The following is a 144179-nucleotide window of genomic DNA, read 5'->3' as shown; positions in this document are numbered from 1 at the left end:
ATAAACATAAAGAACACAACTGTGTGCCTAATTTTAGAGGAACAAGTGGTGGTATGGAAGTTCATGGAGTTCAACAAATATTCATCGCTCCGTAGAAACAAGAGGCGTATGGTACACCAAATATTTTGGCGACGGTGACAGTAATTCATACAACAATGTGGTGAACTCTACGCCATATGGAGATGCCATTATTAGCAAAATAGAATGTGTAGGCCATATTCAAAAACGTTTGGGAACAAGGCTGAGAAAACTAACTGTTGATAAGAGAGGAAAAAAATTAGAAGATGGAGAATTGTTGACCGAACAGGCTCGGTTAACTAAAACTGAAATAGAAAACTTGCAGGTATACTACGGCCAGGCAATTAGGAGAAATAAAGAAAATCTGGAGGCAATGAAAAAAATGGTTCAAATGGCTCTGAGCACTATGGGACTTAACTTCTAAGGTCATCAGTCCCCTAGAACTTAGAACTACTTAAACCTAACTAACCTAAGGACATCACACACATCCATGCCCGAAGCAGGATTCGAACCTGCGACCGTAGGGGTCACGCGGTTCCAGACTGTAGCGCCTTTAACCGGAGGCAATGAAGAGAGATGTTTGGGATATTCTTCCATAAGTCTTCTACTGATGATAAGCCATGCCATGGATTGCATCCATCAGAAGAAAATTCGTGGTGCAAATACAATAGGGCTCAGGCAACTGGAGAATCTCATTCTCACCAGCATCCTCTTCCTGCTGCTGTTATCACAGCAATTAAATCTATTTTCAGAGACTTAGATCATCCTGACCTTCTAAGGAAATGTCTGCATGGGAAGACACAGAACCCAAATGAATGTTTCAACAGCATAATTTGGAACCGTCTTCCTAAAACTGTATTTGTAGGCAAGCATACAATGACACTAGGAGTTCATTATGATGTCATTACATTCAATTGTGGTAATATTGGAAAGTGCTGGGTACTGAAAAAGCTGGGAATTAATCCTGGTGAAAATATGATCACTGGGCTGCAACAATGCGATAAAACAAGGATAGCCGATGCAGACAGGTCTGCATCTAATATGGCCAAGAAAGCAATACAAACAGCCAGGAAGGTGAAAAAGAAGCTGGAAGACTTGCTAGAGGCCAAAGAAGGGCCATCATATGCAGCAGGACAGTTTTAATTAACTGTAAGTAAAAAATTTCAAAAGTTTTTTCTGTAAAGTCAATTTCCCACAAACTATAATTTTCAGTGCATATGTCCCATTATATCAGAAACTATTATAGATAAACAAATGAAATTTTCAGAGACTCTGCATAACATAAAACGCCACCTCTAGTACTACATTCATTAATATTCCCCCATTAGGAAGTTCACAAAAAAATATTTTCTGCAGAAAAAACTTAATATTTTTTGTTAATAAATTTAAAAAAGTATTCCTTAAAAACTATAAAATGGATAAATTAGATTTTAATACAGTTGACTCTATTAGCGGCCGGCCGGGGTGGCCAAGCGGTTCTAGGCGCTTTAGTCCGGAACAGCGCGACTGCTACGGTCGCAGGTTCGAATCCTGCCTCGGGCATGGATGTGTGTGATGTCCTTAGGTTGATTCGGTTTAAGTAGTTCTAAGTTCTAGGGGACTGATGACCTCAGATATTAAGTCCCATAGTGCTCAGAGCCATTTAGATTTATATCTATTAGCATCATTTAACATACAGTAAAAATACTAAGGTCCTGCATTAAATGTTTTTTTTCAGAAGTGGGTCAAATAGCCTAAATTAACATGGGTTAGATAAGCAGGGTGTGGTCCCCTTAAAAGACATGGGGAAGGTGTGCAGTGTTACAGTAATGTTGTATAGTGAATATAGCGTGTTCAAAGGTTTGGTGGTCAGTAAGCCGATGCAACATTATGCCTGTCCACACCATAACACCTGGACCGCCGAAACGACCATGCTCGACAAAGTTCCTCGGTGCATTATGTGTTCGAACCTCTCGCCATATGAGAGTACGTTCATTATCAGTACCCATACTGAATTTGCTCTAATCCGAGAAGAGCATGCGACTCCACTGCTTGTTGGTCCGTCCCCTATGCTCTTGACACTGCTGCGAACGGTGCCACCGATGAGCGTGTGTCAACGGAACATAACGTACTGATCGCCAGGCAGAAAGGCCGTCCCCAAGCAGTGCCACTGTGGGGCGTGAGAATCCGTGCCTTGCTGTCCTGTTAAACATTGTTGCAATTGCACCTGCTGTTTCACCTGGGTCCCTTCTTGCTATAGCACAACGTTGCGGTTATCTGATGCTGCGGTTGCTCCTTCGGGCAGCTGTGAGTGTGATTCGGAAAGCTCCCCATGCACGTGAAACATTGCTGTGAGCAATACCAGACATCTGAGCTACACTGGTCATACGTTGTCCTCCTCCCAGTTTGTCGATACTTCTTCCCCGAGTGAAGTCATCCATATGTTGTCCCAGGACCAGACTGTAATGAAGAACACCACCACAGTACATCGTAACTGTACGCCGATTGACACGCATTGTCATTTCCCGTTCCTTCAACTGCCTCGCGTTGCGGAGCCAGCTCCACATGCGCTACAGTCACGATAACCTCATGCTATGTAACGTCCTACTTTCTGTGCGCGACTGGGAGACCCCTGGCAAATGCTTCCGCACATTGATTCATTTCTACTGAGTAGTTAATATGTTATGGTACTTATCTATCTCGTCCTTAAGCTTCGCAGAGCAGCGTAGTTGCACGGTCTTCTTAGAACACATGTTATCTAAATTTATCTGGCAGAGTATCACGAGAACTACGACGTCTTTCTTCCAAGGATTTCTGTTTAAGTTCACTGAGCATTTCTGTTCTTCTTTCGTATGTGCGATACCGACCTATTATACAGCTATCAGCGAGTCTGAATTCGTTCGATGTCTGTTGGTATGCCTACTTGATAAGGAACAGTACTTTAGAATTTGTCGCACTAGCATCTTGTATGCGCCTTCCTGTACTGACGGATTACACTTTACCAGAATCCTTCTAACGAATCTTAGTCTTCCATTCGCCTTCCCTAATACTGATTTTCGGTGGTAGTACCATTTCTTATCACTTCTTCGTACTATCTCTAAATACTTACATGATATGAGATGCTCAACATGTTCATCCCTTATTTGCAATCGGTTACTACAGGGATCTTTCAGTTATAATGTTATCCTTAGAGCAGATTTTAGTCAATCAACAATCGATCGAAATAATTACAGTTTGGTGAGAACTGTGCGTAATAAGATATCCTATGAAACGATATAAAATGCTCTCTTTGAATACTACTTAGATCAGATAATTCAAGTATTAGATCTAATGGCAACAGATAGATCTGACACCCACATTGAATCTGTTATCAGTGATCACTATACAGTCGGAGCAAAAAGTGATTACAAAATTACAGAGGGCAATTTATAAAAAAGTTGGTCCACATGTTCATTATCTAGGGAAAGTGACAGTAGAGTCACATAACAACGAGAATTCGAAACATTTATCTCTGATATGTAGAGGGACTGCGTATCAGCTTCAGACGAATAGTTGACCAACCAATGACTAGATTCGTGTATAGTAGAAGAGTTCATGGCCAACAGCCTTGCAGTAGTGGTAACACCGGTTCCCGTCAGATCACCGAATTTAAGCGCTGCTGACAAGCGGGGTGCATTCAGCCGTTGTGAGGCAAATTGAGGAGCTACAAGATTGAGAAGTAGCTGCTCCGGTCTCGTAAACTGACTATGATCGATATTGTGGTGTGCTGAACACATGACCCTCCATATCCGCATCCCAACACCTATGGGTTGAGGATGACACGGCCGTCGGTCGGTGGTAATGTTGGGCTTTTAAGACCTGTTCGGACTGATTAAATTAAGAACAGTCCATGATGGGAGGGCCATCCATTTTTTGCAGTCATTGCAAAGAATCTTTCAATGAAACAACGACTAACCAGCACAATAGATGTAGAAGAAAGTATAATTCTGTAGATAGAGAGACGGTAAAGAAACGCATTTGATTGTCAGAAGTGTAAAGCGTGAAGATTTATACAGCCACCATAGCAGTGTCTACTGGAAAGCTCTCTCAGGAAGTAAAAAAATTTCTTGTCATACGTTAACGCTGTCCGTTGCATCAAAAGTAGTGTGAAGGCATTAAGGGTGGTACAGGAACCGAAAACGAAGGTAGCAATGCAAAACAGGAATACTGATTACCGTTATCAAATATTTGCTCACGAAGAAAGAAGCAGACGTACTATCCCACAATAATTCTCGCACCACTACAAAGATGAAAGATACAAATTCCACTGGAGATGAGAAACAACTGGAAACGCTGAAACTGAACAAGGCTCAAAGGCCTGATGGAACCTCTGTCAGATTCTATTCAGAATTTACAGCTGAGTTAGCCCCTCTCTTATCGATAGTAGATCCAAGGGGAAAAAGTGACCACTGTTAGGAAGAAAGCACAAGTATCACCTACCTACAATAAGGATAGCGGAAGTGATCCACAAAACTAACGTCCAGTGTCGTTGGCGTCCATCTGTTCTAGAAGCGAAGGACATATTCTAAGCTCAAATATAGTGAGTTATCTTGAACAGATTGACTTCCTCCATGCCAAACAGCATGGATTCCTTAAACATCGTTTATGTGAAACGCAACTTGCACTTTTCTCACATGACAACCTCAAAGCCAAGGATCAAGGTGATCAGGTCGCTGCAGTATTTCTTGACTTCCGAAAACAGTTTGATTCGGTACTAAAGTAATGTTTATTAACAAAAGTGCTGTTGCAGGAGGTATCAATCAAATCTGGATTGAGAATTTAAGAAAGACACACTGCGTTACCTTAGAGAATTCTCGATAGATGTAAAAGTACGAGGTCGTTCTGAAAAGTAACGCCTCCGAATTTTATATGTGAAAACACTTAAAGCGTTTAAAATAAAACATACTTTATTAACATTCTACACCTCTATTCATCATGTTTACGCATCGATTTCTCAAAAATAGTCACACATTCTTCCCACCGTGAGACCGGTCTGCTGATACAGTCACTATAGAATGTCTGACTGTGTTGACGGTAGCAAAACCTCACCTTTGCTTGCATCGCTTCATCACTATCAAAATGAAGTCCTCGAAGGCGTCCTTTAAGTTTTGAAAACAGATGAAAAACAAATGGTGCCAAGTCGGGACTGTGCGGAGGATGATCGATGACAGTGAATCCAAGGCGTCGGATTCTTGCGGATGTCGTAATGTTCGTGTGTAGTCTGCCATTGTCATGCTGCAGGAGAGGGTGCTATATGTGTGGACGAACTCTTAGAATTCGAAACTCGATTCAGCACGGTGTTTTTCATGCACCGACATAGTTACGTTACACGCTACAATTTGGAACTCTCTAACGGCAGAGGGCTTCAAATATGTAGACATCAAGAGTAAAGATGTAGAATGCTAATAATATTTGTTTTATTAAAAAGTGCCATGCGGGATTAGCCGAGCGGTCTAGGGCGCTGCAGTCATGGACTGTGCGGCTGGTCCCGGCGGAGGTTCGAGTCCTCCCTCGGGCATGGGTGTGTGTGTTTGTCCTTAGGATAATTTAGGTTAAGTAGTGTGTAAACTTAGGGACTGATGACCTTAGCAGTTAAGTTCCATAAGATTTCACACACATTTGAACATTAAAAAGCCTTAAGAGTTTTCACATAAAAAATTCGGAGACATTACTTTTTCAGCATGTCCTCGTAACTTCACACTTGCCGAAGGGAAGCGTGTTAGGACTGCTAATGTTCATGTTGTATGTTAATGAGGTTGAAGATAACGGCAACACATACGTTTTGCAGATGGTGAAGTTATTTAGATTTAATTAGTTCAAAAATGGTTCTAATGGCTCTGAGCGCTATGGGACTTAACTTCTGAGGTCATCAGTCCCCTAGAACTTAGAACTACTTTAACCTAACTAACATAAGGACATCACACGCATCCATGCCCGAGGCAGGATTCGAACCTGCGACCGTAGCGGTCGCGCGGTTGCAGACTGTAGCGCCTAGAACCGCTCGGCCACAACGGCCGGCATTTAATTAGTAATTGGATAAAGTTGTAGAAATGTGAAGTCAGACCTTGATAAAATTTAAAATAGTGCAAAGATTGATAATTACTATAAATGATCGGATGTGTTAAGTTGTGCTCTTCACAAATCACAGAAAAGTAGCATCTCACGTCTAGAATGTCAGTGATTCACGACTGTAATCAGTTAACTAATACAAATATATCGATGTAACAATTTGTGGGGATATGAAATGAAGTGGTAACGTGCTCTCAATGAGAGGTGAAGCAGATGACAGACTTCACTTCAGTGGTAGGATACTGGGAAATGCAGTTAGTCTGTTAATCAGATTACTTATAAAACAACGCATAATCGGTTTTTTCATACTCTACACGTTTCAATAAAACGTCAGAAGAGACGCAATTTGTGAAGAGGTAAGATTTAGTATTACATTTTCGTTTCTTACTAGTTAAATATGATAAACCCAAAAGCTTATAATTAAATTTATGTGGCCATTAACAGATACAGTCTAGGCTCCCTGTTATGGCCATGCTTGTGGCCATAAGTAGAGACATAAATGTATCCCGTTTTTGCCACTCTTAAAAATTTGTACGAAACGTCTATAATTCATTCTAACCACAGTAATTTTATTTAAGTAGATTTACTTTTTTTTGCATGGAGATAGACCTAATCAATAGTCTTGGCTGAGCATCTCATATTAATTTATCTGTCCTTGTAAAATAGCAAATTATCTAACAAGGATTATGAAAATGTAGCATTTTTCAACAAAAAGTTTTTGAGATTAAGAGGTTTCAATATTCTCCCATTGAAGTTAAAAATGCACTCAAGTCAACTGATGAGGGAGTGAACGTTGCTAAGGAAAGGAAGTAGTATAATATTCCGAGTAAAACATTAAGAAATAAAATATCGAGTCCATAACCCAAAACTCTATTGGGCACAGTGGCGCACATTCCATCTGGGAAAAAAAAGTTGATGGACTGAATTCTGGACTGTTCCAACATAGCGTTTCCAGTTATTGAGGGAAATGTATCGCATTCATGTAAAAACTTATTGAAGAGGAAGATTTGCGAAGTTTTGATAATGAATTTGTGGGCAATCAACTTGTAAAAAAGTGACATGATGGCTTTCTTAATAGACAAAGTTTTGCAACAAAAGCATGCTGACTATGCTAATGGCGCTAGAGTTTCTATTACAGGGGAGGAAAAACAAGAAACTTGTTCCAGGAAATGATAAGGATGTGTTAAGTGATCATAACAGAGCTTTTAATATGGATGAAACTTCTTTTTTTATGGCTTCTGAAAGAGAATGAATCATAAGTTGTTTCTCAGGTAATCATCTCAATACTTTTTGTTAACTGTTTTTCTATTCCACTCAATTTCTGTGACTTTTATGTATTTTATGCATGTTTGTTGTCTTATACGCCTGTATAAAGAACGAATTACTTTCTATTAAATGTATTCTGATGTTATTTAACGCCCCAGTTTTATTATAATATGCAGGGGCCAAAAGTGGGGAAATGACTAGCTATAGGGTTAAGGGGCCAAAACCGGAGAAATACGCCGTTTCGTTTTCAATGTCTGTTTTTGGTTTTGTTATAAAACTTATAGAACTTGTTCCTTCATAGTTGTAATTTACAGGGGTTGACACAATAGATATGATTTTTTTAAGCAATTTGCAAACTTTTTCTCTATACTAAACGTATAGCCTCTCGTGAATTGTCCTTGATATGGTCTTAAGTGGCACCTCGATCCTATTTAAGTAGTCATTATACCGCGCTTCACACGTGGTTCAAATGGCTCTGAGCACTATGGAACTTAACTTCTGAGATCATCAGTCCCCTAGAACTTAGAACTACTTAAACCTAACTAACCTAAGGACGTCAAACACATCCATGCCCGAGGCAGGATTCTAACCTGCGACCGTAGCGGTCACGCGGTTCCAGACTGTAGCGCCTAGAACCGCTCGACCACCCCGGCCGGCTTCACACGTGAATTAAAAGGAATAAACCCTTATACTTGCTACAGTTTGAAGTACTCTCTGCTACGCACTTCGCAGTGGTTTGTGGAGTGCGGATGTAGCTGTACATATAAACGCACAACTTGGAAATCAAACCAGTAACAAGACTGATTCTCACCTCGCTTTTTGTCACCCCCTCCTCTCCCAGACACAACAATATATGCATGGTACCTCCATATTACTAAGAAAAGCGACTAAAACGGCACACAATCTCAGATGCAGGTTGCCTGTCTAACAGTTTCCAAGGCAACAAACATTTGATTTTTCGTGTTTCATTTCTTTACTGACAGAATTCAAAATTTAAAACGCTGTCTTGATCTGCTCATTTAAAAGTACAAAGTAACGTTTAAGGTTTAACACAATAAAGAAAGTATTGAAGTTAAAAGCAACTATGTATATGTCCATGTGAAAGCTTTTCGAAACTTTTTCTCCCCCCCCCCCCTCGTCCACCCCCCTCCCCATACACACATACAAAATAATGTAAGGAATATATTACTTACTACCTTCTCGCTGATCGTGAAATAAAAATTCTGCATCACGCACGCTGTTTATTTTATGGCTTCTCTATTACTAAATGCATTTGCAGCACATTTTACGGATAGTATCTACACATACCACTAAATGTACCCGCAAAATGCGAGAGGAGATATGACGTCATAAACACTGAGATATTTAAAAGACTAGCTTTTTTTAAATGAAGGGCAAATTAACCAAATTGTACTCATCCATTGTTTGATACTGAGAGCACTTAGCGATGTCGATCACAGTTTAAACATAATTTCATATCTTTTCAAAACTTTTTCATTAGTCTAGGAATGAATAACCAAAACTAATAAAAACAACATAATTAGTATTTCGCGTCTTCAACCACAAAGGTATTACGTGCTTAAAGTCAAATACTTAACAAATTATTCATTTGTAAAGTAATCGGGCGTCTGAAGCTGTTTTATGCATTGGAGTACGATTGTATAAAGAATCGGGGTTGGAGGAACTATGGGTTGCTGTCATTTGCTGTCATTTGGCTGCTTGCTGGGATGCACCGTAAATGAGATGTGTTGCCTGTCACCGTTTTCCTGTCAGCAGATAAAAACGATCTCACCTGCTAACTTTCTGTTCCTGGGCCGTGGAGACATCAGCCTTCATCACCTACTGCAGGGAATTCTCTCACCTAGAATCTAGAAGCTAGATGAATGACTTAATTAATGAAGGTGACAGGGAAAAACTACTGACCAGTAACAGACAGAGAACTGTAATTAAATTAGGTATATTCATGGTGAAATCCATAAATGCAAGGTACTATTGTCACAAAGAATGGATATTAGCCAACCCACAGTTTTGAGCTTTGTGGTGAGCCACCATCTTGCTGTAGGACAAGATAAATGTACATGAAAAGCAGTTAGAATGAAACAACAAACAACGAGAATTGGTCTATTCCCTAGAGAGAGAGAGCTATTTGGAAAAACTGGGACGAATTTTGGGAATCGAGAATCGCAAAAGAAAGTAGCTAGCCATGAGGAGGCACGTTATATGAACACATAAACAGGGGCAGCGCGACAAAGCTTACCACCTTCGCGTCTTGATCATGGCCGAAGTTGACACGAGCATTCTACCGCTAGATGTCTTAACTAAAGCTGAACGAATCTACATATGGATGCTTCCGAAGTGATGGAAGCCAACACATGTACGACAAAAATGGCACAATTTCCGTACTACCGCTAATGATAAAAGCGAAGTCAACTGTGAACCGCAACGAGATGGGGCTGGGAGAACGTCACTGCGTAGTTTTGTAACCTCGTGTCCAGCTTAGCAGTGTGCCTTTTCCAATAATAAGAATAATAATAATAAAAAACACGGGTTTCTCTAGCCAAATTCACGGGGAGGGGGATAGAGTGACAAAGTAAACGGTTCCGCCTGCTTTGGGCAGGGAGTCCCTTGCCCTCCTGGCGCTAGGTTGCAGAACCTTTAGTGTCTTCAGTTCTCCGAAAGCAGGCGGGGCTAGTAGTTTGATATCGACAATAATAATCCTGGAACCTGAAATCGGTTTTTGCCGTCTTGTGAATTTTCTGCATAAACTGATTGTTGAACATGATAATTGCTCAGCCGCCACCATTTGACCATTTGATAGTCCTCTACCAAAGCGAATCGTGCGTGGTTTCAGTTGACTGGGAAAAATTGGTTTTAATGGATAAATCGATTGACTTTTAATTAATTGGTTTATACGCTGGTGACGACCACCACTACTCGTGATTACCTGACAAATACGGATCTGTGCTTGGAAACATGATTTTAATGTAATTCAACTCTCTTTTTTTGTACGATTACTCCACTGGACAGCTGCTCAGACTTCTCCACGTGCCTTATATGTTCAAAAACGTCTCCGGGATACATGGTTACGTACTATTCCTTTTTTGAATCCAAATTCATCTGTATTTGGTGTCCCCAGCAAAAAGTCACTGTACTTTGTAGCAGTTCTTAGATAAGCTGGACTTCATTTTTCACTTGTTTTCCGATACATTGTTACGAATAATGGAACAGATTATCAAACAACTCTTTTAGAATTTTCAGCAGATCGTTCAATCCTTAGATGATTATGTTCACGACTGTAAAAGTTGACTGATCAAAACTTCGTCTAGTCGTCACGAACAAGAGTCAAATATCCAATAAAAGATGAGAAGAGGAATGAAAGAAGAAAAGTGAGAGAAAGAGATTTTCATTATATAATAATAATGACGATTGTTTTACCATTTTCCACTACCTGATGCAGTTTATAGATTTAGAAGCTGAAAAGTTGCTTTTCAGGTTTGGAAACACTGAAATGCCGGATCCGCACGAAATTCTCTTCTATTACCGCGCGTGGGCATTTCGGCAGTTGCTAGGTAAGGACAGTAAAGCTTTACGAAGGTCCGTCGGGGAAATCTAAGATGGTGGAACAGCTGAATTGTGAATCAGTATTTCATATGATTTCAAACAATGGAAAATCCAAGATAGAATGTAACAATATTATGAAAAGGATAGTTGCTCTTCACCATATGGCGGAGACGCTGAACCGCAGATAGGCACAACGAAAAGACTGTCACAACATAAGCTTTCAGCCAACAAAACCTTTGCCACAATGTGGCTTCAGTTGCCACAGACTGTGGTCATGTGTGTGTGAGCTGCGTTTGTGTGTGTGTGTGTGTGTGTGTGTGTGTGTGTGTGTGGCGGTCGTCTATTTTTGACAAAGGCCTTGTTAGCCGAAAGCTTATGTTGTGACAGTCTATCTTGTTGTGAGAGTCTCATGTTGAAACAGCCTATCTGCGACACAGCTTCACCGCTATATGGTGAGTAGCAACTATCCCTTTCATAATATTGCTTCATATGATTTTTGAAATGAAATCATGAGGCTATGGAGGTGGAGGGGCGAAGATATGAGAACAGTTTTTGTTGTCGAAAGTAATAACACATTCGCTCTTAATCATACACGCATAGACGTTGCCAACATCTACAAGTGGCGGCCCATTGTAAACGCTTGCCGTCCTACCTAAGCCGTACGAAACATTTTTTTCAGGCAATGGAATGTGCACTGTCTGTGCCCTTGTTACAATGCTCGGACCAGACACCGTATTGAGCATAAAACTAGCAGACGAATCATCTGTTTCTACCTCGTGACCTATTTGTTGAAATATTTTATATAATGATTGCCACCTCTTCGATGACGACCTCTTCAATTCTCTCATTTCTTCCTTAAAGCTTTCCTGGATGCTGTCGAAAGACCTTCAAGGAGGCTAGCCTGAACCTCGTTCTCCTTGAAAATATCACTAAATTCTCTGTTAATAACCTCGCCCACACATTTATCAGTATCTTCTTTGTAAGTGACAACCTCCATTTACTAAAATATGCATCTGACCAGCCACTTAACACGGATGTGTTTTTATGGTGATCTAGTTGCTCTGCTTCACACGAGAAATGAAATATTTCACATACACAAAAATTAAATTGCAAAAATTAGCAGTCGGAAACGATGTAGCAATAATAGCCTACTTGAAATTAATGCTTGGCTTGAAAAAGACAAACAAGCATCTGGAGAGCTGGCTAGCGACATGTCAACTCGGACGTTCAACAATGGAAATGACACTAAGAAATCAATCTGAAAAATGCGAAAAGCGTAAGATTACTGCAAGGATTTTAATAAATGTGGAGGAACTGCTGAATTTTAACAACTCTATATAGACACCATGTAAGAGTAATAAACAGAGGGACGGACTGACTTGATTGTATCCAGCGACGGTAGAAGACTCTGTTTCTGGGTTGCTGCGTCAATGATAAAATTCCTTTGCTTCAGTTTCTTCGTGGTTTTTCTGTCGTCGTGGTCCCTCTTTTTGTTCCAAGTATTGCTGCTTCTTTCGTAATGGCTCAGCGTGCATGCGTAAAAGAATAACATATGCAAGTAACATGCAATTGTATGAAAAACTCAAATATTGTAATTTTACACAAAATGCGTCTCGTCCAGTCTAGCTTCAAGTGAAAGATGAGAAGAGGAATGAAAGAAGAAAAATGAAAGAAAGAGATTTTAATTATATATTAACGATATGCCTTTTTTACTATTTTCCAATTCTTTGCGCAGTGTGTAGATTTAAAGTCTGAAAGTTTTTTTGCCTACCAGTGATAAACAGATAAGTCAAAGAAAATGTATTTAACGATGAGTGGAAGAAGGTAGTCTGAGAGGGCGTGAGGTTTTTTTTGCTATTTTGCTACTCAGAGAAAAATATACTTACATTAAGTGGACCGTGGCGTCGATCTCGTGTTCATTACGAAGTCACATCTCTGCCAGGTCATCAGAATCTTTGGACACTAGACAAAAGTTTTTTGAAAGAGAACCACACATTAATAACAATCATCATCGCATATGTTAAAAATAACTGAGTTAAGATTGTTAGTTACCGTTTCCTGTATTTAACAAAGATATGTGTCCAGCAAACTTACCAAAAATCTTTTAGATACAATGATTCTCGCACTCATAGTGATCATTTACATTTAGCTAAAGGACGATTCGACGGCTAATTTGTCTAAGAGCTAACCGCGGAGAAAGAGGTGCATGGAGCGTAGTGGAAATGACAAGTGACGGCGTACCAATAAGAATGAAGAGAAGAAGGCAGCGATTACCGACATAGTTAAAAACATCGAGGTTGCTACCTATAAATTTAATAGTTGCTCCAGAAGGAATATCGTTATAGGTCATTATGAGGGGGGTCCATACTACAATAGAAATTAACCCTTTTGGGCTCTTCTAAACCAATTACAACATTTAAAAAGGCTAACCTTAGGCCTATGTTGAATAAAAATTACGGTGCTTTAGATACACTTTACCAGTAACATTAAATCTTTCGGTGAACATTTTTCTTCCACTTTCGAAAGGATTGGAGATTATGCAGTGAGTGATTTGAGATATAAATAACAAAGGAGTGACAAAAAAGGAAACAGGAATGTTAATTACGAAAAATACGTTTACATAATCGTAGCTGTGCTTTGGTTTACAGTTCTTTGCGTTGTTGAAGACCAATGAAAAAACCTGAGAAGGAGATAGTGAATGCTTTTGAAATGTCGTGTTACAGAAGAAAATGTAAGTAGATACAGTAAAAAAAAAGTCATTAAAATAATTAATTAGGAAATTCACAGATGTACTTCATTTATATGTGTAAGATTGGTGACAAATGTGCAAAGTCCTCGAGTACAGACAGTTCAGCAGGAAGGACACAACGGATAAGACGAAAGAACGGAAACTAGAAAATATACTGTTTTCAGCATCTCTGCATACCTACTACGCTCAATATCCTCAACAACTTTGTCGATGACGTTGAATGTAGTAGGCATGCAGAGATGTGGAAGTGGCACTGACCCTCTGGCTTTCGCCAAATACCCTAATTTTATCCTCTTTCATTTTTCATTTACTGCGTATCTTTCAAGCAATTGTGAGTCATTAAGAGTTATTAGCTCTATCCTACAGCTTTGTCATGGTTCGACGTCCAGCCCTTACCGTGACAGAGTATTGGAATTGGAGATGATGGCCGAGAGCCTCTTAAACAGCGACAGCAGCGGTACGCCTTCTCGGAATGTAAGAAATTTGCTTTCTGTCGCAATCCCATGTCGACTATGGACAGAGTGGTGTGGATCCAGTCATATAACTTTGATTCCTTAGTGTTACTGCCATATACAGCACAAGCCACGTCATTTAATGGGCTCTTCGGACACTTGAGCAAGAGTGAAGCGCTATGGCGCTCTGGTCAATTACCTCTTTCAGGGTTTGCCGTGTCGATTGAGCCATCTGGACCTTGACTATAAGGGACCTGTATAGAAGGCATCCCCGCAACATTTCCAACGATTATCTGGAGGGCTAAGGGATTCCCATCAGCATCCCATATCCTGGTGGAAGTTACCTCTATAGGCGTCTCAGACATCGCATTATATGCGAAACACAATCCCATGGCTCTTGAGAGGATCTTGATTGCCTGATACGGTTGATGCAGGGATGTTGGGTGCCTGTTGGATTCTCTTCTTACAATTTTGTATTTTAGTACGCAGCGTTAACTCAACGCGCCTTGGAGATTAATCTTTATTGATATGCGCGGTATTTGAATGTTAGTCAAAAGATACCCATCACTACTGTTCTAAATGATTTTTTTTTGCACCTTACACAAAATGAAGCATGGGGAACTAACTATTGGTTCTTTTTCTCCTTAGTCGTCGATGTAGATGTGTTGCGTACACTACTGGCCATTAAAATTGCAACATTAAGAAGAAATGCAGATGATAAACGGGTGTACATTGGACAAATATATTATACTAGAACTGACATGTGATTACATTTTCACGCAATTTGGGCGCATAGATCCTGAGAAATCAGTACCCAGAACAACCACCTCTGGCCGTGATAAGGCCTTGATACGCCTCGGCATTGAGTCGAACAGAGCTTGGATGGCGTGTACAGGTACAGCTACCCCTGCAGCCTCAACACGATACCACAGTTCATAAAGAGTAGTGACTGGCGTATTGTGACGAGCCAGTTGCTCGGCCACAATTGACCAGACGTTTGCAATTGGTGAGAGGTCTGGAGAATGGGCTGGCCAGGGCAGCAGTAGAACATTTTCTGTATCCAGAAAGGCCCGTACAGGACCTGCAACATGCGGTCGTGCATTATCGAATGAAGGGTAGAGCCACGGGTCGTAACACATCTGAAATGTAACGTCCACTGTTCAGAGTGCCGTCAGTGCGAACAAGAGGTGACCGAGACGTGTAACCAACGGCACCCAATACCATCATGCCGGGTGATACGCCAGTATGGCGATGACGAATACACACTTGCAATGTGCGTTCACCGCGATGTCGCCAAACATGGATGCGACCGTCATGATGCTGTAAACAGAACCTGGATTCATTCGAAAAAATGACGTTTTGCCATTCGTGCACCCAGGTTCGTCGTTGAGTACACCATCGCATGCGCTCCTGTCTGTGATGCAGCGTCAAGAGTAACCGCAGCCATGGTCTCTGAGCTGATAGTCCATGCTGCTGCAAACGTCGTCGAACTGTTCGTGGAGATGGTTGTTGTCTTGCAAACGTCCCCATCTGTTGACTCAGGGATCGAGACGTGGCTGCACGATCCGTTACAGCCATGCAGATAAGATACCTATCATCTCGACTGCTAGTGATACGAGGCCGTTGGCATCCAGCACGGCGTTCCGTATTACCCTCCTGAACCCACCTATTCCATATTCTGCTAACAGTCATTGGATCTCGACCAACGCGAGCAGCAATGTCGTGATACGATAAACTGCAATCGCGATAGACTGTAATCCGACCTTTATCAAAGTCGGAAACGTGATGGTACGCATTTCTCCTCTTTACACGAGGCATCACAACAACGTTTCACCAGGCAACGCCGGTCAACTGCTGTGTGTGTATGAGAAATCGGTTGGAAACTTTCCTCATGTGAGCACGTTGTAGGTGTCGCCACCGACGCCAACCTTGTGTGAATCACAGCATCTTCTTGCTGTCGGTTAAATTTCGCGTCTGTAGCACGTCATCTTCGTGGTGTAGCAATTTTAATGGCCAGTAGTGTAATATTATTGGTATCATACACGCTAGCAATATTATTGCGTCAAGTGAGAATATTTCATTTTGCTGTGATCTTGTTATTAAAATATCACATTAGCGAGTCTCGACTGACCTTATTTACTGTACGCAAATTTTTTAAAACTGGAAACCTACTCAGTCTGGAAAAACGCCTCTGACTGATTATTTTTTTAGAAATTGTTACTGTTGTTTAACTGAAAGTGATTCTGCTGTTAGAACATAAAATGTGACACTAGATTCTTTACCACAAAGGAACTTTTATGAATCGCTATTGACACTCCTTGCGAGGATCTGGGTGAGCGGAAGATACCAGACCACAAAAAGCTTATCTAAAACAAATTTCATAAACCTTTACTTCACTTTTAATTTATGAAACTTCACAAGTAATAGCAAAGATAGTTAAACTTTAAACGTTTACACAAGTTGAACCAACTTGATCTAGATGACTTGAACACTTGAAATCAATCTGCATAGCAGGAAAGACGTTAATTTGAATTCTTGCATAATATTGAAGATAGAAATTGTAAAAGACTTTCATCATAGCAGTTTTGGAACCAGTTCCAACTTCACATCTGCTCATGGACACAACTAGCTAGATACAGTTCGATAATTAAACTAAAACAGAGAAAAGATTACACTGTAAAATAGTCACAAGGTACAACTTATTAATGCAAGCGAACATGGACCGAAACAATCCTGACCCTAAATGTATCAGTTTAAAACAAAGTAGTTATCCAACCAGAAAAGTGATTTCATTTTAATGTATCTCCTCTAATCAGCAGGTGACTAACCATAAGCAAAACTGATAGCACAGCCTATAACTCTTTTACAAATTCTTTCCTTTTTTATTAGCACAACAATGAGCACAACAGGTAGCCTGACAGCTAGTGGCTGTGCAATACACTATTAACATTAAATGGTAATGCCTGTTAATCAATTGCAAGAGGAATCGTGATAATATGAATGACGAACGGTCTTTTTTTCTAAAAAAGAAGAAATACAACATAATCATTCTTTAACAAACTGAAAACAACTGTTTCTAGAGGAATCTGGCTCGACTAAAGCATAACTTCTAGTCATACTATTAACACGTCGATGCACCGAAGACATGCGATGCTCAACTTGCTGAGTGCAGCCGAAAGATGTCTCCAACACGCTTAAATTAATTGCAAAACCTGTGCGTGTCATCAACGGCCAACTTGCTGCAGACTGCAAATGGCTTCAGACCTCTACACACAGAGTCGGGTACCTCGACTAGACCTCAGTCGTATCACTTAAATCATTAAAAGGTACTGGATATACGGATCTCTGCTGTAGTTAGAACAGATTAACCCTATGGAGATAGTAGTCTGCAGAACCTGACATCTGATAGATTTGGGACAACTTCAATCAAAATAGTCACAACGCAACTTGCAGACATGCGATCTCACTGCGGCACCGCTAAACACACGCTCACAGTCAAAATATCAGTCTTAAGTCAGTAGAGTTTAGGTATCTGACTGACTGCCGGACGAGACTACAAAAGAGAGAGAGAACCTCCGGTGACACGGAATATTAACAACTTCGCGACGCCACCGCCACGCCATCTAGAAGGGCGCTGCAAAGCATGGCGGCCAGCGGTAACGTGCTGAGATGATCAAAATCGATCCATTGCCTGCAAACAGCACCAAACTGTCTCATTAAAATCATTTTACCAACAGAAAAACATTTTTTAGATAAGAAGTCCTTTTCTCTTCTTTCTTTAATATTTAATTCTACATAGGTGTAAAATGAAGATACTTTTTACTTCAGGTCATAGAGTCATGCAGAGCCAAAAGATACGTACCAGCCGACATTACTTAAGAAATAGGAGATAAAATTTTTGTGGTTGTTATCTACTTATTAAAAATTCAGCTTTGATACTTTAAACAAAAAACGTGTCTACTACTTATTTAGTCAACAGCCGTGGGGTAGCACTGTGTGAGAAAAAAAGGTTCTATTCCCCACTTCCATCCGTTGCCTTTGTCTTGTAGCTGTCCTACAAAATATTGTAAAAATAACTTCAATCGAAGATGACACTTTTTCCCTAACAAACAAAATTTTGCTCTTCCACTTCAGGCGCGATCTGTATACTCTAATCTCGTCCCAAAAATATACTACAGAAATTAATCCGTTCAGATGCTGAATAGTGAAACTCGGAATGAACGTAGCCCTATTGTTTTCCATACGTTACCGCAAAAATAACTATAGCTGTTGACTTTTCACTGAACATCTGTTCTCTAGGCGTCAGATAATAGGCGACTCTCTCAAGTTTAAATTAGGCCAAATTGAACAACGATTTGTCCCCTTGACAACAATACGTTTGCACTGAGGTCACAAAATTCATGGGATAACTCCCAATATCGTATCGGACCACCTTTTGCTCGGCGTAGTGCATCAACCCGACGTAGCATGGACTCAACAAGACATTGGAAGTCCCCTGCAGAAATGCTGAGCCATGTTGCGTCTATAGCCGTCCATAATTCCGGAAGTGTTACGAGCGCAGGATTTTCTGCGCGAAGTGACATGTTGATTATGTCCCATAAATATTTGATGGGATTCATGTGGGGCAATCTGGGTGGCCACATCATTCGCTCAAATTGTCCAGATTGTTCTTCAAACCAATCGCGAAAAATTGTCGCCCGGTGACATGGCGCATTGTCATCCATAAAAATTCCACCTTTGTTTGGGAACCTGAAGTCCATGAATGGCTGAAAATGATCTCTAAGTAGCTGAACATAACCATTTCCAGTCAATGGTCGGTTCATTTGGAACTGAGAACCCAGTCCAATCCATATAAACACAACCCACACCATTATGATGCCACCACGAGCTTGCACAGTGCCCTGTTGACGACTTGGGTCCATAGCTTCGTGAGGTCTGGACCATACTCAAACCCTAGCATCGGCTCTTACCAATTAAAATCGGGATTCATCTGAGCACAACACCGTTTTCCAGTCGTCTAGAGTCCATCGATATGATTACGAGACCAGGAGAGGCGCTGCAGGCGATGTTGTGGTGTTAAGAAAGACACTCGCGTCGGTCGTCTGCTGTCACAGTCCATTAACGCCAAATTTCGCGGCACTGTCCTAACGAATACGTTCGTCGTACGTCCTACTTCGATTTCTGCGACTATTTCAAGCAGTGTTGCTTGTATGTTGGCATTGACAACACTACCAAACGCCGTTGCTCTCGGTCATTGAGTGAAGGCCGTCGGCCACTGCGTTGTCCGTGGTGAGAGGTAATAACTGAAATTTCGTGTTCTCGACACACGCTCGACACTGTGGATCTCGCAATATTAAATTCCCTAGCAATTTCAGAAATGGAACATCCCATGCTTCTGGTTCCAAGCCTGTTAATTCCCGCATGCGGCCGTAATCACACCGGAAACCTTTTCACATAAATCACGTGAGTGCCAATGACAGCTCCGCCAATGCACTGCCATTTTATACATGGTGTACGCAATACTACCGCCATATGTATATGTGCATAGCGCCTTTCGTCGCATCAGTGCATTATGAGGGTCTTTCAGTAAATATGCCTCAAATTTCTTTTACAACCGTTAACATACGTAGGAAAATATCCTTTTACGTGCCTCAGATGTGACATTTTTTATGCATATGTGCGAAGCTTCGAACAATTACAACAGCTGATAGTGCCGTAGTGAACCTTCAAGATGGCGTCCACGCAAGACACTTGTTTACAAGCAATATGTAGTTATTTAACACTTGGTTGCGGAAAAAGAAACGGTGAAATACATAAACGTTTGTGTGCAATGTATGGCAGTGATGCAGTTCACAGGAGTACTGCTGGTCGATGCGTAAAGAGAGGTTTTTTTTTTTCGGTATAGTTCGTTGCGTTTGGTCTGGGCGGACGTCACAAGACATCCGTTCAAGTTGATCGTTGGTTCCTTGACTCAGTTTTTTTTTATTACAGAGAGCACGCAGCCCTCTGACCGAACACGCTGAGCTACCGTGCCGGCAGAGTTAAAGCACCAAAAAATGCAGAAACTTATCTCCATGACTACTCACGTTTGGGACGTCTAGTCACAGCTACTCCTATCGGCGTGATGAATAGCGCGAAGGCCATTACAGCAATTCAAAAAATTACACGCTACTTCTTACCACAACTACTGTTCTTTCTTTGGGCAATCCACTTTGATGTGCTGTGGAGAGTCTTGTACTTGGAGTATAGTGTACCTAGGCACCTATCATGTTTCTTGGTCGGTGTTTCAGTCTAGTGTCACAGATAGCACAGAGTTTGGATATTGCGATCTGAGAACCACAACCTTTCATCAGGTAGACTCGGGAATCGATCAAAGATGCAACGGTTAATGACGTTCATGATAGAGAAGTTGTTCCAACTCATCAGATTTTGATTGCACCATACAGCACACAAGTTTCCTATCATTTTCCATCCATTTGTTACTACATTAAAACGCCAAAGAAACTGGTATAGGCATGCATATTCAAATACAGAAATATGTAAACAGGCAGAATACAGAACTGCGGTCGGAAACGCCTATATAAGACAACAAGTGTCTGGCGCGGTTGATAGGTCAGTTACTGCTGCTACAATGGTAGGTTACCAATATTTAAGTGAGTTTGAATGTGGTGCTATAGTCGGCGCACAAGCGATGGGACACAGCATCTCTGAGGTAGCGATGAAATGGGGATTTTCCAGTACGACGATTTCACGAGTGTATCGTGAATATCAGGAATCCGGTAAGACATCAGATCTCCGACAACGCTGCGGCCAGAAAAAGATCCTGCAAGAACGGGGCCAATGACGACTGAAGAGCATCTATCAACGTGACAGAAGTGCAACCCTTCCGAAAATTGCTGCAGATTTCATTGCTGGGCCATCAACAGCGTGCGAACCGTTCAAAGAAATATCATTGGTATGGGCTTTCGGAGCCGAAGGCCCACATGTGATCCTTGATGACTGCATGATACAAAGCTTTACGCCTCACCTCGGCCCGTCAGCACCGACGTTGGACTATTGATGACTGGAAACCTGTTGCCTGCTCAGTCTAGTCTTGTTTCAGATTGTATCGAGCGGATGGACGTGTACGGTTATGGAGACAGCCTCATGAATCCATGGAGCCTGGATGCCAGCAGGGGACTGTTCAAGCTGGTGGAGGCTCTGTAATGGTGTGGGGCGTGTGCAGCTGGAGTGATATGGGACCCCTCATACGTCTAGATTCGACTCTGGCAGGTGACACGTACGTAAGCATCCTGTCTGATCACCTGCATCCATTCATGCCCGTTGTGGACTCCTACGAACTAGGGCAATTCCAGCAGGACAATGCGACACCCCACACGTCCAGAATTGCTATAGAGTATCTCTAGGAACACTCTGCTGAGATTAAACACTTCCGCTGATCACCAAACTCCCCAGATATGAACATTATTGAGCATATCGGGGATAGCTTGCAACATGCTGTTCAGAATACATCTCCAACCCCTCGTACTCTTACGGATTTATGGACAGCCCGGCAGGATTCAGGGAGTCAATTCCCTCCAGCAATACTTCAGACATTAGTCGAGTCCTTGCCATGTCGTGTTGCGGCGCTTCTGCATGCTCGCGGGGGCCCTACACGATATTAGGCAGATGTACCAGTTTCTTTGGCTCTTCAGTGTAGAATCCCTGAAGGAATGTGCAATAGAAAACGCCATAATCAGTTTCCGGCATTTTCTACAATTTTTGTGGTTGTGGGATATGAGACTGTGTTTAGTGGAGCTTTTATAAATACTAACTGTTCTGCGTATTTAAGTGCTGTATAGTGTATGACAGCTATTTTGAGGATGTTGTTAACTCTTCCGTTAGAGAGTTTTATGGTGATTTAAATTCTGCATATTTTTAAAACTAGTTATATAGGGTGTGGACGATTAGGCCATACTTTGTCGGTCGTGCATCTTGTAACTCTAAACAGAAGGCCTTCTACCATGGGACTTGTGATATTTGCAAACTAACTGAGTTTCTTTAGTGTCTGAACAATTTTCCCTGTGTTGAAAATGGAAATTTGTGACAGCTCTCAATAACTTCTATTTCAGAACGTTTGTAACTTGTAACTCGTTTTTAGTAATACGTCTTCTTAAACTGATTTCAGTAACTGATGACCGGTGTGTAGTAGAGTAGTAATATAACACATAGATAGTTAAATCAGTTTTGACAAGATTTTCTCAATTGCAACGCCTTTAAGTACGAAGAGAATATTCATTCCTAGGTATTTGGAACCGTTTTTCACATATGGAAATATCTTACTTTCACGGCGCATTTTCTTTTTTAACTTGAGAAAAAGAGAGCTATACACATGAGGTGAATGCTATCATTCCAAAATGAAACAAGAAAATATATTAAACTTACGTTACAAGATTCGCTAGAGGTGAAAGTCTGAAAAGTGTTGTAAGGTACAAACTATCCTCTACTACTTCCAGCGGAAACTGTTTGCAGTAGAATGTTTCCTCCTCAAAACTGCTACATTAAATAAATAGGGTGTTACTTGCCCACGTCAGGTTCAGTAGTGAACCTTTGGTGTCTTACCTCGTCGTGTTTCTTGTGGTTATATAAATTATTGTGTTATGACGTTTTTAATTCGGTTTTATATTTTGTGTATGTTATGAATTTGACAATAAAGAAAAAAAAAGGAAAACATTCTTTTATCACGTGATTCAATGTGGGCTAATAGATAGGTTGTGGATGCATAGTGTCCGAGAAATATTTGCGATGTGAGCAAACCTTTATTTTATTTTTAAATGTCTATACATTGTGGGCCTGAGATGAAAAAGGAGGATCATCCAAACACTGTATTCAATAAAATAAACGTGGCGTTTGTTTGATTTTTCCTGTGCTAGCTAACATGGTAGTTTTCAGAACTGGATTTTGAATTCAGTTATACCTGTTGAATGAATAAGCTACTCTGTCGTATCTGTGAAGCATTAAGGATTAAATCTTTGGGCTTGATAATGCTTGAATCATACGCTGATCGCTTAAAGAAAAAAAGGACGCACCTCTAGCTTTTGGCTGCATGACTCACTGAATTATGGAGGGGTAGAATATGAATGAAAATTCGTATCCATGTAAGTCAGTACATGACCTACCCAACATGTTGTTCTCATACATGTCTCCGAATTGGTACAACACAAAGACTGGTTTTTCTGTGTTATGATCTGGAATTTGTATTATCTTGTTCTACATTTCATATCTCACTGACATTCGTTACCTGACTCGCTACAAAGATCAGAAAAATCATATTGTTGTGTAAGAACTTTTTTTATTTTTTTCAGTATTATACAGGTTATCGAAGAGAAGCTTTCACTTATAAGCGAAAAGCAACTGACTTTGTGCTTCCTATCACTTTGTGCTGAACTCTTTAGTATCTATTTTCCACTCACTGCTGCATTGATACCTGTAGAAAAATTTCAGCGAAATGCGTTAAAAGACGTTACCCTAAAAAATAAACCAATAAACCGAAACGAAGTTGCTCTCGATAAAAAGTGACAATGTTGCACATTTTTCATCTGCCCTGGATGTTTAATTTTTGTGTTTATTATGCAGAATGTAGGCCTACACTAATAATCTGCAGACCTAGTGATTAATTATTCACTATGTTTACAAGAAACACATCGCTCCATAGTCGACTGCACACGTGCCGTCATCTGTTTACTACAGAAAAAATTCCGTACGGTTAGTATAAAAAAAAGATGAACGTTCCTCATCTTAGGTACTCCGCTTTGACAGTACAGTTTACGTTGTAGGCTAACGAATTGCATGACGGGAGTGCCGCCATCTTGTGGCGCTGGCGACCTAGATGGACGAGAGAACGGACGGCTGCCAGCTCGCGGGGTCGTCGACCTCGCCCGCCTCTTGCGGAAACGCCCTGCAGCGCCCCCCACTGGCGGCTAATGCGGAACTTCTTGTCCGTCCCACTCTGTGCTGCCCCAGCTCTGAACGCAACCAGCATTCGAGCAGAAAGCAGCGCCACCACACAACGTATAGAGGCAAGAGCAGTGAATTTGCACTAATCAACGACGAAGGTTCATCAAAACAGAAATAAAGGTTCCTAACGTCAACCACAAACTCATTTGTTGTTGGTGGAATTACACTAGTGTTAATAATAAACGCAGAGAAATCTGTTGCTAGTCTATAGACTTAGGGGCAGTCCAGAATAGAACTCCATATTCTCCCCACGTCGAACTGTGTTGTCAAATAATCATGATGAGAGACGGTATATGATTTATGCGACTTTGGGTACAGGAACAATGTCAGTGAAACATGGATGTAGGTAAAATTAACTAGAAATTAAGTACAGCCCGTTACATTATGAGAATATTTAAAAAACTGCGCTAAAAACGACCAATTAGTGGATGTGTATTTCACATATGTCCACTCCAAATTTAGCTATGGCGTGTTGTTTTGGGGAAATAGTGGTGATCGCCTACAACCTTTCAAAGGAGGATAATAAGACCAGTGGAAGGTGCAAACCTAAGAGAATAATTCAAGCCAGTTTTTAAAACCAAGGAGTATCCTCTTCCTTCCTAAATTCTGGAAAATGTGAAGCATATTAAAAGAAAAATGAATGTAAAAATACTCACAAATTTATCAGAATTACTCAAACAAAAGGACGACATGTATGTACAAAAGCAAAAACAACACTGCACACTAGCACCAGGTTATACAAAGTTTTACCTAGTCACATACAGTTATTAAAAGACACTGAACAGTTCAAAATGCTGGTAAAGGCCTCGTTGGTTGAACACTGCCTACACTCATTAAATGAATTTATTGACGTACGAAGCTGTTAGTCTTTCAATGTGAATATTACTTGTAATATTTACTGCTGCCTACAACGCAGTACGAGGTGCGATCTGTGATTGTGGGCTATGTGATCAGCATGTCGCCAATCCCTCCATTCTTTATTGGCAGCAGATGAATCCCGATGATGCCGCTGTTTCTTCATTCATTAAGCCTCACGAGGCTGAATGCACCCCCTTCCATACGTCCCTACATCATGCATACCTGACGAGCTACTGGAATTGAACACCCCCGATTCTACACCGAAGGCAGCGAAGCTAGCCATTTGGTTATGGAAGCAGTCATATTTGTATTTTTTTTCTCTCAACTTTAGATGTAAGTTGTTTTGAGTGTAAATGTTATTTGCGTTATATTTGTTATTCAGCTTATTTAAATGGCAGTGATTGTTACGATACATAAAATGTCTGTATCAAAGTATATCCTGCATACAAAAAAATAATGAAAAGCGAGCGATAAACGAAATAAACTAACTTGCTTTGGGGTTTAGCTTCCAGTGTTCAGCCAATAGTACATTTCTGATGAGAGTGTTAAAGGCAAACGTTCTTTAGCTTAACAACATGTCAGGGATTCCCTATTAAGAGTTTAAGGACTATTATGAAATAAACGCAGTTTCTAGCAATCAATTTTCAACGTCTGAAACTGCTGGAATTGTTCTATTGCGTTTGTGTCCACAAAGTAAATTTTTTTAATGTTATAATTTCGCCACCAGCACGGTTAATACTTGCTCCACGTTTGTGCCTGATATGGACAAATAATGGGATTTTTTAAAACATGCGCTAATATATGTTACTCTCTACATTATCAGGATTTGTTTCCATTACGCATATTTAAAATGGATGTATCTGGCACTTCTGATTTTGAAATGCAGTTACTGTATGACGTTGTCATGGTCGTCTAAAACTTTGCGTTTTATTGGCCCGTGGGAGTTAAGGTGAATATCGTGCATCCTGAACGGGGTTGAACTGACGTCAATCCTGAAACTGCGACTGACTGTATTTCTCTTGCCAAAAAGGTGAGATTTTACATCATAAGGCAATGGAGTTCCACGCCGAAGTCACCATATCGATACCTGCTCTCGGAAGAAATATTGATCATCAGAATTTTGGGTCCGAAAGGGTATGAGAGACTCCGGCGTACAATTTCTGATCCAGACTTTGCTCCAACGTACTAGATCGGATTCTAAGCCTACCTGTAGGACACAGGACGTTGTACGGGGAGCTTCGTCACTGTTGACGATTTTATTCGCGACTGCAGACTGTGTGTCAGGGCCATAACGAATCACTACAACATCAGCCCTCTGTGCCGTTACACCGACGCAGGAAACAAGAAAGGTGGAGTTTAACGTCCCTTCAGTGACGAGATCGTTAGTGTCAGACCACAAGCTCGGACTGGACAAGAATAGTGAAGAAAATCGCTCGTGCCTTTTTGAAGGGAAACAAATCGATATTTGCCTTAAACGGCAGTGAGTCTAGAGCTGTGTGCTGCATGACCAAACAGTGACATTAGCAAAGAAAATTGGATTCTCTTGTTACGATTCTAGGGTCAGACAGTGGCAGACAGTGCGTCTTAACTAGAAATTAGACATCTCAGCAAAAGTGCTGCACCACCACGATAAATCGAGCAGATGTGTTGCAGTTGTGACTGTTCTTGTACAGATAGCAAGGTCACCTTGACGTTGTTTGTAAACTTACACACTGTTTCCATGAGCGCCACCTACTGGTAGCACGCCGCACTCAAATGGATTGCAGCATTTCAATTGAAAGCAAAGAATGAGTAGAGGCGCATTAGAGACGTCTGTGGAACAGAAGAATGAACATCCATCATACCAATAAGGATAATCGCGACCGGTGATTCGCTCCACGAAGCCACATCACGTGCAAAACGTTTGGCTACCGGGAAAATTGCTCGATCTGTGAACCGGAGTCAAAGGGATGAGGCGTGGACATGGTATCGGTTCCATATTGACAGGTGGTGTTGAAGACTTGCACCGTACAGATCGTCCATGATTGACAGGTGCAAAAGATGATCGATATCTATGAATTTTGAGTCGAAGGAGCCGTGGGATGAGCTCTCCAGAACTAAATTCGGCGGTCGAACAGCCTACAGGACGTCACGTATCGCATCAAACTGTTAGTAGACGATTGAATGGGACGAATCTTCGTTGCCGACGACTATGGTGAGCACCACGTCGTGCATCACAGCACCATAGACTCCTTTAGAGATGAGAAAGAAATCAAGCAGGAAGGACGGCCAATGATTGACGCCGGGTGTCTTAAGGTCGCGCCTTGACAATCAGAGAAAACATATCTGGAGATAAGCCTGTAATATCCAATGCCCAAAATTGTCCCACATGTCAACAAAATAGCGGTGGAGTGATGTTCTGGGGTGATATTACATGGAGCCACCGTGCAACCCTTGTGGTGGTTGAGGGCAATGTCAGTGCTTTACGATACAGAGTCGAGATTCAGAAACCAGTGGTGAAGCCATATCGCCAACATGTTGTTGAGAATTTTATCGTGATGGATGATAACTCGCGAGCTCGTTGTGCTTTTCTCATGAATGGGTTCCCTCAGCATCCTATCTTCACCCTGCTTGTTCTGGGACGTGAATCCAATCGAACATGTATGGGGTCGATTGCAGTGAGCTGTTTTTGGACATCGACAACGACCACTGCGCGACTTACACAGAATCACGGCTGAAAAAGGGGCAATTTGATGCTCTCGTCGATGGTATACCACGACACATTCAAGCCTGCATCCGAGCAAGAGATCTACCACTTATTGACGTTACCAGAACTGCTGCAGAAAACCCCCTATGTGAAACAGACAATTTTGTCGGTACAGAATTTGTGTTTGCTTTTTGTTTCGTGTTCTGCGAATAAATACTATATGTATATATGCGTGTGTTTGCTAATTTTTGTGTTCTGTGCCATGAACTTCGAAATAGAGGGGTGACGCAAAACTGTTGTTGATGTATGTATTTCTATATGGATTCAGTTCTTGATTATAGAATAATTTTTTGAGAGGGAACTCGCAGGACATCGAACTAGAGAAAAGGGCCATAAGACTAATAAAAAGCAATAGTAACTGAACTCACTACAAAAACCTGTTTAAACAGTTGCGTATTCTAACTGCATGACGTTATAAAATCTGAGCCTACCAATCTGTTATGCAAGGAGATGGAACAGTCAGTTAAAACACAGAAATACAAAAATTCGGCAAAGTATCCTCATAAATGACACCTACTACACAAGCAGACATTAACAAGGGAACAGAGTGTATGTATTGGCTAAAAAATTAACGTAAATTGGTAGTAAACACCTGTGGTCCCTTACAGAAAACACTCAAAATTTAGTGCCTCTTAATATAGAGTCTTATGCGCACGGTCTGTGACGTATCTGTATTACTAAATGGTTATAACGGTGCACAGTGCAAGCCCGAGTTGCATGTCGCCTACCTGTTCCAGGAGCAACAATAATTTAGACTTTCAGTATTTCATCAGATTATTGACCGAATTTGATTATTGACCGAATTTAAAAAATTTAAAATGATATCGTAATGCATGAAAGAAGGTTGTATACATGGAAGAACCCTGGAGATACTAAAAGGTATCAGATAGATTATATAATGGTAAGACAGAGATTTAGGAACCAGGTTTTAAATTGTAAGACATTTCCAGGAGCAGATGTGGACTCTGACCACAATCTATTGGTTATGACCTGTAGATTAAAACTGAAGAAACTGCAAAAAGGTGGGAATTTAAGGAGATGGGACCTGGATAAACTAAAAGAACCAGAGGTTGTACAGAGATTCAGGGAGAGCATAAGGGAGAAATTGACAGGAATGGGGGAAATAAATACAGTAGAAGAAGAATGGGTAGCTTTGAGGGATGAAGTAGTGAAGGCAGAAGAGGATCAAGTAGGTAAAAAGACGAGGGCTAGTAGAAATCCTTGGGTAACAGAAGAAATATTGAATTTAATTGATGAAAGGAGAAAATATAAAAATGCAGTAAGTGAAACAGGCAAAAAGGAATACAAACGTCTCAAAAATGAGATCGACAGGAAGTGCAAAATGGCTAAGCAGGGATGGCTAGAGGACAAATGTAAGGATGTAGAGGCCTATCTCACTAGGGGTAAGATAGATACCGCCTACAGGAAAATTAAAGAGACCTTTGGAGAAAAGAGAACCACTTGTATGAATATCAAGAGCTCAGATGGAAACCCAGTGCTAAGCAAAGAAGGGAAAGCAGAAAGGTGGAAGGAGTATATAGAGGGTCTATACAAGGGCGATGTACTTGAGGACAATATTATGGAAATGGAAGAGGATGTAGATGAAGATGAAATGGGAGATACGATACTGCGTGAAGAGTTTGACAGAGCACTGAAAGACCTGAGTCGAAACAAGGCCCCCGGAGTAGACAATATTCCATTGGAACTACTGACGGCCGTGGGAGAGCCAGTCCTGACAAAACTCTACCATCTGGTGAGCAAGATGTATGAAACAGGCGAAATACCCTCAGACTTCAAGAAGAATATAATAATTCCAATCCCAAAGAAAGCAGGTGTTGACAGATGTGAAAATTACCGAACTATCAGCTTAATAAGTCACAGCTGCAAAATACTAACACGAATTCTTTACAGACGAATGGAAAAACTAGTAGAAGCCAACCTCGGGGATGATCAGTTTGGATTCCGTAGAAACACTGGAACACGTGAGGCAATACTGACCTTACGACTTATCTTAGAAGAAAGATTAAGGAAAGGCAAACCTACGTTTCTAGCATTTGTAGACTTAGAGAAAGCTTTTGACAATGTTGACTGGAATACTCTCTTTCAAATTCTAAAGGTGGCAGGGGTAAAATACAGGGAGCGAAAGGCTATTTACAATTTGTACAGAAACCAGATGGCAGTTATAAGAGTCGAGGGACATGAAAGGGAAGCAGTGGTTGGGAAGGGAGTAAGACAGGGTTGTAGCCTCTCCCCGATGTTGTTCAATCTGTATATTGAGCAAGCAGTAAAGGAAACAAAAGAAAAATTCGGAGTAGGTATTAAAATTCATGGAGAAGAAATAAAAACTTTGAGGTTCGCCGATGACATTGTAATTCTGTCAGAGACAGCAAAGGACTTGGAAGAGCAGTTGAATGGAATGGACAGTGTCTTGAAAGGAGGATATAAGATGAACATCAACAAAAGCAAAACAAGGATAATGGAATGTAGTCTAATTATGTCGGGTGATGCTGAGGGAATTAGATTAGGAAATGAGACACTTAAAGTAGTAAAGGAGTTTTGCTATTTGGGGAGCAAAATAACTGATGATGGTCGAAGTAGGGAGGATATAAAATGTAGGCTGGCAATGGGAAGGAAAGCGTTTCTGAAGAAGAGAAATTTGTTAACATCCAGTATTGATTTAAGTGTCAGGAAGTCATTTCTGAAAGTATTCGTATGGAGTGTAGCCATGTATGGAAGTGAAACATGGACGATAAATAGTTTAGACAAGAAGAGAATAGAAGCTTTCGAAATGTGGTGCTACAGAAGAATGCTGAAGATTAGATGGGTAGATCACGTAACTAATGAGGAAGTATTGAATAGGATTGGGGAGAAGAGAAGTTTGTGGCACAACTTGACCAGAAGAAGGGATCGGTTGGTAGGGCATGTTCTGAGGCATCAAGGGATCACGAATTTAGTATTGGAGAGCAGCGTGGAGGGTAAAAATCGTAGAGGGAGACCAAGAGATGAATACACTAAGCAGATTCAGAAGGATGTAGGTTGCAGTAGGTACTGGGAGATGAAAAAGCTTGCACAGGATAGAGTAGCATGGAGAGCTGCATCAAACCAGTCTCAGGACTGAAGACCACAACAACATCGTAATGCACTCATTAAGAAGTATAGTCTTACATTAAAGGTTTGACACAGTAAAGCAAGTACTACAGCTAGTATCTGTTTACATGTCTCGGGCCAGTGTAACTCACGGCGCGTAAATTATTTTATTTATTTATTTATTTTTGAAATCTTATGGGACTTAACTGCTAAGATCATCAGTTCCTAAGCTTACACACTAGATAACCTAAATTATCCTAAGGACAAACACACACACCCATGCCCGAGGGAGGACTTGAACCTCCGCCGGGACCAGCCGCACAGTCCATGCCTGCAGCGCCCCAGACCGCTCGGCTAATCCCGCGCAGCCGTAAATTATCAAACTTTATTTATACAATAATGAAAATTAGAGCACTCAGCGACTTCCAATGAACTTTAAACTTAATTTAAAGTTTTGCAAAATTTTTTTCATTTGTCTTTGGATGAGTGATGGGTTTTGCGTCTTCATCCACAAATGTTTTACAAGTTGAACGCGAAATTTTTAAGAGATTAACTCATTTGTAAAGTAATCTGATGTTTGAAGCTGTTTCACCCATGGGAGTTCGATTCTTTAAAGAATCGGGAATGGAAGGACTGCTGGTAATCTACCAGATGCTTATAACTAAAGTGCAGCTACTGACAGAGGTCCACTGTGTGCTGTACTTATCATATGTTCGGAACTTGGCAGATGTCCTGATGCATTGACGCAGAACTGATTTACGCTGGAAAAGGTATTAGTCCAATTTTGGCCACCAGGTGCAAATCTGGCGCTGTCAATTCAAGAAAGACGTACGGAAACGTTTCCATATGTAATGGGCTAGGATCGGCACATGGGCAGAAAAAAACAAACAAGTGAGAAAGGCATAATACTGATTTAATAATTAACCGCCGCTTACACAATTTATTCAATACGACCACTGGAGACGTCGACGAAATGCCGTACAGTTTCAGATTTGCACCCAGTGACCAAATTTTGAACTAATTTTTCCAGCGTAAATCGGTTCCGCTTAGCATATGTACATCGACATCTACAGCTACATAGATATTCTGCAAGCCACCATACGGTACGTGGCGGAAGGTGCCACTACTGATTATATCGTTACCTATTCCACTTGCAAATAGAGCGAGGGAAAAACTACTACAGGGTTATTACAAATGATTGAAGCGATTTCACAGCTCTACAATAACTTTATTATTTGAGATATTTTCACAATGCTTTGCACACACATACAAAAACTCAAAAAGTTTTTTTAGGCATTCACAAATGTTCGATAAGGCCCCTTTAGTGATTCGGCAGACATCAAGCCGATAATCAAGTTCCTCCCACACTCGTCGCAGCATGTCCCCATCAATGAGTTCGAAAGCATCGTTGATGCGAGCTCGCAGTTCTGGCACGTTTCTTGGTAGAGGAGGTTTAAACACTGAATCTTTCACATAACCCCACAGAAAGAAATCGCATGGGGTTAAGTCGGGAGAGCGTGGAGGCCATGACATGAATTGCTGATCATGATCTCCACCACGACCGATCCATCGGTTTTCCTATCTCCTGTTTAAGAAATGCCGAACATCATCATGGAAGTGCGGTGGAGCACCATCCTGTTGAAAGATGAAGTCGGCGCTGTCGGTCTCCAGTTGTGGCATGAGCCAGTTTTCCAGCATGTCCAGATACACGTGTCCCGTAACGTTTTTTTCGCAGAAGAAAAAGGGGCCGTAAACTTTAAACCGTGAGATTGCACAAAACACGTTAACTTTTGGTGAATTGCGAATTTGCTGCACTAATGCGTGAGGATTCTCTACCGCCCAGTTTCGCACATTGTGTCTGTTCACTTCACCATTAAGAAAAAATGTTGCTTCATCACTGAAAACAAGTTTCGCACTGAACGCATCCTCTTCCATGAGCTGTTGCAACCGCGCCGAAAATTCAAAGCGTTTGACTTTGTCATCGGGTGTCAGGGCTTGTAGCAATTGTAAACGGTAAGGCTTCTGCTTTAGCCTTTTCCGTAAGATTTTCCAAAGCGTCGGCTGTGGTACGTTTAGCTCCCTGCTTGCTTTATTCGTCGACTTCCGCGGGCTACGCGTGGAACTTGCCCGCACGCGTTCAACCGTTTCTTCGCTCACTGCAGGCCGACCCGTTGATTTCCCCTTACAGAGGCATCCAGAAGCTTCAAACTGCGCATACCATCGCCGAATGGAGTTAGCAGTTGGTGGATCTTTGTTGAATTTCGTCCCGAAGTGTCGTTGCACTGTTATGACTGACTGATGTGAGTGCATTTCAAGCACGACATACGCTTTCTCGGCTCCTGTCGCCAGTTTGTCTCACTGCGCTCTCGAGCGCTCTGGCGGCAGAAACCTGAAGTGCGGCTTCAGCCGAACAAAACTTCATGAGTTTTTCTACGTATCTGTAGTGTGTCGTGACCATATGTCAATGAATGGAGCTACAGTGAATTTATGAAATCGCTTCAATCATTTGTAATAGCCCTGTATTTATATGCCTCCCTAAATTCTCGAATCTTATCTTCACGGTCCTTATGCGCAATGCATGTTGGTGGGCCAAATCATTGTGTAACTAGAGAACGACAGCGGTCCCAGCACACTACCAAGGTTCCCTGTAATACGATAATTACAGCCGACATTGGACCTCCATGAGTAGCTGCTCCTTAGTTATAACCATCCCGTTCTAAATTTCTTACTTTTTCGTGTTCAACAACTCTTTCAGATGTGGAGGACTGCTGACACAGTATCTTTAAACATTATGGAGAGCGTCATCATGGTCAGTTAGTTCGTGTGGCGCATGTCAAGAACGCGTGCATGAGCAGGCGCAGTTTTGTGTGTGTGTGTTATTGATTAACTTGTTTATAGATAAGTTCTTACCAAAAAATCTCTAATGATGCATGCGTATTTATGAATTAATTATCTTTATAATTTTTTATTTCTGCGCGTTAAGATGAACTTGTCAAATATCCTTGAGTAAATAAACTAAGTAACCAACGTCAGTGGATGATTTTTGCCAAGAGCTACTTTCCGTCATTAAGTCAGAGGATTTAGTAGACCAGGGCGCATTCACAGGAACACCAAAGTTGTAAATAATGAAAATGTTCGGATGTAAGGGAAATTTAAATGTAGTTTGGTACTGTTGGCTGGTATGTGCCTTAGGAATGGAAGGAAGTTTAGGATTTAAGTCCCGTGACGACGAGGTTATTAGAGACGGAGCACGGGGTCGGATTAGGGATAAATGGGGAAGGAAAGTGGCCGTGACCTTTCAAAGGAACAAATACAGCATTCACTTTAAGCGATTTAGCGAAATTCTGCAAAACCTATATGTGACTAGCCTGATGGGATTTGAACCACCGTCCTCCCAAATGCAAGTCCAGTGTGCTATGTGCTCTACGGCTTCATTCTGCTGAACTGGAAAGATCTTGTTTGTGTTGCTCTCGGATATCCATCCGGATGCAGTCTCATACGGAACTCGGTATTTCAACAGCGTTCCTTGCCATCATCATCTGTTGATGCCTTGTAGAATGAGCGTCTTCCTCACATCGCATCTCGTTTATTCATTTGTCGCTACCCAACACTTACACCGCTGTCCGCCCACGCTGCGTTAGGTGGAGAGGTGTGTGTGTGTGGGGGGGGGGGGGGGGGGGGGAGGGAGGCGGAGGACGCAATCTTCGAATGCCGGGCTCGAACTCCGTGACAGCGAAACCAAACCACAGTCTCCGTTGATCATGCCGTCACACACTCTTATTTCAACAGCCTCGTTTAGAACACAATCCCAGAAAAACGAGGTCTGTCGTAAATCTTACGTTTGTTCATATCTGATTGTGTCCCCTGTGGCTACGTAGTGTTCCGCAACCGAACATTTTGTTGCTTGCATGAGGATGGTGCCTCTTCTGTGCTCTTGACACCTTTCTTCGACCGTCCGCGCATTCTGCCCGATGTATGTTTAACACATTTGCAAAGAACACGTTAGATACCCGATTTACGGTGCCACAAGTCACTTCCATCGCACCTATTAGGGAACACGATTTCGGAGATGGACGGAAACGCAATTAATGTTACTTCGAACCAAGATTCTGCCGATTTTGTTCGATATTACCGGTGTGCTGCAGCATATACGCCGTTGTCTTACTGTCCTCGTTGTATTCATTTTTCTGGGCCTGGATTTGTCTCCCACTGCATCCGTTCTTCTTAAATACGTTCTTAAGGTGGTTGAGCTACCTTGGTAGGTTTTCTTCGTCCGATGTTGCAATGACCCTGTGGACCAGTGCACATAGCACACCCTGACGATGTGTTGGTTGATCGCAGCTGTTGCCGTGGAGGTGCAAATCACTGTGGATGGTTTTCCTGTACAAACCGTGTCCCATAGTGCAGTCCGCTTTACGGTTGACTATAACGCCCAAAAAGGGAAGTTCGCCATTCTTCACTTCCATAGTGAATTTGATGCGGTGAGTTCAGTGTTTGAGAAACTCCAAAACCGTTTCACTGCAGCGTCCACAGCACAAATGTGTGATCAATATATCTGCACAAATATGTGGGCTTCAGTACAGCTTTTTCAGAGCTGAGCTGTCTCTTCGAAATCCTACATGAACAAGTTTTCCACACATGGTGATAGAGAGCACTACATGGCGACCCCATCCGTTTGATCATAATAGTCGCCTTTGAAGAGAAAGAGTCTAGATCAGTAATTAATAATCATGTTTACAGGGTGAGGCGCTTAGCTTTATCACATGAAATTACTTTTGACCTGTTGAAGACATTTGTAATCTGCTTTCACCTAGACGAACAGTGTTCTATGAAACGTTCCGGGCGCTAAGCCCTTCAACGTCCGCTACAACAGCACGAAAAATCCCTATATTAAATGTATATGTATTCCATAATTACTTGTTAGATGTACAGGAAGCTTAATCACTGAATGTTTGTCCTCGAGATAATCTGTTCTGGCGAGAAAAGGACACGAAATTTTTTTTGGTTTAGTCATCAGTCTACTGACTGGTTTCATCCGGCCAGCGATAAATTCCTCACTTCTGCTAGCCTTTTCATATCAGAGTAGCACTTGCAATCTACGTCCTCAATTATTTGCTGGATGTTTTCCAATATCTGTCTTTTTATAGATACACTCTACAGTTCCCTCTAGTACCATCGAAGTTATTCCCTGATGTTAACACATCTCCTATCATCCTATCCCTCCTTCTCGTCAGCGTTTTCCATATATTCCTTTCCTAGTCGACTCTGCGGAGAACCTCCTCATTCCTTACCTTACCAATCTACCAAAGATTCAACATTATTCTGTAGCACCACATCTGAAACGCTTCGATTCTTTTTCTTCAAATGAACACACTATCATCTGACTGTATTGTTGTTTATTTAATTACGACCCAGGTTTCGGCCTTTTATGCCATTTTCAAGTGACTGAGATTATGTCATTAATATATATTGCAGGACACAAAATCAGTCACTTGAAAATGGCATAGGAGGCTGAAGTCTGGGTCGTAATTAAATAACCAGCAATACAGTCAAATAGCGGTGTGTTTATTCAAAAATTATCGTATGACTGTTGCTCAGAAACATCAAAAACTTTTTGCTTCGGTTCTCTTCTGATCCGGCTTTTCCACAGTACTCTTTTCACTACCTTATACAATGCTGTGATCCAAACGTACATTCCCAGAAATTTCTTCCTCAAATCAAGGCCCATGTTTGGTACTAGTATATTCCTCTTGGCCAGAAATACCTTTTTTGCCCGTGTTAGTCTGGATTTTATGTCCTACTTGCTCCGTCCGTCATGGGTTATTTTGCTGCCTAGGTAGCAGAATTCCTTTACTTCATCTACTTCTTGATCACCAATGCTGATGCTAAGTTTCTCGCTGTTCTCATTTCTGATACTTCTCTTTACTTTCATCTTCTTTCGATTTGCTCTCAATCCACATTCTCATTACACTGGTCATTTCATTCAACAGATCCTGTAATTCTTTGCTTTCACTGAGGACAGCAATCTCGTCAGCGAATCTAAACTCTGTTATCCTTTCACCGTGAGTTTTAATCCCACTCCTTCTTTTCTCTTTTATTCCCGTCTTTGCTTCTTCGATATACAGATTGAACGGTTGGGATGAAAGACTATATCTCTATCTTTCACCGTTTTTAATCAAAGCGCTCTTATTGTTTGTTGTACATATTGTATATTACTCGTTTTTCCTACAGCTTACCCCTATTTTTCTCGAATTTCGAACACCTTGCACCATTCTGCATTATCGAACGCTTTTTCCAGGTCGATAAATCCAATGAACACGTCTTTATTTTTCTTCAGTCTTGTTTCCATTATGAGCCGCAATGTCTGAACTGCCTCTCTGGTGCCTTTACGAGCATACGTCCATCGAAACACGAAGTTGATGCCTATATTTCGATTATTATTGAAGCAGTTGTTTCATGAGCCGTTGACTACTGTTCGTCTAGATGGAAATAGATTACGAATGTCTTTAAAGGGTCGAAAGCAATTTTAGGTGGAAAAGCTAGGCATCTCACCCTGTACAGAGGCATTTACGTAATTATACTCTAGTCTGACAGTAGTCAGCAGTGGCCTTATATCAGGAACCATTCTGGACTTCGCTTCAAGTATTTTATAGAAAGCGCTAAATCCTAAATCTGCATGGCCGGATGAGAACTTGAACCCAGCAGAGGGAAAATCTGACCAGTTTTATCCACAACTGTCAAAAACTGACCACTTTACTTATTTCTGAAATTTCATCATAATTATTCTTATTTAATGAAGCGCTTTCTTTTGCTGTCCTGATGCTGACCCCACATTTCTATATTTTGACATGAGAGGCATTCGTTTGAGTAAAGTTATATTGCGCAAAAGGGCAATTGTGCTACTACTCGTATATACTATTGTCACCAGAAATATTAGCTGTATGTGCTGTACAGTGACTATGTTTTCTGTAGTACTTAGTTTTTATTATAGGTATAACCATCCCTCGACAGTCCTTTTACTGCTTGGGCGAGCGAAGTGTGCGTTAAGTACTGCTCGGTTTTGTCTTGGGTTTGCTTTTAGGCCAGCCTTAGTTGTGCAGCAGTATGGATAGGTTTACTGATGAACTATTCGCGACATTTACCTCGTATATGGATTACGCGAGTGGCACTGAAGCTCGGCACAGCAACGCTATGCTGAACTTTCTCTGTAGCAAAGGTGAAACGTCCCCTTAGAAAAATTTATGAATTACTATGCTGGTTAACCTCTTACATTATTTGATTTTCAAACAGCTGAGCAGGACTGAACGTACTCAGACATTTCGCTCTTTACCTATTCTGATCAACACTAGACTGACACACAATATTTTTTAGCGCAACGCAATCTGACTTTCAATAAGCCCTACAAAAGAATGGCCCTGACTAACATTAACCTATACCTTTCACAAATCACTTACCTCACAAAAATCTTCGTTACTCGAACTACTGCAATACAGCGAGCGCCACTACTGCCGGCTAAATAGAAGATTCAAACTACTGAAGGTACTAACTACTGGTAGGCATAGTTAGCAAATGAAAGATTTTGATAGAGAACAAACAACGTATTTACCTTAATAGTGTTCAAAAGTCATAATATATATAGCAGTTCATGGCATCCAGTCTTACAAATGTACTGTTTCTGATGGACACACGTCCAGATCATCCGCTCTCAAAACTCCGCCATTTCTCTCCCCACATCCACCACTGCTGGCGGCTCACCTCCAACTGCGCAGCGCTACGCGCTGTAAACAGCCAACTGCCCAACACTACAATAGCCAACAACAATGCAAACCAGCCACAGACTGCACGCAGCACAGCCAGTGATTTTCATACAGAGCGCTACGTGGCGGTGGCGTTACCAATGTAAGAACCTAAACAGCCTACTTACAAAAGGTAACCACATCACAGTACTTTTGCACATGAGGGTTGCTGCATTACGCTGTGTTGTATCGCACGTTTTGGTCATTGCATGTTTGAGTTTTTTTTTCAAGTTGTTAAGGTATTTTTACAAAAACAAAGGCAATTTGAGCAACACTCCGAATAAATCACGATTGCATTATTAGTCTGTAAGGAGCGACCGAAGACCTGAACAAATTTCCGAAATTTCGTCAACGGATGTTCACCCTGTATGGGGCGTCTCCCACGTCCGCCTACTTCTTAGGAAGGGTCCTACTCCTTGTTTATCGTTGGCGCACTGGAGGAACGCTGTTGGGTAGCATGTAAATACTGAAATATTAAACCCTGTTAGGTAAGTGTGGCGTCCTGGTTCTGTCCGTCGAGCGCCATGTCACGGGACCGACCGTGTTGGTGGATCGTGTTCTAAATCTGGAAAACATCTGGTGCAAGCTAGATTAGAGCGAGTTGCAAACTACCTAAGGACTAAGTAAATGGAGTACAATGATTTTTTCCGCCTTTTAACGTCGGCCAGCATAGTTATAAAGTGATATCCAACGGGGTGTGTTTTTAAATATTTGCTGTGAAGTGGTTACGACGCCTGTCAGAAGCGAAGTCTATAGTTTTGCGACGTACTGAGTTATAATAGCTTTCTCTGTTCTAGATCGTAGATCACTTTCTTATTCGAATTTTTTAGGTATTGCAGGTTCTTTCTAACCGATAATTCCATGTGATATGAGCAGAAACGGCCCCCTATTACTTCAGAAATAAATTTCTCTTCATATTTTGCGTACTATTTAAGCAGTTGATCGTCTGTAACCATAGGATCCACAGGTAATGTTACACTGCCACGCAACAACTAGTTTCATCCTCTCTATTCAGGTATTCTCAAATATTATTTAAAGATATTGTGCTCCTTCAGATCACCTTTCAACTAATGAAGTATATTATTTTCTCTGGTGGATAACTTCAAATTCCTATCTTTCATTATTGGTTGAAATAATTTGTGTTAAATTCACTTCGTCATAATATTGTAGAACAAAAGATATTATTGTATTTTATTATCTATAATATTCAATATTCCTCTCTATTATCATTTGTCAAAAATCAGAAATTTTCATTTAAATATTTACGATAGCACAAATGGGAATAAAGATTCTGAAAGCGATCTACTTTCATAAATCAAAACAATGTAATCATTTTTACTATCGCACATAGCGTCATGCAGAGATTATTTTCACCAGAGTGTACAGTGCACGTCACGTATTAAAACTTGAAGCAAGTTTGTTGCATGTTTGTTAACTCAAACGTGGCTCGAGCAAAAATCGATATACAACTGAAAATTTTACTTCACATTTTCATTTTCAGTTGTTTTTTACATTATTATTATAATAATGACCAAAAAACTGAGTGTAGCCTTGAATTTCTTCTCATGATCCACGACCGTCGACTCACAATTAGTGAAAATTCCACACGATGACGTAAACTCCCCGTGCGGCGCCAAGAACCAACGTCCTCTCACGCTCTCTGCGCAGCTCATGCAACAATGTGCAGTTTTTCATATTAAATTTATAACAGCATAAAATCATAAACACACATAATAAATAAATCATAAATATATCTTACCTTACATCGTGCAGACGGCAGAGTACATCGTCGTATGACATATCATAACATATGACCAAAGTGCGTCAGTTCATTGGATCGAAGTGTGATTTATATTTGACAAATGAGTTAATAATCAATGTGTTCAAAAATTTGCATCATTTCTTGTACGAGAGGCGTTCAATAAGTAATGTACATATTTCTTCCTGAAATCTGGGTGGTTTTAGACAGGATGCAGATGTTATTGCTGTGGTCTTCAGTCCAAAGACTGGTTTGATGTAGCTCTCCATGCTACTCTATCCTGTGCAAGCCTCTTCATATCCGAGTAACTACTGCAATCTACATCCCTCTAAATCTGCTTAGTGTATTTATCTCTTGGTCTCCGTCTGCGATTTTTACCTCCACGCTTCTCTCCAATACTAAATTGATGATATCTTGATGCCTCAGAACGTGTCCTGTCAACTGATCTCTATTTATAGTCAAGTTGTGCCACAAATTCCTCTTTTCCACAATCCTATTTAGTACCTCCTCATTAATTACGCGATTTACCCATCTAATCTTCAGCATTCCTCTGTAGCACCACATTTCAAAAGCTTCTATTCCCTTCTTGTCTACACGAGGGGAGTTCAATAAGTAATGCAAATATCTTTTATTGAAAGCAGGATTCCAATACATCATGTTATTCCCCACTCTTTTGGCTACAAAAACCTACTTTTCAACATAATCCCCGCTCAATGCGACGGCTTTACGCCAGCTTAATGGGTAATGGGGGGCGGTGGGGGGGGGGGGGGGGACTGTATGCCCACATGGTACCACTCTAGTGAGGAGCTGTTAGATGACGATCAGTTTGGCTTTCGAAATGGTTAAGACACCAGTGAGGCAATTCTGTCGTTATCTTCATAATGGAAGCAAGACTTATGAAAAATCGAGGTATGTTCATAGTATATGGTAAACTAGAAGAAGCATTCGACACTGTAAAATGATGCAAATTTTCGAAATTCTCAGGAAAATAGGTGTAAGCTATAGAGAAAGGCGGATAATATGTACTATATACAAGATCTTGAAAATAAGAATGGAAAACCAGGAATGAAGTACTCGCTAAAAAGGGTATGATATATACTGGACATTATTCACCTACGGGGGCGATCTAGATTAATTTGGGAACAGAAGCAAAAATTTCAAACAGGTAAGATTGCTATTTTCCAGCATTTATTTAGGTTACTGGTTTCAACACACTAAATTGCCATCTTCGAATCTTATGCAAGATATTTAATTGAATCTCGAACATATGCACATCACACTCTGCGACATCATAAAAAGATATTTCAAGAACATGAAAACCATGGCATATCGACATGTGAAGTACAAAACAAACGTTACATAAAATGCCATGCATATTTCACCGACTGTACATGTGCATAAAAAGAATCGAAACCTTTAAGATGTAGTGCTACGAAATCACATTGAAAGCTAGGTGGACTAATAAGATAAGAAATGAGGAAGTTCTCCAAAGATTCAATGAGGAGAGGAACATAAGGGAAACGTTGATAAGAAGAAGCAATAGGATGATAGGACGTGTCTTAAGACATCCAGGAATAACACCAGTTGTTCTTGGAAGAGCTATTGCGTAAGACAGAGATTGAGACATGTTCAACAAATAATTGAGGAGAAGTGGTGAGAGTCATTGAAGTGCACTGCATAAGGTCCGAAGATGGCAACTTAGTTTACTGGAACCGGCAATCTAAACAAATGCCAAAAAATAGCGATCTTGGCTGTTTGAAGCCTTTTACATCTATTCTTTTTTAAGATACCGGAGAGAGTTTGCAACCCCTCGCTCCTACTCTTCAATCTATACGTCGAAGAAGCAATGACGGAAATAAAAGGGATGGGCAGTTGTGGGATAAAAATTCAGGGTGAAAGGATACCAGTGTTGAGATTCGCTGATGACATTGCTATCCTCAGCGTAAGTGAAGAAGAATTACAGAATCTGTTGAATGGAATGAACAGTCTAATGAGTACGGAATGTGGAGTGAGAGTAAATCGAAGAAAGACGAAAATAAAGAGAAGTGGCAGAAATGAGAACAGCGAAAAAGTTAACTTCAGGATTGGTGATCGCGAAGCAGATGGATTTAAGGAATTCTTCTACCTGGACAGCAAAATAACCCATGTCGGACGGAGCAAAGAGTACATAAAATGCAGACTAGCACAGGCAAAGAGGGTGTTTCTGCTATTAAACATAGACCTTCGAGTACGAAATGTCTGAGAATGACCATTTGGAGCACACCATTGTATTGTAGAGAATTAAGAACTGTGCGAAAGCTGGAACAAAAGAGAACCGAAGAGTCTGAGATGTGGTGCAATAAATGTGTGTTGAAAGTTAGTGAGAATGATAAGACAAGAAATAAGGTTAGATGTGAAACTGGTGAGGAGAGAAACACGTGGAGAACATTGACAAGAAGGTACGGGATGATAGGAGATGTGTTTGGACACGAATTCCTCTCCTGTGCCAATATAATCAACTCAGTGTAGCACTTACACTACGCCCCTCCAGTTATTTGTTTGGTATGGGCCAATCTCTCTCTTCCCTACAGTTCCTCCAAACAGCATGGACGTCACACCTTGATGTGTCAACACATGTAATATCATCCTGTTCCTCCTTCTTATCAATGCTTTCCATCTATTCCTCTCCTTGCCGATTCTGTGAAGAACCTCCTCATTTCTTACCTTATCAGTCCTCCTAAATTTTAACATCATTTTATAACATTGCATCTTAAATGGTTCGAATTTTTTGTCTATGATTCACTTCGGTACACAGCTGTGGCCCAAACGTACATTCTCAGAAATTTCATCAACAAATGAAGACTAATGTTTGCCGCCTTTTGGCCAGGAATGCCCTCTTTGCTTTTCCTACTCTACTTTTTATGACTTCCTTGCTTCGTCCGTCACGAATCACTTTGCATGCAAGGTGCCAGAATTCATTCACCTCGTCCACTTTGTCGTCTCCAAATTTGATAGTAAATTTATCGCTAATCTCATTTCTGCTACTCCTCGGTACTATCATCTTTCTGAGAATTTACTCTCAGTCGTTATTGCATACTCATTAGACTGTTCAACGCATTCAGCAAGTTCTGCAATTTTTCCCCATCTCCAATTGAGGATTGCCCTGTTACCGTCGAATCTTGTCATCGATATTCTTTCACCATAAATTTTAATCCCACTCCTCCTCCTCTCTTTTATTTCCGCTACTGCTTTCTTCCTTCTCTCTTTTATTTGCACTATTGATTCTTTGCCGTACAGCTTGAACAGTAAGGGTGGACGATTACATCTTCGTCTCGTACGTTTTTTTATTTCAGCCATTTAATGTTTCCCCATACCTATTTTGTCCTCTTGGTTCGTTTCCACACTGTGTATTACCATTCTTTACCTATAAGGCTATAGGCTTCTTTCTAAGAATTTTAAACATCTTGTACCATTTTATACTGCCGACCTATTTTTTCTGGGAAGCCAAACCTTATGAAATGCTCCTATCTTTTTTAATCTTGCTTCCACTGTCAAGCGCAATGTAACACATTCTCAAATTTTCTATGCGTTATTCTGTATCACTCTGAATATTAATCTTGTCACCAAGTTGGATGCATGAGATTGTACAGTTGATCTCGCACGTATCTATCCTTACTATCTTCGGGATTGTGTCGATAAAGGTTTCCGAAGGCGCGTTGAGATGCGCCGGTTACTTGTGTCCCTATGGTAGATGCAGATAAAAGAATTTATGATGTCCCAGGTGGAGAGTAATCAAACGTTGTCGTATTTTGCATAGGTTACATAGGTTTTCTTATCGACCGAGATGCAACAACGGTGACCTCACAACCTGCTGCGAAGGTACTATAGCAGATCGAGTTGCGGATTATTACTACAAACTTTAACTGATTCTGCATGTGTTACGCTAAACAATATGAAGATACTATTCAGCTATGTTATGCCCATGTGTTATTTATAACTACATTTTGTATGATCATTTGATAGTTTGTTATTTTTTATAATTAAATTGAGCATACAGTCTCAGCTAAATCTATGTTTATATAATTAATCTCTTTATGCTCAGTTGTACACTAACAGAAAAAGTTGCAGCACCAAACAATAATTACTGTAGAATAACGAAATTTCCGGAATACACTTGTCAAAGTAACGTATTTAAGTTAACAAGACCACAGGTTACTGTGAGTGCGAGATAAGCTATTGCAAATGTGAGATGCTTGTACATCAATAACCGATGTAACCGCCAGAATGTTGAATGCAAGCATGCAAACCTGCATCCATTTTGGTACAGGTGCTGAATCTCAGTTTGTGGGATGGAGTTCCATGCCTGTTACACTTGGTCGGTCAATATAGGACGGCTAAAGCTGTTTGTGGATGTCGCTGGTATAGTCGTGATATCCCAAATGTGCTCGATTGGGGACGGATCTGGTCATCGAGCAGGCCAAGGCAACATTTCGATACTCTGTAGAGCATGTTGGCTGCAACCGCGGTATCTTGTAGAAAACATACCCTGGAATGCTGTTCATGAAAACAGGTCGAATCACCAGACTGACACGTAAATTTGCAGTCAGGGTGCGTGAGACCATCAGGAGGGTGCCCCTGCTGTCAAACGAAATCGCACCCCAGACCATAGCTCCAGGTGTAGGCCCAGTGTGTCTAGAACGCAGACAGGTTGGCTGCAGGCCTCCTTCTAACCAACACACGGCCATCACTGGCAGCGAGGCAGAACCAGTTTTCATCAGAAAATACGACAGACCTCCCTCCTGCACTGCAATGAGCTCTCGCTTGACACCACTGAAGTAGCAAATGGCGGTGGTTTGGGGTCAGTAGAATGCACGCTACAAGGCATTTGGCTCGGAGCTGTCCTTGAAGTAACCAATTTGCAACAGTTCGTAGTGTCACTATGGTGTCATCTGCTGCTCAGATTGCTGCTGCAGTTGCTGTATGATGCACCAGAACCGTACGCCGAACATCGGTGGTCTTGCCTCTCGGTAGTGTTATGCCGCCGTCCAGAGCCCGATCTTGTGACCGTACATTTCTGTGACCACTGCTGCCAGCAGTCATGTACTGTGAGGGCATTCCGGACAAGTCTTTCTGCAGTATCACAGAAGGAACATACAGCTTCTAGTAGTCCTATTACAATGGCGGCTTTACGCCTTAATGACATTCTTGACCAACATCAATTCACCACGTCCAAACTCTAACTAACGCTCGCGACCGTTACAGTGTGTATTTAAAGCAAAGCTGAATTGCACGCTCATAGTGGCGCTACTAGTGCCACTCTTATGCGACTGGTACGAAGTGTGTATTGACATCATATTTCGGATAGAGAAACACGCCTACCAATATCCATTTACTGTATGTCGCACAATTCCTTCTTGGCGTAGCGATCTTTTTTCCCTTCATTGTATATACTCGTATATTTGACCAACGGCCTTGCCACATTGATAACAGCGGTTCTAGTCATCACCGAAGTTAAGCGCTGTCGGACTGGGCTAGCACTTGGATGGGTGACCATCTTATCTGCCGAGCGCTGTTGGCATGCGGGGTGCACTCAGCCCGTGCGAGGCAAACTGAGGAGCTACTTGATTGAGAAGTAGCGGATCCGGTCTCGAAAAACTGTCATACGACCAGAACAGTTTGCTGACCACATGCCCGTTCATATTCGCAAAATGGTTCAGATGGCTCTGAGCACTATGGGATTTAACATCGGAGGTCATCAGTTCCCTAGAACTTAGAACTACTTAAACCCATCTAACCTAAGGACATCACACACATCCATGCCCGAGGCAGGATTCGAACTTGCGATCGTAGCAGTCGCGCGGTTCTGGACTGAAGCGCCTAGAACCGCTCGGCCACCGCTGCCGGCTCCATTTTCGCATTCAGTGATGCCTATGTGTTAAGGGTGACACGGCGGCCGGTCGGTGCCGTTGGGCCTTCGTGAACAGTTCAGACGGAGTATAGTTTTTAGTATATATATGTCATTATAAATTTTTCTACCATTAGTTTTCTATAGCATTGTACCACATGTCTAGATTTATGCGACCATGAAATAAAATCACATAACGGTCATCCGTACTGCAAACACTATAGGATGTGAAAGTTCTTACAGAAATCATTGCCGGCGTTTTAACCACTCTTCTGGACTGTCTGTTCATAGTAAACGTCATATCGCGCAAAAGAAAAGCTTTGTTATTGAACTGAATGCTTTAGTAATTCAGTAAACCGGCGGAGGAGATTCGTGTTTAACGTCCGTCGACAACGAGGTCATTAGAGATGGAGCACACCTCAGATTAGGGAAGGATGCAGAAGAAAAGCGGCCGTTGCCTTTTGGCAGGAACCATCCATCTATTTCCATTAAGCTATTTAGAGAAATCAAGGCAAATCTATATCGGCATGGCCTGTCACGTTTTGAACCGCTGTCATCCCGAACACGAGTCCAGCGTGCTAACTACTGTACGACCCTGCTCGATAATTTAATAAACCAAACATAGTCGCCGCGCGGTCTAGGGCACTGCAGTCATGGACTCTGCGGCAGGTCCCGGCGGAGGTTCGAGTCCTCCCTCGGACATGGGTTAAGTAGTGTGTAAGCTTAGGGACTGATGACCTTAGCAGTAAAGTCCCGTAAGATTTCACAGACATTTGAACAAACCTTGTCTGTCTGGTAACAGTATCACTGTTTTGGAAGCTCATAGATAATTTCTCTAATTTTCTAACCTGACACTTATGTCAAAACATTAAAAAAACGTTCCTGAGGGAGAGCTCGGGACTGCCTACCCTTATGGGAACGACTTCTCCTCCACTAGCCAATGGCCACCTGACGCTAGCTGGCGTTAGCCCGGGTGATCAAGACGCATTGCGCCTTGAGCTTATGATCTACAACGGACATTTCTGCTCTCACATTGACAAGCATGTGATCATTCCACATTTTACTTTTTTGTTTACATCAATTGAATGTACATCATGCAGTAACAACAATGTTGTAACCAGTGCTCACGCAGCGTATAATGTGAGGAATACCAAGTATGTGATCTACAATTGCGGCCAAAATTTATCCAGAGAAAGTAGATTGATGTATACGGAAGTTCCTGCCTATTTTGTTTGGCGTGTTGGTAAGCAGATTTCTGTGAGTGTATCTATTAATCGTCATTTCTTATTTGAGGTTATAGTGCTGTTCTTGTGTTAAATTATTGAACGTTGCATATTTGGAGGCTATGATTAGTATTGTTTATGAGCTAGAAAGCGTCGTGTTAAACGTAAAGAAGTTTAACATTTGCGCTTTGGATTTGAGAGAGATGAGAAGGTAGTGGCGAGAGCTCGAACATTTGAGTCTTGTATGGGGCGAGTGCTAGCGAAGAGATCACGTCAGAAAATAATTTTCTACCTTGGTAGTTGTCAACGTGTTAAAAAAAATGGACTTGTAGTCCGGGGTGATATGTTACAATACAGCATCACCGGTCTAGCTGTGTTGGTGAGGCAGTAAATATCCACAGAGCAGTGACTGCGTCACTGCAATTCACTTTGGAGGTGTGGCGGTGGGACTTGTGGTCCCGTATCACCCTCTGACGGTGATAGTTCTGCAAGAGTCAGGCAGAGATATTTTGCCTAACATGGGCGGGTGGGGGTGTGGCGGTGGGGCTTGTAGTCCCGTACCAGCCTCTGACAGTGAGGTAATTGTCAACATTGTGCATTTTCAATTTCTAGAGAAACCAAATATATCTGCCTGCGAGAATACAATATTAAAGAGGGGCCCTATTTTATAATCTTTATAAAATATGTGCAAACTGATTAGACCCTAACTTTACTATTGATCTCTTTAATTAAAAAAGTGGTCCCTATGTGTTAATGCTCTGATTAATAATGCTGTTCATGAAATGATCCCTGTGCGTTGATAATTTTCGTAGCAAACTGGTCCTGAAATGAAAATATCTTACCTTATAATGTAATTGCTCGGAAACGCGGGGCTTGCTGGTCTCTGTGTGCCAAATCCAAATTTCTGACTACAGTAACTGAGAGCTTAGTGCTATGCTCCAGACAGCAAGTAAACTATTGTGTACACATCACTGAGTGAGACACTCCTTTAAATAAAAATGACCTGGATCGAGGATGTGGACAATGCTATTAGGTGAAATATTTCTTTAACAAACTATTTTTTTAATTATCTGATACACTATTACTTGTTACGCAATTCATGTTACAACACTCCTTAACACTGACAAAGGGCAATATCGATTCCAAACTCTTACTCTCACAAATGTTAAACAGATCATTAAGAAACATGAAAAATACCTTACAGTGGAAATTACACAATCTTTAATAAAATATCTAAAGTTCTCTAATATGAAAGTCTCATTCGACAATGAATCCTAACTAAGTGCTACTGCAGTGCCTCTAAATGAAAAATATTATCATCATTCCTCGTCATACTCTTTTCGCTCTAAATCCATCATCAAATCCTTCTCCTCTGTTTCAAAATATTCAAACACGAATCATTTTACTTAGGCACAGATGCACTTAACTTTAGTCTACATTGCCACGAGTCCTCTGCTTGGCGAGATAGGGGAACACTTTACACACCACAGAAAGTTCATGAACGTCATCGGAATAGCCTAGGCGTTGTGATGTGGGCAGGCATTATGTACAACGGCCGAAGGCCGCTGCATATCTTTGCGTGAAGTACCGTTATAGCACAGCGATATTGCAGTGAGATTATCGTGGACCATGCCCGTCTCTTTAGCAGTGCGATAGGTCTTGAATTTCTATTTTTGGACGATAATTCTCGCCCACACAGGACTGCTGAGTTGCCGGACACACTGGAAAGTGAAGATATTGAACGCAAGGAATGACCTGTGTACGTCCCTGACCTGAACCCCCTGACCTAACCCCCCCCCCCCACCCCCACGCCCCCAAGGACTCCTAAACAGTTTGGCGACTTGCATGAACATGTGCAAAATGTGCATTAGTGCCCGAGGAGGGCATATTCCATACCGAGGGTCCGATATCGACGTTTATTATGGGAGTCTGACCGGTGTCAAACAAGAAAGTTATTTATGTCTGTTATCCTGGTCTCCCATGTGCTGCAATCTATACCAGTTTTCGTTACAAATGTCTAATGTGTCTCATGTCATCCATCATTGCTTGTTATTGTTCCTATCCAACAATGTCTCTGTTTCTTAACAAATGTCAAGGAGTCTACGTATAGCACAGAGACAGTAATCTCCATCCATAGCTTCTCTCCTCACACCGCTGCGCTTCATCGCAGTTCGTCCCAAGCTACCTCCCCCGTGGCCGTGGTCTCCGCCTTCTTAGCCAGAATCCCCGGAACTGACCTTCGGGAGACCTCTATGACTTCCACATGTCGATATCCGAGATGGTTCAGAGAGACCACCACATTTCGCATTCGGTCTTACGGCTCTAAGAGATCTGCATAGTCCTGTCCTTCCAGCGGCAAGCATTTGAATTTACTGACGCCGTCGCACATCGTTTTCGTCAGCCTATGGCGTCGCAAGCCTCTCAGTCACGCGTACCAGTTTCTTTTGCGAGTGAACATCTTCAAGGCGCCGCAAACACTCACACACCTCCCTGCGTCGCAGCATTTCGTACGTCGACATTGCTTGGACAACATGTCTATAACGTTCAGTACCGTGATCTGTGTTCCTGATATAAAGAATGACACGCTCCGGGGTTCAAATTGGACGACATAGGCTGCTGTCATCTTCTTTATACTTAAAACTTTATAAATTTGAGAGGTACAGTCGTTTCTCAGAGATGAAGTAGACAAGATCTCAAGAGGGGACTACGGTGTCCATTCTTTTCAGCTCTTATACATTTGGCAGAAGTAGCCGCACCTTGTTGCCAGTAAATGTATTTGTCATCGTATGATGCCATTATTTGTCTATTCACCTCTGTAATGAATCTTCCCATTATTGCCCCCACTGTCCCTACGTTTTCTCTTCGTAGCTACTAACCCTCGAATCTGCAACTCTGTGGTGAATATTCCCAGGATAGATAATAGCGACTCTACTGGCGTTGTTCTGTATATACTAGTGAGTCCTGAAAGTACACTGAGGTGCCAAAAATCATTTGATAGTGATATGCACACATACAGACGGATGTAATATCGCATACGCAAGGTACAAAAGGACAGTGAATTGGTGGAGCTGTGTTAAAAGGCTTCCGATGTGATTATGAATGCACGACGGGAAACAGATTTTGAACTCGCAATGATAGTTGGAGCTAGACTCACGGTACATGCCATTTCGCAAATGGTTAGGGAGTTCAATATTCCGAGAACTACAGTGTCAAGACTGTGCCGAGAACACCAAATATCAGGCATTACCTCTCACCATGGAGTCTGCGTGGAGTTGTCAGTGGCATCACACAAGCACCACTTCACGAAACAACCGGAGAAATCACTGTGGGACGTACGACATGCGAATTCGTTAGGAGAGTGCAGCGAAATTTGGCGTTAATGGGCTTTTACAGCAAACGATCGACGTGAGTGCCATTGTTAACAGCACAACATCGTCTACAGCGTTTCTTCTTGTCTCATGAGCCTATCGATTGGACCCTAGAAACTGAGAAAATGTGACCTGATCGTATGAGTACTGATTTCAGTTGGTAAGAGCTGATGCTAGGGTTTGGGTGTGGAGCAGCGCGGCCGGTGTGGCCGAGCGGTTCTAGGTGCTACAGCCTGGAACCGCGCGACCGCTATGGTCGCAGGTTCGAATCCTGCCTCAGGCATGGATGTGTGTGATGTCCTTAGGTTAGTTAGGTTTAAGTAGTTCTAAGTTCTTGGGGACTGATGACCACAGATGTTAAGTCCCTTAGTGCTCAGAGCCATTTGAACCATTTTGTGGGGCAGACCCCACGAAGCCACATTCCCAAGTTGTCAACAAGGCACTGTGCTAGCTGTTGGTGGCTTCATAATGGTGTCGCCTGTGTTTGTATGGAACGGACTGGGTTCTCTATTCCAGGTGACCGATCATTCACTGAAATAATTTATGTTCGACTACTTCATTGCTGTCTTTCATAGACTTTATGAGAATGCGCTGTCACCCAGCCACAACTGTTCGCGAATTGTTTGAAGAAGATTCTGGACAGTTCGATCGAATGATTTGGCCACCCAGATCGCCCGACAAGAATCCCATTCAACATTTATAGGACATAAGCAAGAGGTCAGTTCGTGAAAAAAATCTTGCACCGACAACACTTTGGCAGTTATGGGCGGCTCTCGAGGCAACACGGCTTAGTATTTCCGCATAGGACTTCCAACGACTTCCACGTCCAGTTGCTGCACTACCTTGGGAAAAAGCAGGCCCGACACGATATTAGGAGGAGTCCCATGTTTTTTGTCACCTCGGAGTAAGTGGCCCCCAATCTTGATGTTAAATATATCGCAATGTCATCAACGGATTTGAGTTTGGGGAATGCCTGGGGAATGTTACCTATATGTATAGTGGCAACAGTGCTGTACATAGGAGGTGGTGCTACGATATGGGGGTGATTTTCGTAGTTAGGCTGAGGTCCCGTTATTGTACATAGGGAAACAATAAGTGCTGAAAGATGTGAACACATTTTACAGTGCTTTATACTGTGTACAGCTGAGGAACAGTTCTGAGTCGATGATTGTTTGTACTAGCGTGACAGTCCATCCTGTCATAAAGCAGCATATTTGAGGTAATGGGCGGCCGGTTCTAGGCGCTACAGTCTGGAACCGCGCGACCGCTACGATCGCAGGTTCGAATCCTACCTCGGGCATGGATGTGTGTGATGTCCTTAGGTTGGTTAGGTTTAAGTAGTTCTAAGCTCTAGGGGACTGATGGCTCAGAAGTGAAGTCCCATAGTGCTCAGAGCCATTTGAATCATTTTGAGGTAATGGTTTGTGGGCAATAACATTCGTGGAATGGACTGGCCTTCCCAAACTGCTGACCTGAACGCCTCTGGGATGCGTTAGAACGTCGACATCGCTCGAGACTCCAGTGTCCAACAGTACTACCTCATCTGGTGTCGGCTCTTATGGATGAATGAAGTACCATTCCTCCACAAACAACTCGTTGAAAGCGTTCCCAGCCGTTATAAAGACGAAATGTGGGCACACCCTATATTTATGCCCACTAGTAAGTGTCCAGATACTACTGATCAGATAGTGTATGTATATACTCTTAACAGGATCAGTAGTAACCAGTTTTGAAAAAGTGATGTAGACTAAGCAAGGCCTTGAAGATGAACCTTCTGTGCTCGACTTCCATGGCATATTGAAATAAAAATCACTATTTGGACTGAAGGGGTATTATTTTCTTTTTAACGAAAGTAATAAGTCATGGCAACAACGGACAAAATTAAGTAATACAACAAGTAAGAACATCCACTTGTGTTGAGGTCGCAAACTGATTGTGAGTATTGTCCACTGTATTCTAATGACATAAGCAACAGGCATTCGTTTATTTCGATGTCTCAGCGATCAAATTAGTGTGAAGTTACCTGAGTATTTTGTAGGCCATTCATCAACTGTACCCAGCAGATAAATTTGTGCATATCGTCCAATACACAGGGAGAAGTAGTCTCATTTCAGGTAAAAAGCCATGTGGCAATTAGAAAATGAAAAGGCTAAGAAGGCATGAGGCTTGAATATTGTAACTCCGTGTACCACCCCCATACCGAGTAAAGTTGAAGAGATACCAGGTGTCGGAGGGCGAGTGCCGGCGTAACAGGCAGCGTAAGACGTGGTCAGCCGGAGACAAAGAGCGGGCAGTGGAGAGTCTGCGGCACCTGTCTGTGGTAACAGCGAGAAGGGTTGCCGAAGGCCGCCCGGACGCGGTCCGCACGTGGAGCCCACGTGGGCCGCGGCCTTGGGCGCTGGGCGCGGGTCGCCGCCCTCTGGCGTGGCCCCGCCCTGCGGACGCTGCTTCTGATGACCTCTCATTTCCGTCATTCAAGTCGCGCTGCGTGGACGCGAGGACGGAGGAAAAAGCTCGGGACCTCCGCCAGTGAAATTGTGATGAACTGTTCGCATTAGTGGTTTGTGACAGATAACTCCCGAAATCAGCCAAGAGATTTTTTTCTGAGCGTATGTATTATCCCAGAGCTCACGAGAGAGGACGAGCTGGTGATATACAGTATTTAGAGTACTCGAGAGTATTCTACTACCTTAAAGGAGAGGTACTCCGTATTCTTCCTATTGATTTTCATCCGTCTTCCAGAACTTTTCTCCAACTTTCCTATCTCATTTCCAGCTTATCCTTGTTGGTACTAAATAAAATTGTATCATCTGTGAACATTATAAACCAAGGAGCTTGATCACTGACAAATACAGAAATGATCCATACATTTGTATTATCAGAAGGTGTTGGAGAGAAATCTTCTTAGTGTATAATGCTCGCAGGTGATCTAGTGTTACGTAGCCCCAACAAGGATGAGCTGGAAATGGGATTGGAAAGCTGGAGAAAATCTTTGGAGGACAGAGGGATGATGATCAATAGGAATAAAGTGGAGTACATGTGCCTGGGAAGACAAAAAATGGTTCAAATGGCTCTGAGCACTATGGGACTTAACTGCTAAGGTCATCAGTCCCCTAGAACTTAGAACTACTTAAACCTAACTAACCTAAGGACATCACACACATCCATGCCCGAGGCAGGATTAGAACCTGCGGCCGTAGCGGTCGCGCGGTTCCAGACCGAAGAGCCTAGAACCGCTCGGCCACTGCGGCTGGCCACGAAGACAACACTTGAAGAAGGTCGATAGATTTAATTACTTAGGATCAACAGTGTCTGTTGATGGAAATTCAGATACGGCAACAGCCAGTAGAGCGCAGACAGATTGGATGAACTAGAAAATTCGTACAGTGCAATAGAAGAATAAATGTGAAAACAAAGGGAGTGGTGTATAAGACACTCGTGAGATATGCAGTGCTGTGTGGAGTGGAGACATGAACAAGAACTAGAACACTTTGTGGCAATGGATGTGGCTGAACAGAGAGTTTTAAGAATCTGTGGCAAACGAGAGAATAAGAAGTAACATTAAAATGAAGGGGACATCAAAGAAGCTCCTAGAGAGAAGACTGCAATGGTACGGACACATCATGAGAAGCGACTACTCCTATGTTGGTAAGAGAATGGTAGAAACGATAGTGGAAGGTGACAAAAGAGAAGAAGACGAAGAAGAAGGTGGATAATCTAGGTATGTGAAAATTTAAGGGAGGAACGTCGAAGGGAAATGGAAGTAAGGGACCGAGGAAATTGGAGAAGACTTGCCGAGAACGTTGACCCTACATGAGTGGGTGCAGACGAAGAAAATGAAAAAGAACAATTATTTCAAGAATGAAGCCTAATGGTTCATCGTTACTGAGGACATTAAGGGCAGAGCAGTAGTTCAGTTGGTAAAGAATGTGGAGGACAATCGATTGTGGCCTTTATCAAGGACAGAGACCGTAAAGATGAAATCAGAATAATACAGTTCTCACATAAGCGTGTAATCAGTGATTCTTCCAATGCGGCCTCTAAGGAAATGCCGCCAACAGTTACAATGCACTATGCAAGTGTAAATGTACATCCTGCCGCACATTTCACATGGATCTACACCATATTACTGTTGATCAGTCAATTAGAAAATAGTATATGAACGAACCCACAGCTACGTTTTCGAGGAACTTAAACATAACCTCTAAAAAATAAAGTTAAGTCATTGACGTTTGTTTGTTTGCAGGTACATTTTTATAGTTCTGAAAGCCGTCGAACTCTCTGCGCTTCAGTACCACAGCACTAACCGAAACACAGTGAGACAGAACCATTGATAAAATGGACTAAGACCGAAGGGTAGTATTTTTTTTTTTCGGGTACACGTCTGCATTCCTGATGTTGAAATTACCGCGGCGCAGTGCCGAAGCACGCCGCTCCACGAGTCAAAACAAAATGGCGTGGTCTCTCTCCGCTTTACCAGCGGGCTGACTCATTTTCTTTTGACTGTCCAGCGGAGTGCTACGGTACAGTGCCGTGGTAATTTCAGTGTACCAAGACTGCAATTGTATACCGCTTATACACAAAAAAATTGTTTACATAATTTTATTGTTCCGTGGTGATGATTAAAAGTACGTATGTTCAACACATAAAGTGTAGTTCTCACATCGCTTCTGCTACCTGCTTCAAACCTGACTCATATTATTCTTCCCCGTCGTATGTTATCTATGAATCTCTTAGCTTCGAGTGGTGTTATTAGAGACGACCGAGATGCCGTTCTTTATATGGCGAAAGAATTTAAAATGTTTCACAGCTTCATTAAATAACTACACATAATATCTGAGACGATTCGTTCAATTCAGACACTGGAAATCACGTGGTCAACTAGTCTGCGTCTATTAGCCTACATGTTCATAGATGGTTATGCCTTGAGATAAGACACTCACTTCTTCTAAACGAGAAAGTCCAAGAATTGAGAAATTTAATGACAACCCGACATCTCATTCATGTGTAAGAAGGACTATGAAGCCGACGAAAGTGTTCCATAGCCAATCCCTGGTGAAGGATCATGCAAAAATTTCTACGATGCAAGGTCATGGGTAAAGTTACTGAAAGTCTCAGAACATTTGAGCCAGTGTTTTGCATCTTTTCTGTTGCTGAAATCGAAGGTAACAAGCAGAAAACTAAAATACTAAATGCTAGATTTAACAATCCATTTATTCGCTGGCCTGAAAACTAGTAAACGGAAAGTACAAAAACCGCAGCCTCAGAACTCAAAAGCTGTTGAATTCACTCGTTAGCAAAAAGATGCTAGACTACTACGAAACCTCTACATTACGCACGCGTTGGAAATCACGTCTTTCGTATCTCATACCAACGGGAAAATGCTCCTGCCGGAGCACAAAAAAGGTGTAAAGGGTCCTCTTTGAAGGACTCTGAGAACCAGCTATCTCAATTCTCATTCCGCCTTCTTCGACAAACATTTTGGCATGTGATCATAATGGCACTCTTTTTAACACAGAGCCGGTCGAGGTGGCCGAGCGGTTCGAGGCGCTACAGTCTGGAACCGCGCGACCGCTATGGTCGCAGGTTCGAATCCTGCCTCGGGCATGGATGTGTGTGATGTCCTTAGGTTAGTCAGGTTCAAGTAGTTCTAAGTTCTAGGGGACTGATGACCTTAGAAGTTAAGTCCCATAGTGCTTAGAGCCATTTGAATTTTTTTTTTTTTTTTTAACGCAGAACTTGTAAATTCTTTTAGCCAATCCCTCTTTGTAGTTGATCTTCCATACTCAGCACCTCCCCCTTGCTACCACTGTCTACACATATGTCTCTCTCCCACTACATCCTTTTTCTTCCATTGATTTACGGTCTATCCAACTGTCCTTTCTCACACACACTGTCTCCTTTTGTCTTTTTTTTTTTTTTTTCATTGATACTGTCTCCACCTTGCCTCGGTAGCGCAAACATTCTGGTGCTCTAACTTTCCCCTATAACCAGGTGTTTAAAATTTCCGTCCAAAATGCACCTTCCCCTCTATGTAAGTGATAAAATTCGCTGATCTGCGAGGGTTCAGTCCTCCCAAGCCTATGTATGGTCTCCTGTCACCTGTGTTTTCATTCCCAATGTCTTCTCTCTCTTTTGCTCGCACTGGTTCTATCCCCACCCACCTCTCTTTCACTGCCACTTTCTGACTCCCACCATCACGTCTCCTCTCTCTTTCTCTCCCACTGGCACTGTCTCCTCTTTCTTCCATCGTAATTACCTCTTTGATACTCTCTTTCTGCACAGAAAATCTCGAATACGTTCACATGCCAAAATTTTTCGCGAGGAAGGCAGAATGAAGATTGAGGCAGCTAGTTCTCCACTTTCCTGTCAGAGTCTTTTAAAGAGGAACATATTCGCCTTTTTTGTGACCTCTTCTTTTCCCTTATACAGGACGATCAGAAACAGTGTGAAAAGGTTGTAAGGTTTTGCAGGGTAGGTTGTGCTGAGACATAATTGTTAAGCTACAAATTCGGTACGTTGCGTCGATTCCGGGTTAATTAGCATTGAAGCCACTCAGATTCAGCTAGTATCAGTTGTTCTCATAGCGTAGACCACTCGACACAACAAATAGGTACGCTTAATATAAATTTAAAACGAGATGTTTTCCAGAATGAAATTTTCACTCTGCAACGGAGTATGCACTGATGTGAGACTTCCTGTCAAATTAAAACTGTGTACCGAGCCGTGATCGAATTCGGGACCTTCCCTTTTGGGGGCAAGTGTTCGTTTGTTTCATATTTTTTGTGAATACTTTGCCCATTAATCGCAAGCCATCTAGAACACGCGGCTCATGATTTATGTCTTAAAGAGTAAACATGTTATTAGAAATATTTTCAGTGTTTCTAGTTTTACAAAATTTTAGGTGGTTATTTTAAGTTCTTTCCAGCTCTGTTAAGATCCTTTTTATACCATTTTTTGCCACTGCAGCACCACTTCTGGCAAATTTGTACACGCACGAAGCGTCCATTACACAGTGACAGTGCGTCATCAATTTTTATTGATGAAAAATGGTGACTAAAACATTGTTTTGTGACCTCAGCACCATTCCAATGATCCTATAACCATTGACACGTGTTCACTACGTCAGTTAAAATTACAAATACGCCTCTCATCGAATACCGTGTGCGTATTTTACGTGCGGAAGTGGAGTAACGTCTAACCTCTGGATCTCGGTAATGGATAGTTACATCGAAAAAAGTTTTAAGGGTCCCCGAAAACAAGTTCAAGAACACAAGGTAAAAATTTCCACGAATTGCCAAAAACAGAAATTATAGAAGTTGTCATAACCACAACTGATAATTTTGGTACCCAAGAATCATGATTTTTTGAGTGTATCTTGATTACGGACAGAAATTTTCTGAAAACTGGAAAATAGTGTTACTTGATAAATGTCTAAAGAATATATAGTTAAAATTTGAGCCATTTGCAATGGTTATTTATTTAGACACGTGTGGTCTACGGTGCAAAAACGGCTATAAACGGTTTTTGCGGTTTTCTGCAGAAGTAAAATAACTTTGAATGTTAATGGATAGTGATACCGAGAAAGTTTCAAAGTTCTCAAACAATATCATCTTAGGAACATAAGGCGAAAATTTTGATGATATGCCACGAATAGAAATAATAGGGGCAGACAACTCCTTCGACATCCCTTAGGTCGGATTGCCTGCCCTCAGGCGCTAGAGCAGCAGCGTGGCACCACTCAGCTAAATGCGTGTCGATGTCTCCGACAGGCACATTTTTAATGTGCTCAACAAACGTGCGTTTGTGACACCAAGGGTGTTGCCGAACTGGGGGTCTTGGAAGGACCCTTTGCCGTTTTATCCATACACAGTCAATGTTGGAAACCTCAGTTATCACACAACAGGGGGCCATGGAAGAGGAGGGCTGAAACAGCATAAACACCCTTTGCTGCTTGAGACCACTTTCAAATTTCATTGAATGGTTTTTAATACACTATCGGTCATTAAAATCGCTACACCAAGAAGAAATGCAGATGGTAAACGGGTATTCATTGGACAAATATATTGTACTAGCACTGACATGTGATTACTTTTTCATACAATCTGGGTGCATAGATCATGAGAAATCAGTACCTAGAACAATCACCTCTGGCCGTAATAACGGCCTTGATACGCCAGGGCATTGAGTCAAACAGACTTTGGATGGCGTGTACAGGAACAGCTGCCTATGCAGCAGCAACACGATACCACAATTCATCAAGAGTAGTGACTGGCATATTGTGATGAACCAGTTGCTCGGCCACCATTGACGAAACGTTTTCAGTTGGTGAGAGATCTGGAGAATGTGCTGGCCAGGGCAGCAGTCGAACATTTTCTGTATCCAGAAAGGCCCGCACAGGACCTGCAACATGCGCTCAAGCATTAATCTGCTGAAATGTAGGGTTTCGCAGAGATCGAATGAAGGGTAGAGCCACTGGTCGTAACACATCTGAAATGTAACATCCACTGTTCAAAGTGCCGTCAATGCGAATAAGAGGTGACCGAGACGTGTAACCAATGGCACCCCATACCATCATGCTGGGTGATACGCCAGTATGGCGATGACAAATACACGATTCCAATGTGCGTTCACCGCGATGTCGCCAAACACGGATGCGACCATCATGATGCTGTAAACTGAACCTGGATTCATCCGTAAAAAATGACGTTTTGCCATTCGTGCACCCAGGTTCGTCGTTGAGTACACCATCGCAGGCGCTCCTGTCTGTGATGCAGTGTCAAGGGCAACCGCAGCCACGGTCTCCGAGCTGCTGCAAACGTCGTCGAACTGTTCGTGAAGATGGTTGTTGTCTTGCAAACGTCCCCATCTGTTGACTCAGGGATCGAGACGTGGCTGCACGATCCGTTACAGCATGCGGATAAGATGCCTGTCATCTCGACTGCTAATGATACAAGGCCGTTGGGATCCAGCACGGCGTTACGTTTTACCCTCCTGAACCCACCGATTCCATATTCTGCCAACAGTCATTGGATCTCGACCAACGCGAGCAGCAGTGTCGCGATACGGTAAATCTCAATCGCGATAGGCTACAGGCCGACATTTATCAAAGTCGGAAACATGATGGTACTCATTTCTCCTCCTTACACGAGGCATCACAACAACTTTTCACCAGGCAACGCCGGTCAACTGCTGTTTGTGTATGAGAAATCTTTTGGAAACTTTCCTCATGTCAGTACGTTGTTGGTTTCGCCACCGGCGCCAACCTTGTGTGAATGCTCTGAAAAGCTAATCATTTGCATATCACAGCATGTTCTCCCTGTCGGTTAAATTTCGCGTCTGTAGCACGTCATCTTCGTGGTGAAGCAATTTTAATGGCCAGTAGTGTAGTCCCTGGTGTCTCCAGCCTGTATATCAGAGAAAAAAAAACTGCGGTTACACTACACTTCAAAGAGTCATATCACGTTCAGTAGCGTTGCAGCCCCACGATGCCCTGAGAGTAGTGTTGAAAAGCACAGAGGGTAGCTGCAGTGCCGAACGTTGCCAAGAACGTCACCCCGTTGCTCATCAGAACACCAACTTTCGTTTTCGACAGCGAAATGTGTGGGAATAACGCCCTGTGGGAAGGATGGTTTTATTGACGCCCTTTATGCTACCTCCTGAGGGCTTTTCGTGTCAATTCTGAGTGGCGGCGTGTCTGACATGTTTTCCTCGGCCACCCATAAGGAAACCTCGTGATTTCAACACTGAGTGTCGCGATTCTGGCTCCATCGCAGAGGCGCCAATAGAAGGGCGGAAATATGTGTAAGAGGGGGTGTGACTATCTTCCTATCGTGTGATACGTCCGCGATTGGGCTGGGAGGAATTTTAGTGAAATTTGGGGCCAATCTGACTTCGTTATCCCACATTACATCTCATATGAACTTCCAACCTCTGGCGTTTCTTTCTTTCTCGTTTCCCGACACATTGTTGTATGAAGCGTCGCCGAACCGGAGGACGAGGTCGAAGGGCTCCACGCTTTTGCAGCATTACGGAGAAAGCAAGTCGTTTACTACTGAAATTCCAAGGGCGTACGTTCGAAGAAGAGTCGGACAACACATTACTTCCTACCACATATGATTCGTGAAATGATCCCCAGGAGGAAGTCAGAGAATATACTTGGTGTAGCTGGGATTCACAGTCATACAAAACTTTTTGAAGGACATCGTCTTTACGCCAGTGACTGTTATAGGTATTTAACAGGCTTGACAACGACATACAAATGTGTCAGCTTACATTAAGTTGACATGGCTTAAAGCCATAATATCAGCACTTGATAATGCCCTAAGGCCGAAACTACAATAGTGTAATAAAAAACCTATAACAGTCACTGGCGTAAAGATGATGGAAGTCAGAGAAGTTAGAGCTCACATGGAAGTATCATGCGGAGCTTCACCGACAATCGTTGTTCCCAAGCATGAAGACACGAATGGAACAGGGACGGGGAAATTGATGATCGCACCAAAAGCACCATCCGCTACACACTGAAATGTGACCTGCGTAGTGGAGATGTAGATATAGATGGAAATGTGCCACGCTGTCGGCTGATAACAAACACGTGACTATTCGAAGAATTCTTGTGTGATTGGTTAAAGAATTTCATGACACTGGTCAGCGAATACTCGGATGCATTCTAAGGAAGCCTGAATTTTTCATCCTGAGCGTTTACAAGCTGTTTTTTATTTGATTTTTTGTACATTTAAATGCTAGATTGCCTTTTTTGTTGGTTTTATTTGAAGTTCATTATTTTGCTAAAACAGCACTAATCTAAATATAAAGACGAAATTTATCAGATTGTTTCAGCAGCACCATGAGTCTCTCGGGTTTACCTCTGGACGGTCGATGGTAGGCATTCAATCTGTGAGGCTATTTTAAAGAACGTATCAAGTGAATTTTCATGGAGCCCTCTAAATGGCAGATGGTTCAAATGGCTCTGAGCACTATGGGACTTATCATCTGAGGTCATCAGTCCACTAAAACTTAGAACTACTTAAACCTAACTAACCTAAGGACATCACACACATCCATGCCCGAGGCAGGATTCGAACCTGCGGCGGTTCCATACTGAAGCGCTAGAATCACTCGGCCACCCCGGCATGTTCTAAGTGGCAGTTCTTCCCACCCGAAACCCAGAATGAGCCGCAGTATGATTCTTTTTTTTTAAGTCTTCAATCTTATCACTGATTTGATGCCGCCCGCCACGAATTCTTCTCCTGTGCCAAGTGCTACTTTGAGATAATCTCAAAGTAGCACTTGCATCCTACGTTCTGAATTACTTGCTAGATGTATTCCGATCTCTGTCTTCCTCTACAACTTTTGCCCTCTACATGTGGCCTATAACTGAAAAAGTGTCATGATGATCTCTCCATTGTATCATGATAGTGGCAGACAAATATACTTCCTGCCACGGATTCCACTTCTGCTTTCTTCAAGCAGTTGTTGACAAAGCAGCCATGTCCGTATAGTGTTAGCTTGCGAGACTGGAGATGAGCTAGATCTGGATCGAATCTGCACGGCGGATTGAAGACTGTTGACCTGGTACACCGACTAGCCTGCGTGTGGTTTTTAGGCGGTCGGAGAATACTATACGCAAGCAGTTAAAACTCAATAACACACAGAACAAGGTTTACACGATTCACAAACCGATTGTGCGTGACATAACTGATGACAGTGGCAAAGGAAGATCACCAGGCGACTATGTGATCCTCCAGAACTGACGGGAGTCTCGGTAGTAAAGTGGTGTCCAGTGCCGGTCGGTTGTATGGAATCGGCGCAATAAAATGGGTTGACACGGAGACTAGACAGAATGATAGATATGAGCTGTCTTGTCTGGATGTACTATTATCACACCATGAACGAACGTGTTCGTTTTTGTGAAGTATCAGTGCAAATTAACCAAAGTGCCAGCAAGGAAGGATGTATTTCTCGCAGCCATGTAATACAGCTTAAGAACAGTGATCTTAAAAATAACCTACAGGAACGGCAGACAAATGTTACACCTTGTCAATGGCAACTGGTCTGAAATAAGGACTTGTAGCTGTCACTGAATGCAGGTCCACAACGGCGGCCGGTGATCATGTGCTAATGTGCTACAGCACATTGTAAATTTTGCATGAAAATGCCGGACGCTGTGACCGAGTGGCTCTAGGCGCTTCAGTTCGGAAACGCACTGCTGCCTCGGTGGCAGTTTCGAATCCTGCCTCGGGCATGGATGTGTGTGATGTCCTTAGGTTAGTTACGTTTAACTAATTCTAAGTCTAGGGGATTGATGACCTCAGATGTTAAGTCCCATAGTGCTTAGAGCCATCTGAACCATTTTTTGCACGAAAATTGTGCCATTCCTCTTCAAATGCGAGCCGGAAATCACTCAAAATCTACGCCATTTCTCTTCGAATGCATGCTGGTATGGGAAAGAAACCAGACAAAAACATATTTTGTGGCCCTCTCTGCGTGATAACTAAAAGCCAGTATCGAGTGCTGAAATGATCAGCCGGTCTACGATCAACTCAGAGAAGGGACTATCTGCTTTCGACTGCGCATGCTTTGATGTGACATCATCCCTTGAGACACTATTGAGTGCTAAGTTACTCACAGTAGCACGTCTGATTTTTCTTTGTGAGTGAGTGTAACGTATCATGCAAATGTAGAGTATGAAGGATTTAGTGGAGCAATTGGCTTAACGGCGCCATGGCTGAGTGGTCAAGCACACTGACACAGTTCGTCGGCTCGGATACGATTGCCGCTGCCAACACGATTTTTGTTCATTTTATTTTATCCCTCGCAATGTTACATTCTTAATTAAACAATTTAAATATACCGATGGGAAAAAATCGCAGTATCAAAAAATAATTAATTTAGAGCTATGACATTTCGGGCATACATTTGTCCAGGTAACAGGTTTAAGTGATTAACATTACAAGATCACAGGTTAATGTAGGCACCAGATAAGCCTTTGCAAATGTGAAATACTGGTACATTAATAACTGGTGTAACTGCCTGAATGTTGAATGAGAGTATGCAAAGACGCATGGATTGTGCTGTACAGGTGCTGGATGTGAGTGTGTGGGATGGAGTTCCATGTCTGCTGTACTGCGTAGGTGAATACAGAGACGGTTAATACTATTTGCGGATGTCGCACGAACTGTCATCCGATGATGGCCCATATGTGCTCGACTGGAGACATCTCTGGTTATCGAGAAGGCCAAGGCAACACGTTGACAACCTGTAGAGCGTGCTGGGTTACAACAGCTGTACGTGGACAGGCGTTATCCTGTTGGAAAAGACTCTCTTCGTTACTGTCTATGAATAGCAACAGAACAGGTCGAATGACCAGACTGGTGTCAGATTTGCAGTAAGGATGTGTGAGATAACCACGAGAGTGCTCCTGCCTTAATACGAAATTGTACCCCAAGTTGTAGATGCAGTGTTTCTAGCCCTGAACTATCGTCCTTCTAACCAACACATGGCCATCACTGCCACCAAGGCAGAAAAAGCTTGTATCATCAAAATATAACAGATCTCCACCCTGCCCTCCAATGAGCTCTCGTTTGATACCGCTGAAGTCCAAAATGGCAGTGGTTTGAGGTAAGTAGAATGGTCTCTACAGGACGTCTGTCTCAGGGTTGTCCTTGAAGTAACCTATTTGTAATATTTCATTGTATCACTGTGGTGCCAACTGCTGCTCCAATTGTTGCTGCAGATGCAGTACGACGCTCCAAGGCCATTCGTTGAACACGATCGTGTTCCCACTCATAAGGGAACCTCCCCATCGCACCCCCTTCAGATTTAGTTATAAGTTGGCACAGTGAATAGGCCTTGAAAAACAGAACACAGATCAATCGAGAAAACAAGAAGAAATTGTGTGGAACTATGAAAAAAATAAGCAAAATATACAAACTGAGTAGTCCATGTGCAACATATTCAACATCGAGGGTAGTGTGGGCTTAAGAGCACCGTGGTTCCGTGGTTAGCGTGAGCAGCTGCGGGACGGGAGGTCCTTGGTTCAAATCTTCCCTCGAGTGAGGAGTTTAATTTTTTATATAATCAACTTTACTCTCCAAAATTCCAGGACATGTTCAGATTTGCTTGGCCATATGCAGGATTTGACGGCCTACGCACGGAAAAATTTGAAAACGTTAAAAACATATGTTTTGACAGAGCACAGGGAAAACTGTGCGACTGTGAAACTGTTGCATTCATTTGTTGCAGTTTATGTGACAAACTCTTATATTTTCATCACTTTTTTGGGAGTGATTATCACATCCACAAGGAAACCTAAATCGGGCAAGGTAGAAGAATCTCTTTACCCATTCACCAAGTTTACAAGTTAGGTGGGTCGACAACATATTCCTGTCATGTGACGCACATGCTGTCACCAGTGTCGCATAGAATATATCAGACCCGTTTTCCTGTGGAGGAATCGGTTGACCTACGACCTCGCGATCAAATGTTTTTGGTTCCCATTCGAGAGGTACGTCCTTTCGTCTGCTACTCGCACGGTTTTGCGGTGCGGTCGCAAAACACAGACACTTAACTTATTACAGTGAACAGGGACGTCAATGAACAAACGGACAGATCATGCAAAAATAAAGAAAATAAACTTTGCACTCGAGGGAAGTCTTGAACCAAGGACCCCTCGTTCCGCAGCTGCTCACGCTAACCACGGGACCAGGGCGTCCCTGAGCTCACCCTATCCTTGATGTTGCCTATCTTGCACATGGACTACTCAGTTTGTATATTTTCTTATTTTTTTCACAGTTCCACACAACTTCTTCCTGTTTTCTCGATTGATCTGTGTTCAGTTTTTCAAGGCCTATCCACTGTGCCAACTTATAACTAAATCTGAGGTGGTGCGATGGGGAGGTTCCCTTGTCAGTAGTGCCACGTGGCCGTCCGGAGACCGGTCTTCTTGCGACCATACGTTCTCGTGACTGCCGCCACCAGCAGACATTTGCAGTGATTACGTTCCTGTAAAGTCTTTCCGCAGTATCGCAAAAGGAAAATCGGGCTTCTCTTGGCTCTATTACGCGACCTCGTTCATACTCAGTGAGGTGTTGATAATTACATCTTTGTCGCCTTTAAGGCACTTATGACTAACATCAGCTCTCTAAGACCAATCTCAAAAGTAACTATCTCTCACGACTAATTTGCATCCTCAAAGTGGCGTATAAGATACGACTGGCGCAAAATTTGAATAGACTTGATCTATCCGGTGTAGAAACACGCCTACCTAAAAACTTTGGTTTACGTTGCACGACTCCTTCTTGGTGTTACTTTTTTCCGTCAGTGTATTTTTAAATCAGGTTGTACGAGGGTGAGTCAATTATTATCCGCAAAGTAGTTATAAAATTTTATTGTAATCAAGTAGGAAACTTAAAGAACATCATTTTTCTATAGTCTTCAAATGGCTCAAATGGCTCTAAGCACTATGGAACTTAACATCTGAGGTCATCAGTCCCCTAAACTTAGAACTACTAAAACCTAACTAACCTATGGAAATCACACACATCCATGCCCGAGGCAGGATTCGTACCTGTGCCCCTAGCAGCAGCGTAGTTCTGGACTGAAGCTCCTAGAATCGCTCGGTCATCGCGGCCGGCTTCTATACCCTCGTTGCTTTTCAATGGACTTGGTCCATCGTTGTACGAGCTTCCTGACGCCCTCATAAAAGAAGATTCTCGGTTGAGCTCCGAGCCAGGAATGCACCGCTTCTTTCACTGCTTCGTCCGAGGCATATCGACGGCCCCTTACTGCCTGTTTGAGTGGACCAAACAAGTGATGGCCAGAAGGGGCAAGATCGGGACTATATGGAGGATGATCCAGTACTTCAAATTTGAGTTTCTGGAGCGTTTCAGCAGTGTGGGCTGCTGTTTGCGTACGGGCATTGTCTTGCAACAACACACCTTTTGACAGCAATCCTCGGCGTTTGCTTCGAATTGCAGGCTTTAGCGTGGCAGTAAGGACCTCACTGTAACGTACACTGTTTATTGTTGTGCCCCTTTCCCCAATATGTTCCAGCATTGGACCTTGTGCGTCCCAAAAAACCGTAAGCATCCGTTTTCCTGCGGACGGTTGGGTCTTGAACTTTTTCCTTCACGGCAAATTTGGATGTTTCCATTCCATACTTTACCGTTTACTCTTCGCCTCGTAATGATGGATCCATGTTTCGTCACCAGTAATGATACTGTCTAAGAAGTTGTCCCCTTCGTTACTATAACGATCCAAATGTTTTTTGCAGTTAAACAAGCGTGTTTGTTAATGCAACTGTGTGAGTTGTTTTGGGACCCATTTTGCACAAACTTTATGAAACCCAAGTCTGTTGTGTATGATTTCGTAGGCAGAACCGTGACTAATTTACAGATGATGTGCCACTTCGTCAATAGTTAATCGTCTGTCTAAGAGAATCATTTTACGTGAACGCTCAATGGTTTCTTTATTTGTGGCGCTAAACGGTCGTCCGGCTCTTTCATCGTGGGTAACAGTTGTGCGACCATTTCGGAATTTTTCAATCCATTCGTAGACGTCCCGTTGTGGCAAAACACTGTTCCCGTATTGTACCGAAAGTCTTCGATAAATTTCGGCCCCTGATACGCCTTCCGACCACAAAAAACGTAACACTGAACGTTGCTCTTCTTTGGTGCAAATAGACTCGGAGCAGTCATAATTAAAAGCACGGCAGCGATAACGAAACTAACCTAGCAGCTTGAAAATTTCAAAGATACAACAAAGCACGCGTCATAAACGTAGAACGACAGTCCTACCAAAATAAACAAAAATATAACAAAATTGAGGATAATAATTGACTTACCCTCGTATATGTAACATTGATATATTCAATTTAGTTACGATTACTACCCCTAAAGGCCACCATATTGTAGCATAGTTGTAAAATTTATCATGAGCTGCCACTGCAGGTCCATCTGAAACAGTTTGCGAGCGAATATTGCGAAAGGAGTTGCACGAAATGGATATCTGGAGTGAGGTCCTTCAAAAAAGCTCTTAGTTCAAGCGGCAAGATGTCGGATGCTTCTAAGGCCAAATGAGGAGTATAACCTGCTGTGTGTAAATGGTATACTTCAGGCCAGAGGTGGTTCTGTGATGTTTTTGTGTTGATATTCATACTATGACTCAGGTTATCGTTTCAGGTTAGTGTGAACATGACCCCTGATTAATGTAACACATCGATGCTCAAATGTATACTGTGGGAATTCTCGTCTTACAAGACGACAGCAACGTGTGCTCACAGGGCTGTACGAATACTTTCCTGGATCGACATGCACTTCTGCACTATATTGCACCTCGGCTTTTCCGCAAAAATCACTTGATCTTAATTACACGGACAGTGTCTGGGTCTGGGACTGTTTGTAACAGCAGTTTTAAAGTTGCTATCAGTATCCCCAAAACTAGTAATGGTGCGGGATATAGCCATCAAAAGAGTGGCTTCAGATGGATATGCCATAACCGAAGAGACCCTCTTCATCGCCGAACAGAGGCAATTAATAAGGCTAGAAGCGAGGTTTAAAGATTTTAGCGTGATATTTCCTGGGAATGATTAACTTTTGTCTGGTATGCTTACACAGTGACAGAAGTCCCGAGATAGCAATAGCGGTAGTACAGCGTACATGAGGTTTAAAGGAGAGTGCATTTGTGGAGCTGTTATTTGTTCGTACTCAGGTGATTCATGTGAAAAGGTTTTCGACGTGGTTATGGCATCACAACGGAAATCAACAGGCTTTGAACGAGGAATGGTAGTCGGAGCTGGACGCGTGTGACATTCCATTTCGGCAATCGTTAGGGAGTTCAATATTCCGCGACCCATAGCGTCAAGAATGTGCTGAGAGCACCATATTTCAGGTATTACCTCTCATCACGGACAACACATTGGCCGACGGCCTTCACTTAACGACTTTGAGCAGCGGCGTTTTCGTAGAATTGTTAGTGCTGCCAGACAAGTAACAATGCATGAAATAAATGTGGGACGTATGACGAAAGTATCCGTTAGGACCGTGAAATTTGCCATTAATGGGCTGTGGCAGCAGACGATGGACGCGAGTGCCTTTGCTAACAGCACGACGGTGTCTGCAGCACCTCTCCCGGGCTCGTGACCACATCAATTGGACCCTAGAAGATTGAAAAACTGCGGCGTAGTCAGATGAGTCCCGATTCCAGTTGGTAAGATCTGCTGGTAGAGTTCGAGTGTGAGCAGACCTTACGAAGCAACCGATCTCAGTTGTAAACAAGGCACTGCGCAAGCTGATGGTGGCTTCATAACGGAGTGGCCTATGTTTACTTGGATTAGACTGGGTCATCTTGGCCAACTTTACCGATCATTGCCTGGACATGTTCGGGTGCTTGGAGACCATTTGCAGCCATTCATGTTCCCAAACAAAGATGAAATTTTTATGGATGTCAGTGCGCCAGTCATTGGGCCACAACTGTTCGCTACTGAACGGAAGAATATTCTGCTCTGTTCGAGCGAATGATTTGGCCACCCGTATCGTCCGACATGAATCTCACCATACATTTATGGGATATAATCGAGAAGCCACATTGTGCAGAAAATTCTATACCAGATACACTTCCCCAATTATGGACGGTTACAGAAGCAGCGTAGCTCAATACTTCTTCAAGGATTTCCAACGACTTGTTGAGTCCATGCCGCGTCGAGTTTCTATACTACGCCTGACAAAAGGAGTTCCGACAGGATATTAGGCGCTATCCTAAGATTTCTGTCACGTCGGTGTAATGCCAACGGCCTTGCCACAGTGGTAACACCAATTCCCATCAGATCACCGAAGTTATGCGCTGTCAGGGTTGGCTAGCAGTGGGTGGCCGTGTGGATCTGCCGAGCGGAGTGCACTCAGTCGTTGTGAAGCCAATTGAGAAGCTGCTTGATTGAGAAATGGCGCCTCCGGTCACGAAACCTCCGGTCACGAAAGCTGACAGCGGCCGCAAGAATGGTGTGTTGACCATACCTCCCCCCCATATCCGCGTCCAGTGACGCCTGTCGGCTGAGAATGACACATTGGTCAGTCGGTCCCGTCGGTGTTTGCTGAGGCCTGTTCAGACATTGTTTGAGTTATACTTGTGTTAGTCGTCCACAGACGAGTTCAAGGATTGTAGAGAGATTTTGTGTAAATTATATTGTGAACTGCTATCAACTGGTAAATGCTTACAGCTTTTCGCAGTATGTTCTTTCCCACAGGTAGCTATCTCGAGTCTTCTAGTTACAAGCGGTCGAGAAGGGTAACAATGGGTACGGGCACTATTTTTTTTAATTTTTCACTGTATCCCTTTCAGGTGAACTCAGAAGTGGTTCCTTGAGCAAGGACGAGGTCATTATGGGACACCAGTGAATTTCATCACTGATGTTTACAGTCAGTGCCAAGCGCTACCAAAGTATGCTGTAGAAGCTGAACCTTTACCTCTCGCTCAGCCTCTTTTTGCCAAAAAATTTCATTTAGAGTACGCTGTGTCACATCATGCCTACAGCGCCAAAGATTTCTTTAAGTTTACGCCTTTCACCATCCTATTCGTCGAACGTTCCGCTATCTAAAGGTGTATGTTGTTTTGCAGATGACAGTCGGCATACCATTGCTTTCTGGTGACCAACATGAACAGACTCTGAACACAACTAAAAGGAACGTGCCAACAAGTACACTAAGAATGTGAAGATCTGAGACAAGTTGCAAGTGTTTAATGGGACCTAGCATGCAACGAGTTGCACTGTTCGTTCACAGCACAAAGTTGACTCATCGCTTACCGAGCATGAGGCAATAGCTATGTTAAATTTGCGACCCTATTTCGTTACCTTTCTCTTCTTCACGCGCCGCCTGGTAATTCTGCGAATACGAACTCGATATCGACAAAGCTTCCTTCGGGGCATTTTCAGGGCGTTCCTCCGTAACAAGAGGACATTGTTTAATGTGGCAGTTCTCATGAATAGCACGTAAACGTGATACTAAAGCTACACATAATATTATACACGACTGTCACAAAGCCACTACCGACATTTTCCCGTACCAGGCTTGTTTTTACGATAGGCCCATCTTTTTCTCAGTCTTCCAACGTCTCCTTTTCCCGAGGACTGGAATTCTACCTCGTTCCACATGTTTAAAATGTTGGCTCCATTCATCCCTATATTTTTCCACTTTGTCGTTTAAGTTAAATTTCCTAATTCTTCCAGTATATTCACATTTCTCATAAGATTACTCTTTGGGGAACCTTCTACATAACTTCAAATATCATTTTAGCCGAGTTTATGCTCCTTTTGTGTTTCTTTTATTCAGTCCAGCAAGACAGGCACAGTCATTTTTTTGTAAACTTTAGCTTTGTGTCTTTCCTATTTTGTTTATAGCTCCACATACGTGCTGAAATTTAGTTTTATTCTGTACATCATTATAATTATTTAAATATCTAAAACTGTGGACTTGTTCCGTGTCTTGTCTTCAGTAACAATTTTTCATCGGACTGGATGTTTTCCATAGTAATTTTAATTTTAGTGGTGGATATTTTCAGATTATAGCAGTGTCTGTATACTGAATGTTGTAAATTTGTTTCCATATTCAGTGTTATAATTGCGTCGTCTGTCAAAAGCATTGTGTTCACATGCTTGACTTCTTTCGTTTGTATACAAGATACATCCTTTCCAGACGCCTTTTATTATTGTGTGTTGTATTTTGGAGCCGCCTATGCTATTTTTGAACCATTTTATAAGTTTTTCCTTGTCTATATAAGATGTGTAGGATATTGTCTTTCTTCCGTTATTGTTCATAGCCTGTTTGTCATGAGCGAATAAAAAAAAGCAACATGCGTTTCTAGATTTACTTCACATCGTTTCTCTAGAATTCTTTTAACGCTTGATATTATCATTTGGGGAGCCTCCTTTTCTAAATTCACTTTGTTCTTCTCCAAGGAACATATTTGCTATTGATCTCAAGTGATTATTTAACGATTTTGAGTAAATTTTATATACTGCATTTGAAAGACTTACACCTATGTCATTACATTTCTTTATCCTTTTTTAAAAACAAAAATTAGCTCTGCAGTCTTAGAGTCATCAGGGCTTTTATAACTCAGTCAGTATTCACTGAATAATGTAAAAGCCTTGACTCAAAGATCGATATTTATTCTATCTGGACCTCACATTTTTTACGCTCTTTAAAAGCTGTTGGAACTCGTCTAATGTTAGTGAGTCAACTGTTTTATTATATTGGTATTGTATTGGTCACTCGCATATTAAAATTTTTTGCAGTAGTTTCGTTATATCACAATTTTTCACTAATGTTTTATCCCTTATTGTTTATTGATTACATGATTACGTTAATTACAGTGTTGTCTTTTCCAACTGATTTAAAAATTTCAACGTTTTATAGGCTAATTCAGCCATCCATGTAAGTCATATTACATATTTGTAATCAGTTTATCCCAAGAATCATACTGTGCTTTTCTTATTATTTGTCTAGTGTGATTTAATTAGTTTTTGTACTGCTGTCCTACTTCTTGTGTTATGTTTTATAGTACAGATTCATATGCTTTCTGTTTTTCTTTCACAGATTCCTCTGTCTCTGAGTTTCATATCATCATCATCATTTTATCCTTAATTTTTCTTTCTTCCAAATGGTTTAGGTGCTGCTTTCTGTATACAGTCTTTAATGTGATTCTACTCATTCTCTATATTCTCAGCTGTCGGGGTACGTAATAGAGACTGCTTTAAATTCTGTTAGTAGTTTTCTGTTGCTGTTCTCTTGCAGTAAATTCATTTGAATACTTCCTCTGAAAAACTGGGTTTCTTTTTACAGAATTTACTCTATTTGATTATTAATGTTACAGATTCTACTATCAGGAAATGGTCTGAATATATACCTTCCCCCTGTAAGCTCTTGCTTCTTGCACTTGATTTCTGATTTGTGATTTTATAATAAAATAATCTATTACGTGTTTTAAGACTCGAGCAGACCATGTATATTTATATATCCTTTTTCCTGAAGAATGAGCTGCATATTTTAAGTTGACAATAAATCGCAAACTGCCTTAGCTCTGGTCCATTGTCATTAATTTCTTGTTCCCCAACACTGACGGGTACTTCTAGCATCGGTTGATTACCAGTTCTTGCATTTAGATCTCTACGTACTATAGCATGAGATTTCTTGTTTTTTCTCTGCCTCGTGATGACTGGGTGTTGTGTGCTGTCCTTAGGTTAGTTAGGTTTAAGTAGTTCTAAGTTCTAGGGGACTGATGACCATAGATGTTAAGTCTCATAGTGCTCAGAGCCATATTAAGCCATTTCTTATTTATTTTTTCCACTTCTTTTGCGGGGCTTTGAAATTTTTTCCGTCTCTTCTTCCCTGCCTTCTTGTGGGGGACAACACCTATGACTGTGAGATCTGTTTATTTTAAAGTAGCATGCGACATTTCTTTCATTTATTTATTTATTTGAATAACCCTTTTGGGTGTCCGCAGCTCGTGGTCGTACGGTAGCGTTCTCGCTTCCCACGCCAGGGTTCCCGGATTCGATTCCCGGCGGGGTCAGGGATTTTCTCTGCCTCGTGATGACTGGGTGTTGTGTGAAGTCCTTAGGTTAGTTAGGTTTAAGTAGTTCTAAGTTCTAGGGGACTGATGACCATAGATGTTAAGTCCCATAGTGCTCAGAGCCATTTGAACCATTTTTTTGAACCCTTTTGGACGGTACTATAAATCCACTTCAGTTTCGCTTCTTTGTGTTTAATTTTAGTTGTTCTTAGACGTCCTTCATCCTTCTAGACTGTCGTTCCTTTTCTTTGTTGGCACATTTCCTTCCGTTTGAAGACCTCTTTCTTTCCCGAATTCCTGGCTTTGTGTCACTTATGTAAAAGGTATTCTGGTACCTACTATGTTCATTCTAATTCCAGTGTTTTTCATATCTTCGTCAGTTTCAGCGAACCCAGTGGATTTGGATTTGTAGATGTTCAGTGACTTGTTACTTTTCCTGAGATTGCATCTTTCTACTTTTTCTATTTTTTCAAGATCCTCATATCTTGTTAGTTTAAGTGATTTTGCTGCATACAGAGTTTCAGACCTTACCGTTGTTTAATAAAAGTTTTATGTTCCAGAACAAAGATTTTTAGTTCCATATGTTTTTTGTCATTTGGAGTGTACTCCGTTTTCCGTGGCTATCTTTTCTTTTGTATTGCTTGTTATCCATTCTCGTAGGTATTTAAAACTGGTTTAGATATTGTGTTGTTATGAATTTTAAGATTTGGGAGGGGGATGGAGGAATCTCTGATACTTGCTATGGAGTTCGTTTTTCCAAATCATATTTTTAGTCCTATTTTGTCTGCTTGTTTCTGTAGTTCTGTTATTTGTTCTTTGGCGCTATCCAGTGAGTCAGTAGTTAATGCCATGTCATCTGCGAAAGCTAGACAATCTATGGTGATTTTATTTTGGTTTCTTCCCAGTTCAGCACCATTAGTAGTGATGGATTTCCTCCCTTCTCTCATTACGTTCTCTTATGCACAATTGATAAATAAAGTTGATAATCAATCTCTCGGTGTCTTACTCCCGATTCCATTTCGAGAGATTTCATTTATGTGGTTAAAACTTATCAGCTTATTTTTCCATTTATTATTTATTGAAATTGCTATTCTATAGCAGGCTCTTCTATTTTCAGGAACACCATTCTATAAAATCGTATAATCTCACAGAACTCTTCGATTTTTTTGGATTCCCTGATGACCATAATATCAGAGTTTCTTTTAGTATTATTTCCACTTAGATTCATTTATTACCCAGACCTCTTACATTCCAGGTTGCTGCTTTTGCCCGACCCAGAATCTCAAGTTGTGTATCCTTAATTTCATACTTGGGTCGTTTTCTCATTCATTCATGCGGTCGTTATTCTCCTATTGCGAAGGTCTGAAGTGTTAAAAACTTCCCCCCCGAAAGAGGGCACTAGCCTTTTACCAGAAAAGTCCAATGGAAGCGCTGCATCCTCACGGCCTTCAGACCTGCTGCCAATTACACTGCTCTGCAAAACTTAAACACTCAGTGGTACTTGATGATAGAGCAGGAGCAACAGCTCTGGTGCGGGAATGGAGCGCCGTACTGCAAGAACTCCTTAGCACCCGTGGGGCGGGGGAAGGGAGAGGGGGCGGCAATGTACACAGCATGCACTGTCGTCTGTAGTGGTCACAAATGCTATTAAGTACCATTTCATGCACTTTGTAATGTCCAGGGGACCATCATAAATCGCTTTAACTTCAGCGGATTTATTCTCTTTGAACAACAATGTCATTTCTGTTTGTCTCATTGCGTATTTTTTCCCATTGTTTTCTGTATTTTACTGTAGCTTTCCTTTCTATATACAGTGCAAGTGTCCTTGAGTTGTGTTACTTAACAGTGACACATCATGCGAAAGTGTCTCATCCCTAAGTCTTGTATACAAGTGTGTATTGTCGTTACTTGTTTTTGTGGTCCACTGCGCAGGACCTCAGCCTGTTACCTCAGGCTGGGCCCTCCATACAAGCATTTGTATTTATATCCCAGCATTATCAAGCCCCCAGCAATTGGGCTCCTTATTGGTTCTTACTCACTATTCGGACAATCCTATCATATCTGACGGCATCCCTTATTCGTAACCATAGGGCGCACCCTATAGGCGTTACAAGGTTCCCCATGAGATTCGAATTCGTCATACTAAATGACGTTTGTATATTAATAAAATTTAGGCTTCTAAAGTACATATTGTATCGGGACACGGTATTCCATGCATCATGCACATAGTGTTGCACTGCCGCAAAAGACAGAAGTGCGAGTGCTAACCTAGGTGCGGTACACAACTACAGCTTGTTACATATATTCGTTGCAGTGTATACTGCAACGAATTTAATCTCAATTAAGGAATAAACCTATCAGGTTGAAAGATCACTGCTATATTTTTAAGTTCGGATTATGTTGTGAAAGCAAATTCGAATATGCCCTCTCATGTGCGAACCTTTGATCCACGAACCAAATTTAAGAATGCAATCTGATTAGGAAGAATATATGTAAATTTACTTAGCCAGTTAATACTTACTTTATGAATGCAGCTGTTTGTGGTGCGCGTTTCAAAAAGAAATGGTATCTAAGGAAACGTGAACAATTATATGCGACATCTCATGAGTATGGAAGTGTTTAAGAACAGTGGCTTATATCGATCTTGAGTGAAATGAGGATCTACTTGTAGTTTATTGCAATGATGCACGAAATATAAAACATCGCACGAAAACGCTTCCTGTAGAACACGCATTGGAATCTGTGCTACCTGCATTAGCTCCAAGCCCTACCTTGTTTGCTGAAAGTATGCATGGAAATCAATAATATTTGTAGCTACTGTGACTGTTGTTAACGTAAAGTAAAATGAGAAAATCATGAATTTATGCCACTAGAGGTAGCCAAGAAACACGTTTGCAGTTCAAGTGATAGTGTACCAGCAAATCGGTATAATGTATTTAAAGAGCAAAATGCACAACCAGAAGACTGATTATAAAGGAAGTTTAAATATAAATTCGTATATCTGATGTCAGCGAAGAAGTCACATTGATACAGATATTACAGATAGCCAAAGTGCAAGAAAACTGAACAAGTACGATTCAATATAGATCGCAAAGCATTTATAACTATTCACTAATGGAGAGAGTGACTAAAATGGCAGTTTTACCATTTGGAGGAATAATAGCAAGCAGATTCTGTACCGAGCTTTCATATGAACTCACTCACAAAGATAGAGATAACCGACATTCACATTTTGAAGACATATCCACCACACGTTAATTACACAAATTTCGCAATGCGAATGAAGAAAACAGTTAAGCATGAACCTCATCTTCGTCGCGAATGATTAACGAGGTCACATAGCACGTGTGCATTTTCTGGACGCGACGTTCAGCAGCAGACAGTCCTTCCTCTACACAGCGTAACACAAGAGCAGTCTATTTAAAACTCAAACCCGGCGTTCCTAGCGCGGCGGGTAGCGATATGATTGGTTCGTTCATCCGGAAAGCCAAAGCATACTTCCCGTAAACCTCACAGACTATCCCACAGGTAAGCAATCTGTTCGAAGCCGATACTAGGTACAGGAATGCATTCTTGCAGTAACCGTTCAGTTACAAGTAAGCAAAATAATTAAAATGTGAAAAAATAATGAAACGCCCGCTAAATCATGCAGGGCTAATAGGTAATTAGGATTGTGGAAAGGCCCAAGGGAGTTGCTGTCGGATTCATTTCACAATTGTTATTTATTATCATTTAGTTCCCAAATACACTTTTGAAAGAATGAAATTTGCTTCGCAGCTGAAGGCTTCCAAACAGATGCTTTAGAATAAGTTCAATTTTGAAAAGACATGACGCGCAGTTAAATTTACGAGTATGATAAATCGTATACATATGAGATCAGCATGCGGAGCGGCTGAAGGTCGCCGGATTAAATCTTAAAAATTCCAAACATACTGTGATGATTACTGAAGGCAGAAGGCCACAATGCTTTAAGATGCTAACAGGGCTGATGACCCACAAGGTGGACAAAAAGAGATAAACAAACGCAATAAGATGGCTGAAGGCCGCAAAGTTAAATTCTGCTAATTAAGGAAATATATATTGCAACAATCGGTAAAACAATACATTAATTTTAAAATTTCCTTTTTTCCACACAAACGGCGGAAGGCCCACAATAACTTGTAAAATCTTTTAGAGGGAATTATAATAATCTTTCAAGAGCAGAAGGCGATAATGTTTGGACTTGAAGGAAACTCTGAGAACATGTTTCCAGGGCTGAAGGCCCACAAGTAACCTTGACAAATTAAAAATATAAAATACAGTTAAATTACAACAACATTAACACTGCCAAAAGGATAATTAACAGAACGGCATTCAGGAATCTCCAGTGGATCGGTCCGCTCTCGTTCACTTAGGCGAGACAGGTGGCGAGTCCAACTACACTTAATTCGTGCGAACCCAACCAAGGGACAGTCACGGACCGACCGACCAACCGCTTGCTTGCCACGACGGAGTACACGAGAATTCAAGGCCCCCCAAAAAATTACAAGTATCACTATCCCCAAACAAACGCGTATGTGAACTGAGCTGCCGAAACTACACACCATGTTAGGCAGAAACAACAGGTGAGGAAAAGACTGCCTAAAAGCTACGTTAGCGGCCAGGGCAGGTAATCAGAACACTAACGGCCACAAGGCAGAAAATTCCACTGGTCCACTTGACTATGGGTAAATTAATTTGATCAATTACAACTGACGGCGGCTATCTCGAACACTTCACTCGTTGTTGCTCACAGGAAAACCTCCAAAACAGCAACGCCGGAACCAAGAACGTAATGCTCAAAATCACTCAACCTCACGTCCTGGGTTGGCGATCGACGATGCTCGTACCGATCGGACAGCTCCAGACAGACTCCGACACTGCGCAGAGACCGCCCGCGGGCCCAGTCGACTAGGACGCATGGAGATGTCCTCGGACCAACCGACCGACCAACAATGCACCAAAAGTCAGGCCCGGCTTAAGTGATGCGTGGCGGCAACGGTCGGGCGGGCGATGTCCACGCAGGGCTCACTACTGCTGCAAGCCGGCGACTTGTTGGCCCGGGCTACTCTCCAGACGCGTTGCAACTGACTGCCAGGGCCCACCTCACGGCCCGAACTGCCGCCGTGAACTCTCCTCCTCGCACGTTCCGACTGATTCAACGACAGATGACAACCGGGAAGTAATAGCAGCCGAGCAAAGATCCTATCAGAGGGGATATATCGATACGCGCTACTAGCGCCGATAACGGTCAGACAAAACAGCAACTCAGTAACGGCAGTAATTTAAACCAACGTGGTGAGATGGAAATACGTTAAAACAGGGTGCAAAATACCAAATGGTGGGACGGCGAGCCATGCACGGCTCAAATAAATTGAAGTGTGACAGTTGCAATGTAATAGGCAGCTTTCACTCTCTGAAATTCGATACTATGAGTGTCCTGCAACTCTGTTTTAAGGGTTTAATTGTTGTATTACTCTGAAACGAGAACAATGTATTTGTTTCACTATGAGTAGTACGTATAATAAATTACAAGTTCTTATTCTTCCGTACGTTCCTGTTTCGGCTATACACTTCTCCCATCTTTTGCGTCATCTGTCTGTATTTATCCTGTATTTTAGATTATATAGCGTCACTCGATACGGTAATCAGTACACATACATTCTTTTCAAGTGATTTTCCTTTTTGATGGGACTGGCATATTTTATCAGTTGAAACGTAGAGGATTCGATCCACGCCTACATTCCTTAATCAGTTAAATTACAGTTTTTCTGATAGCTAATACCTTAATGATCTTTCAACATTTCGGTCAATTCATCTTTCATGGTTGTAGCCCATTTGTCTTTCATGAACTAATTTTAGTATGAAAACTGCAATTTTTAGGCAAAAGAAGGCGCTTTGCCTCCTTGACTGAAACTTTCTCTAAAATGTGTGGAAAAAGCCTAGGTCAGGATTGCTAAAATTCCTTTACTGATTACTAGTTTCAGTTCACTGATGAGCCATCTTCAGATCAATAAAAATTCTTACTTAATTCAGTGTGTATCAGCAAGCAGGCATTACACATCGTCATAACCTTTTGACCTGAATCGCTCTTGTCGTGTACACACTAAAATAAATCTCATGGTTACGTACTTCACAGTATTAGGCATACACACTGATCAGCCAGAACACTATGACCACCGAACTACTGTCGAAATAAACCCGTCCAGGTGTTAGTAGTGCCACTTGATGAGGAACGACTGCTAGTCAGACATATGCACGGCGCATGTTGTGTCACTGAGCGTGCTGTCCGTGTGTGAATGGGGAAGGCGCGCGAGCTATCTGACTTTGACCGAGGGCAGATTGTCATGGCCAGGAGGCTAGGCACGAGCATTTCGGAAACTGCACGACTTGTTGGATGTTCGAGGACTGCTGTGGTGAGTGTCTTCAACACATGGTAAAACCAAGGTGAAAGCACGGTCAGACGTCGTGGGGTTGGGCGGCAACCCATCACATCAGATGCCGGACGTGGTAGGCTGGGCGGACTGGTGAAACAGGACAGGCAGCGAACTGTGACGTAACATCAGACTTTAATGCTGGGCAGAGCACAAGTGTGTGTGAATACACAGAGCGTCGAACACTCCTAACGATGGACCTACGCAGGCGACGACCCATGCATCTGGCAGTGTTAATATCACGACATCGGTAACTACGACTGAAATAGGCTCGTGGCCATCGGCAGTGGCAGAGCGTTGCGTGGCCTGATAATTCATTGAATCTTGATACGGTCTTGATCATGTCGGTGACAGGACGCGAAACAGTCGCATTCCGTGGGTACTGCCCTTGACACCTGTATTTCGGGACGGAGACAAGCTGATGGCGGCTCCATTATGCTCTGGGGAACATTCACTCGGGCATCCATCAGTCCAGCAGAGCTTATGCGAGGCGCCTTGACGGCCAAGGGCTATCGTACACTGGTTACAGTCCACATTCACCCCACACAAAAAGGGTTGACAGAGTACAGCAACCGCTGATTGGTTTAGATCTAGCTATTTAATATGGAAATAGTGTTCAGTGCAGCGCCTTAACAAACAACTTTTGGATTGACCAATACAACTGCTGAAACAGTCACAAGAAACGTTTTAAATTTCAGGTACTTCTGCTCGGCTACACAACACGTGATGAGCGTGATCTGTGACACAAGGCTGACAGCGGAGAGGGCCAATGTTCAAATCTCTATCCAGACATTCTGATGTAAAATACCTGCGATTTCTGAAAATCCTTTCATGTGAGTGTTATGATGATTCGTTCGACAAGGTCGCGGTTGCTTAATACTCCGTCCTACCCGAAATGAGCCGCTGCCTCGAGTCTAATGTTTAGCACGAAAATTGCTCGAAACATTCGAAAGCCAAACGCCTGCATCACTCCGTAGCGGTTACGACTACTGCCGCCTTGACATAGTTTGCTAAGGGGTCGTCGGCATCCACGGGAGTGAGTCGAGTGCGTAACACGAAACTATTTGAGAATAGCCTTCACTGCACACTTTCTCTGTTCATGCCACCAGTATGTAGGTTGAGGTGTCTAGGACAGGCCATCCCAAATACATGGACATGTAGTCCATAAGCTATTGAACAGAGCATGGCGGAGGGTATATCACACCTATATTATCGACTTTCTTTCGTGTTTCATTCGGATAGTGAGCTAGGGAAAAATGAACGTGCACATGCCTCATGAGTTTTATGCGGGAAATACGTAGATGACAGCTTACTGGCCACGCGGTCTTCTTCAAATAGAAATAACTAAACTGCATCCGAACAGGTCTCGGAAGATACTAACGTGTCATCCTGAGCCTATAAGCGTCTCTGGATGCGGATATGGAGGGGCGCGTGGTCAGCACCCCGCTCTCCCGGCCGTTGTCAGTTTAATGACTGGTGCCGTTACTTCTCAGTCAAGTAGCTCCTCAGTTTGCTTCACAAGGGCTGAGTGCACCCCGCTCGCCAACAGTGCTCGGCAGACCAGACGGTCACCCATCCAAGTGGTAGCCAAGCCCGACGCCGTTTAACTTCGGGGATATGACGGGAACAGGTGTTACCACTGCGACAAGGCCGCTGGCTTTCTGCAGATACAGCTTTCCTTAATTTATTGAACAGGGTTTCGCAAGAAGTATTTCCAGTTTCTTTCAGTGGTTTCCATTACGTTCCCCTAGCGTTTGTCTTACATTTCGTATCTGCTAAACCGACTTATAACGTAGCTTGCAGCATGTCACTGAATTACACGTCTGTTGTCATGCCTACTTGTTAGGATCCAAACACTGGAACTGTGCAGTTGTTCGCACTAGCTTATACGATTTTCCTTAACCGTTGCATTACATTTTCCCAGAACCCTTTCAGGAAAGTCTGTCACCCTCTCCAGAAATAATTGTACGTGATAGTCCCATAATCTTATAGTATAGGGTTCTTTCTCGTTTCAAAAGAGGTGCCATCATTTTACCGCGTGGAAATGCTGGCCAAGCCTTTTTGCAGTTATTATGATCGCCCACTGACGATTTTTTCCTGTACACAACTGCACCGTCAGCAAACAACGTTACAGTGCCTCTGATCCTATCTGATAAATCGTTTCTGCACAATACTGACAAAAATGTGGAGCATCCAGAAGAGAAGGAGAAAACAAGATGAAATATCGTGGGTTGAGAAAGTGACTGATGTTATTTAAGTTTTTACAATACCGAGTCAAATTTATAAGAAACTCAGCAGTAGGAGCCCATTTGTAAGTATGTCGTTGCGCCCCCTCTGGCCTGGATACACGCAGTCGTTCTTTTGGGAAAGGTGTCATAAGGCCGACGTATGGTCTCCGGAAGTAAGCTGGCCCATAAATGTTGCTACTGGTTCTTGATTTCATGCAAACTGGCTCCGGAACGTCGAGCGGTTCTAGGCGCTTCAGTCCGGGACCGCGCTGCTGCTACGGTCGCAGGTTCGAAACCTGCCTCGGGCATGGACGTGTGTGATGTCCTTAGGTTAGTTAGGTTTAAGTAGCTGTACGTCTAGGGGACTGATGACCTCAAATGTTAAATCCCATAGTGCTTAGAGCCATTTGAACCGTCTGAACCATGCATACTGGCACTGGAATGGAGTAGACTTCCGTATTTGTCCACTTTCGGGAACAAATCTGGGCAGCTTTCTGGCCATAAAAGTACTTCAGAATCACGAAGAGAGGTCATAGACAACTGTACCATATGTGTACAAGCATTATCCTGTTGAAAAATGGGGCCATGGTACCATCACTTAAGAGGGACCACATGCGGACGCAGAAACTCAGTGGTGTACAATTGTGCCGCCCGAGTTTAAACACGTGTGCTGGCCACCAACTCCCCAGACATGAACATTATTGAGCATATCTGGGATGCCTTGCAATGTGCTGTTCGGAAGAGATCTCCACTGCTTCGTACTCTTACGGATCTATGAAAAGCCATGGTGTCAGTTCCCTACAGCACTACTTCAGATATTAGTCAAGTCCATGCCACGTCGTGTTGCCGCAGTTCTGCGTACTCGCCGGGGCCCTGTACGATATTAGTCAGGTGTATCACTTCCTTTGGCTATTCAGTGTATATTCTTAGGTGAAAAGATATTGCAGTTAGAAAGCATTTTTTTTTTCTCTTGGGGCAACGCATCGAAGGTCGCGCAAATATTCGGACTTCATTCATTTAGTATTTGAGAATGAAAGTACTTTGCTACTTCCAAAAAACTTTACAGAGAATTTTAACCTATACGAAACTACTTCTCGCTTACACCCCCAGCAAAACGATGAGAAAAGAAAAGTTTATCGCTTACTACATTTTCGCTTTTCGTGTAGTAAAACTGCTACACCAGCCACGACCTTTTAATTTATTGTTTTTTCACTACCGACTCTATTCGGAACATAGTTTTCAGACAGTCTCCACATACACCATTGAATGTACCTGCAAAATTATAGTATTATGAGACTCATAGTTCAGGAGTCTTGACGTCATAAGCGTTTAGGTGCGTGAAAAAGTACGAAGGGTGTACAATATGTAATACAACTTATTGTTTTTCTCGTCCAGTTGCGGTTGAAGAAAGACATAATTTTCTGTGGAACGTCGTGAAATATTGCGACTCAGCTCCTATAGTTTCATGAGGTTCCCGTAGCTGGCGGTGCTTTACGTAGCCTTCAAAGTGGCGTCTGTATCGGTGGTGCGCAAAAACAGAGCATAGGCGCTTGCAGAATATCTACAGAGAACTTGCAGTGAACAAAAGCTCAGTGAGTCGTTGGGCGAGGCTTTTGTTATTATCGCAACAAGTTTGCGCAAACCTGTACGATCCCCCGCGTGCCGACCGCCACTCCTGCAATGTTGGAACGTCCGGACAGTCTCATTTGAGGTGATCGACGGATCACAATCAAAAATGTCATTGCACAACTGAACTTCTCTGTTGGTAGTGTTGGCATACTCGTCCATCATTTGGCTACTCAAAGGTATGTATCCGCTGGGTTCTCGTCGCCTAACAGAAGACCATAAAGAGCAACGAAGGACCATCTGTGCGAAATTGTTTATACACTAAGACGCTGATAGTGACAGCTTTTTGTCGGACGTTGTCACAGACTATGAAACTTTTTCATCACTTAAAACCGGATACAAAACGGGAATCCATGGAATTGTGCAACACCATCTCTCCCGCGAACAAAAAGTTCAAAGCCGCACCCTCTGCTGGTACTGTCATGGCGACGGTCATCTGGGAGGTTATTCTGTTTTATGTCCTCCCTCATGGGGTAACGATCAACTCTGGAAGGTGCTGCCCTCAGGAAATTGAAGAAACGACTCCAACGTGTTTGTAGCCACAAAAATGAAAATGAACTTCTTCTTCTGCTTGATAACGCAAGGCCTAACACAAACCTGCTCACTCGATAGGAGCCTTCAAAACATCATTGTATTGTTCTTGCTTACCCACCCTACAGCCCGGATCTCGCACATTCCGGCTTCCACCTGTCTGGCCCAATGAAAGATGCACTCCGCGGGAAGCAGTACGTGGATGATGGGGAGATTATTTAAGCAGAAAGACATTGCCTCCGACGTCGACCAGTAGAGTGGTAGCATGCGTGCATAAGGAACTTGGAGTAAGGTGGCGTAAGGCCATCGCTTTGAACTGAGATTATGTTGAAAAATAGGTTTTCTATTCAGAAGGGTGGGGAATAATATGGTGTAGTTAAATCCTGAAGAAAACCAAACTGCTTTCAGAAAAAAAGTATTGTATTACTCATTGAACGCTGCTCGTAGCTTCTGCTTAAAATGTCGCACAGTAAAACTTAAACATCAGTCATGATGTTTTAATTTTTTACTTATTTACTACAAATTACATTCGCAACAGGCTTTGCAGACAGCATCCACAAAAAACCTGAATGTACATGCAAAATTATAATATTGTGCGACGCATAGTTCAAGAGATATAACGTCATTAACATTGCAATGCGCGAAGAACTCTTCCTATTACGCAAGTACACATCTACTTATCCACTGGTGACGAGCTAAAGCATTATGATCACCTGCTTAACAGAATGTTGTCCACCTTTGAAGCGCAAACAGCAGTGTTTCATCGTGACGTGGATCTGACAAGTTCTTCCTAAGTTTCCAGAGGCATGTACCACCAAATGCCTACCAACAGCTCACACAGTTCCCGTAAATTACGACCCGTTGTGTGGTGGGCATGTAGTCAGCGCCTGATGGCGTCCCGCGATGCTTGTGAAGCAGCTTTACGAGTGGATGACAGTGGATCCGGTCACGACTATCGACATGGTGTCACAAGAAGCGTGATATATCTGACCAGAAATTGACTCAAGGTCCAATATCGATATGCCCACTGTAATTGTAACTGACAATGTAGTGGGCCAGCCGCTGTGGCCGAGCGGTTCCATGCGCTTCAGTCTGGAACTGCGCGACCGCTACGATCTCAGTTTCGAATCCTGCCTCGGGCATGGATGTGTGTGATGTCATTAGTTTAGTTAGGTTTAAGTAGTTCTAAGTTCTAGGGGACTGATGACCTCAGATGTTGAGTCTCATAGTGCTCAGAGCCATTTGAACCATTTGACAATGTAGTCGCGTAGACGTGGAAACACGTGAGTGTCGTCTGCTGCGGAGCCCAATGATCAGCAATGTGTGGTGAACGTCGTTCTCATCACATAAATCTGTTAAATAAATGTTTGTTTTCTGAATATCTGAAGTATTTATTTCTTTCAACGTGCTACAAATTACAATCAGTGAAGCAACCGCAAATAAAAAATAGCAGCAATGCTTTCAGAGTTATTTCTCTCTTAAATAACTCCGTGTGCTACAAATTTCTAAGAAGTTGCAGTCCCACATTTATGCAAGCTGTACTTTCACAAAATGAAAATAAACTGTTGTTTCACGTTTTTACGCACTCGAATTCATGCTGTCATAAATAGTTTATTTAAATATATTTAAGTTGCTTTCTATATTGGTTCGTGTCTGAAATTTAACCCAACTTTACAAAACGTAATATGAACTGAACTCAAAATGGTTCAAAATGGCTCTGAGCACTATGGAACTTAACATCTGAGCTCATCAGTCCCCTAGAACTTAGAACTACGTAAACCTAACCAAACTAAGGACATCACATACACATCCATGCCCGAGGCAGGATTCGAACCTGCGACCGTAGCCGTCGTGTGGTTCCAGACTAAAGCGCCTAGAACCGCTCGGTGACACCAGCCGACTGAACTGAACTGTAACTGATCTGAATGCAGCTTGACTTTATATCAAATGAGCAACGGAAGTAAAACTATTATCTGGCCCTAATTAAAATTTCCACTTATTCCCATCTTGACAACATTGTTACAGATTTCTCGAAAGCACAACAGCCATAACGCAGCTCCTAAGCTAGATTTCTGTTTCTAAATACATATTCAAACTGTTGCATGTGGTAATGCGAAATGATAAAATGTGGGGTGGGGAGACATAATTCCTGTGAAATGATATTCCAATACAACGATTTTAGAATCAAATATACATTCAAAAAGACTGAGTAATACTTCGCGTGATCTTTACACATGACATTAGTCTGAATAATACTATGCTTAATAAGGTGAACAATATTTTTAAAAAGGTACAGTGATAACAGAGAATTTCTATAAAAATCAAACAGCTTAGTCAATTAATATGCGAATCCATGACTCGGGGAAGTGGGGTCGTCATTCTGTCGGCTCCGAGCAAGTTAATTAGCTGACAATAATCATTCCAACCTGCGCAATGCTGCAGTCTTACCTCAAACTTCTTCTCTTAAAAAATAACGACATTATTCAAAATATATTCCTTTCACCTTTAAATGAGTAAATGATATTGATCCTTGCTCCTTTCTTCATCTAATAGATACAGTCACAAATCCACACAGCACTGCTAAATACGGCCATCATCTACCAAACTTCAACTAAGAATGTATCAGACTGCGCAGAGGCAAAGCGTGTGCCATGACAAGACCAAAGATAATTTAACAACAACGTAACTTGTTCTCTCTCTGACGAGCACATCGATGACAAACAAAAATCAAAATGACGTGACCACCTTACACACACACTATCAGATCAGAAGTATTCGGACGTCTGTTAGTGAAGATTAATGTGGGTGTGTTAACCCTTCGTTTAATGAGATTGGAACACTTCAGGGGACACTTTCTGTGAGGTGTGTGAATGCCTGTAGAGGAGTGGCAGCGCAGTCTTCCTCAAGAGCCGAGATCAGATAAGGCAGTGATGGGGTCTACAGCGAAGTCGACGTCATAAGTCATTCCTAAGGCGTTCCATTGGCTTCAGGTCGGGACTCGGGGAAAGTAAGTCCTTTTCAGGAATTTCATTGTTCACAAACCATTGCCTCACCAATTCTGCTTTGTGAAGGTTAGATTGTCTTGCTGGTACAGTCATCGTCTCCAACTGTTCCTCTACTGCAAGCAGTACACAAAACTGTAAAATTAGATCATGTCCCCCTGCACTTAGCTCTTCTTACGCTATTGTTGTGTACTCATACTGAGGGTCAAACAATAGATAACTGTGGTAACTGAACCCACTGTGAAGACTTATATGAAAAGTGAGAGATCTTAATCGCACTATCTAAATACGCACAACTAACTGATGACTTTTGAAAGAAACGTTAGTAATCTTTTCTCAAGAAGTTCTGCCCATTATTATGAATAGAGATGCTGTAAGTATTTACAGTAAAACGAATAAAAAATAAATTTGAAACTCAAAGTGGCACGCTCTTTTAGCGACGGGATTACATTAATAGATCAGCAAGAGATCTTACAAACAGTCGAAACATATGGCTTTAAGAAAACTGTTAACAAGTAATTCGTAAATAAGTAAGCAACCAATAGAAAATTTCGTAGTACTATTTTTGCCTGAAAGAAGACAAAGGAAACATCACTAATACCTGGTGCAGATGAAAATCGAAGATTCCTTCGCCCCGCCCTCCCCTTTTTCTTAGTTGTGTTTCTGACTTGGCTGCTGTATCCCGAGTATGAGTCGACGCTGCTATTCTTGACAAAATACATTTGTTGCCAGTTTGTCATAAATGGCACCAACAGAGGCTAAAATCTGGTGTCAACTTGATCAATTGGCGTGATAGCCTTAAGCAGAGAAAATAGCCACTCAGTTCTCGGTGACCCAGAGGCCGCCAGCAGCTGGTTCCAGAATTACGGCCAATGTGGAACAGACAGTGTCGATTGGCACATGAGTTATCCTGCGAATATACACGTTTATTAATAAATCCACCTACGCTTCAGAAGACGCTACCCGTGTGAGGTGGTCACGGTGTCTGTCGCCCGTCATCACATCGGAGTAACCTGTTAGGCAGTGCACTACGAGGTTTATTAAATACTCATTCATACTGAATGTAAATAAGTTATACACAACTGCAACCAGTCACTTTTTTGAGTAATAATGCTTTATTCAATGAACCGGCTTTCGAACCTTTTCAGGTTCATCTTCAGATGGTTTCAGGAGGATCCGGGAAGTTACATCATTACTGGTAGAAGCATAATGCTGGGTGCTGGTTTGCGACAGTATAGGCGGCTTTTTTCGGATCTGTCTGCCTCCATTTTGATGTCCAGAACACTTTCACACAAACTATATTAGTTTACACTTTGACAGTGACACTTTTCCAGCATCCAGCATGCGCTTTGCAACTGGATCGTGGTAGAGTAAAAGTTGGCAACCAGAACAAAAATGCTCATGTCATAGCACAACAGAGACAAAAACGTCATAGGCAGAGTTAGAGATGTAAAGGGAGGGACCTAGGTTTTCGACTTATCCTGTAGCTTCAAAGACATTTAAATCAAAACATCTTGACATATTCACCCTTTGCCGGCCGCTGTGGCCGAGCGGTTCTAGGCGATTCAGTCCGGAACCGCGCTGCTGCTACGGTCGCAGGTTCGAATCCTGCCTCGGGCATGGATGTGTGTGATGTCCTTAGTTAGATTTAAGTAGTTCTAAGTCTAGGGGACTGATGACCTCAGATGTTAAGTCCCATAGTGCTTAGAGCCATTTGAACCATTTTATTCACCCTTTCTTTACGAGTTAACCCCATTTCTCCAGCGCAGTGATTTCTCTTAGCTGCAAGTGTAGGAACACCTGCATCTTGCAATTTATAGGCTAAAGTACCTGATCCTGTGCACAAAATCCAAAAGATTCGACAGTGATAGTAAACAACGTATACATGTAATAGCTAAAAAAGTTTTTTCTCAGGGGGATAAAATTTCTGGGCGTGGATTTATTCCTGGGGGGATCCTAATACAGAAAGTATCTGAGAGTGGGGGTGCATCTGTAATAGGAAGTATCCCAGAGCGGGGAAGCAAGCATCCTAAACTTTAATGACACGTTGTACCATATTGCATGAGATGACAAATGCCGTGTTGGATGACATGATGTCATGTGTTATTTTATAACATGTGACATTATGTGTCATCTTACTTTACTTGACAAGAGGCATTATATTACATGATATGGTCACTAATAATATCAAGTAAAAAAGCACGAATATGTCAAGATGTTTTGATTTAAATTTCTTTCAAGTTGCCAAATGAATCGAAAAGCTAGCTCCCTTCTTTTGCATCCCTAACTCTGTCCAGGACATATTCGCCTTTTTTTGCTGTGGTAGTAGCATTTCCCTTTATGATACCATTATAGTGCAACATGATGTCGAAATGACTCGTAAAGTAAGATACAGTTAGGACTACCAGAAAATGCAGTTTATATTGGGAAAATCCTGGGAACGTGAAGCACGTCGGCCAGTCGGGTAAAGATTCTTGTGTGGTTTGTTCTAGAGTACCATCTCTGGTAGCCTCGTCGTCGAAGGAACACTGAGCCATAATAATTACTACATTTTTCTCATTGACTTCAGCAGCAATCTAGTAAGACTTTAAAAAATTCATAATAGAACTGCAAAATGGTTCTGAGCACTATAAGACTTAACTTCTGAGGTCATCAGTGGCCTAGAACTTAGAACTAAGTAAACCTCACTAACCTAAGGACATCACACACATCCATGCCCGAGGCAGGATTCTAACCTGCGACCGGAGCGGTCGCTCGGCTCCAGACTGTAGCGCCTAGAAGCGCACGGCCACTCCGGTCGGCATACAAGTGCAAGAGCTGCTAATAAATATTTATTCACTTACAACCAGTTTCAGTCTTCAGAACATCAAGAGGTATCATAAAAAATATTTATAACAGCTTGAATGGCAACTTTAAAACAGTGGATTTAAATAACATAAAATTCATCCTACGTCACTACTGTCAAATAGCACAATACGATACTTTGTCAATAATTTACCACTTGACAGTAACAATGTAGGATGAATTATATGCTACTTTACGCCACAACTTTAATATTTCTGTGCCATAAATGACTAAGATATCTGATTAAAATCTGAAGTTTGAACTCGGTTGTAATAAAGAAGTATTTATTAGCACCACTTCGTGGTAAACCATGACTTCTTTCTAAGTGCTTGCGATTTGTGGGGCACAGCCTGACAAAATAACCTCATAGCCCTGCTGGAGGTTCATGTCGAACAAACTCAGTGATGTACTGCAGGGGTTGTTATCGGTCTGTTCCGGCCTTATGGTAAAATTACGGAAATGATCAGGGAACTGGAATGAGGTTCTTTGGAGGGAAAAGATGCTGTCTGCACACTAAGTGTTGGTAGCTGAAATTAGAGATTAAGTGTTATAATGTGTGAAATCCCTCTGCTGCCATCATTAATTTTATATAATCGTAACGACAAAAAAAGAAGCACAAACAGAGGAATAAGGCGCTTCATTTACTCCTGGCTCCAAGCATTCATAAGTCGTTAAAGGGAGTGAGCAATAATAGAATGCACTAAAACCATGTCTTCCACATATATCCTCAATAAGCCGTCATACGATGTACGGCGAGGGTACCTTGTTCCACTGCTAATCCCTCCCTTTCCTGTTATACTCGCGAATCCCTCAGGGGCAAAATGACTGTCTACCTGCTCCCATTCGAGCACTGACTTATCTTGTCTTGTCGCTCCATCTGCAACATGTACGGTGGTGCAAGTAGAATTGTTCTGCATTTTGTAACAAATGCTATTTCTCTAAATTTTCTTGTTAGTGTTTCGCGAAAAGAACGTTATTTTTCGTCCATGGATCCCCGCTTGAGTTCACGAAGCATCTTCGTAAAATTCCCGTGTTGGTCGAAGCTACCAGAAACAATCCTAGCAATTTGCTTCTGAATTGCTTCGATATCTTCCTATCATCCAGTGTTTCTTACAGTGTTGTCCGCAGGACCATGGGTTTCCTTGGAGATCACTCAAGGGTTCGGCAAAAATTAAGCACTTTTTTCGTAACATTCAAGAAAGTAATTAAAAGACAATGTAAATTAACGGGTCTACGAAATTAAAAAAAACTGAAAAATTAATAACTCTCGTTTCCCTTTACTAATCTGGACATTTGGTACTAGTACTACAACGATGACGAATAACGCTGTATTAGACAGCGACTAAGCGGAAACCGAAACGAATTAGATACTTATCCAACAATAAAGGGATTTTTAGAAGAGGAAGGTATTGAAGAAGTTGTGCATCACCTCGAAGGTTTGAACGAAACGTTTAGGCAAATTTTCCAAATGAAAAGGAGATTGAATATCAAAATTAATTGTGGGTTAATAACCAATTTATTTTAAAAGAACGACGTTCGACCATTTCAGCAGATGAAAACAAAACTTTTATTGAACTGTGTGATCAATCGTTGGAATTAAAAAGATGCTACTGGAATTTGGAGTAGTTTAAAAGAAGAATATCAATTGTCGCAAAACGCTGTGTTGGTGCTTTTACGTTTACAATAACCACACAAAAACGGACTCCGTTCAGACAAAAAATGATCATAGCAGCGGACATGATGCGAACCTGTCATGAGAAACAGAGTTTTAGCCATACATTCTATATTTAGTATACGCAGCTTTAATGTGACGTGGAGGGGGTACCAAACGTTCGAGCAGTACTCAAGGTCTCGCACTAGTGTCCTGTATGCGGTTTCCTTTATCGATCTACGCTTTCCCTAATTCTCCAAATAGACTGAAATTGATCATTCGTCTTCCCTATAGCTGACCTTACGTACTCGTTGCATTTTATGCCAGTTTGCGACATTATAGGTAGATATTTACTTGAAGTGTCTGTCTTAAATAACGCACCACCAGTACTGTGCTCGAAAGTTACAGGATTATTTTTCCTACTCATTTGCATTAACTTACATTTATCCACATGTAACCAGCCTTTCGTCATATGAAATAGAAATTCTGTCGAACTCATTCTTTATCGTCCTACATTCGACAACGACCACACTTCTCCATACACTATGGGGTAATCAGGGAACGGAAGCGAACTGCTACTCACACTAACCGTCAGTTCGTTTGTGTTTAGAGAGGACAAGAAAGGTCCTGGGGCACGTCTGACGACATCTCCGCCTCACAGCTTTTTTCCAGTCTCATCTAAGGGTAAAGCGGTTTCCAGAGAACCTGGGGAATGATACGTGTTTGGTGTTATTCCCACAGCACCTCATGTCTAGTGACCGATAGCGACAGATATATCAATACGACAGCATTTACCCAGGATCCTCAGTGTCGAATACGAAGTATACTTACTGAAACAGCCACTTCTTAATTCAGTGACCTGCATTAAAGTGTTTGTCAGTCGTTCTCTGCTCTTGGACATTATGGAGCGGTGCATACGTTACTAACGGGATTCACTGAACGATTCATGATCTGGGCGACACCGCACCGAGTCCTAGATTGACTCTTATTTAACATTACGGAAGTTGTATGCATGAATCAAATCCCCTGCGGCCTAGGTTGTATAATAAGACGTTTCGTAAATCAGACCTACAGATTTAAAGCGTGAAGAGAATGTTAGGTATTTCCTTTTTCTCATTTTTGGAACATATATTAATTCTATGGGTTATGTTACGTCATCAACGAAATATGTTAGATCGCACAGCCAGAATCTTGGAGCGAGAATGATTAGTTTCAATTTATTTCACAAGAAACTGATTTAGATTAAAAATCAAAATGTGTTTATAGATACAAGGAGACAAATCTGTATTAGTTTAAATTGATATTTTGGAAATCTACATCCATACATAAAAGTTTTTAAGATGAAGAAATTCTCACGACAATGGTTACGCACAGCTGAGCAGAACGCTCGTACTAAAGTATTAAACACAAATAAAATTTAAAAGCCAGCCAATATATTTAATATCAAGCAGTTGTCATGTGCTGTAAGGGCAGTGCAGTTCCTCTGATTGCCTTCTTATAGAGGAAGACGAGGCGCATCCATTTTCGGGAGTTCGATTCCGTTATTGCATCCAGCCGCACAATTAAGATGGTCTATTAGAAATTCGTTAAGATTAGCAGAGATTGGAAATATCGCTTCCGTTATAAGGTTCTTTTTATTTAGAACACGACATAAAAAGAACCTTACAACTGAAGCGATATTTTCAATCTCTGCTACGATGCTCAGTTGCGGACTGCTTGTCATTACGACTGCTAGTCATTAAGATTAAACAAGTTATGAGAAAATTTGTATTCATAAAATATTCAAGATGTCATTTAATAATTAGATGTCACATGCTCAAATTTTGTTTTGCGAATTGCGGAGAACAATGTGTTATTATTTAACTAATGGTACCGTTCCCATTTAATGTTCTGTTCCCAGAGGCTGCCACTACTCAGTGGTCTAAATTGTTTTTGTAAGATCGGTCCATTACTTAACTGCCTCCCTTGCGGCGCAGAGACCATAATACGTAATTCTAAAATTGATGAATCTAATTACTGCTCAGTTTTAATCTCTTGTCGTTTGCTTGATTTCAAAGATTTACGTTGCTACAAAAGAAGCAGTTTTGCGGAGGATTTGTTTGAAAGTGAAATCTGCAATGGTTGCACCTATAAAGGCATTGGAGATAAATTTTGAAGCAGTTAATACGAAAACAACGATAGAGCTCTACACCATTAACGGTAAGAGTCGAATTCCTACTGTGGTGAATGTCGCAGATGTAGGAACTGAAGGAGAATTGGCGAAGCAGCTGTAGCGAATTGTGTCTCAGGTTGCCTACTGCGGTAGGCGTCATACAATTCGCGTGCGAATATTCTTGCGTTAGAACGAAGAAGCGATATTACTTCTTCACTCAATAATATGAAAGAGTTACAGCGTAAAAGCAGTTAGAGAATAAAAATTCCTTCATCCTAAACTTGATGAAAACATATTTGATTTTACAGAAAACAAAAACAAATATCGCAGAAACCTTGCAAAAATATTACTGAAACAATAAAAAAATATAACGCAAACGCTACTAGAGCTCGTAAAGATATAATTTATCTTCATAAGTAAGGTGCCTTATGTTGTGAATACGTCTTAGACTGTCATTCAGTCTCGTGTTACCGATGTGCGAAATTTCTGCAAGCGGGTGTTACGCAGTGCTGCCTACCTCGTAGGTGCGCGGTCCACTTTGCAGAAACGTGGCACGTGTTGCTAGCGGGGAAACGATAACACATGTCTTCACATGTTTACAAGCAATCATATACATACCTTTGAACCTGGGAAAGAGATTTAACATCGAAGATGTATTAAACATTTTTTGCAAAGTGATTTTGTATCGAGAGGTATTAGGAAATATTGTTTTGAGTGGATTAAGTTAAATGTAAAAATACCTCTGCAACTCACCTGGTTAGTAAGACGATAGTTGTATATTTCTTATAATTCTACCAAGAAAATATATCTTCCAGTAGAATAGGATGTTCGTTATTTCATAATGTCATCGTTTTCTTGTGTTTTATCTTTGCGTATTTAGCTGAAAGAAAGTTTCTCACATCAAAATTGAAAACAACAGGAAGTACATTGTTGAAGAATAATCAAGTGCGCGCCAGAAATTAGCCTTTCTGTTTATGCTACACTAAACTACAGCGCTGTGAAGGGAGCAACCATTACACATATTCAAACTAACCCTTGCAAAAAGAAGAATGCTTTATATATAATATTAGAACTGTTTCTAGAGGTGGGAACGTGGAGTCTCACACAGTATCACGCAAAACTGTACATATGATAAATACGTGCAGCCAGTAGCCTGTTGCCCTTCTGGTGTGCAGTCCGAAGACTGGTTTGATGGAGCTCTCCAAGGCAGTCTATCCTGTGCGCTCTTCGTCATTTGTGTATGGCTAGGCTATATCCTACATCCATTTAAACCTTTTTATTGTGTAAAAGCCTTTAGTTCGCTCTGCAATTTTAAGTCCTTCCTTTGCCCCCTTCCTTTCATAACCAAACTGACTATTTCTTGACGGTTCAAGTTGTGTACCATAAACCGATCCTTTCTTTTAATCAAATAGCGCAATAAATTACTTTTTACCCCATTGCGATTCAGTATCTCCTCATTAGTTATTTTACCTTTTATTTAACTTAATACACTAAAACCAATCTTTCATGATATGTGGGGAAACAAAATCACTTTGCGAAAATTTTTGGGTACGTCTTCGATAAAAAAAATCTAATTCACAGTTATATATATCTTTAACGATTGATCGTAAAGACTATAAATGGAAATGTCGTGTGGCTAGGGCCTCCCGTCGGGTAGACCGTTCGCCTGGTGCAGGTCTTTCGATTTGACGCCACTTCGGCGACCTGCGCGTCGATGAGGATGAAATGATGATGATTAGGACAACACAACACCCAGTCCCTGAGCGGAGAAAATTTCCTACCCAGCCGGGAATCGAACCCGGGCCCTTAGGATTGACAGTCTGTCACGCTGACCACTCAGCTACCGGGGCGGAAGTAAAGACTATAATGCATGTGATTTAGTTTCCCCGCTAATAACGTGACAACTTTTCTGCAATGTAGAAAGTGCACCTAAGAGGTAGACTGCACTGCGTAACATCAGTTTGCAGAAATTTCACACACGGGGGAACACGAGACCGACTGTAGTTCTAAGAAATATTCACAGTATAACGGGCCTTACGTATGAAAATAAATTATATCTTTACGTAAGGTTAGAAAATATTACTCCGCATTAAAACTTCCTATAGGTTTCAATAAACTTCAAAATACTGCTCTGAATAGACTAAAAGCATGTCAGCTGTTGTGTTTTGGTTTTACGTTGTGCTGACAGCTGACCGCGGTTTGCTTTATGGAGAGACGTGGCTTAAGCCCGGGTATTCCACAAAAAAGAGACAGGGAAAGGCGTTTTATGAAAATGAAAATTAATTTTTTTATGAGCAGTAGTTTTCTTTGTGACATTAAAGCACAACAAAGTTTTTATATAAGTTTTTATTTAAGAATCAACAAAAATTTGTTAAGCAGTTATTGAAATTAATTGTTCTTTATAACTGATTGTAACAATAATTGCTGCATGCTTACATAGAAATGATTGTCGCATACACTGTGTAGTTATGTTTTGAATTGATTCATGTACAAATTCACATTGATCCGTGTCCGTAGCTGCGCAGTGAGCGCTGCAGATTATTAACTGAAGGGGCCTAGGTTTGCTTCCCGCCCAGGTCGGAGATTGTCTCCGCTTGGAGACTGAGTGTTGTGTTGGATTGTCATTATTTTAGAAGCGTTATAACTGACACGAAACTCGCGTGCATGGCGTGACATGACAAGTTTAAGCCTATGTAACTTCATACCAGGGTATTGCCTGACCATGAAGAAGATTCTGAATTGTCGCAGCACACTGTCGTATCGTCATTCCACTGTTGAGATGGCTGTGTCGTCGTTTACCAAAAGCCAATAAATGAAAAAAAACTTAAGGCTGCTTTGGTATGTAATTGTCATATTGCGTGTGCTAGCTGTTGTTTTTTTTCTTCTAACTACATCCAACACCCTGAGAGGAAAGATAACATTTCAGTGCGGAGTCCTTGATAAGTTTCTTGTAATTAATTCTATTACTGAGTACAATTTTATGTGATATGGAATCTTAATATTGTAGGGAACAGAAAACAACGGCCTGGAATTACCGATAGAACACTTTTCAATATAAGCTGAAACTTACAGGTTGTTCTGTACTTTCGTTACTTTGCAGATGTACCATAAGTTACGGGCAATAATTTTAGTATTTTTTTATTTCTATGTCAGAGTAAGCTCGATCAGTAAGAAGTGATAAATTATACTCTTCAGTGGGACTGACAGTGTAAAAGTATGATGCTTGTTAAGTGTTGCACACCCCCAGGTACAAGTATAGTTTGCTTTGGTCTTATGTTCTTTCACGTTTCGTGTGAACCCTTATTGTCGACGGGGTAGCTGAAGCAAATGGACTGTTCTCAACGTCGGCGATTCCGATGTTTGGGCGACGCTGTACAGACGCACCTGCGACTGTTGCGTGCTGGCTGCGTGGCGTGGCGCGGCGTCCTACTTGTGCAACAGTGCGGCGCGGGGCGCAGGACTCTCCAAGGACCGCCGGCTTTCACTGCCTGGCGTAACTCGCTTCCAAGTCACCAACCACTCTTACGAAACGAAGCACGGCCATTGCTCTCTGGAAACTCTGCCCCGCACCGCTAAAAATGTGACCGTAGGGTTTTCTCCGCCTCTTGCCTGGCCTCGGGTTCCTTTACTAAGGAGGTCATTTGTGACGTATTTCTAGCTTGTAGCTGCTATAAGGTACGGGCTGTTGACTCAGCCAGCTATCTTACTGAACTCGTAAGCATTTAATAGGAATGTCAATAAATGTCTTTGAAACAAAGAAGGAATGCGAAGACATGACGTAAGAACTAAGGAGGACATTGATGTAACAGTTCAAAGATTGAGCAGGTGGCACACTAGAGTGAGAAGCATGAGGTGATTGTCCTATAACGAACTGCACTCCCCCATAAGAAAGAACAAAAGCACATTTAAGAAAAATGAGCTACTAACCATAGATATTGTATTTTCTACTGTATTGTATTTTCTACTGTTTGGATGAGCCCATGAAGACAAATCTACACTAGTCAGTGACATCACCCCCGTTGCAATAACGAGAGGATGGAGGAGAGGGAGTTTATATCCATATAGTCATATGAATATTTGACGTTTTGGTTATATGTTGATATAAGTACACTAATAACCATTAAAATTGCTACACCAAGAAGAAATGCAGATGATAAACTGGTATTCATTGGACAAATATATTATACTAGAACTGACACGTGATTACATTTTCACGCAGTTTGGGTGCATAGATCCTGAGAAATCAGTACCCAGAACAACCACCTCTGGCCGTAATAACGGCCTTGATACTCCTATGCATTGAGTCAAACAGAGCTTGGATGGCGTGTACAGGTACAGCTGCCCATGCAGCTTCAACACGATACCACAGTTCATCAAGAGTAGTGACTGGCGTATTGTGACGAGCCAGTTCCTCAGCCACCATTGACCAAACGTTTTCAATTGGTGAGACATCTGGACAATGTGCTGACCAAGGCAACAGTCGAACATTTTCTGTATCCTGAAAGGCCCGTACAGGACCTGCAACATGCGGTCGTGCATTATCCTGCTGAAATGTAGAGTTTCGCAGGGATCGAATGAAGGGAAGAGCCACGGGTCGTAACACATCTGAAATGTAACGTCCACTGTTCAAAGTGCCGTCAATCCGAACAAGAGGTGACCGAGACGTGTAACCAATGGCAACCCCATACCATCACGCCGGGTGATACGTCAGTATGGCGATGACGAATACACGCTTCCAATGTGCGTTCACCGCTATGTCGCCAAACACGGATGCTACCATCATGATGCTGTAAACAGAACCTGGATTCATCCGAAAAAATGACGTTTTGCCATTCGTGCACCCAGGTTCGTTGTTGAGTACACCATCGCACGCGTTCCTGTCTGTGATGCAGCGTCAAGGGTAACCGCAGCCACGGTCTCCGAGCTGATAGTCCATACTGCTGCAAACGTCGTCGAACTGTTCGTGGAGATGGTTGTTGTCTTGCAAACGTCCCCATCTGTTGACTCAGGTATCGAGACGTGGCTGCACGATCCGTTACAGACATGCGGATAAGATGCCTCTCATCTCGACTGCTAATCTAATCAGGCCGTTGGGATCCAGCACGGCGTTCCGTATTACCCTCTTGAACCCACCGATTCCATATTCTGCTAACAGTCATTGGATATCGACCAACGCGAGCAGCAATGTCGTGATACGATAAACCGCAATCGCGATAGGCTACAATCCAACCTTTATCGAAGTCGGAAACGTGATGGTACGCATTTCTCCTCCTTACACGAGGCAGCACAACAAATTTTCACCAGGCAACGCCGTTCAACTGCTGTTTGTGTATGAGAAATCGGTTGGAAACTTTCCTCATGTCACCACGTTGTAGGTGTCGCCACCGGCGCCAACCTTGTGTGAATGCTCTGAAAAGCTAATCATTTGCGTATCACAGCATCTTCTTCCTGTCGGCTAAATTTCGCGTCTGTAGCACGCACCACCGGCGCCAACCTTGAGTGAATGCTCTGAAAAGCTAATCATTTGCGTATCACAGCATCTTCTTCCTGTCGGCTAAATTTCGCGTCCTTAGCACGTCATCTTCGTGGTGTAGCAATTTTAATGGCTAGCAGTGTATATAAGTGGTGTCGTCAAGTGCCTTTTCTCTGGTGCTTCGGCAGATATTTACAATTTCATTTTGGCAATAAGTAAATGGAGTCAGTAGTAACAGATGCTGCTCATCACGTCTTTCATACGACGCCCAACGTCGGACGTAAAGCGTTGGTTTGTTTCCTGTTACAAACAAAATCATCTTTAAACCGGAATTTTACTTGCCCATTCGTTAGAACGTTCCAGACTTACTCTAGTACGATATTCGTTTAATCTACATGTGTTAACAGCGACAGTAAAACACGAAGAATAATCAGTAATCGACCAGCGACAGCAACGCCCTGGCTGCTAGCACCGGGAAACAACGCTGCTCTGTCTCCGTTGGAGTACTGGTTACTCTTCCTGCTTTACTGTCCCTGTTCATGCATATCGACAAAACGAATATCGATGAGATGAAGTTGGGACCACTCTTCCGAATAGGCACGTAAAAATTTTCTTTAAAAATCATTTTCTTTACGACAGTAAACAAACCGGTGCGTTCCGTCAACACTGTGGGCAGCACGAATCACTTGATGAGCAGTATTTGTTTGGGGTGACTCAAATTACACACTGGAAAAACGAAGTTGCAAATATATGCTGAAACACGAGAGAAAATGCGCCTGACGATACCGGTATATACTGCCGAATGGACCTACTGTTATTTAGTAGTACAGTGTGTCTCTTTCTTTTGTTTTTTCCTATAAAGTTCTTATAGGATGGCACGATTTTTTACTTCGAATATGTAGTTCAACTCTTTTTTATACATTTAATATATTTATTTGAATTAAAATGTCTTTTTGTAACATCAAAGTACTTTATTGTGTAAACGCTGCATAATAGTATTAATAGTATTTTACAGCCAATGATTATATTTTATTTGTATTATAAAGACTTTGTATGTCTGATTAGAGGATAAAATTTCTTTCTCAGTTTTAATATGCTCACGAATTATGCGAGAGAATGGAACATTGTTATATATTTATTTTCTCTAATGTATTCTGTATACTACATTTATATGACTATATATTCTATCTTGTACTTTTGTGTATTATAAGGAGCATGGGACTAAACTGCATTGAATAAAGAATATTTAGATATTCAGGATAGAGTTACGTAACCCTGTGATGTTACCTGTGCTTGTGCCGCCAGTTACTATGTCTGCCAGAATAGCTCATTGGACAACTTGTCTGGCAGCTATCCGGAATCCCTGGGATCGAATCACGGTACTGCCGGGATTTTTACTTGGTGAGAGGACTGGTACGGGGTGCATTCAACCTTGTGATGCCAGCTGAGGAACTACTTGAAACCGAAGTAGTGTCTCCAATTTCAAGAAAGCCAACAACGGCCGGGAGAGCGGTGTGCTGATTTCATTGCTCTCCATACCGCATCCATTGATGTCACTGGCAGCGGATGACACGGTGGGTGATCGGTCGCGATTGGCCTGTTAGCACCAGAATGTGGAGTTTTGCTTTTCCGGTCAGTACAGTAAAGTACAGTACTCCACAAATCCAACTTGTGGATTTCATCAAGATAATATGATGAGTTCCGTGGCTGCGTTTGATTCCATATTTGTGATCTGCATGTTCACTTTTCCTGTCAGGTCTTATAGCTACGTACGTGGTCAATACTGATAAATAAAATATGTCTTCATAGTCAGACATTTACTCTGATAACGGGAAACAATTATGACCATTGCCCACCGCGAGGTTGAAAGCCTCCTGCCACCGTTGCGGGTACGTGAGACAGGAATGAAAGAATGTAATCGGAAGAGAGACAAATGGTCAGTTATTACAGCGAAGATACGGGCCACAAATGAGAGAATCCACTGATAGACCGGTAAGCGGTTTTCACAAAGAGCACATTGTTGTGGCTCTGCGGCTGGAAACGAGGCTCTCTCAAATGGCGAAGCTAGTCGGCTGTTTGAGTACTACTGTTGTGAGTACCTGTGGAAAGTGGCTGAAAGATGGTGAAATAACGAGTAGGTCGTTGGTATTGGACGATCACGAGACCGTAGGATCCTCCATTATGTAATCCAGGGTAGGAAGCGACCTGTGGCATATCCGACGACAGAGTACAATGCTTGTGCAGGCACAAGTGTTTCCGAGCACACCGTTCAAAGGCCATTGTTAAACGTGGAGCTCCGTATCACACGATCCGCACGTGTTCCTGTCCTGACACAACGACATCGTCAGTTATGATTGCGGTGGGCACAGCATCACTGAGTTTTCACCGTCGATCAACAGAAACATGTCGCCTGTCGCATGAATGGCATTTCTTGTTACACCAGGTCGATGGCTGGGTCTTCCCATGCCGTAATTCAGACAAATGACTGCGCGAAATATGCACCGCGCCGCAGATGCAGGCTAGTGATGGCAGAATTATGCTATGGGGTACACTGAACTCGGCTCCATAGGATCTGTGGTGGTGTATTGTGTGTTGAACCGGACACCTAGGAAAGACGGAGAGGCTTCGTCCCGCCGCAGCCCTCAGTGGTTCACAACCCCACAACAGACTACAAAAGTCCATCACCCCACTGCCGCCCCACACTGAACCCAGGGTTATTGTGGGGTTAGGCCCCCAACAGACTCCCCCCCTCCCCTTCCCCCCCCCCCCCCCCCCCGGGAATGTCTCATACCAACAAGTGTAATCCCAAATGTATGCGTGGTAATTATGGTGTGGTGTACGTGTACGTGGAGACAGTGTTTGAGCAGCAATCGGAAACATAGTGTAACTGAGGCAGAATAAGGGGAACCAGCTCGCATTCGCCGAGCACCACAGATTGGCTGGCACACTGGACCTCGACGCTAATCCGCTGGTCGATTCGTGTCGGGACCGACACGCCTTTCTGTTCCGAAAGCAGCGCGTTAGACCGTGCGGCTAGCTGGCGCGCATCCGTGGTGGTAATGGAAGGCATCATGACAGCAGTCAACTTTGTGAACATTATTGCTGACCATCTGCATCGCTTCATGCTTGATGTCTCTCCCTCTGGTGATGAGATTTCCAGCAGATAACTATCCTTTTTGCAAGGTCTCAATCGTTCTACTGTTGTTTGAGGGAGACATAGTGAACTCAGATGTCTTATCCAGCAAGTATGCCTGATCTATTGTCACTGAAACGCATATCGGGCGCCAGCTGTGGGCCCATAAACCACCATCTTGTAGTTTGCGGAAAATGCTTGACCTATGCTTAGGGGCGGAAAATGCTCGACCTATGCTTAGACATCTGGTGCCATATACTTCTGCAATCCTGTCAAGGACTTGTAACATCCATACCAAGCAGAATCACGAGTTTGCATAGCGGACCAACACGCTATTAAACAGATGATTATAGTGTTTTGGCTCATCTGGTTGCGTTCTAAACAACTGAGCAAAGTCGCACGACTGTCATTTGACATGTTTTCACACAGCTTACAAACGGTTGGATGTAGCAAAAATAAAGGCTTTGTAGATCTGCGTAACCTACTACAACATTAACTCACGACGCTCGGCAACTACACAAAATGTATTTAAAGACATTACTCTCTCCACCAGTTTAAGCTATGTGATGTCCCTTCCTTGTTTTATATTTGCATTAAATTACAAGAATTTTTGTGTTATATATGAAGTCTGAACCTATATCAGTGTGGTTGCCACCATCGTTGAGTCCACTATTATATCCCGAAACCAGTATGCCAGCTTAGTAAAACAAGTAAATTTTTGTGGAATTTAAAAGAACTGAGAATTTATGTATCGATGTTACTTACGTTAATGGAACTTAAGCGCTGAATCCAAAACAGCTCTTAGATTTTGCGTGTCCGCTGCATTTAACATTTCTATTTATATTTTAGTAATAGTAATCAAGCTGACTTATTTGGATTACAGTTGTATGTGTAAATCATGATCTTTTGTCCTCTAGCATCTGCCGAATAAATGCTACTTTTCAAAACAGTCATTTAATTGAACGTGAATAATACGCAGTAACTTCATTTGTTCATATGCGGCAAAATTTTAGAACTGGACAAATGGATAATGGATTATTGGACAGATGAGTTGGTCCCACATGCACCTTATTATGCTACATCGCCCTTTAGTGACTATCGAACCTCAGTTCACCGTAGCAAAATGTGGCACAACGTAATCAAGTCGTTTCGACATTAGAAATATGAATTGCTTTCAGGAATCCTAAAATACAATTTCAGGAGGACTGTACTGTACTGATGGAATCAGCAAGCGATCAGCACTATTGCACTCTCGTCATAAATGTGTCATATGCATAAAAATGGAAGTCACATAACAAGATACTACGCTAGTTTCAAAGACATTGTTGTTAGGTGTCGGTGTCGCGATCGGCATTGCTTCGATATTAGATTATGAAACTATATCACAACAATCACCTCTGACAAGACAGGTACGGAGCGTTGGATCCAAGGTCCAGTCTTGAATAGTTTCCAAGGTTTTTGCAGCCGGAGACATGTGATGTGCTCCCGCCAGCTCAGCTTCAGTAGAAAAGTAATAACAGAGACATTAACGCTTAATGTGTAGAAAGGAATGAATGGTTGTCAGAATGTCTTTAACAACTGTAGCAATTTTGGAATGATTCTTTGTCTACAAGATTTAGAATCGTTCACCATGAATGGAGAAAGAAAGACTGATCGAAAGTCACAGGTAGCTACAGCATGTATGCTGCCAAATTTTCTCTCTGAGTACCCAGCGTGCTACAAGGGATTACAATAGTTCTTATGCCTTCTTAAGTGTTTCGTCTCAACCGTTTATATCTCTGGTTGTGATCCCGTATCCTGTCTCCACGTACTGATTAATAAGTGTAACACGTATACAAATCGTATTGTGCACGTCTGACAAAATGAAAGACAACACATTGGGCTGTGGGAACTCACTGAGCTGTGGGAAATTAAACCTGCATTGTTTCTTTTAGTGTACCACCTGACATTTCACCTTGACACCTTTCTTGTTAGACTTAATCCATAATATAAACTACAATACGTTCGTGGTTTGTTTCACGTGCTCAGAATAGAGTATTACAGGGATAAAAATTTATCAGTTGGAATCGAAATCTTGCGTACAAAAAGTGGAGATTATACCAGCATGACGGCGGTCATTCTTGTGAAGCTGCGCCCGGAAATGACGAGTTACTCCTATTTACGTTTGGCTTCCAGAGATTAATTTCGTTGAGCAAGCCAGGACTCTAAATTTAGGAAATAAGAATGCAAAGCAAAACGTCTAATCTGTAATAACCCTACTCCTTGTTGGTGGTTGTTATGAATCTCTACATCTGTTTGCCGTCGTATGTAGAGCCGTCTGCAGACGTACTATACAAACTGTATTTTACTCAGACGTACTATACCTTATAAAATATACCTTACTGTTGTCATGGAAACGGCACTCATGTTGTACAGTTGGCCGCAAAGTTAAGTCAGTATTTTCTGGCCCGTTCTGTGCCTCACAGTTATGTTACACCGTTAGGGAGAACTTGCGCAGTGTGTTAACACTGCGGTTTCCAACCTAGCAGCGTTCGTGGCACGGTTACCGTGTTGCGCAAGTCTCTGCACTGTTGCCAACTCTCGGGAGCGTTAAGTGTCGGAATCTGGTCGTCATACATGCCATAGGCAACAGTGCTGTACAGCTGGGTCGGAAATAATATCTCTGACACGAAGTATTAGTTTAGTGTAGTCTGAAGGTAGCTGAAGAAGATCTTGCATCTGAGAGCAAAGATAATCCTCAAATGAATTCCTTACACGTTACCATGTGATGATCTTGGGTAAAAAGAGCATTTAATCCGTTTGGAAGTGACCAACAAACATTTAATTAATTTCCAGCTTTCAGAAATTTAATTTTAGGAAACAGGTGTTGTATAAATATGAGATGTGCTCTGAGTACAGACAGATATTTGTCAATATCGAAATTAGAAAAGCGAAGAAGTATATTAACATCGATTAATCGAGTCACCAAAATGGAGACATTTTTAGTACCAACCCAGGTTACCAATAGTACTGTTATTTCATTTTAGCATATGGAACACATCGCATGTCGTGCTAATATGTAGCCATGGCTTCTTCTAAGTCTTACTTGAGACGACGAAGCTGCATTATTATCTTATTGAATCGTTCATGGTAGACATACTAAATGTATAAGTGCAAGGCTAACGTTGAGCCAATTTTTGTTTTGTATTCGTGTTGTTTTCGCTTCTTACTAACAAAACCTTACTGGCTGTTACTTGTGATTCATTACTCACGCTGTCATATAGATTTATTTCATTCCATATTAAAACTCTATAAGGTATACCGAGCTGAATATTGTTCGAGAAGATATTTATCGCCAAAGGTTAATGACTACAGAAAAAAGTCAGATTACTTAATGTCTTGTAAGAATCAAGTGCAGCTGCCTTTAAGTTCAGCACTGCTGTTTGATACTATGTGGTTGGAACAAACTTTGTGTCTTACGAGGCAACATTTCAACGTCTAATATGTACTTAAATGTTAAAAAATCTTTTCTGGGAATATTTGTCTAGAGTGTAGCATTGTGTGGGGGTAACGGAATCGAGGAGAAAAAAGGAATTTATGGCATAACATGAATAAAAAAGATCTATTGTCTTGAACAAAAGAGAGAATAGGTTCATAGCACATGTTCTGAGGCACTGAGGTATAAAGGATTAGTCGCTTTGATAACGGAAGAAGTGTGGGGGTTAAAAATTGTAGCGGGAGACCATGGCTTGACTACAGTGAACAGGTTCAAAAGAGTGTAGCCTGCTGTAGTTATTCAAAGGTGTAGAGACCTGCGTAGGATAAACTAGCCGTAAATTAGCGTGACAGCGACATCAAACCAGTTTCGAACTCACAATCGCATTAAGAACAGCTGACTATAGCGGTATGCGACTATAAAGAATTGCAAATGAGGGCCAAAACTAACGATGCAGCCAGGACAGCAGGACATGTTTGGTGAAGGGCGAATGGTCAAATTTTAAGTTGTCTAAAAACGCGATTATGAATACTTAGCCGTCATTTTGCTCATTTTAATAATCAAGCGCTTAATGTATTTAAACATTGTAATTAAGTTTTATAATTATTTTCTCGAAGGTAGCAAGGACAGATAGATGTGACAGCTAATGAATATTCAAGGAAGCAAAGACAAGTAAAATTAAGACCGTTTCGAAGGACCTGTTGAGAAAGAAAGAGCATTTGCAAACTTAAAGTGGTGTAAGACGTCCGGAATCCTTAGAAAAATAGTGATACGACAAATGGGGCTAGAACTGATATGAAGTGTTCTCATGAATTACGAGAGAGCGACAGGAACAACAAGAGAAAGATGCTGTTATAAAAAGCGCCTTTCTACTCTGTTTTCCAGCCTGTATATCAGGGAAACTACGAACAAAATAAAAGGTTAAAAAGTGGGATTAAAATTCGGAGTGAAAGGGTATCAATAACAAAATCCATTGACGACATTGCGATGTGCTTAACGTCAGATTTGGGGGCCACGTAGTAGACGATGTTAGGGTACTTTTCCCAGTAAAAGGACCGTGCTCTAAAGGTAGTATGACTGCAGTTTTCTGTTATCTGTTATTTTGGTCCACGTGTCGATCCGACGTATGTGAGTGGTTGACTTCCCCTTCAAAATGGTTCAAATGGCTCTGAGCACTATGGGACTTAAAATATGAGGTCATCAGTCCCCTAGAACTTAGAACTACTTAAACTTAACTAACCTAAGGACATCACACACATCCATGCCCGAGACAGGATTCGAACCGGCGACCGGAGCGGTCGCGAGGTTCCAGATTGAAGCGCCTAGAACCGTTCGGCCACATCGGCCGGCTGACTTTCTCTTATTTTACGTGTTGCTCCATCTAGGAAATACCAGTATTGTCATAGAATTAACTGCAGCATTGAAATGAAATGATATTCTGAATAGCTACATTTAATTTCATTAATGCTATTTGGCACTAACATTAATTCTCAGACGATCATGTTTTAACTGTCTGAAATACTTTGGAGCATTACATATCGAAAAGTCACCACAGTCACTTCATTTCACAGCACTGTACTAGCTGCTCAGTTTTTTCGACGATACACTGTTTTCAAAATTTGCAATATTATTTTTGTGCATGCTTAAAAATAACGTATAGTGATGTGTGTGTGTGTGTGTGTGAATTGTTTTCTGTGGCTGTGTTAAGTTTTTCACTTAAATGCAACGCTGATAGGTCATATTATAAATGATTGACCCTACTTCCGTCAACCTTGTAATTTAATTGAATACTTTCACCTCGAAAATACACACGGGACGGTACAGTACTCAAACTAAGCGTGCTTGAAATTTTTGGTTGTATCACGACGTTCAGTGTCTTGAAAAGGCAACTGTCAACATTCCTTACTAGGAAAGTGCTTATGTTCTAAAACTCAACGGCCGCATTACGACCTACAAATATCTTTATTTTCTGATGTGTTGGTACTCTTGTTTCCTGTGCTCCATAAAAAGTAATGATTTATCGTCTACTGAAACAAGTATGAGCGATGTTATTCTTTACTCGGTAGTGTATTTTCACCAAAATGACTACGGCGAGTAGCCGGGGCTCGGGTGGTGGAAGGCTTGTGCAGGCATGTGAGAAGTGGGGAATTAGCTATCTGAAGAATGGTAGTAGCAGCGGAACAGAGTTTTGTCTGCAGCGGAAGCGCAGCTGATTGTAATTCACAGCAAGTGACAGACAGAGGAGACGCGTTGTTGTTGTCAGTGGTGTCTGCAGTGCGGGAGAGCAGGAGGCGCGCGTGTGGCCAGCTCCCGCACCCCACTCTGCCCCATCCCGCTGCGGCGCACACGTAATCACCCGACTGGGGCTGGTAGTCGAGGGGAGCAGCGCGAGGGGAGCAGATCCGGCCAGCTCACAGCAAGAAACCGTGCGCCTCACTTGTGTTGTCAACGCAACCTCAACCCGGGTGGAGTTACGCGTATGCACCAAGGCCTCTGCAGTAGGGCCTGCAAAACAAGAAAAAATTACAGAAAAACTACTGTGCTGCAGGGCCGCTTATAATAGTAAAACATGTGGATGTAATTACTTGATATGCAATATTTCGGCTGTTTCAGTGGACAGCTGATTTACACTACCTGCGACACCTATTAGTGGACATTAATTTGGGGTTTGACCACCCTTCGCGTTTATGACCCTTGAGTTCTGCTGGAGCAAATTTCATGGGGTATCTGAATGTCTGTGGAGTAATAACAACCCAGACTTCCTCAACAGCTGAAACCAGAGAAGGTAGTCATATGAGACACAGATGTCTGAAGGGAAGTCGACGTTCCAACGCAGCCGGAAAGTGTTCAGTTGAATTTAGGTCGGGAGTCTGGGCGGGCAAGTCCATTACAGGGCCGGCCGGGATGGCCGAGCGACTCTAGGCGCTACAGTCTGGAACCGCGCGACAGCTACGGTCGCAGGTTCGAATCCTGCCTCGGGCATGGATGTGTGTGATGTCCTTAGGTCAGTTAGGTTTAAGTAGTTCCAAGTTCTAGGGGACTGATGACCTCAGAAGTTAAGTCCCATAGTGCTCAGAGCCATTTGAACCATTTTTTCCATTTCAGGAATGGTATTGTCCACAAACCAATACCTCAGAGATGCTGCTTTGTGGCAGGGGGCCGTGTCATATTGGTAGAAACATTTATTGTCTCCGAACTCTTCCTCTACAGTACACAACACACAATGCTTAAAATGTACGCTACTGGCCATTAAAATTGCTACACCAAGAAGAAATGCAGATGATAAACGGGTATTCATTGGACAAATACGTTATACTAGAACTGACATGTGATTACATTTTCACGCAATTTGGGTTCATAGATCCTGAGAAATCAGTACCCAGAACAACCACCTCTGGCCGTTTTAACAGCCTTGATACGCCTGGGCATTGAGTCAAACAAAACTTGAATGGCGTGTACAGGTACAGCTGCCCATGCAGCTTCAACACGATACCACAGTTCATCAAGAGTAGTGACTGGCGTATTGTGACGAGCCAGTTGCTCAGCCACCATTGACCAGACGTTTTCAATTGGTGAGAGATGTGGAGAATGTGCTGGCCAGGGCAGCAGTCGAACATTTTCTGTGTCCAGAAAGGCCCGTACAGGACCTGCAACATGTGGTCCTGCATTATCCTGCAGAAATGTAGGGTTTCGTAGGGATTGAATGAAGGGTAGAGCCACGGGCCGTAACGCATCTGAAATGTAGCGTCCACTGTTCAAAATGCCGTCAGTGTGGACAAGAGGTGACCGAGACGTGTAACCAATGGCACCCCATACCATCACGACGGTAATACGCCAGCATGGCCATGACGAATACACGATTACAATGTGCGTTCACCACGATGTCGCCAAACACGGATGCGACCATCATGAAGCTGTAAACAGAACCTGGATTCATTCGAAAAAGTGACGTTTTGCCATTCGTGCACCCAGGTTAGTCGTTGAGTACACCATCGCAGGCGCTCCTGTCTGTGCTGCAGCGTCAAGGGTAACCGCAGCCACGGTCTCCGAGCTGATAGTCCATGCTGCTGCAAACGTCGTCGAACTATTCGTGCAGATGGTTGTTGTCTTGCAAAAGTCCCCATTTGTTGACTCAGGGATCGAGATGTGGCTGCACGATCCGTTACAGCCTTGCGGATAAGATTCCTGTCATCTCGACTGGTAGTGAAACGAGGCCGTTGGCATCCAGCACGGCGTTCCGTATACCCTCCTGAACCAACCGATTCCATATTCTGCTAACAGTCATTGGATCTCGACCAACGCGAGTAGCAATGTCGCGATACGATAAACCGCAATCGCGATAGGCTACAATCCGACCTTTATCAGAGTCGGAAACGTGATGGTACGCATTTCTCCTCCTTACACGGGGCACCACAAAAACGTTTCATCAGGCAACACCGATCAACTGCTGTTTGTGTATGAGAAATTGGTTGGAATCTTTCCTCATGTCAGCACGTTGTAGGTGTCGCCTCCGGCGCCAACCTTGTGTGAATGCTCTGAAAAGCTAATCATTTGCATATAACAGCATCTTCTTCCTGTCGGTTTAATTTCGCGTCTGTAGCACGTCATCTTCGTGGTGTAGCAATTTTAACGGCCAGTAGTGTATTCGCATTCTTTCTCGTTTAACGTTTACTTAAGTGCAGTAAGGGGATCACGAAAAACTCTGTTGGCACTGCACAAGATGGCAGGTAACGTTCCCCAGATATTCGCCAAACTCAAACTTTGCCATGGCATTGTTACAGGATGCAGTCATGCGTCGCTGCACATCACTCGTTATCACTGATCCCCTATCCGGTGACGTCGCAGTTTACTATATTTCAAGCTTCGTATAATACTGATTACAGAAACGGTCTCTTACTCATGGCTGCTCGACCATTCTGCCCCGTTCTTCTAACACCATATGTGCCACCTCGACTGCTGATGGCATTTTTCTACTCACGAGTGACTGCTTCCGCTGATTTTATCCTCAGTGCTGAACGGTCAGTGTCCGTCAGTGCACGAGATCCGCGTGGTCTTTTTTTAGCTGTGGTTGTTCCTTCGTGCTTCCACTTCACAATCGCATCACCAAAAGTCGGATGATTTTAGAAAGGTTGAAATGTACGTGATGGATATGTTAAATGGTTCAAATGGCTCTGAGCACTATGGGACTTAACATCTGAAGTCATCAGTCCCCTAGAACTTAGAACTACTTAAACCTAACTAACCTAAGGACATCACACACATCCATATCCGAGGCAGGATTCGAACTGGCGACCGTAGCGGTCGCGCGGTTCCAGACTGTAGCGCCTAGAACCGCTCGACCACACCGGCTGGCGATGGATATGTTACTCAGGTTACTAGCCATGTGCGAAGTTACTGAACTCTCCTAGGTGACCATTTTGGCTATTACAGCTTCTCTTCTGACGTCTAGTGGTCTATTTCTCATTACGTAGGGGTGTATATATGATCAGATATTAAGTCAGCAGCCTCGCGGGATTAGCCGAGCGGTCTGAGGCGCTTCAGTCATGGACTGTGCGACTGGTCCTGGCGGTGGTTCGAGTCCTCCCTGGGTCATGGGTGTGTGTGTGTGTCCTTAGGATAATTTAGGTTAAGTAGTGTGTAAGCTTAGGGACTGATGACCTTAGAAGTTAGATCCCATAAGATTTCACACACATTTGTACATTTGGATGAAGTCATCACCTCTCCAACGTCACATCGAATTCTCAATGGCGACCGTTCAAACGCGTGTAAATTGATTTTAAATGAGTATTTATGGTCTTTTGGCTGCTTGAAATTGGTTCGATTTTGCGGGAAGCGATGTCGCTACACACCTCATTTCATTTAAACCGGGACTTCCTGTCGCCGGACACGGACGTTTAAACTCTAGAAGCTGGATACACGCATTTTCAGAAAACTTGATTCGTTAACGAGATATTGTGGAGAAAGTGCAAGATGTCTTGTACGTAGCATCTTACGGATACTGACTCGTGACGTCAAAGAAAAACCATGCCGCCAAGGTGAGCATTTAAACGGAAAAAAAGAAACAAAACAAAATATGAGTATATGCGAAAGAACGGCCTGATTTACCGTCAAGAGCGGCTCTTGAAATTTCTTTATCGAAAACCAGTTTCGGTCCACGGACCATTATCAGATTCTTAAAACATTTACGTAATGCTAGGCGATATAAAATCAGTGATGTCAAATAAGAAAATCCCCGAATTTTTCAGTTTGTGGCACGCATCGTCGTTTCAGTGAGGTACAAACTACTGCCCGAAGAAAGAAAACGTTCCGGACTCTAGTCCCAATCCGGCCCACAATTTAGATTTACCGGGAAGTTTGAAAAAGAGTGTGTAGAGAAGGCTGAAATTTCCTTTTGAGCAAGTTTGTTTGCTGTTTAACTCGTTCAGATAGAGAAGCTCTCTCTTAAACAGGACACTTGCTCCAGGAGGGAGCAGGGTAGGAGGGTGACACCCAGACCTCAGATCAACAGGCAGCTGCCGCCTGTCTCATTCCAGATGACCTGAATTTACAGCTGGTGGATTAATTAAAAGAGAACAGCGCTAGGCCCCAGTGTAATGTGGCCGAGTCCAACAGTCGCACACAAACAAGCAGACACACGGAGTGATTGTGGCCGCAGCGCTGCGGCAGAAGTGGGGCGCGATACGGCTAGACCTAGGATAAACAGGCCGATAAGCCGCGCCCATCCCGCCGGCGCCACACGCACCACTCACCAGCGTTTTCTTGGGCCGTGGCGCGAGCCACGTGGGGCTGGCGGCCACGTGGCCGACCGTGGCAACGGACGCGCAGCCCTAATACCGCCCGTCGATCGCGGCGCGCGAGTAATCGATACTACTGATGCTGAACTGGCATAACCTGGTACAAAAACCTCGGCGTTAAATCCCCAAGTGCCAGCCCCGGATAATATCCCCACACGCGCCTGTTAAGTAGCAGAAGACGTATAAGGATGCTACTTGTTTCGAAGCACACGGCGTTGGTAACACTTAACTGTTGCCGTTGTGGTTTTCAGTCCGAAGACTGTCAACGCTGCGTAAATTGCACATTTACGCATAAGCCCTATTATCTACATTAAAGTTGAGCTCCACCAAAACTACGGTTCGGTAGTTCTGTTACGCTACATAAATGACATACTAAAAAGCAGTATTACAGGTAGTATTGGCAGCACTGGCAGGAAAACAAACGTAAATGAATGTGTAAGAGAAAAAATGGGATGCGACGACTTCTCTTTGTTCTTTTGTTTGTTTGGTTGTTTGTTTTGCACATATTTACAACGCCACTTCATTCAGTGTTGCGCCATTGTGTATTTTTACCTTACCGAATATTAATTTGAATTTTACAAGTAAAAAAAAATTGTTGAACGTTTAACTTCTGCGCTTTTATGCAACCAAAGCAATACTTTTGGTACGAGCACAGTTTACACGCACAAAAACAAAGATTTAAAAATAATTGTTGTTGCTATTTTGTATGCAATAGAACGTTCTTCATTATGATCAAAGGCAAGAGTTTCTTTTTATTATTGATAAAGGCGAAAGTTGTTTATGAATAACAGAACCATATTTCGACGAAGTATTGAAGCCATGTTTTGTATGTTTTAGTTTTGTGCTGTATTATCAATTTGTATTCTTTCCTTTATTTTTGCTACAACGCCCCTCTGTTTCACTTTACAAATGAATAATTCCCGAATAAAACCTCAGTTAAATATTGACGGTCTCAGTTTCACTATGATGATGATGAAGTCCCATAGTCCGAGGAGCGTAGAGGACAATGCGGGAGACCCGCAGCGTTGTACTACGCAAGGTCTTGGCGTAGTTGGTTTGCCATTGCCTTCCTCCAACCGTAATGGGGATGAATGATGATTATGAAGACGACACAACAACACCCAGTCATCTCGAGGAAGGAAAAATCCCTGACGCCCCCGGGAATCGAACCCGCAAGACCACGGTCTGCGGACAGTTTCACAATAAATGCTGTTTATTCATGCTTAATAGGCAGGAGCATAACCATTTTGCCAGCCTCACACAATTTCTAGACAACACACCACTTTCGATTTTTAGGGGAATTTAGTAAGCCACTGCTCGCGTATATAATGAAAGCGATTGTTACGATGTAACACCCGTTAGGTAGGCAACACACTTAACATACTGGTAATGCGGGTACAATCTTAGCTGACCAAAGCTATTAGGAAAACTACGGTAGTCAGCATTTACTTACGGTAGTCTACAGTAGCCTACGGAAGCTTTACAGCTCTAATCTACATCCATGTCAATCTTCTTACCATTGTCCAGCCTTGGCATTCCTTTACAATGTTTAACCACTACATTTGTCTTCATTAATAAACTGACCATTCATTGGAGCCTCAGGACGACCCCTATCAATCGAACCCTTCTTTTGGACAGGTTCTGCAACTATTTTCTTTCCTAGCCAGTTGCACTGAGTAGCTTTTTGTTTGTTATTCTACCTATGTTTCCACAATCTTCTGTAGTACTGCAATACTAATGCTTCTATTTTCTTCTTCTCTAAACTGTTTCTCATTCATGTTTTATTTCCAAACAAAGCTACACCCCAGACAAATACCTTCAGTGAAGATTTCTTTTTTACGTTAGCAAATTTCTATTTTCAGGAAATACTTTCTTTGCTACACTGATGGAAAAAAAATCGCAACACCAAAACAGTAAGCCGACCTTGGTGGCAGAGCGGTTCTAGGCGCTACAGTCTGGAACCGCGCGACCGCTACGGTCGCAGGTTCGAATCCTGCCTCGGGCATGGATGTGTGTGATGTCCTTAGGTTAGTTAGGTTTAAATAGTTCTAAGTTCTAGGGGACTGATGACCTTAGAAGTTAAGTCCCATAGTGCTCAGAGCCATTTGAACCATTTTTTGAACAAAAAAGTAACAAATGTAGGGTAATGATTTCTGGAATACATTTGTTACGTAACATATTTAAGTGATTAACAATGCAAGATCACAGATTATTGTATGCGTGAGAAAAGCCATTGAAAATGTGAAATGTTGGTACATTAATAACCGGTGTAACCGCTAGCATGTTGCAGGCAAGCATGCAAACGTGTATACATTGTGTTGTACAGGTGCCGGAAGTCAGTTTGTGAGATGGAGTTCCATGCCTGTCGCACTTGGTCGGTCCATAAAGGGACGGTTGACGCTGTTTGTGCGTCACGCTTGAGTTATCGGCCGTTGATGTACCACATGTACTCGACTGGAGACAGATTTGGTGATTGAGCAGACCATGGCAAATTATCGACACTCTATAGAGCATGCTGGGTTACAACAAGGGTGTGTAGGTGAGCGTTGGAATGCTGTTCACGAATGGCAGCACCATAGGGCGAATCATCGGACTGACGTACAAGTTTGCAATAGAATAAGCACGAGAGTGCTGCTGCCGACATACGAAATCGCTGTCCGGACCATAACTCCTGGTGTAGGCCCTGTGTGTCTAGCATGCGCAAAGGTTGGTTGCAGGCCCTCAACTGGTCTCTCCTAACTAACACACGGCCATCACTGACACTGAGGTAGAACCAGCGTTCATCAGAAAACACAACAGACGTCCAGCATGCCCTCCAATGGGCTCTTGCTTTGCTTGAAGTCGCAAATTGTGGTACTTTGGGATCGGTGGAATGCACCCTACAGGGCGTCTGGCTCGGAGCTGCCCTTGAACTAACCGATTTATGAAAGTTTGTTGTGTCTCTGTGGTGCCAACTGCTGCTCAAATTTCTGCTGCAGACCCAGTACGCCTTGCACAGCCATGCGCCGAACTCGATGGTCATCTTTCTCAAAGCCTTGCTGGCTGGCAACGCGGTCTGGGGCGCCTTGCCGCGGTTCGCGCGGCTCCCCCCGTCGGATTTTCGAGTCCTCCTCGGGCATGGGTGTGATTTTTGTCCTCAGCGTAAGTTAGTTTAAGTTAGATTAAGTAGTGTGTAAGACTAGGGACCGATGACCTCAGCAGTTTGGTCCCGTAGGAACTTACTACAAATTTCCAAATTTCCTCCTCGATAATGCCATGTGGAAGTCCGGAGCCCAGTCTTCTAGAGAGAGTACGAACGTCGCTGCCAACAATCATGTACAATGGCTACATTCCTGTCAAGTGTTTCTGCAGTATCGCAGAAGGAACATCCAGCTTCTCGTAACGACTGCCGTGAAATCTGAATAGAATTCATCTTTCAAATGTAGGAACACGCCTACCGAGTGTAGTGTATATCGCACAACTCCTTCTTTGTGTCGTGGTTTTTTTCCGTCAGTGTGTTTCCAGTTTACATTTTTATATCCTCTCCACATCGAGCATCATAGGTTATTTTGATATGCAAATACCAAAATTTGTCTACTACATCTAGTGTCTCGTGTATTAATCAAATTCTTCCAGCATTGCTTCGTTTAATTCTCCTACATTCCATTACCCTTATTATATTTTTATTAACGTTCATGTTGTAACCTCTTCTCAAGACACTGTCCGTTCTGTTCATCTGCGCTTCCAAGACTTTTTGCCGCTGTCCTCTCCAAGACATTTTCTAACGGTTTGATTCAGAATATTCTATCTTGTTCTTAAGATTTCGTGCTTGAAACTCTCGCCTTCTCTGTAACAGTTACCTTGTTGCATCTTAAGTTTCCTTTTCTGTTGCTTTCTTCGTTCCTACTACATATTCCTACAACTATCTTCCTGCACGCCTTTTAAATAATTGCTCCTTCGCATGATCTTCACTTTCTAGTATCATGAACCTGTTGCTTAATTCAGCCTGGTACATTAACCTTGTATTCGGTACTAGAGGAAGCAGCATAGGACAAAAACTGTAATTGAAAACGGAGATTGGAATATATCCAATAAGTATATATGAACATTGGGTGTAAGTGTTCCTCCAACATAAAGAGACTGTCAACAATCACACGGCTAACGAAACAACAAAAAAGATGCTAATCTCAAAGGAATTGTCACAACCTACATTTTCGACTTCCTGCCTAATTAGCTCTTTTCTTTGTCTACTTATACTCTGCGTTTTACAAGACTATGATAACTTGCAATCCAAATTTGGTTGATGACCATCCTAGCCTGTACAGCTTTTTACTATTTGATAATATATAGTCAGTTTCATTTTTAGTTCCACCTGGTATCTGTTAGGTATGTTTTTAAACTATTTCCTTCTGGAAGTGTGTGTAAAGGACGAACATGTTTTTCTCAGCTAATTCTTCTGAAGTATGCTTTACGCGATTTCTGGTGTCACATTTAGATTTTCGATGAAGAATTGTTCTTTACTTATTGTCTTACTTTCGCATTAAAATACCCCATTATCATAATGCAATTGTGTTTTTAATTGTTTATCAGTGTCTGTTATTCTTCGTATAAATCGTATAACACTTCACCACAATGTGAGTTTGTTGGAGTATGTACACGAAAGAGGTCCATGGAAAATGTTTTGTTTATTTTTAAAACAATCTTCTATATTTTGTTTGAGATTCTTTCAATATTTGTAATACGGTTTTACTGATTCTGTATAATGAAATATACAGAACATTTTCTCTCTGCACGTTTTCTGTTTAATAAAACATATAACTGGATTTAGAATTTAATTTACCTTCACTTTTGACCGTACTTATGGTAGTCCTACTCTCACTGCTTCAGTGTATTTTTCCTACATGCAGAGTAACAGGACAGGTAGTGTTTATAAAGCCAGGTGTGTTGATGGAGATCTAACTGGGTCTGAAGCCATTGCCTGAATTACTTCAGCACACGAAGGTGGTATGGTTCAAATGGCTCTAAGCACTATGGGACTTAACATCTGAGGTCTCAGTCCCCTAGACTTAGAACTACTTAAACCTAACTAACCTAAGGACATCACACACATCCATTCCCGAGGCAGGATACGAACCTGCGGCCTTATCAGTTGCGCAGTTCCGGACTGAAGTGCCTAGAACCGCTCTGCCTCCGTGGCCGGCAGAGGTACTCAAAGTACTCCTTCGCCACACACCGTCAGGTGGCTTGCTGAGTATGGATGTAGATGTAGAAGTACTGGCATGAGCATTCCTGGTGTGCAGTGTACTGTACTCTGTGTTTACAAGATGCTGTACTAACATCGATCAGCTCTGACCAAATGGAGATATACCCGGTGACGGAATTTCCAGACATAATTTTCGTGTATGGGCAAGCAAATGGAAACAGCAGAGAAGCGGAAAGGTTGTACAGGAACAAACATCTGCGTAGAAGATATCCGGATAGCACCATGTTTCCAAGGCTGTTCCAACGATTAAGTGAAATAGGGCATTTAGTACAGAGAACCACGACCGAGGAGGACGACGAACTACAGCGACTCAAGACTTACAAGATACAGTGCTTGGTCGAGTGGATGAGGCTCCTACAGTCATTATGCGATCAGCTGGATGTGAAATGACTGTTTCACAGACCACTGAACACCGAGTATTACGCAAAATGCAGCTACACTACCACTATCCAGTTCAAGTGCCTACTTTGACTCCTGTTGACTCCGTACTTCCTGTCGTGTACCGCCAATGGTTCTCGCTGCACCTTAAGTCGATCCTCACTTTTCAGTGTAGGTAGTTTTCACTGACGAAGAATGTGCCACCAGAGACAGAATGCTAAATAATCGCAGTAGTCATGTTTTGGCCGATGAAAATTCCTACGCTATAGTTGCGAAGAACCATCAACTCAGATTACTTGTCAACATACGGGCAGGCAATAGTCAATGATTACGTACTACATCCGTTTCTTCTTAGTCCCCGTTTAAATGCACCAGTATATACAGCGTTTATCAGAGACGAACTTCCCAGGTTCCTGGAACGTATCCTACTTGATATTCGTCAAGGGATGTGGTTCCAGCGTTATGGAGTCCCATTTCACTTTGAACTGAGGGTTCGTGAACACGTGGGTCAGACATTCCCTGAAAAGAGTGGGTAGGCAATGGAGATCCTGTTTCGTGGCCAGCATTGATCTCCTCCACTCAATTTCTTCTTGTGGGGCGATGTATAACGCTTTGTGTACGAGAGGACTGTCGAGGCTGAAGAGGAACACCGGCCAAGAATTACCGCTGCCTGCAACACTGTCCAAGAGATACCGGAGATATTAGAACGGCTGCGACAGAACATTTTGCGACGATGGAATGCCTGTAGTGACGCTAGGGGACATCATTCCGAAAAAAAAAACTGTTGGTAATGTAGCAGCTTGTGAAACTTGTGGAGGTAAATGGAATTCATTATTAGTGTACCATAGTCTTAGTAATTCGGTCTTCTGACATCAAGTTACGTGCGCCCTTACTAGTCCATTAACAGGAGACATTATCTAAGGGTTTTTACCAAGTCGTCACTCTTCTGACTGGTCTTTTGCGACTGGCCACAAGTTCCTCTCCTGTGCCAAACTCTTCATCTCAGTGTAGCACTTGCAACCTACGCCCTCAACTATTTGCTGATGTATTCCAATCTCTATCTTCCTCCACAGCTCCCTCTAGTACATGCAAGTCTTGACAGATGTCCTATCACCCTATTCCTTCTTCTAGTCCGTGTTTTCCCCATATTCCTTTCATCACTGATTCCGCGAAGCAAGTCCTCATTTCTTACCCTGACAGACCACCTAATTTTTCAACGTTCTTCTGCAGCACCACATCTCAAATGGTTCGATTTTCTTCTGTTCTGGTGTTCCCGCAATCCATGAGTCACTACCATACAATGCTGTGCTCCAAACGTACATTCCCAGAAATTACTTCCTCAAATTAAGCCCTATGTTTGATACTAGTAGACTTCTTTTGGCCAGGAATGACCTTTTTCCCAGTGCTGGTCTGCTTTTTATATCTTCTTTCTCCGACCGTCATGAGTTATTTTGCTGCCTAGGTAGCAGGATTCCCTAACTTATATATATATTATTGAAAAGTGAAATCTCTGTTGAGTGTGTTGTTTTTATTACTTATGGAAAAATGCTAAGAACTTATGGACCATCGCAATAATAGTAATAATAATGACAATAATGATAACACAAATAATTGTGGGAGATATAAAAGGAATTTTTAACTGTACGAAATAGATGTTTTCTGATACAACTAATTCTGGGGAAAGGAAATTTAAGGATTCAGTACTAGCTAACAATACTGGGAAAAGAGGAAGGTCTTAAATGTTTCCTTATTCCAGTCTTTGATCACAATATAAAGTCCTTCGACGATGACCGGTTTCAGTCAGTAATGACCATCAGACTGCAACCGGTCATCATCGATGGACTTTATATTGTGATCAAAGACTGGAATAATAAAACATTTGGCAGTATCTGGATCACTTTTTGTATTCGCGACTATGTCGCAGCTGGTGAGGAAGGTCTTGGTGGAAAGAACGATGTACGGGGTTAACGAGTGTGTACAGGCACAACGGTAGTCATTATTATTGTTTGAGTTCTGGATAGGGCGTGGTGGGCGGGAGGCATGGCGTGGACGTTCCCCTAACTGCCACCCATTCGTTTTTCCTTCTGGGGCCACCTGAAATGTATAGTCTATAAAACACCCATTGAGACTGATGAAGAGTTGATAGCCCGCATTATGGTAGCCACCGAAGCAATTTCCACTTTGCCAGGAGTGTCTAAAAGGGTGCAGCAGTCACTCCAGAGTGACTGCACTGCGTGCATTCAAGCAGGATGGCGTGATTTCGAGCAATTTTTGTAACCGTTTTCAAATTAAGGTTATGTAACTTCACACCGACTTCTCATTTACCTTGATGCCACAAATAAATTGAAATCTTTGTCCTGCAGTACCGCCATCATGACGGCTGGGACGGCATGTTGTGTGCCTACACCCTTGACACGTCGCAGCGCTGAAAGAAATAAGCCTTTTTGGGAATTGGAAATATTCTTCTTTAATTACACGAAAGGCATCGAAAGGCAGGGAAGCATAGAGGCTAAGACACAGTTGAACTAATTGATTCATGATTCATCATCATCATCATCATCATCATCATAACTGTTCAAACATCACGCTTTTCACTCGGCTAAGAACTTCAAGCTTGATCTTTCGATCTTCTCTTTGATATGCACGTTCTATGGAACCTTTATGCTTAGGTGTGTATCCTGATTTTGTTAAAAATGAAACGATGTTTGGCATTGTTGGCTGGGGTATCGCACTGGGTGGGTTCAGCCACTTGTCGGAAAGGGTGTTCTTTCTCCCTGTACACTGGTCCTTTTCCTTGCTGATATTTGAGAGTTGCGTTATATGTGTATTTGTTGGGTGTAAGTGAGTGTAATGAATGTGTGGATGATGTAGTGTTATATGGGTGTGTAATGTATGATGATAATGATGAAGGTAGGAAAACGGTGAATCGCGGTGTGGCACACAGGCTACTATAAATCTACGTGTATACAGATATTCCGCAAAGCCACCGTACGGTGCTTGGCGGAGGGTACCCTGTACCACTACTAGTCACTTCCTTTCCTGTTCCACTCGCAAAGAGGGCGATGGGAAAACGACTATCTATACGCCTCCTCTCGAATAGCGCCATGGGTGGCACCGAGCTTAACACAGCAATACGATCATCATCAACAGTGTCAGATGTTCTCACTTCATGAAACACTTCGGAGAGGTTTGGAATTTAATTTAGGGTATTGGCTTTACGCCATCATCCCTCCTCCGCTTGCCGCCTAAATACTGGCAGTAAAACTTTCATCCACCATCATCAAATTTCGAAAGAGCTTACCTCCGAGTCGAAGACCACCACACAGACCATGAAAGTGGGCCTGATTTTGGTATCCGCTCATCGCTCATTTGTTCCATACGAGATCTACAACTTCGATCGTATTCTAAGATTTTGTCATTAAAGTTGTAAATTTAGAGTCTCTGTTGTATGTTACCATTTCTTTTTCTGTTCCTCTTTCTCATCTCCACAGCTGATCGAAGAAATCGCATTTCGAAGGCTTCGACTTTACTTTCACCTTTCCTAGCTCGTTCCACGCTTCAGTCCAGTATGAACCTACTAGTCCTTAACGAAAAAGGAGATACAAAAGAAGCCCCAAAAGTAGAATGGGGAGGCAAATGAACTGGAGCAGTCTGAAATATTGATAAGCGAGCGGTTTGACTAACGGACGCATATATGATACATGGAAATGTGGTCTCAAAGTGTAATGTGCACGTGATAGCTGTGCATACGTGGTCTGTTAGCCGAGGTATCTTTTATTCAGCAGTGACATGTAAAAATAGAGTACAACACCTGATACGCCTGCTGTCACGGGCACCTGAATATTTGTGACTCCATCTGGAGGCTTCGGTGCTTTCGGGTTGGCGCTGCTTCCGAAATAGCCTCACTGGACAGCGGTCAACCTGTTCCATATTCCGGACGGATTGAAACACCCTCAAGTAAATAGCTGTCTACCTGTTGTGAAGACTTAAAAAAATTGTACATCTAGGTACATAGTTCGCAAGCTACCACACGCTAAATGTCGAAGTCATTGCCTTTCCTGTTCCACTCGTAAATAAAGTGAAGAAAAAACGACTGGCTATATGCTTCTATACGATACTTGATACCTCCTGTCTCTCCGTTTCTCACGCGATATCTACATTAGCGGTTGCACTTTCGTGCTGCGGTCTGTCACAAATTTCTGATCTCTAAACTTTCGCAGTAGTGTTTGGCGAAAAAGTTTGCTCCCCTCCTGAGATTCCCATTTGAATTCAGCGAGCATTTACGTAATCTTAGAGTGTTAATCCAACCTACTAGTAACAAATCTAGTGACACGCCCTCGTATTGTTTCGAAGTCTTCCTTTAACCCTACCTGGTAGGGATCCAAACACTCGAGCGATACTCAAAAACGAGCCGCACGTGTTCTGTAAGCTACCTCCTTTATAGATGAGGTACACTTTCCTAGATTTCTCCCAATAGTCAGAAGTCAACCATTAGCCTTCCCTACGACCTACCTTACATGCACGTTCTACGGCAACTTTACGCGTAGACACTTATTAATCGACGTGACTGTCAACCCGCACACCACTGACACTGTGTTCGAAAATTACCCGGTTGTTTTCCTAATACCTGCATTAACTTTCATTTATCCAGGTTTAGAGCAAGTTGTTATCCACCAGCTATGGTAGCCGAGAGCGCTAATGCGCTTCTTCCTGGACTCGGGTAGGCGCGCCGACCCCGGATCGAATCCGACCGGCGGATTAACGACGAGGGCCGCCATCCTGGATGTGGTTTTTAGGCGGTTTTCCACATCCCGCTAGGTGAATACCGGCTGGTCCCCAAGTTCCGCCTCAGTTACACGACTCACAGACATCTGAAAACGTTCGCACTATTTCATGACTTACACTAGACGCAGAAAGTTGGGGTACACTACCTCCATCCCGGGGGGTTCGTGGTGGTGTCAGGAAGGGCATCCTGCCACCCTCTGCAATGAACACTGCCAAATCCGTAATAACAAAGCCGAGCAAGAGCAAGTTGCCATTCATCATGTCAAATAGAAGTTCGGTCTGAGTCATCCTGTATCTTACTATAGTCATCCAACGACGATACTTTCCTGCACTTTATAGCATCGTCAGCAAACAGTATGCCGACTACTGACTGACGCATTCTACACGTCTTTTCATTTGACACACAATTACAGAATGTGATTACAGTCATAAACGATTTCGGCCATAAACTGACCGAACAGGGAATAATTTGCCTATTACATGATTGTATCTAAAATAAAAACAAGACTTCTTATTGTTTATGTGTGCCGTGCGAGGAAGAATTCTGGAACAGATTACAACTGATTGTAGTGAACATTGTTCCTACAGACTCTGTAGCTTTCTGCAATAGGTCACACGTTTTTTGATTTGAATACCTTCTTCAGAAATGGTCAGATATAAAAGTATAATTAGCTCTAGAGAATAGCAACTGTGCATCGCTGTGGGTAGACATGAACCTATGCCGGATGCTTACGCACGTGTCACGTATCGGAATCGTACCTAGACGTGTCAGCTGTCCCATATCACTCCAACTTCACACGACCCACATCATTACAGACCGTCCAGCAGCTTGAACAGACCCCTGCTGACATGTAGGGTCCATGGATTCGTGAAGCGTTCTCCATACCCATACACGTCCATCCGCTCGATACAATTTGAAACGAGACTCTTCCGACAAAGTAACATGTTTCCAGTCATCAACAGTCGAATATCGGTAAAGGCTTTGTGTGGTATAGTCATCAAGGGTACATGGGTGGACCTCCGAAAGCCTTTATCAATAATGTTTCGTTGAATGGTTCGCACGCTGACACTTGTTGAGGGCACTGCAATGAAATCAGCAGCAATTTGCGGGAGGGTTGCACGGCTGTCACGCTGAACGATTCTCTCCAGTCGTTGTTGGTCCCATTCTTGCAGGATCTTTTTCCAGCCGCAGCGATGTCGGAGATTTGATGTTTTACCAGTTCCCTGATATTCACGGTACGCTCGTGAATTGGTCGTTCGAGAAAATCCCTACTTCATCGCTACCTCGGAGATTCTGTATCCCATCGCTCATGCACCAACTAAAACACCACTTAAATTATCATAACCTCCCATTGTAGGCAGCAGTACAATTGTGCTAGACGCTTGTTTTCTTATAGAGGCGCTGCCGACCGCAGCGCTGTAATCTTCCTATGACTGGGTGTTGTGTGATGTCCTTAGGTTAGTTAGGTTTAAGTAGTTCTAAGTTCTAGGGGACTGATGACCATAGCTGTTAAGTCCCACAGTGCTCAGAGCCATTTGTAATCTTCCTGTTTACATTTCTCTGTATTTGAATACGCATGCCTATACCAGTTTCTTTGGCCCTGCAGTTTATATGCTTACTTCTGCATGTACAGTTCCTGAGCCTTTTCAGTGTTTTCCTTCGTCCTTCATTTTCAGTCTGGTCATCAATTTTCACTTTACCACTTACTTGGTAAATGTGATTTTGCAGAATGCAGAAAGAGAAACCAAAATGTTCGTTAAACATGTCTGTCGGGCCATTACTCCATGCTCTACAATTCCTTCCCAGCAAAAACTCTAAATATTGATCATTTTAATATGAAGCAATATGCAGAAAATACTCTCGTATTCCATAACGCTTAAATTTCAACTTAAAACTTGGAATATACAAATATGGGACTCACTGTTCTTCCTTTATTTACTTTTATCATCTTGAATTACTGCAAATGTAAAACGCGAAATAAGTCTACCATATTCACCACTAAATAAACATGGCCAGTTATATTACCGAAGAAATAGAGCTTACTCCTTAGAAGTACATAAATATGATAGCAGGAGCCTGGGCGGTCCGTTTTTTCCTGAGAGATCTCTCTGTCAGCTAGAAGAAGCACGGTTGTCATATGACAATTATCGGACGATCGGTCTTACTTAGTTCTTTTGTAAAAAGATTGACTAGATACACATAGAAAAAGGAAACATATAAAAGACTGTGGAGAAAGATTTTGTCATTGTATAGCGGAATAAGATGATAGAAATCCTACCCTTCTTTTCAGAAGGACGACTTAAGATACCTACTGATTGGAATGCGTGTGTAACGAGGATGTCTTTCAGCACATCAGATACATTTTTCACTTCTACTGGAAACTAATCGAAAATAAAATCTGTATCCATTTCTTTACAATATCGAACAAATTCTGTACTTGTTTCTGGATGAGCCTATATTCTCCACCCAAAATCTCATCTGGAAGTACACTATCTACAGGTATACACCCCTGTGTAACGCGAAATTGACCACTAGATGTCGCGACAGGCCGGCCCCACCACAGTGTAAGGGGGCGAGGGGTATTGCGTAGTCAGAAGAGAAGCGGTAACAGCAGAGTGAGGCTGTCAGGAGTGGACTAGTCATTGAATGTCACTTGAATAACAAATCCATCAGGGACTTTCAACACTCCTGAAGCTTCCAAAGTCGACAGTTGGAGATGTGAGAGTGAAGTGGAAACGCGAAGAAACAACCACAGCTAAATCGAAACTAGGCAGCGCTCGTGTGCTGTCGGACAGGGATCGTCTAGCATTGCGAAGGGTGGTTGTAAAAAATCGCTTGAAATCAGAGGACGAAATCACTCCTGAGTTCCAGAGCGCTACGAGCAGCCCAGCTAGCACGTGACTGGGCGCAGCGACTTAAAAAGAACAGGTTACAATTATCGAGCAAATATTTCTGTAGCCAGTGCTGGGCGATGCTTGAGGTGGTGTAGACAACGACTCTACTGGGCAGTGGATGAATAGATTCGAATGATTTTGAGTGATGAATAACGCTGTACCCTGTGAGGACACAATGGGAGGGTTTGGTTTTGGCGAGTGTCTGTAGAACGTTGCCTGCCATCATATGTAGTTCAAAAATGGTTCAAATGGCTCTAAGGACTATGGGACTTAACATTTGAGGTCTTGTCCCCTAGACCTAGAACTGCTTAAACCTATCTAACCTAAGGACATCAGACATATCCATGCCCGAGGCAGGATTCGAACCTGCGACCGTAGCAACACCGTAGTTCCCGTCTGAAGCGGCTAGAACCGCTCGGCGATAGCGGCCGGCCCATATGTAGTACAAACACTGAAGTACAGGAGAGGCGGTGTTATCGTATGGGGATGTTACTCCTGGCTAGGATACGGTCAAGCCCATTGACTAGCGGTAGCGTTTTGTCTAGTAATCAAAACGCCATGGGTTCGAATTGCCCTTAAAAAACGATAAATGCGGAAGGACGTGAAACCATTTTACATCATTGTGTACTGCGTACAATAGAGAAACGGCTCTGAGAGGATAATCGTTTGTATCCGCATGAAAATGCAATGTGTCACAAAGCAGCAGCGGCAAACAATGGTTTGTGGACAATAAGATTCCTGAAATGGACCAGCCTGCCCACATCTGACCTGAGCTCAATGGAACACATGTAGCAGAACACATGTAGCAACGGGCCCGTTGGACACTGTAGACCGGCAGTACACCCGTGGATATTTTGATTACATGTGGCAGTATTTAATGTCGTTTTATTTGCGAACTTGAGGATTAATAGGTTTTGTGAATTTTGTAAAGACTTCTTTATAGTAATTAGATCGCTTTTCTCCATCTCCTGATTATGTTGGAATTAACATTTGCGATGAACTAGAATGTCGATTTCGCTCAAGCGCCCAGCGTACAACTTCACTATCTCCTCTGGTTTCAGGGGTTTGCCATTCCTCCACAGACCTGCAGACACCTACTGAAAGCTTCCCCAGTACAGTTCAAGCCGCCACAAATGCGAATGGTGGACACACCCCATGTTAACGTCTACTAATAGTTGGCCGGATACCTAGGAATTTAAAATAGTCGATCACTTCGTAACATGAAAGCTTTTATCATGGATATGCTCCAGAAACTATAAGAATTGTGTTTTTCCGAGTTAAGGGACAATCATTCGTCATATTTATGCCGCGCATCCGGGACATCTGTACTTCAAGTTCCGAAATTTCGGCTGTCCACCATACAGCCAGCTTCAGGGCGATTCGGCGACTGGATTCTGAGAGTCGAGGCAGGCCTCTAAATACTAAAATAAGTGGGTATACTTGAACACTCGTAATTCAGTTACTGATTCGCCTTGAAGATGTACTGCTGTGCCGGCTGCATGTCCAAAGATGATGGAATATTCTATTCGCCATGCAAACTTTCAAGAATCAGACACGAGAATCTTTTTGCTGTAATCGACGAGCCGGCTGGTGTGGCCGAGCGGTTCTAGGCGCTTCAGTCTGGAACCGCGGGACCGCTACGATCGCAGGTTCGAATCCTGCCTCGGGCATGGATGTGTGTGATATCCTTAGGTTAGTAAGGTTTAAGTAGTTCTAAGTTACAGGGGACTGGTGACTTCAGATGTTAAGTCCCATAGTGCTCAGAGCCATTTGAACCATTTTTGTAATCGACGATCTGACAATGCCCGTTAAACTATTTGCTACATCATTTAATTGCATTTTACGAATTTCAAGACATCTCTTAAGGGGTCTGGAAATATACAGACTTGGAATAATTGGACGCGTTTCCGACAAATAATTAATACGTGTAAAGTACCGATGTACCTAGAGCGTAGACCTATGCCAATCCCAGTTACCATCAACTCTGTAACATTAATATAGAATCACCAGGCTGACGACAGATTTTCAGTCAGGGTGTGTGGGATAACCATGAGTGTGCTCCTGCTGTCATACGAAATTGCACTCCAAACTATAACTCCGGGTGTAGGTCCTGTGTGTCTAGCACACAGACAGGGGTGGTTTCAGGCCCTAACTGGCTTCTTTATAACCAATTCACGGCCACCAATGGCTCCGAGGCAGAATCACCTTTCATCAGAAAACACAACAGTCTCGATACCGCCTTGTAGTGAACTCTCGTTTGATACCACCGGAGTTTTCGAATGGCGGTCGTTTGGTGTCAATGGAATGTACGTTACAGGGTGTCTGGCTCGGAGCTGCCCTCGAAGTACCCGATTTGTAATAGTTTGTTGTGTCACTGTGATGCCAAACCGCTACTCAAATTGCTCGTGCAGATGCAGTACGATGCGTCAGAGAGATACATCGAACGCGATAGTCTTCCTTCTCGGTAGTGCTACGTGGCCATCAGGACGCGGTCCTGCTGCGAATGTATCTTTTCGTGACCACTACCGCCAGCAATCATGTACAGTGCCAAGTCTTTCTGCAGTATCGCAGAAGGAATATCCAGCTTGTCGTTCAAACTCAGTGAGGTGTTTATACTGGTGTCTTTGTCGCCTTAAAGGCATTCTTGACTAACATCAACTCACCAAGTCCAGTCTCTAAGGCAACTAACCCTTAAGACCGTTAAAACGTGTATTTAAAGCAAACCTGATTTGTATCATCATATGCGACTGGTTCGAAATTGAATAGACATCATCCTTCAGAGGTAAAAACACACCTAACAATTTTCGTTTATGTTGTTGAGATTTTTTCTCCGTGGGTTTCTTATGTTGTGCCCACTCTCGACAACAATCCTTATGCAGTCTGATTAGACAGGGTAGGTGTTGTGACTACTCTCGACAATAATCCTTATGCAGTCTGATTATAGGGGGTAGGTGTTGTGCCTACTCTCGATAATAATCCTTATGCAGTCTGATTAGATGGGGTAGGTGTTGTGCCTACTCTCGACAATAATTCTTATGCAGTCTGATTAGAGGGGGTAGGCGTTTACTTCAGTCCGCTTGCACCAGGTTGCCGGCCAGCGCTGCGCAAGGACTGTGCCCGAGCCCAGAGGTGTCGAGCGGGTCAGCGCACCGCAGATTGGCAAACGGCTGGGCGCCGCCGGTGTTCGCGATCTATCCGCACGGAAAGCGCGTGGAACCTCCGCCGCCCGGCCTGCTCTGTCCCGGAGCGGCGTTGCGAAACCTCTGGGCCCACCATGGCGGCAGCCGCGGCCGCCATGTTGACCCGGTGGTGCTCGGCTCTCGACCGCAGCGCGCCAGCCCGAGCCGCGCTGCGCGGCGACCTTTGCCAATGAACGCCCGTGACCGGAACACGGGGTCGTTGACACCACCGCTTCGCCAGCACGTGGCAGCGTCAACAACAAGATGGCCGCCGTCGCCGCCACGTCCGTGTCTGCGCACGCTGGTGCCAAAAACTTTTCCCAGTGGCCCCAGCTGCTATCTGCCACTCGCCCGGCGCCATTGTTCTCTGTTGGACCTGCACGTAATGTCAGGGCGTCACATATCCTGCGTGAGCCGTCTTGCTGTTCCACTTGACTGTGTACAGCTTCGCAGGCTTATATGAGCCACCTGCCATCTGGTTTTTTGATTGCACAATGTGCAAACAGATGTTGTCATATTAGTTGTGATCCACCTTATAACAAGTTTAGTACTCATGTAATGTACCACTAAAGGTATGTGGTTAAAGCCCTGGAGGACAGAGACTTCGAAAACATTTTAAAACTGAAATCCAGTGTTGCCAAGTCTTTCAGGAACACTCATGAGTCAGTATCACACCACCACCCTAAACTTAATATATGCTGCCTTCTTCAAATGAGCTGTGACCAATGCTGATGATTTCATTCTTGAGCAGAGTTTTTAGTTGTAACACTCTTTTAATGTAACAGTCTCCATGAGTTGAGAAACAGAAGTCCATGAATAAAATCGTGGCTGGCAGACATGCAGTAGTAGGCTGGAAGCGTGCCCACCCACCTTTTCCGTAAACAAGTTCAGGTGAATGCTAGAACATTTCCTCCAGTAAGTTATTAACTCATCGTTGCTTTTCGTTGTTCCTCCCAGGTAGTGTTAAAAGTTAGTTTTACATTAAAAATTTTTTATTTTAGTTCTTATTTGGAGCCAAAATAAGAAATCTATAGGATGTTCTTCTCCCCAAATTCACAATCATCGGTGTGGGACTTTTTTATAAGTGAAATGACGAGCAAAATTTCAGTGGGGAAATGCGAATGAAGGAATCAGTGATTATGCAGTGTCTGATGTGAGATGTCCTTAACAGAAATGACTCTGCCTTTATTTATGTTTGGATATCAATTCCTCATGAAGACATAGCCATGGATTTTTGACTGAGGATTATTTGGCTTTTTAGTCCACTATACACAAAATTATTATGAGTTCTTATTCGCTTTTCTGTTCATTGTCGTCTAAGGCGCTACAGTCATGGACTGTGCGGCTGATCCCGGAGGAGGTTCGAGTACTCCCTCGGGCATGGGTGTGTGTGTTTGTCGTTAGGTTAACTTAGGTTAAGTAGTGTGTAAGCTTAGGGACTGAGGCCTTAGCAGTTAAGACCCATAAGATTTCACACACATTTGAACATTTGTTCATTGTCTCTTAGACATCACCCAGCCAGATCTTTTCCGACACATGTTAGAAAAAAAAACTGAGCACAAATTTGTTGTTGAGCTCCCATGGTGCTTCGCCATCGGCCTTGCCGCAGTGGTAATACCGGTTCCCAATAGATCACAGAAATTAAGAGCTGTCGGACTTGGCTAGCAAGTGGATGGGTGATCGGCCAGGACTGACGAGCTCTATGGCCTTGTGACGCCAATTGAGGAGCAACCTAACTGAGAAATAGTGCCTCTGGCCACAAAAACTGACAACGGCCGCAAGAATGGTGTGCTGACCACACGTCCCTCCATATCCGCATCCAGTGACGCCTAGGGGCTGAGGATGAGACAGTGGCCGGTCGGTAACGTTCGGCCTACATGGCCAATTCAGAAGGAGTCTAAAAAATTGGTCCAAATGGCTCTGAGCACTATGGGACTTAACGTCTGTGGTCATCAGTCCCCTAGAACTTAGAATTACTTAAACATAACTAACCTAAGGACATCACACACATCCAAGCCCGAGGCAGGATTCGAACCTGCGACTGTAGCGGTCACGCGGTTCCAGACTGATGCTCCTAGAACCGCACGGCCACACAGGCCGGCTCAGAAGGAGTCTAATGGTATTTCACACAAAAGATTAGCTGTCAACTGGAGGATGTTACAGGGTAGTGGCTAGTAAGAACATGTATATTTGATAATTTGTGTGCAGTGCGACCTTCATTGATGCCCTCTATTTGTTTGATTTCCATTTTCCAGAGAACGTAGATGTGTGGAGTGTGTTATAATGGTTGCTAATTTCTTGCCATAGTTTCTTATCCACAAACCATTTCACATTCATTAGTTCTTTGATGAAAATTACAATATATCAGCATTTCGTGCTTCCTGCAAGAAATTAAGAGGTTCATTCTGTAATGTGAAGAGCTACGAGATTTCAGGGTAAGGTTCGATTTTTCCGCGATTTTATAGGAGACTGCTCAGCTAGGACATGTCCAGACCATTCGTGGCCTCAGTTGTTGTATCACATGGATATGAAGCCACTTTTGCTTGTATAAGCTTCACTGGCGTCTAGTTTTTTGTGGTTTCGCCACTCGCTAGTGGCGCCCGCGGCGTGGGAAGGTCAGTTAATTGTCACGGATGAGGAAATTCACGTTAGTGCGCAACGAGCGGCGCGAACCGTCCGGTGGTCAGCGGCGGTGTCCGCCACGGGCGCGGTGTCAACGGCCGGTCGCGTTCGGCGAGGAGTTCGTTGGCTTCTTGACCTCGCCACGTGTCGGCGCGGCGCGGGGTCCTTGCACCAGGCGCTACACGTGGAGCCGATCCTAGCCGGGCCTCCCCCTCTGCGGCCACTTGCGTAACGGGTGACCTTGGCGAGGGGCGCCGCCGGATGGCGCGCAACTCGGCCGGGTTTGTGCAGCGGCAGCGGTGGTGGCAGCACTGCCGGTGGAGGGGTTCAGCGACCCCCGGCCACGTGGAGGCTGGCCGCACGTGGCAGCCCGCAGCCCGCGCCGCCGCCCCCGGCTCCGCCGCTGCCGGGACACCCTTCCTTGCACAGCCGCTTCCTGCGTGCGCCTCGCTGTTAGGGGAGGCTCCCCTCGCTCGCCCACTACTGACCTCAGCACAGGGCGCGCCCCAACCTCTCCGGCTTCACCGCCGGCGCATGAGTAATTTAACTCACTTTACTTTGTTGCCGGATCATGCGCACGGCATTTATTTAACTTTGAAGTACAGCCTGTTATCTAGGTATCTAACGCAACTCATATTAAATGCATAGCGGTAATGCCCTTCACAAGCACGAATCGTGATAATCATTGTTCACTTTGTCCTTATGAAACCTCCCTGATATACAACACCTACATCTACATTTATACTCCGCAAGTCACCCAACGGTGTGTGGCGGAGGGCACTTTACGTGCCACTGTCATTACCTCCCTTTTCTGTTCCAGTCGCGTATGGTTCGCGGGAAGAACGACTGCCGGAAAGCCTCCGTACGCGCTCGAATCTCTCTAATTTTACATTCGTGATCTCCTCGGGAGGTATAAGTAGGGGGGAAGCCATATATTCGATACCTCATCCAGAAACGCACCCTCTCGAAACCTGGACAGCAACCTACACCGCGATGCAGAGCGCCTCTCTTGCAGAGTCTGCCACTTGAGTTTGCTAAACATCTACGTAACGCTATCACGCTTACCAAATAACACTGTGACGAAACGCGCCGCTCTTCTTTGGATCTTCTATATCTCCTCCGTCAACCCGATCTGGTACGGATCCCACAATGATGAGCAATACTCAAGTATAGGTCGAACGAGTGTTCTGTAAGCCACCTCCTTTGTTGATGGACTACATTTTCTAACGACTCTCCCAATGAATCTCAACCTGGCACCCGCCTTACCAACAATTAATTTTATATGATCATTCCACTTCAAATCGTTCCGCACGCATACTCCCAGATATTTTACAGAAGTAACTGCTACCAGTGTTTGTTCCGCTATCATATAATCATACAATAAAGGATCCTTCTTTCTATGTATTCGCAATACATTACATTTGTCTATGTTAAGGGTCAGTTGCCACACCCTGCACCAAGTGTCTATCCGCTGCACATCTTCCTGCATTTCGCTACAATTTTCTAATGCTGCAACTTCCCTGTATACTACAGCAAAAAAAATGGTTCAAATGGCTCTGAGCACTATGGGACTTCACATCTGTGGTCATCAGTCCCCTAGAACTTAGAACTACTTAAACCTAACTACCCTAAGGACATCACACACATCCATGCCCGAGGCAGGATTCGAACCTGCGACCGTAACAGTCGCACGGTTCCGGACTGAAACGCCTAGAACCGCTCGGCCACACTGGCCGGCATACTACAGCATCATCCGCGAAAAGCCGCATGGAACTTCCGACACTATCTACTAGTTCTTTTATATATATTGTGAAAAGCAATGGTCCCATAACACTCCCCTGTGGCACACCAGAGGTTACGTCTGTAGACGTCTCTCCATTGAGAACAACATGCTGTGTTCTGTTTGCTAAAAACTCTTCAATCCAGCCACACAGCTGGTCTGATATTCCGTAGGCTCTTACTTTGTTTATCAGGCGACTGTGCGGAATTGTATCGAACGACTTCCGGAAGTCAAGGAAAATAGCATCTACCTGGGAGCCTGTATTTAATATTTTCTGGGTCTCATGAACAAATAAAGCAAGTTGGGTCTCACACGATCGCTGTTTCCGGAATCCATGTTGATTCCTACAGAGTAGATTCTGGGTTTCCAGAAACGACATGATACGCGAGCAAAAAACATGTTCTAAAATTCTACAACAGATCGACGTCAGAGATATAGGTCTACAGTTCTGCGCATCTGCTCGACGATCCTTCTTGAAGACTGGGACTACCTGTGCTCTTTTCCAATGCTCTTTTCCAAATGCAATTAAACAAAATAAAACCAAGAGACACAGACACTTGCAGTTTGCGGCATTACATGATACTTCTTAAAATGTTTTGTGTAGATTTTTTTCCAAACTGTTTTTGTATTATTGCAGGTGCCGCAGAAATGACTACACCTCAACAGAGATTCCAATCTTGGCGTGATATGTAGAAGCCAAATCACTCACTGCTGTCCAAATAATTTCCCGAATGAATTTCCAAGCGAAGGAAGCAAAGAAGGAAGGAAGGAAGAGAGGTTAGAATTTAACGTCCCATTGACAGCCAAACTGCTAAAGATGGAGCACAAGATCGCAATTTAGAAATGATGGGGAAGGAAATCGACCGTGTCCTTTTCAAACTAACCATACCACGATTTGCCTAGAGCGATGTAGGAAAAACACGGATAACCTAAATCTGGATGGCCGGAGGAGGATTTGAACCGTCATACTTCAGAGTGCGAGTCCCATGTGCGAACTATGGCGCCAAGTTGCAGCCTAATATCAAAGGGAGCCACCAGACGCAAAGGCAAAGTTTGGTACGACAAATTCCTAGCAACTGAGAGTGTAAACAGCCATGTTATAGCAGGAAACGCACACCTGATAAAACGATAAAGAAGATTGGAAGAACTTCCAAGCAAGACCATCAAAATGAAATTTTCACTTTGCAGTGGAGTGTACGCTGATATGAAACTTCCCGGCAGATTAAAACTGTATGCCGGAGCAACACTCAAACGCGGGACCTATGCCTTTCGTGGCCAAGTGCTCTACCACAAAGTCATAAGTCCTGGTCCGGCACTCGGTTTTAATCTGTCAGGAAGTTTCAAATCAGCGCACGCTCCGCTACAGAGTGAAAATTTCGTTCTGGAAACATCCCCTACGCTGCGATTAAGGAGTATGTCTCTTCAATATTCTTTCTTCCAGGAGTGCTAGCCCTGCAACTTTCGCAGAACAACTTCTGTGAAGTCTGGAAGGTAGGAGAAGAGGTACTGGCGGAAGTATAGCTGCGAGGACGAGTCGTGAGTCGTGCTTGGGTAGTTCAGACGGTAGCGCACTTTTCGGCGAAACACAAAGCGCCGAATTCGAGTCTCGGTCTAGCAGAAACTTTTAATCTGTCAGGAAGTTTCAAGACTATAAATATCAGTTCGCTGAGCATCATGAGAATTCAACTTCCCTTGGTCAACCGTGTCCAAGGCACGGGACACTGGGACGCTAATAAAGTTCAAATAAAACAGTCATTGAAGCGAAATGAGTTGCAGCACCGCCACTGAGGTACTGGAACAAAGTAGAGAAAATCCCATCTAGGAAGTGTCATTTTCTCTGACGAAGCAACTTTCCACAACATTCGCATCAGAGAGAGCGAAAAAGTGAATGTGTGGTGAGCGCTGACGATAGATAGCGTAGTCGGATTTTGTAAAGCAAACACTAACGTGAGCAGTTTGGATGGACATGCTAGAGCAATTTGCTTTCCGTCAGCTTCTTCCCCTTAAGCCAAATATGATCTGCCAGCAGGGTTTTGCACCATTGCAATGGAGTGTACGTATTCGTGACTTCCTGGACCCAACACTTGACAGCAATGTATAGGACGTGGTCGGTGAAACAAGTAGTCACCACGATCTACGGATATAACCCTTTTGGAATTCTTTCTATGGGGTTATGTAAAACACTTTATAATTGCATGCCTCGCCTGTACGTTATTTTTGCGATCTCTGCAAAAAAAATTGTGAATACAGTAAGCTCCACCATTACAGGAATACTGCATGTGGACTACTAACCATACGTATGTCACATTTACAAGGACAGAACACATGTCGTGGTAAGACAATTTAAGGATAAAAATACATAATTGTACAGGCATATTCATACTTACAAACCGAGTTACGTGGTGCAGTCGTTAGTACAATGGACTCGCATTCGGCAGAACGACGGTTTAAAACAGAATCCGGTCATCCTCATTCAGGTTTTCCGTGGTTTCCCTAAATCGGTTCAGGCAAATGCCGGGATGGTTCCTTTGAAAGGGCACGGCCGACTTCCTTCCCCGTCTTTCCCTAATGCGATGGGACCGATGACCTTGCTGTTTGGTCCCTTGCCCCCAAATGAACCAACCAACGAACCATACAAATATAGCTTCACAATGACGGTACACGTAGTTGGCCTTCGCCTTTTGGTAGGAATGATGCCAACACTTGCCTAAAATAATTTAATGACGTAAGAAGAAACCTAAACCAGGATAATCGGAAGGTGTTTAGAGTTTCCAACTCCTGGAATATAAAGCTAGTAAACAGCACAACATCACACACTTTATTCTTAGCGTAAAATACCATCTTGTTTACACATTACTGCAAAGAAGTTATTTCGTAATGTAAAAAGCTAGTGCTACACTGTTCATTCAGTTCTCAAAACGAATCACTGCACACGCTACACACACTATACACACATTATATACACATTATTTCATAATGTAAAAAGGTAGTTCTACAGTGTCCCTACATTTCTCAGCATCAATCACTGCACACACAATACACACACTATTAGCTTGCATCAGGATCATTATGAAGATATTTGGTTTCCATTTTGTGTACCGAAACTTCCCATTTTCTTGGCTGAAAAATATGATACAGCTTCAAAGTGAACGAAATACTAAGCTGAGAAATAGGACAACATGTTAGTATTGTTCATTACAGAGCTAAGGTGCAAGATTTTCCAGAAAAAAAATTACTGCTGAAGTGAACAGCTTCACATGTTAGTTGTCGCTGCCGCACTTACAGTTCACAAAGTAATAACACAGTAACAGACAATCACAAATTTCTCTTTACATGCTTCTGTAATGTTTAAAAATATTAACCCAAACGGTTTTCTCAAGGACGACAAAGGGCTGTACTGTAATTTAAAATACAATGTAAATATAAAAAGAGAGGCTCATATAGCATACGTAGACAAAGCCAGTTTACATGTACAGGGCGGAAACAAAATTTAAAAGAAAACAATCATAAGAACAAGAAAGTAAAATAAAAAAAAACTATGCTAGGCAACAAAAGAAATGACTCAGAAGAGATATGTCTGTCTCTAGCGCTGCACTAACCAGGACCCGTCATCTCACGGTATCGGAGAGTACATAATAACCAGCAGAGGGAATCAAGAACATCCCTAGTTAGCTGTGAATATCTCAGTTACAATTGTACATGACTAAAAAAAAAAAAAAAAGAAAAAACACCGACCGCGATGGTCTCGCGGCTCTAGGCGCTCAGTGCGGAACTGCGCAACTGCTACGGTCGCAGATTCGAATCCTGCCTCGGGCATGGTTGAGTGTGATGTCCTTAGGTTAGTTAGGTTTAAGTAGTTCTAAGTTCTAGGGGACTGATGACCACAGATGTTAAGTCCCATAGTGCTCAGCAGAGCCATTTGAACCATTTAAAAATAAAAAAAACTTTACATTTAGTATGGAATATTTCTAATGGGTATACACTCTATCACTAGAAGCATTGTTAAATCTATATTGTTTTGCTTTTATCTTCAATAAATACTGGAATCTATATCCACTTGTACCTATTTACTGTAGTCAGGTCTCCTTCTACATCCCCCGCGCTGCCTACTTTCCACCCCCCCCCCCCTCCCCCTGTACTCTTTGATGCCAAGAAGGTGTCTTATCAACAGACAAGGACCATATGTTACTCTGTACTCTCCACAGATACCCCTCTGATGTCGATGCGTCCATGGTACAGATATAGTATAACGTTGAGGCATGCAAGTCACACCATAATGACTTTGTCCATGGTTCAATGTAGAAGTGTGGCAGGAGGAGGGGCATTATTTCTATTAAGGAGAAAATCATTTATATTTGTAAAGCTGTAGCCCATCGTCAGGGCAGTCTGCACAGAGTTTACCCTCGCGTCTTTATATTCATGAAATTTAGCAACCACTTCTTTTGCAACCACAGACATTCTTCGTTATCGAGCAATTGCACTGCCGACACCGTCGTCACACGCAGCGGTCACAGCCGTACCATTACCACATGGAACTGTCACAACTGCACCACAGTCATCTGTCTAAGTATTAACAACAGCTTCATCTCACTCTGCTTCATTGCCTCATCTGACAGTCCACACTCCGTTTAAGACGTAACGTCGCACTAATTTAGACACCTAGACCAAATCAAAGTACTTTGAAACCTCGTTGCAAAAGGATCCGCATGAGAGAATGACAGCTGTTATTCTGCACCCGACGCATAAAAACACATACACACACAAACATGGGATCACCGAACACATGGACTCCTGTAACGCGTGAAATCTCTGATCTTTTCCTTGGTTCTAACGTTACATGGTTGAAAACTGTTAAACACAAAACTCTCTGTTCAATCTAAACGTTAGATTACGTGTATAAAAGCCAATGTTTTCGCTAAATACTAGTTTATTAGAATTAATTTTATTAAAGTAGCAAACGACCCAGACATTGGCTTTCATAATCTAATCCGGTAGAAAGATATCTGTGAAGGTCCAAACGGCCCCATTTCCCAATCTAAAAATATCCCACATTATACAACGTAAAGATTCCAACGTAATAAAATCTTCCAATCTTGATATCCATTCCCTCCTAGCATGTAAACTCTTCTCTGTAACCTTTAGTCCTAGTGTGTCCAACCTCCTCGATGTCCAGCCTCCACGGTGCTGTAATGTACGAAGTTGATTTTGACATAAAAAAGGTGAGGTCGAACGGGAACTAAATCTAAGCTCTGTTTTTGGATCTGCATTTTCTCAGAGTTCCCTTCAATTATAAAAGAATGGTGCCCTTATTTCCCATCGAAGACGTTTTGTTGAACCCTCAAGATCTCAAACCCAGTGTTAACTGAAAAACTGATCATGACCTGAAGAAATGCCTCAGCTTGCAATCCTCACCAGTGTGTAACCTATCTGTCTCATTTTACTCGTATAAAGTTGAGGGCTACGTTTTCTCCAACGCATCGGGAATTAACCGTCCCCTCCGCCCTCTTGATACACACCTCTACCCAGACAACTCTGTACTTCGCACCTTCATCACCGAACGCATAACTTGTTAGAGTCGCACCAAATCCAAAATCAACACATGCTGCAGGATTACAGCACTAATAATTCCATCATTATCGCAACCATTCATCACTACATCACAGTGATTCGTTTCAGCTGACGAAAGTTACACTTTTTTTTACCATTCATACTGATTTTTATTTTAGATGTTGTTCTATTCAAAACTTATACAATTGAGGAGCCGGTGCTGAGCTGCCGGCATGTCTTTTCAGAGAACTGAAGATGATAACGAGTGAACGAAATTAATTAAGTGTCTGAAAGTTTTTTGTTGCGGACGACTTAACGACTTCGACAAAAACGTCACTTGAAGTGTACGCTTCTACCACATTTTTTCTTATTTTACGAAAAGCGAAATGTGCTAATTCTGAAACTTGTTTAAAATAAGGTGGTAAGTAATCTATGAACCAAAAAACAAATGGGAACCTACAATCGCAATTGATTCCATATTTTTAGATTTCCAGAAGGCTTTCGACACCGTTCCTCACAAGCGTCTTCTAACCAAACTGCGTGCCTACGGAGTAACGCCTCAGTTGTGCGACTGGATTCGTGATTTCCTGTCAGAAAGAGCACAGTTCGTAGTAATAGACGGAAAGTCATCGAGTAAAACAGAAATAATATCCGGCGTTCCCCAAGGCAGTGTTATAGGCCCTCTATTGTTCCTGATCTATGTTAACGACGGAGGAGACAATCTGTGTAGCCGTCGTAGATTGTTTGCAGATGGTGCTGTCATTTACCGCCTTGTAAAGTCATCAGATGATCAAAACGACTTGCAAAATGATTTAAACAAGATATCTGTATGGTGCGAAAAGTGGCAATTGACCCTAAATAAAGAAAAGTGTGAAGTTATTCACATGAATACTAAAAGAAATCAGCTAAATTTCGATTACCCGATGGGTCACACAAATCTGAGGGCTGTAATTTCAACTAACTACTTAGGGATTACAATTACAAATAACCTAAATTGGAACGATCACATAGATAATATTGTGGGTAGAGCAAACCAAAGACTGCGATTCATTGGTAGAACACTTAGAAGCTGCAACAGGTTTACTAAAGAGACTGCTTACACCACGCTTGTCCGCCCTGTTCTGGAGTATTGCTGTGCCGTGTGGGATCCGCATCAGGTGGGACTGACGGATGACATCGGAAAAGTACAAAGAACGGCAGCTCGTTTTGTATTATCGCGAAATAGGGGCGATAGTGTCACAGACACGATACGTGAATTGGAGTGGCAATCATTAAAACAAAGGCGTTTTTCGTTGCGACGGGATCTTCTAGTGAAATTTCAGATCACCAGTTTTCTCCTCCGATTGCGGAAACATTCTGTTGGCACCCACCTACATAGGGAGAAATGATCATCACAATAAAATAAGAGAAATCAGGGCTCGCACAGAAAAATGTAACTGCTCGTTTTTCCCGCGTGCCATTCGAGAGTGGAACGGTAGATAGACAGCTTGAAGGTGGTTCATCGAACCCTCTGCCAGGCACTCTATTGTGAATAGCAGAGTATCACGTAGATGCAGATGTAGCTGTAGAACGGTCTTTGCAATTTACTTCCATCTAGAGGAGATGAGCCCACATCTCCAAGTTATTAGATGAACGTTCTACAACCATTTTCTGTAGTAGTGGATAAACTAGTCACGCACATGGCAATTATTACAGTAGCAGCACAATTTCTCTGCCTAGATGTCATAACGATATAATGCCTTCAATACGCTATTGCACAACTGCAAATGAATTAGAACTGAGCAGTTCGACAATTGGGAACTGCTACCCTTCAACAGCACAGGCAGTCGGAAGGGAGGGGGAAGGAGAACAGTAACGCCCCAGTACGACTGAGGAATGAAGTATCACAACTAATCATTCAATAAGTCAGTGTAGACAGATTTGGGATTTAAATGAAGACACTGACGTAGCACCACAAACGTAAGGTGCAATTTTACCTCTCCTTGAAGGACAGATATAGGCAATTAAAAAATTATTCCAAAACCAGGATTCAAACATTTTACATGTGGATCGAGCTACATCGCACTAGGGTTTGTTGACGACCTTCCTTGCGAAAATGGTTTTAATAAATACCAGCATCATGCGAGTTGGGCTCCACCTCTCGTATGTAGCCTTGTGCCCTTTCTCAAACCTCATTCTCGTGGGAAGGTACTGCGCTACGGCTAGTCGTTTGCATTGTCATTCGCAGTGATGTCCGGCCATTAAATACAAGCCGTGGACCGAAGAAGCTGCCGCCGGCGGTGACTTTGCATGTAGGACAGGCCGCCCGTATTGAGGGCAGAAGAATTGTAACTGCTGACGGCTGATCGACCCACTTGCCACTTGGCTGACATACCGCGGCCCGGCTCAGCAGCAGACTGCGTCTATGGTCACAGGGCAAAGGCGCAGCTATTCGGCAAATACATAGCGCCTTCCCCCATTCTCTGCAGGCTGTGTAGTGTAAAAGGGAAGTGTATGGTATTTGTCTCTACATATTCCTACTATTTTTCATCTCCTGTCCATGGAGTGTGTGATACGGATATATACATCGGAGAATCTTTTTAATAGTCGTAACCATTAACTGCATCCGCGTAATCCTCTGCACAAACCGTTTGACCTGGGTACATCTAGAAACGACTGACATCTACTTCGCGCTAGGGGATGGTCGGTTAATGTCTGACACTGTGTCGGACAAGAGCTGTTTCTACGCTCCATTACAAGTGGCAGCACCTGTGACGCCATTGAAGAGTGAACCATGGAAGATGAACACCACTGACGTGATTGTGAATGAAAATAGCTCTGAGTGAAAATAACAGTGCATTTTGAAGTGGCAACATGTTATCTATTACTAGTGGTATAAATTTTTCGATGTTACAACATAACTTTAGAATGTTGTGTTTGTAAGTAATATTACATTTCAACTGTATCTCTAGACACAACTGGTATCGTGAATCCTAGGCTGTCACTATGTCTAGCTTAAGTACTAACAATGAGGGTGTTAAACTACACAGCGGTATGTTCGGGTACCATCGGACAAAGATATTTCGGATTCTACCGGCAAAACAAATAGCATAAACACGTAGATTTTTATTTTTTTACTTTAACATGGAAACACGTAAAGTTCAGAACGTAAATTGAAGGAAATAACATGAAGGGAGCCATATAAAAAATCAGCAACCTAGAAATGGCAAACGAGGAGGCGAATGAAAAGTATTGCGTTCCATGATGTACATTAACCGACAGACAGTATTTATGGAAAAACAGATGGATGTGAAACTCCTGTTACGGAATAATAAGCTTTTTTATTCAGAGAATAGTGAGGCAGACGAAAGAGTTCACGTTACAAAAGGTAGGTAGCCAGCTAATGCCTTTGAATAAAGATGAGTTCTTAAATCTAGTCTGCAAGTATGCAGAGTAACTGAAAATAAAACATCAGTTCAATAAGATAAATATGAAGGGTACATTCACTGCGATTTTGTGAAAAGACATGATGACTTTAGTCTGAGGACACCCTCAAAGCACTAGTTTTCAGCGAGCAGCAGGTTTCAGCAAGGAACAAGGTAAATTCTTTGACAATCTAGGCGAACTGATGTACAAATTCATGTTTATAACCAAATAATATCCAATTAAAACCTATATGCAACAAAAATAACTTCTTTACACATTACAGTTTCATACCTGATAAACCCTCCGAAAATTTAACCGACCAAAAAACTAAGTGTGGAAGAAATATAAAAAAATTAACGAATGGATATTCTTATGGCCTCGGGTTTTATAATTCTGTTAAGTGACCAACAATAGTATTGTCAATGTGAAGACACTCTTAGGAAAATATTGCAATGGCGACAAAGCTTACGTGTCAGATACTAACTTGACCATCCGCCATAATAAAGAAGTACCACAATGACAATTATGTTTGGTGAAACCCCTCTCTGAAATGTAAGAATGGCATCATAAGCTGCGGTAAAAACGATTTTCATTAAAATACGCTGTGGTTTGTGAAGGTTTCAAGTGATTATATTTGAAGAGAAATGGCACCCTCTATTGTCGGACTGCGGGGAAGAGTGAAAGGACAATCCGCTCGGTAGAACTTTACACAGAAAGTAATTTAATCGTTGCTTACATTTTGTTTAAGAATCATGAAAGACGGCAGCGTATGCGGAAAAGACTTGGAGACACCGGAAGGGTTCTGGTAGCTTGTTCAATAATTTCTAAACTAGATTTTAAGCTGTAAAAAAATTTCGAGTAGGAGTCTAGGAATACTCTAGCTACAATTTATGGATTATGAAGTACGAATCGAAACTGAAGAATCTCTAGAAAGGTAGGAAATTGAGAATATGGTACCTGAATAAGTCGAAGCAGTCAGGAATTGCTGAACTTTCACACGAAATATTAGGCAGCGGCTGAATGAAACAAGTGAAAGAATTAAAATATAAGACGCATGGATATGTGCAAGATGAAATAGTGCAGAACACTTGCGGAAAAACTACTCAAAACAAGACTGGGTAACAATCCTGAAATAGCACCAGGTATTAAAATATATCAAGCGGAGCATTCATTCGAGAGAATAACAAAAAGTTTCTGGCCTCAATTACCTTCTTGAGACGGAATATTTACAATTTCTGCCCATAGAAATATAAACAAATACACACACTATTATAGCTTTCGGAACTATGGGTTACTTCCTTGGGAAGGAAAGAGAGACAGTGGGGCGAAGGTTGAAATGGATGGGCAGGTCGCTCAATCAAAAGGATGAGAAAAAAGGGGATTAGCTGTGTGAATTTCAACAGCTATGACGGAAAACCAGTACTCAGTGAAGAAGAAAAGGCTGCAAGGCGGAAAGAATATATAGAACAAAAGCAATAGGCACGTAGTTGAAGACAAAGTTATGGTAAGGAAAGAATAAGTAGATAAAAGTGAGAGGGAAGATGTGATACTGTGGAAAGAATTCGA

Source organism: Schistocerca serialis, chromosome 6 (assembly GCF_023864345.2).
Source record: "Schistocerca serialis cubense isolate TAMUIC-IGC-003099 chromosome 6, iqSchSeri2.2, whole genome shotgun sequence".
Classification (NCBI taxonomy): domain Eukaryota; kingdom Metazoa; phylum Arthropoda; class Insecta; order Orthoptera; family Acrididae; genus Schistocerca; species Schistocerca serialis.
Note: the sequence above shows the minus strand (reverse complement) of the source record.